The 104,797-nt window shown below is 47.5% G+C and overlaps 3 protein-coding genes, 1 long non-coding RNA gene and 1 other non-coding gene across 16 annotated transcripts in view; 2 read left to right on the top strand and 3 right to left on the bottom strand.

Moving 5' to 3' along the window:
• Positions 1-5,230: 5,230 nt before the first annotated feature.
• LOC131751539 (uncharacterized) lies at positions 5,231-10,926 on the bottom strand. Its single transcript, XR_010839280.1, has 3 exons — positions 10,497-10,926; positions 9,377-9,695; positions 5,231-6,776 (listed from the first exon to the last, which is right to left on the bottom strand). It is a non-coding gene; the product is annotated as an uncharacterized lncRNA (long non-coding RNA).
• Positions 10,927-19,716: 8,790 nt separating this feature from the next.
• Positions 19,717-19,788, bottom strand: TRNAE-UUC (transfer RNA glutamic acid (anticodon UUC)). The gene has a single exon. It is a non-coding gene; the product is annotated as a tRNA-Glu (tRNA).
• Positions 19,789-25,563: 5,775 nt separating this feature from the next.
• CYP2E1 (cytochrome P450 family 2 subfamily E member 1) lies at positions 25,564-70,434 on the top strand. 7 transcript variants are annotated; one of them, XM_067023571.1, is made up of 10 exons: positions 25,564-25,605; positions 25,735-25,803; positions 26,259-26,576; positions 60,299-60,448; positions 60,743-60,903; positions 61,364-61,540; positions 62,586-62,727; positions 64,630-64,817; positions 65,321-65,462; positions 66,223-66,941. In XM_067023571.1, the coding sequence occupies exons 1-10, from the start codon at positions 25,581-25,583 to the stop codon at positions 66,411-66,413; spliced, it is 1,563 nt and encodes a 520-aa protein (XP_066879672.1). In that variant the 5' UTR covers positions 25,564-25,580; the 3' UTR covers positions 66,414-66,941. The 7 variants fall into 7 exon arrangements, 6 of the variants coding, with proteins under 6 accessions (XP_066879672.1, XP_066879685.1, XP_066879664.1 ...); XR_010838684.1 differs by lacking the exons at positions 25,564-25,605; positions 25,735-25,803 and adding an exon at positions 64,162-64,324 and having other exon boundaries at positions 26,120-26,576; XM_059051881.2 differs by lacking the exons at positions 25,564-25,605; positions 25,735-25,803; positions 26,259-26,576 and adding exons at positions 56,029-56,205; positions 57,108-57,267.
• A 151-nt stretch (positions 70,435-70,585) lies between these two features.
• On the top strand, positions 70,586-93,067 carry LOC131751532 (zinc finger protein 717-like). Of its 6 annotated transcripts, none has more exons than XM_067023535.1 (8): positions 70,586-70,669; positions 71,542-71,649; positions 74,020-74,078; positions 75,193-75,265; positions 77,186-77,276; positions 87,419-87,545; positions 87,801-87,893; positions 90,842-93,067. In XM_067023535.1, the coding sequence occupies exons 2-8, from the start codon at positions 71,552-71,554 to the stop codon at positions 92,470-92,472; spliced, it is 2,172 nt and encodes a 723-aa protein (XP_066879636.1). In that variant the 5' UTR covers positions 70,586-70,669; positions 71,542-71,551; the 3' UTR covers positions 92,473-93,067. The 6 variants fall into 6 exon arrangements, with proteins under 6 accessions (XP_066879636.1, XP_066879628.1, XP_066879659.1 ...); XM_067023527.1 differs by having other exon boundaries at positions 77,183-77,276; XM_067023550.1 differs by lacking the exon at positions 70,586-70,669 and adding an exon at positions 70,686-70,967 and having other exon boundaries at positions 77,183-77,276.
• A 7,134-nt stretch (positions 93,068-100,201) lies between these two features.
• The window catches only part of SYCE1 (synaptonemal complex central element protein 1), an 8,686-nt gene continuing 4,090 nt past the window's right edge, over positions 100,202-104,797 (bottom strand). Inside the window, exons 3-13 of the mRNA XM_059051873.2 lie at positions 104,593-104,652; positions 104,180-104,254; positions 103,482-103,529; positions 103,178-103,232; positions 102,381-102,470; positions 102,071-102,134; positions 101,204-101,270; positions 101,004-101,127; positions 100,829-100,939; positions 100,591-100,678; positions 100,202-100,346 (exon numbers count right to left, since the gene is read on the bottom strand). Coding sequence (XP_058907856.1) covers positions 100,269-100,346; positions 100,591-100,678; positions 100,829-100,939; positions 101,004-101,127; positions 101,204-101,270; positions 102,071-102,134; positions 102,381-102,470; positions 103,178-103,232; positions 103,482-103,529; positions 104,180-104,254; positions 104,593-104,652 — 860 coding nt within the window. The 3' untranslated portion in view covers positions 100,202-100,268. The remainder of the gene's footprint in view (positions 100,347-100,590; positions 100,679-100,828; positions 100,940-101,003; positions 101,128-101,203; positions 101,271-102,070; positions 102,135-102,380; positions 102,471-103,177; positions 103,233-103,481; positions 103,530-104,179; positions 104,255-104,592; positions 104,653-104,797) is intronic.

Below are 104,797 nucleotides of genomic sequence, written 5' to 3'. Positions count from 1 at the left end.
CCCTAGAGCGCAGGCTCAGTAATTGTGGCGCACGGGCTTTGTTGCTCCATGGCATGTGGGATCTTCCTGGACCAGGGCTCGAACCTGTGTCCCCTGCATTGGCAGGTGGATTCTTAACCACTGTGCCACCAGGGAAGTCCCATAAAGATTTTTTGAAAAGGGAATTTTATGAGGTTAAGCAGTGGAAGGAAGGGATTAGGTATAAATTTGGCTAATAGCTGTCTGAGCAAAGGAGGTCTAGGGTGTTGAGTGAACTCAGCTCATTTCCAGGCCATTTTTACTAATATTTTGAGGACAACAGAAAACACCTGAAAGTGGATGGGAACCAGTAAACATGCAAAGGTGAGGGGCTGTCCCTCCTGTAACCACAGTATGTCATGTAAGACGCTGTCCAAACTTGACCCTGCTGGTCCTGAAGAAGTAAGCCGCCATTGTGAGAAGGCCTGTGGGAAGGCCCCAGGGCAGGGGACCGCGGTGGCCTCTCAGAGCCGAGAGCAGCCAGAAAGAAAATGGGACCTCAGTCCCACAGCTGCAGGGAGACAAATTCTGCCCGAGGGTCCAGCCCTGGTCAAGCCTCAGATGAGAACTCAGCCCACCTGACTGCAGCCTGGGAGCCCTGAGCAGGACCCAGCTCAGCTGTGCCTAGGCCTTTGGCCCACAGAGACCATGAGATAACAAATGTGTGTTGTTTTGAGCCACTAAGTTTGTGGTGATTTGTTGCTCAATGTAGAAAAACATAGGTGGTGAAGGAAAGGATGGTGGGCTGTCAGATTGAAAAAATTTTTAGTATCAGCAGTTACCTGAAAGGCATTCATGTGTCTGTTTTAGCAGGTCTTCACTGAGAATTACCTGAGACCAACAGCACCTTTCTAGGTCCACACAGGTGCTCTTGATCGGGACCAGGGGAGAAGCACAGCAGCCAGAGCTGGCGGGGCAGAAGAGAGGCCCCTCAGGAATCTCAGGAATCTCCTTTCAGGTCTGTGCCAGTAGATCCTGAATGTCTGTACAAGTGGCAAATCCCTGTATCATCAATTTTATTGATACTCTCAAAGAACAAGCTTTTGGTTTCATTGATTTTCTCTTTTTTTTTTTCTGTGCTCTATTTCACTGATTTCTGCTCTGATCTTTATTATTTCCTTTATTCTGCTTATTTTTGTGCTTAGTTTAATATTATATTTCTAGTTTCTTAATATGGAAGCTGATATTATTGATTTAAGGTCTTTCTTCTTTTCTAACATAGGTGTTTGATGCTATGAATTTCCCTCTGAGTACTGCTTTAGGAGAATCCCACAATTTTTGATATGTTGTGTTTTTATATTCATTAAAAACATTTTCTTATTTCTCTTGATTTCTTATTTAACTAACAAGTTATTTAGAAGTGTACTGTTTCCAAATATTTGGAGATTTCCCAGATATCTTATTCTTTTATTGGTTTCTATTTTAATTTTATTATGTTCAGAAACATACATTGTATTACTTTCAATTCTTTTAAATTTGAGACTTGTTTTACAGCCTAGAATAAGGGTCTATCTTGGTAAGTGTTCCATATGCACTTGAAAAGCATGTAATTCTTCTGTTTCTTGTGGAGTGTCCTCTAAGTGTCAATTAGGTCAAGTTGATGGTTGTTCAGTCTACTGTGTCCTCCCACTTCTACTTGTTTTACCTCCTTGGGTTTTGTAAATAGAGTTGTGTTTTCGAGTTTTTCCTAAGTCTGATGCTGGCAGTTGCTCATCATCTTTCACTTCTTCACGTGCCTTCTTATCTTTGATTTTGTGCTGAAGATGAAATTTTAAGCAATATTTGAAGGAATGATTGGCATTACTCTGATGTAATCCCTCCCTCCAGGAGGGATTTTTGTTGGTTTTTACTTCTTCCAGACACATGGTGGTGCTGGTTTTTTAGAATCCTGTGACTCCAAGTTCAAAGTCTGCACTTTCATGCTCTGAGGACTCTCGACTTGTAGTTGTCCTGGGCCCCAGGGAGCTGGATCTTGTCTGAGTCACCCTCATTCCCAGGGTGCAGCCCCTTCCCAGGCAGGCTGTGGGTTTGCAGGGTCACCGTGTTGGTGGGGTCTGTAGGGTCTCAGCTGGCCTGAGGGCCGAGTCTGGGCTCCCCGCACTAGACACCAGTGGTCTTTGTTCAGCCTGGCAATTTCTCACTGACTCTTGTCCCTTTGCTGTTTTTAAGATTAAAACATGGTTCACTCCCCTTATCTGGTTGTCCTCCAGGAAAAGGTTAATCTGAAGTGCTCAGTTCTCCAGCCTGGGTCTGGAGCTCCCCATGGTTTCCTCTATGACTCTGGTACTCTTGCTTAGATATTAGATCTCCGGGCCAATTCCCTGATCTTAAAACGTGTTTGGTATCCATTTTGCATGTCAATTCTTCACTTGATTTTCTGAACGATTTATTCAATTCACTTCCAATCCTTACTGAAATTTTATTTCTGCCATCATATTTCCAGTTTGCAAGAGTTTTCTCTCTCTCTCTGTCTCTCTCCTTTTTAAAAAGCTTCTATTGTTTCAACAATGCAATCCATGTTTTCTCATGTCCGAGGATATTCACAAAATTCTCTCCCTTTGAGCTCTGCTTCCTCTGACTTCCAGTCTTTCCTTCGTTTCGCTCTGTCTTGCCTGCTAGAGGCTCCCATCAGATGCCTGGTGACCCTCAGCTCTCAGCCTGCACTGGAGAGGCCCGAAATGCCGACTATACCCAGGAGGCGTCACTGGGCTGGGGCACCCACTGTCAGTGTCCTCGGTTCTGGACGTTCGTGGGAAGTTTCCTCAGAGAAGTTCCATCCAAGCTCCCGTCTGGAGGGGCCAGGGTGCAGGAATGGGGTCTCGCCATCAGATATCTGGATGTGTCCTCCCTGGGCCTCTGTCTCTGGAGTTCTGGGGGGTCAGGCTGGGTTTTGCTGCCTTCTGTAACCTTCCATTTTCAGCCCCATGTGAGCCTGGAGCCGTTGGACACCTTACTCCCCGGCCTCACCATTTGTGTCTTCACTTCCGTCCCCTGCTCTGCCCAGCCCTCCCCATTTGGCTGGTTTCTGAAATCTTGCTGTTGTCCCCTCTGGCATTACCCTTGATGGGGCAGGGGCCCCTTTACCATCGTTCTGGGGAGATTTAAGGTGGGAACATGTTGTGCTCAATCCACTCTTTACCTGGAGGCTGGTCTTGCCTGGGGGTCGGGGGAGGAGGAAGGAAGACAGAGGAGACCTGGGGGGCCGGGGGGGCGCGATCACCGGGGCAACAGGAGTGAGGGTGGGCCTCGTGGGCAGGCTTTAGCCCAGGGAAGCTCGGCCTCCTCACGGCTGGTGGGGCATCCTGCCTGGCGGGGCGGACTCTGGGCACGTCCCCAGTGCTGCGGGCCCGGGCACCCTGACTTCTGGCCACTGCTCCAGGCACACAAGGCCTCAGCCTTCTCTGGTGTAGTGGCCCCGTCTTCACGGTGTGGAAAGAAAGGAAATACACATGTTTTCCAAAGTCCGAGAACACAGGAAAATGGGACATCAGGTGAGGCAGAAGGTTCAGGCTGTGCTGGCTCAGCCGAGGAGGGGCTGCTTGGACGGCAAACTTCCTGCCTCCGCCCCACCAGGAGCTGCCGGGGGTGGGGGCGCGTGGAGCAAATGACCTCAGTGGCTGGACAGATTTGCTTGTGGAGAGTCCTGGAAGCTGGGGCGGTTTGGGGGTGTCTCTGTGCAAGTCCTGCTTGGAGACAATCTGGTGAGAGGGGCCTGCCCTCAGCCCCGTGGGGAGCGGCTGGGGCCTGACGGGAGCAGACAGGGAGAGATGGGCTGCAGCGCGGGGGACCCAGGCTGGGAGGGCTGGACCACAGGGTCATGAGGAGGATTGGGGAATTTATCCTGTGGATAATAAGGGTTGGATGAGGGTGGTGGACGGGTGGGGAAGGGGCGGGGGCCGAGGGTGGTCCCAGCAGGGGTCCCCCATGGGGGGAGGTGGAGAGGGGACAGACTCACAGCCCTGCAGGCCCAGTGGTGTGGAAGGAGCAGAGGAGGATGCCAGGGGCTGGGCCAAGGGGTGGAGGTTCGTGCCTACCACCTGGAGGAGGAGGTCATCACTGATTGGTGGGAGGAGGGGGACCAGCAGCTGCGGGGGTGGAGTGAGGGCTGTCAGGGGGCAGCTGTGGGTCTGGAGCTCAGAGCAGGGTCCTCCAGGAGGTGCCGGGATGGGCGTTTAGCGTGAGAATGGTCCTGGGCAGAGTCCAGGGCCCCTGGGTGTGGCCTGGAGAGGAGGGGCCCACACAGAGGAGGCCCAGGAGGCCCTGTCCTTACAGCTCTGCAGAGTCTGGTCGGGAGACCCCCACCACATCCCAGGGCCCAGAACTGCGAGGATTTCGTGGCCTTGACAAGAGCAGTGAGGGCTGAGAGCACCACCTGGGAGGTGTCTTCCGTCCCAGCTGAGGGCGGCCGGCCTGTCGCCTGCAGCCCGTTCCTGCCCTGAACCTGGGTCTCGGCTGCCCCCTCTGTCCTCCCTTCTTCGACCTCTTTCTCATCAGCGTGGCCACCTTTCTCATTAGAAGGAGCACCAGGAGGCCACCCTCCCCACCCACACGCACTCCCCCAGCACCCCTTGCCTCCCCTCACCCCAAACCAGTCCGGTTCGGGTCCTGACCCTGCTCCCCGCTCTGGCTCCTGTCTCAAACCCGGCAGAAGCTCTCCAGGCCTCGTTTTGCCTGGTTCTCTCTCGCTTCAGGTCCTTCGTGCCTTCTCCGAGGGCATCTGGCCTCTTCCCTTCAGGCTCTGCGTCCTTCCCTCACTCAGTCCTGACTTTCGTTGCCCACTATATACTGGTGATTCCAAGGGCTTTATTCTGGCGCTTTCTCTCTGGAGCCCCAGATCCAGGCACTGCACTGCCTGTGGGACATTTCCAGACCTGAGCTCAGCCTGGCATGGGGGTCTGCCCAGCCCGCTGCCTCCAGCCACTGTCACTGCTGTTGTCCTGTAGGGCCCTCCTCTCTCGCTGGGACCGACTCCACCCTCTTCCCTCCAGGCATCCATGCCCCGCTGGCTCGCTCTGGACAGGTCCTGTGGCCCCAGCACCTTGGAGACCCCGCTGTGTGGCAGGCCCTGGTCAAGCTGCACCTGCTGTTCCAGGTGTGTCAGCCAGGTGTGAGCTCCCTGACCCACCTGGTCTCGGCAGCACCTGGCAGCAGCCGGCAAGGGGCTGGCGTGCAATACTCGCTTTATTAATTAAATGACAAATCAGTGACCCAGTATTTTCACTGTGCTCTTTAAAATGATCTCTTTACAGAAGTTTGATTTGGAAGTACACCCGTTTTGAAAGAGGGACGTGCCCATAATTTCTGACATAAGTCATCTCTCGTGGGACATCTGTTGCATCGTGGGGGCTGCCATGGCAGCTGAGCGGCTGCACGCTCGGAGCCTGGAGCTGATGCAGCGATGGGGTCGTCAGCACCAGGTCTCCCGGCGAGAGGTCCCTCGCGTGAGCTCTGCCCACAGTCGTGGCCGAAGGGGCAAAGTGTGGGCTTGGCCTCCCGCCCACAGGGCTGCGTCTCTGTTCCCCCACCCCCTCCCCGTGGATGGTGGAGAGACCTTCCCTCCCAGACAGACTCTCCAGCCGCCCAGCACCCGCCCCTGGTGCAGTGCACAGTCCTGTCTGGCTTGGATGGCACGGCCCTCACTCATTCCTCGCACCTGAACCCCACGTGACATGGTTCTCGCCCTCCGTAATGCCCTGGTCGGGGGTCACTGGTCAGCACAGGGCCCGTCGGCTGCTGAGCTGGCTGCATGAATGCTGAGTGAGGGGGACAAATGAGAGGGGTCCTGAGGGGGTTAGTTGGTGGGTCCTGGGGGCAGGTGGGGAGTGCACCCTAAGAGGCCGTGCCCAGGGCCTGGGCCACCCTCTGCGCCATGCTGTGCACGGCCTCCTTGACCTCCGGTTCCGCAGGCAGTAGATGACGGGCTTGAGCAGGAGGCGGAAGCACTGTGTGGACCGCGGACACCAGCTTGTTGAGGTCGAAGGAGTAGCTGGCGCGAGGCCGGGCGTAGATGAAGAGGGAGGCCGAGGAGAAGGTGAGCGCCACGGCCAGGTGCGGGGCACAGGTGGAGAAGGCCGCTGGCGGACGGCATGCGCAGCGCTGCACTGACGCTGGCGGTGTAGGAGGAGCCGGGGAGCGCCAGCAGGAAGCCCACGAGCTCCGCCAGCGACACGTCGGGGCTCGCCAGGCTCAGCAGCGGGGACAGTCACAGAAGAAGTGCTTCATGACGTTGGGGCCGCAGTAGCCCAGGCGCAGGATGAAGACAGCCTTTTCCACGGAGTCGGTGAAGCCCGAGAGCCAGGAGCCAGCGGCCAGGAGGCTGCAGAGGCCGGGGCTCGTGATGGCTGGGTAGCGCGGGGGGCTGCAGAGGGCCACGTAGCGGTCACAGGCCACGACGCCTAGGAGCGTGCACTCCGGTGCCAGGTGCAGGCCGGAGCCAGGAAGAGGTACAGCCGCACCGTGCAGCCCGCGGAGGAGATGCGGCGGAACTCGGGCGCCGCCAGGCTGAGCGGCGTCTTGAGCACCGTGACAGAGATGCACCTCACCTCCAGGAAGGACAGGCTGCTGGGGAAGACGCACATGGGCTAGTGCAGTGCGGGGCCGGCGCGGACCACGGTGATGGTGAGCGGGTTCTCGGTGACGGTCAGCGGGTAGGCCAGCAGGCGCGCCACCAGCAGGCACACGGGCAGGCCCAGCGAGCCCCGGACACCGACCAGGATGAGCTCAGTCACCTCTGAGGGGTTGGCCCCTGCAGACGTGACCTGGGGGCAGAGGGGCGGGTTAGGCGCTGCGCCTCCCTCGAGGCCGTGTCAGCCGAGCTCCCCACGAGGGGGGGACCTGACCCTCGTCTGCGTCCCCCTGTGCTGCCCAGGGCCTGGCCCATGGCACCACGAGTTTCCCACCGGGCGCTGGGTGGGAGCTGGGTAGACGTGGGCTCTGTCTGCTCTGGGGCGGCCAGCCCAGCCTGGTCGCAGATGGTAGACGGATGCTGTGTGTCGTGGGGAAGGCTAGCCGGGCACCAGGAGGACGCCTGAGAGGCCCGACCTGGCAACCCGCAAACAGGCTTCCTGGGGACTGGTGGGGGCCCTGGCCCAGGTGACCGAGGTCAGGGACAGTGGGCACGTGAGCCGGGGCAGAGTGGGAGCAGCCAGGCTCCTGCTGTCTTCCCAGGTAAGTGGCAGGTCCCCACCACCCTGTACACGCGATGACAGCCCTGCTAAGTTTACCCCGTGGTCACCCGCGGCACTCAGCGGGCTGCAAAAAGGGCAACGCCTGCTCCCAAGGAGAAGCAGGCTCCCGAGGAGTTAGCAGGACCCAGGAATCCGAGTCCCCCCGCCCTGGGTCCCCTCGCAGCCCTGGATGAGCAAACTGTGACCCCAGAAGCTGAGTCCCCTCCACGGCCCTCAGGATCCAGCCCTCAGCTGCCCGGCCCCATGCCAGCTCCTGCCCAGTTCTGTCTGAGACTGGTCCTGCGGCCGTGGCTCTGCAGGGAGGCTCTGTGGGCGGGGCCTCCCCGTGGGGATCTCAGCCCCCACCCCAAGTGATAGTCAAGGGGCTGCGAGGGGCCAGGGCTGGCGGCGGCTTCTCCCCTGTTACAAGAAATTGTCTTTACAGGCTTGAAAGGACCAGATCCTAAAGACAGAAGTCAGCTCCCCTCCCGTTCCTCGCTGGGCAGCCGGGTCTCTTACCTCCTGTTGGCCCCCTACCCCCTGCCCCACGTCAGCCTGTCCCCTGCCCCAGGAACGGGCCCTCCAGACATCCTAGTGAGCTTCCAGGTCTCCAAAACCCGTTTAAAAGTCAGTCCAGGGACTTCCCTGGTGGTCCAGTCGTTAGGACTCCACGCTTCCACTGCAGGGGTCGCGGGTTTGATCCCTGGTTGGGGAACTAAGATCCCACATGCCACGTGACGTGGGCAAAAAACAAGTCAGTCCACTCATTTGTAGTGTGGCGGGGGTTTTAGCTTTTTGTCTGCACTGTATGGGACTCAGAACAGGGCCCTGAGTGGGTCCACACACTTGACGTTGAAGTAACACCCAGTTGAGACCCGGCTGCCCAGCGAGGAACGGGAGGGGAGCTGACTTCTGTCTTTAGGATCTGGTCCTTTCAAGCCTGTGAAGACAATTTCCTGTAACAGGGGAGAAGCCGCTGCCAGCCCTGGCCCCCTGCTAGAACAGGCTGGATCACGTGTGCAGGAGAACAGAAACCCCAGCCTCGTGTCTCTGCCCTTGTTTCGTGTCTGCTCCAGGCGGGAGGAACCTCCCGTTTTCATCCTGCAAAGACTTTAGGAGGTAGCAGGGCCCCGAGCTCCAGGGTGTGGGCTCTGGGACGAGCAGCTCGGGTTCAAACCCTGCCCTCCCCCGGCCACCTGAGCCTTGGACGGGACAGCTGCCCTCCGCGCTCCTCTGGTCTCTCAGCTGTCCCGCGGGGTCATGGCAGGACCCCGGCTGAGCTCGCCTGCTACAGACCCTGGGGGGGGGGGCCTGGTGGCCACAGGGGCGGCGGTGACTCCAGGCGGAAGAGGAAGCCTGGGCAGACCTCGGTGGTGCGGTGTGGCCCCCGGCATGGCCAGGGCCTGGGCACAGCCACCCCGGGCCCCTCTCTCTGCACTCTCCCACTGTGGCTCCTGGCAACCGTGTCTGCTCTGAGCCGCCGCAGACCGCCTGTGGGACTTGGAGCAAAGCTCAGTACTCGCCCAGCTCCTGTTTTTCAGTCTGATGGGGTGGGAGGTGGGCCTGAGTTCTCATCGCACAGATGCATGGGGACAAACCACAAGGTCCCCGTCTTGCACCACGATGTACCAGTCAACACGCATGCTCCCCAAACCCGACACGAGCGCAAGTGCCACACGCCGTCCCCCAGACTTAGATTCACTCACAGGTGCCTGCACCCTCCGCATCCAGCCCACAGGCCCCCGGGGCAGAGCAGGCATTCACGTGAACACCACACCCCCAGGCAGACGAAGACACAGAGACGGCGGTGCCCGTGCCCCAGAGAGACACTCAGACGTCCCCGTCCGTACGCCACCTGCACAGAAGCACATGGACAAACACGGCCCCGACACAAGGGTAAACCCCATACCACAGACACGCTGCCCTTTGCACGGGCGCCAGTCAAGACACATGCCCGGCTACCGACAGCCCTGGCTGGCTCGCTGCCATTGCTGCGGGAATGGTGCACACAGGTACACGCGCTCGGACGCGGGAACACGGGCACACGCACCCTCAGCGCCTCCCGTGCAAGACTGACGCAGGCTCAGGCGCTGGAGCTGGGTTCAAGTCCGGCCCTGCCCACGCTCTGCTCACCCGTCACGGGGCGCCCGACAGTTGTCTGGGGCAGGGGCCTGGCAGATGCAGCTCTGTACCTGGTCCTGAGCGCTCAGAGGGACTCAGGTTCTGCACGCGTGTTCGGCTGGGTCAGGGCAGGCAGCGGTTGACCAGGGGCCCCTGCAGCGTGTGTCGTGCTGACGGCTGAACCCAGCTCGGGAACCCGGGCCCGCGGACCACCCCGTCCCAGGACTGTCGCGTTGCCTGCGACCATCCAGAGCATCCCTCCCAGGATAGAGCTCTGAGGATGCGAAAGGGGTGATCCTGGCTCCAGAGGTTCCCTTCACAGCAGAGACCCGTCGCGGGGGAGACAGCAGTCGATGCCCGAGACGGCAGCAGGTGCCTCCTCCGAGGTCCCTGTTTCACAGGAGCAGGAGTCAGGTCTTCTGGGGGAAAGCACAGGGGACCACAGTCTCCTCTGCGCGGGGAGAGCGGCCGAGGGCCGGGCAGCCTGGGAGCCCACACCCCCCGCCTCCCAGGCCACGAGTGTGTTTCCAAAGGATGACTGCGTCTTAAACGGGAGGCTGACCTTGGTCCTCAGTCACTTTCTTCTCGCATGAAAAGAGCCCACAGAAGGGAGACGCAGGCAGAGGAGGGCAGGGCCGGGCCCCTCCGCCCCCCGTCCCAGGGGCCAGTGCACAAGACACCTACGCGGCCTCGGCTCCTCCCGGGAGGCCCAGGCCTCTGCCCAGGGGCCCCCCTGTCCTGTGACTATAGCTCTGCCAGCCACAGTGGCTGGACTCAGAGCCCAGAGGGAAAACTGCCCTCCCCCGCTGTCCTTGTGGGAACAGAGCCGGTGTGACAGAGGTAGGAGGTGGGTGCAGGTGGACACCCTCGCCGTCCAGCGGCCGCTCAGTGCAGCAGAGGGGGGTCGGGTAGAGACCACTTCCCACCCCTGGCCAGAGCTGGGGGCGCGGGAGCGCAGCTGTGGGCTCCGGTGCTGGGCGGCCCACCCTGCGGGCCTCTGTCTGCAGCACCGTGGCCTCAGCCTCCCCTGGCTCTGCCTGTGGCAGAGAGGCCGCTAGCACCTTCCAGGGAGCGTGGCTCCGGCCCCATGTGAGCCTCCCTGGCCACCCGCCCGCGCCACCAGTCCGCTCTCCTAGGGCAGGTCTCCCCACCACTGCGCCTTCCCGGGCCCTGGCAGCACTGCGTGTGCACCTAGACTCGTGGGTCGGCTGTCTCTCCCGGAGGCCTGTTCGGCGCGGGCGGTCTCAGGCTGCAGAGCTGCTGGGACTTCTCGCTTGTTTGTCGCCGACTTTGGCGCACGGTTGGAGATTTTCTTCTTGGGAGTCCAGGCATCCGTGGACAGCCCTCTCGGCTCACAGCCGCCGGTTCAACCTCCACTTCCCCGGGCCCTGTACCCCGCGCCTCGTCAGCCCCTCTGCACTGACACCCCGGCTTCCCATGGCCCACAGCTTCCGCTCTTGGCCTGCCTGTTTCTTGGGTCACTCCCACAGCACCCCTGCTCCCACCGCAGTGAGCGCCGCGCCCCGCCTCCAGCGTTGGCACTCACCCACCCCCTGCAGAGCCCCCATCTCTGGCTCTGCAGCATGAGCTGCCTTCCTGGAAGGCTTCCTAAACTCTACCCCCCGGCACCCCTTCTCGGAAAACAAGCCACAGGTGGGGCCGGACTTCCTGCTTCCCCCAGAGACCTTATCTTTATCCAGCACTTCCTGCCGATGACTCCACGGGGCTGGCCTCCCCCAGGGTGCGCCGAGCTCTGCACCCCAGCCCCACACCCCAAGGGCCCTCGTCCAGCTCGGCTCCTGGGTCTTCACCTCCTTTCCCTCCAGCATCAGCATGGAAATTCCCACCTCTGCCCCTTGGTAACTGGCACCCTCACTTGCTCACCCCACTAGGGCCAGCAGGGCACGGAGGCCTGCCACTGGTCCCTGGAGGTGCCTGGTGGTGTGAGCGGGGAGGAGGGACTCTACTCCTAGACGCTTCTCTCTGCTTCCAGCCCACGCTGCCCAGCTGGCCCTTGTAGGAGAGCCCCGACCACCCCGGACTGCGCACCCAGAAGGGGCTGCTGAGGGCTGCTTGTGGTTGACTCGGATGACTATTCCCACTCATTGGGTTTCCATGTAAATTTTAGAATCATTTTGGCGTCTAGTCCCCTCCTTCAATAGTTTAATGCGGGAAAAGTTTGCGTCTTTGCAAGACTGAGTCTTCTGTGAACTTGGTGCCTTTCCTTCCTTCCTTAAACTTTCCTTCAGTGTCACTCAGTTTTCTCATAAAGCCTCCACCTCTTTCATTAGAGTAATTCCTAGATATTTAATATTTTTGTTGCTTTTATAAAGTGTATCTATTTAAAAGAATTCATTTTCTGTTTATTCTCACATATAGAAAAACAAGTGACTTGTTTATTGACAAGTTATCCAGTTATCTTGATAAACTTTCTCCTGAGTTCTGCTAACCTATCTGTAGATTCTTCTGGATTTTCACATTCCCAGTGGCCTTGTCTGTGAGAATGACAGTTTCCAACACTTACGATTTTCTTCTTAACTTACTGCACTGGCTAAGACCTCCAGGGCAAAGTCAGACAGAAACGGTGAGAATAGCCTGTTTTTGATCTCAGAAAGTAGGACGTTGGCTGCGAGCTGTGTTCTGGTGACACTTCTTATCAGATTAAGGAAATTCCCTCCTACTTCTTTTTTTTTTTTTTTTTTTTTTTTTGTGGTACGCGGGCCTCTCACTGCTGTGGCCTCTCTCGTTGCAGAGCGCAGGCTCCGGACGCTCAGGCTCAGCGGCCATGGCTCACGGGCCCAGCCGCTCCGCGGCACGTGGGATCTTCCCGGACCAGGGCACGAACCTGTGTCCCCTGCATCGGCAGGCGGACTCTCAACCACTGCGCTGCCAGGGAAGCCCCCTCCTACTTCTAGTTTACAAAGTCTTACCTTATTTATTTATTATCAAATGGATATTGAATGTTACATACTTTTTTTGCATCTCTGAAGATGACAGTGTGATTTTTCTCTCTTAGTATTTCATTGTGGGAGTTAACAGTGATTTTCTAACGTTAAACCAACTTTGCGCTCCTGGAGAATAGCCAGCTTGGAGATAATTAGTATGTTTTGCACACATTGCTGATTCTGTTGGTTCTGGGCCTGTGGTCTTCTCAGTGGGAGGCTTTTCCTTCTTTAAACACAGCATTCTTGAGATGTAATTGACACACACCAAATAGCACACATATAAAGTGTACAGTTTGGTCATTTTTGACGTATGTGCACACCCGGGAAACTCTCACCACGACCAAGAAAACAGGCATTTCCACCAGCCCAGAGCTTCCTCCTCTCCGCCCCTGCCCCCTCCTCTCCAGGCAATACTGACCTGTTTTCTGTCCCTGTCAGTCAATTATATGTAAATGGGATCATGTCCCCGTGGTCGTGTAGTTCACCCCTTTTATTCTATTGTATGGATTTGCCACATTTGCCTGTTGACAGCCATTTTTGTTGCTTGAGTTTTCGGCTGTTGTGAATAATACAGCTATGAACATTCCTGTACAAAACTTTTCATACTCACAGGCTTTAATTCCTCCTGGGTAACTACCTGGGAGTGAGATGGCAGGATCGCATGGTGGGGTGTGTGTAACTCGCTGTGAAATGCCACACTTTCCTCGGGTGGTTGCAGACCGTGAGCGCTGGCTGCTCTACGTCCTCACTGATGACATTCGGCCAGTCTTTGAATTTCAGTCCTTCTGACAGGCATGTAGGGACTGCATTGTTGTTTTAATTTGAAATTCCCCAAAGAGTTATTTGCCATCCATGTTTCTTCTTTGGTGAAGTTCAAATAATTTGTCTATTAGACCATTGGGTGATTTCCTTATCCTTGAGTATGAGGGTACATTATATCTTCTGAATATAAGTCCTTTATTAGATGTATACTTTTCAAATATTTCCTCTTGGTCTGTAGTTTGTCTTTTTGTTCTATTTCAAAGAAAAGTGTTAACTTTTGATGTAGTCCATTTATCTATTGGTTCTTTTATATTTTGTATTTTGGGGTCATATCTAAGAAATACTTGCATAATCCCAGGTCACAAAGGTTTTCTCCTATGTTTTCTTCTAGAAGTTTTATAATTTTAGATTTTACATTTAGGTCTATGATGCATTTTGAGTTAATTTTTGCATATGGTATGAGGTATGGATCAAAGTTCACTTTTTTTCTACTGAGTTGCTTTGATAAAAATCCATTGTCCATATATTTGTGGATCTATTTCTGGTCTCCCTATTCAGTTCCATTCGTCTGTTTGTCTGTCTTGACACCAATACATTTTCTTGATTTCTGTACCTTTATAATAAATCTGAAATCAGGTGGTGTTAGTCCTCCAAATTTGTTACCCTTTTTCAAAGTTGTTTTGGCTCTTCTAGGTCCTTTGAATTTCCACATGAGTTTTAGGATAAGTTTTTCAATTTCTACAGACAAGTTTTCTGGAGGCTTTGGATGAGATTACATTGAATCTAGAGATCAGTTTGGTGAGAATTGACATATTAACAATGTTGAGTCTTCTGATCCAGGCACACAGAACATCTCTTGATTTATTTAGACCTTTAATTTGCCTCAGTGGTCATCTGTAGTTCTCAGTGCGTAGATCTTTCATATCTTTTGTTGGGTATATTCCTAAGTAGTTCATATTCTTGGTGATTTTGTAATTGGTATTTTCAAGTTTTAATTTGAAATTGTTTATTGCTAGTATATAGAAGTACAGTTGATTTTTTGTACATTAATCTCATGTCATGCAACTCACTTACTAGTCCAAAAAGATAAGCAGAGACATGGAAGATATATAAAAGATCCACACCAAACTTCTAGAGATGAAAACCAGATGTATGAGATGAAAGTTACACTGGAGGGGACAATACATATATGTTAAATAATTTATAAGAAAAGATGAATATAATGTGTAAGGAGAGGAGAGTTTCAGTAAGATATGGGTAAACAAGAAGAAAAACAAATGAAAATCTTCCAACTGAAAAATATAGTATTTGCTATTAGAATCATCAACAGAATTAGTATCAGATAGGATGTGAAATAAAAGGATCATGTGAAATACTACAATATTAATTCAAGACACACTGTCGTGGGTTTGGGATGCTTATTTTATAAGAAATGTAGCTTAAAAGTCAATAGAAATAAAATGGAATACTAAAAAAGCAACCCAAAGGAAGTTAGGGAAGAGGAACAAAGAGTAGCTGGACAAATAGAAAACAATGGTATGGCAGACTTACACTCTACCATGTCAATAATTGCATTTAATGTAAATGGACCAAACAATCTAATTAAATGGTGGAATGGCTAAAAAAACAAGGCCATGTTTCATGCTATTTACAAGAGATGTACTCTAAATAGAATGACACAAATAGGATAAAAATTAAAAGATGAAAAATGTATACCATGCAAATAGTAAGTATATGAAAGCTGGTGTGGCCACATGAATGGCAGATAAAATAAACTTCAAGATAAGGCGTACTACTGAGATTGAGGAGCATCTTGTAATGACAACAGGGCCACATTTTAAAATTTCATCCTTTCCAATGAGTAAGTTTTATTTCTTTTTATTGTCTTATTGCAATGGCTAGACCTTCCAGTAATATGTTGAGTAAGGGTGGTGAGAATGAACATCCTTGTACAGTTCCTGATCTAGAGGGAAAACATCCAGTCTTTCACCATTAAGTATGATGTTAATTGTAGGTGTTCTGTAAGTGCTCTTTATGAGATTGAGGAAGTTCCCTTCTATTCCTAGTTTTCTGAGAGTTTTTTACTTATCCTGAGTGGAGTGTGAATTTTGTCAAATGTTTTTTCTGCATCATTGATATGATCATATAATTTGTCTTCTTAGCCTTTTGTGGGTGGATTTCAGTGATTGATTTTCAAATATCGAACCAGCCTTGCATGCTTGTGATAATTCCACTCAGTTGTAGTATATTGGTCTTTTTATATACAGGATTATATCTGATAAAATTTTGTTGAAGATTTTGCATTTAAATATATTAGAAATATTGGTTTCTAGTTTTCTTTTTCTTTTACTCATCTGTAGTTTTCTGTCTTTGGCTGGATTTAGTATCAGGGTAATCCTGGTCTTGTAAAATGAGTTGAGAAGTGTTCCATCTTCTTTTATTTTCTTGAAAAGATTGTGTGAAATTGGTGTATTCTTATTTAAATTTTTGGTAAAATTCTCTTTGAAACCATCTGGGCCTAGACATTTCTTTTTCAGTAGTATTTAAACTTTATTTTTTTTAGAACAGTTTTAGATTTACACAAAAATGGAGAAGATAGTACAGTGAATCATCATATATTCCACCACCAGTTTTATCATTATTAACATCTTACATTAGTGTAGTATATTTGCTACAATTAATGGAACAATATTGATACAGTATTATAAACTAAAGTCCATAGTTTATTCAAATTTCCTTAGTTTTTACCTGATGTCCTTTTTCTCCCAGGATCCCATCTAGGCCGCCACATGACACTTAGTTGGCCTGTCTCCTTAGGCTCCTGCTGGATGTGACAGTTTCTTATACTTTCCTTGTTTTTGATGACCTTGACCGTTGTGAGGAGGGCTGCTCAGGTATTTTGTAGGACGCCCCTTTATTGGAATTTGTCTGATCTTTGTCTCATTGGATTGTGGTTATTGGGAGGGAGATGACAGAGGTAAAGTGCCCTTCTTGTCACATCACGTTAAGGGCAAATACCCTCAACATGACATGTCACTGTCAATATTGACCTTGAACACCTGGCTGTGGTTGTGTTTGTCAGGTTTCTCCACTGTCAGGTTACTCTTTCCCCCCCGATTCTATTCTATGTTTTACTCTTTGGAAGGAAGACACTATGTGTGGCCCACACTTAAGGGAGATTATGCTCTCCCTGCTTGAAAGCATAATCCACACAAAATATTTGGAATTCTTCTGTATGGGAGATTTACCTCTTCTGCCCCATTTGATTTATTTATTATTTACTATTGATTGATTTATTCAATATTTATATCGGTATGGCTCAGGAATATTTATTTTACACTTTGGGTTGTTATCCATTGTTGTTTTATTTATTTTGTTGTTCATATTGTTCCACCTTTGGCCTTTGGGTGTTCTTTCAGCTTTCCCCTGTGTACCTTTGGCATACTTCCTTCAAATTTTTTTTTTTTTATCGTTTGTTTTTGATCACTTCTTTACTTTTTGGCACTAAAAGATGCTCCCAGCTCATCTTGTACTTTTTTCTACCTCAGTTTTAGAATCAGCCATTTCTCCAAGGAGCTATGGTTTCTTTCATTGGATAATGGCATTAGAAACCTAGATGTGGACCCTAGGTGTGCTCTTTGCTACTGGAGTGTCTTTGCTCCTAGGCCCTCTCAGCTGACACGTATCTGCACACATGTCTATAGACATATACACATATCTATAAATATTTCCATCTGTAAGCATCTGTATCTATATTAAGCTAAACATGAGATCTTACTGATGTCTCCAATTCTAGTCCATCACTACATGACTCATTCTAACCTCCCTTGCTAATCTGCAAATGTCCATTCCAACATGGAGAACCTTGGCTTTAGGAGCATTTTGATTACAAAAACTTAACTTCCTTAATAGTTATGGGACTATTCAGGTTATCTATTTCATCCTGGCTGAGTTTTAGTAGTTTGTGATTTTCAAAGAACTGGTCCAACTCTTTCCCCCCCCCACACACACTTGGTTTTATTTTCACTTCATTTTTGCTAGACAAAATTCTTCTGCAGGATGATGTTTGTGTCCGTCTCTTTTAAGTTGTCAAATTTATGAGCTTAAAATTGTTCTTAGTAGTTCCCTAGTATCCTTCTAATGGCTGTAGGATCTGTTGTGATATCACCTTTTAAAATTCCTGATACCGATTAGTGTCTTCTCTTTTAAAATCTTTGTCAATTTTTCTAGAGGTTTATTAATTTTATTGAATTTTTTCAAAGAACTGTTTTTTTGTTTCTTTAATCTTCTCTATTGTTTTCCTATTTTCAATTTCATTGATTTATGCTTTTAGCTTTCTAATTTTCTTTCTTGTGCATACTTTGGCTTTATTTAACTCTTCTTTTTCTAGATTTTTGAGGTTGGAATTGAGATTACTGATTAGACAGTTTTTCTGTTATGTAGGCATTTAGCAGTATAAATTTACCTTAGCATTACTTATTAGCTGCATCCCAAAAATTTTGATATGCTGTATTTTCATTTTCATTCATCTCTTTGGGTTTTTAAAAATTTCTTTTGAGATTTCATCTTTGATCTATGGATTACTTAGAAGTGTGTTTAATTTCCAAATGTTTGCAGATTTTTCAGTTATATTTCTGGGATTTATTTCTTGTTTGATTCCACTGTCGTCAGAAAATGTGCTCTGCATGATCTCAGTCCTTTTAAAATTTGTCAAGGTTTATTTTATGACCTACGTTATCATCAATTTTGGTGACTGTTCCATGTGTGCATGAAACAAATGTGTATTCTACTCTTATTGTATGGAGTTTTCTATAAATGTCAACTAGATCCTGTTGCTTGATGGTGTTGTTCAGTTGTTCTAGATCATTATTGATTTTCTGTCTAGCAGTTTTATCAGTTGCTGTGAATGGGGTGTTGAAGTCTCCAACTAAAATTGTGGATTTGTCTATTCCTCCTTTTAGCTATAACCGTTTTTGTTTTACAAATTTGAAGCTCCATGGTTTGGTGCATACACATTTACGATTGTTCTATCTTCTTGGAAGGTTGGTCTTTTTATCAGTATGTAATGTCCTTTCTCCCTAGTAATTTTCTTTTATCTGAAATGTTTCTCTGACATTAATTTACCCATTCATGCTTTTCTTGATTAATGTTTACATGGGAGATCTTTTTCTATCCTTTTATTTTCAACCAACCTATGTCATGTTTGAAGGGAGCTTCATGTAAACAACACATATTTGGGTCTTTTTTTTGGTTTGTTTGTTTGGTTTTTTGGTTTGTTTGTTTTGTTTTGTATTCACTCTGTCAATATCTGTCTTTTGATTTGTGAATTTAGACCATTTACATTTAATGTATTATTGACATGTTAAGGCCTTAAGTCTGCCATCTTATTTTTTGTTTTCTATTTGTTCACACTGTTTCTCATGCCTCTATTTCTTTTTAAAAAATTGTTTCTTTGAGAGTTATGTGAACATTTTAAAATTTCCATTTTTGATGTATTTACAATGTTTTTGAGTTTTGAATAATTTTATTTTTTTCCTTTTTAATTGAAGTATAGTTGATTTACAATATTATATTAGTTTCAGGTGTGCAGTATAGTGATTCCGTACTTTTATGGATTATACTACATTAAAAGATGTTACAAGAAAATGGCTATAATTCCCCATGCTATAAAGCTATCCTTGTTGCTTATCTATTTTAAACATAGTAGTTTGTATCTCTTAATTTCATACCCCTAATCTTCATCTCTCTCTTCCCTCTCTCCTTTGGTAACCATTGGGGTTTTTTTCTACATCTGTGAGTCTGTTTCTGTTTTGCATATACATTAACTTGTATTATTTTTTAGATTCCATATGTAAGTGATATCATACAGTATTTGTCTTTCTCTCTCTGACTTCTTTAACTAAGCATAATATTCTCTAGGTCCATCTATATTGCTGTAAATGGCAGAATTTCTTTTTTTTTTTTCAATATTTTCTTGGCCATGCTGTCTGGCATGTGGGATCCTAGTTCCCTGATCAGGGGTCAAACCCATGCCCCTTGCATTGGAAGTGTGGAGTCTTAACCACTGGACTGCCAGGGAAGTCACATGAATTTCATTCTTTTTTATGGCTGAGTGATATTCCATTGTGTATATATATATATATATATATATATATATATATATATATATATATATATATATATATATATATATCTCACATCTTCTTTATCCATTAGTCTGTTGATGGGCGCTCCATATCTTGGCTATTGTAAATAGTGCTGCTATGCACATTGGGGAGCGTGTATCTTTTCAAATTAGTGTTTTTATTTTTTCTGGATATATGCCCCAAAATGGAATTTCTGGATCATATGGTAGTTTTACTTTTTTGAGGAACCTCCATACTGTTTTCCTTAGAGGCTGTACCAATTTACATTCCTAACCACAGTGTACACAGGTTCCCTTTTCTTCACATCCTCTCCAACATCTGTTACTTGTAGACATTTTGATAGCCATTCTGACAGGTGTGAGTTGATATCTCCTTGTTTTGATTTACATTTCTCTAATAATTAGCAACATTGAGCATCTTTTCATGTGCCTGTTATCCATCTGTATGTCTTCTTCAGAAAAATGTCTATTCAGGTCCTCTGCCCATTTTTTGATTGGGTTGTTTGTTTGTTTGTGTGTCTTTGTTTTTGGCCATGCCTTGCATCTTGTAGGATCTTAGTTTCCTGACTAGGGATCGAACCTAGGCCTCAGCAGTGAAAGCGCTGAGTCCTAACCACTGGACCACCAGGGAATTCCCAGTTTTTTTTTTTTTTAATATTGAGTTGTATGAGCTGTATGTTTAGTTTGGATATTAACCCTTTGTTGGTCATATCATTTGCAAATATTTTCTCCCATTCCAAGAGTTGCCTTTTCTTTTAGTTATGGTTCATTTTTCTGTTCAAAAGCTTTTTAAAAAACTAGGTTCCATTTGTTTATTTTTGCTTTTATTTCTTTAGCCTCAAGAGACAGATACATAAAATATATTGATACATCCCATAGATTTTGTAGGGTTGTGCTTCCATTTTCATTTGTCTCTAGGTGTTTTCTGATTTCCTCTTTGATTTCTCCATTGACCCATTGGTTTTCTAGTAGCATGTTGTTTAGTCTCCACATGTTTGTTTTTTTCCCATTTTCTTTCTATAGCTGACTTCTAGTTTCATACAGTTGTGGTCAGAAAAAAATGCTTGAATATGTGTGCATCTTTCTTACAGCTTTCGTTGTACAGGAGTCTTTCTGTTTCCAGTCAGTTTTCAGTGAGAATTGTTCCACATTTAGATGTATTTTTGATGTATTCCTGGCGGGAGGTAAGATCCACATCCTCTTACTCCACCATCTTGATATAGCCCCCTGAGTTTTGTATAGTTTTCTTATTGGTTGCTCTAGCTATTATACACATAAGTAACTTATCACCACTTACAGGTGTTGACATTTTACCACTTAAAGTGAAATATAGAAACCTCACTTACATTTAGGTTCCTTAATCCTCCTGGTTTAAAAGTATAATTTCCTAAGTATTTTCTTTATATACATTAAGCACCACTTCATATGTTATAACTTTTGCTTCAATCATAAAATATGATTAAAGAAACTGATGAAGTGAAAGATAGTCTATTATGTTCACTTCTACTTTTACCCATTTCATTGTTCTTCTTTCCTTTCAGAAAGCCCCATCTTACTATTATCATTTTCCTTCTGTTTGGGGGGTTTTCTTTAGCCATTATTTAGGGGTAGGTCTGCTAACAACAAATTCTCCTAGTTTTCCTTCATTTGAAGATGTCTTTATTTCTCCTGAATTTCTGTAGTATAGTTTCACAGATATAGGACTTAGGCTAGGTGCATCTTTTCTTTTAGCACATAAATACTGTCGTTCCACTACCTACTGGCCTCCATTCAGATGAGAAATCTGCTTTCATTCAAATTGGTTTTCCTTTGTAGATAATGAATCATTTTTCTCTGGCTGTTTTTAGAATTTTTTTCTTTGTCCTTAGTTTTCAAAAATTTAATTACGATGTGTTTTCATGTGAATTTCTTTGAGTGTATCCTATTTGGGGTTTACTCAGTTTCTTGAACCTGTAAGTTTATGTCTTCCATCAAATTTGTGACGTTTTCAGCCATTATTTCTTCAAATTCTTTCTTTAGCCTCATACCCTCTTTCCTCTCCTTCCCAGGTCTCCAATGATAGAAATGTTAGATCTTTATTGTCCCAGAGCTCTCTGAGTCTCTATTAATTTTTTCCCATTTTTCTCTGTTGTTTACACTGAGTAAATTCTATTTATTAGTCTTCAAGTTCACTGATGCTATCATTTGTTGTGTCCATTCTACTATTGAGTCCACTAAGTGAGTTTCTAAAAAAAATTTCACATGTATTTTCAGTTCTATAATTTCCATTTGGTTCTTTAAAAAATATAACAGCTTTATTGAGATACAATTCATATACCACAAATGCATCCTTTAAAAGTGTATAATCCAGTGGTTTGTAGTGTATTCAGAATCATGCAACAATAGCCACTGGTTAATTTCAGAATGTTTTCATGATCCCTCAAAGGAAATCCTGTCCCCATTAGTGATATTTTCCACTTCCTCATCTTTCCAGCCCCTGGCAGCAACCAACCCACTTTATATTCTATGGATTTGCCTATTGTGGACACTTCATATAAATAGAATCATGTATGTGGTCTTTTGTGGCTGACTTATTTCACTCAGCATGATGTTTTCAAGGTTCCTCCCACTGCAGTGTTCATCAGTACTCCATGCCTTTCTTTTTAAAAAACCCATTTATTTATTTATTTATTTGGCTGTGCTGGGTCTTAGTTGTGGCATGCAGGATCTTTAGCTCTTGCATGCAGGATCTTTTAGTTGTGGCATTCAAACTCTTAGTTGTGGCGTGCATGTGGGATATAGTTTCCTGACCAGGGATCAAACCTGGTCCCCCTGCATTGGGAGTGTGAAGTCTTAGCCACTGGACCACCAGGGAAGTCCTAGTACTCCATGCCTATTATTCATGGCTGAATAATATTTCATGGTATGGATGTACCACATTTTGTTTATCCATTCATCAACTGATGTACAGTTAGGTTGTTTCTAGTTTTTCTCTTATGAATAATGCTACTATGAACATTTATGTACAGGTTTTAATGTGGACATAACTTTTAAAAATTTAAGTACAGTAGATTTACAATATTATATTAGTTTCAGGTGTACAGTATAGTGATTCAGTATTTTTGCAGATTATACTCCATTATAAATTATTACAAGATAATGGCTGTAATTCCCTGATCTGTACAATATATCCTTGTTGCTTATCTTAGACATAACTTTTCATTTCTCTTTGATATACAGAATTTCTGGGTCATAGGGTACCTCTCTGTTTAACACTTGGAAGAACTTCTAGACTGTTTTCCAAAGTGGTCGCACTATTTTCCAATCCGACCAGCAAAGTATGAGTGTTTCAGTTTCTCCACATCCTCACCATTTGTTCACTTTTATAACTGCTATTTCTTTGTGAGAATTTTTTTCAGTTGTTTAAGAAGAATTTGCAATTTAGACTAGAAGCATTTTTATGATGGCTGTTTTGAAATCCTTGTCAGATAACTTTGACATCTAATTCTTGGTATCGCCATCAGCTGATTGTCTTTCTCCATCCAAGTATGGTTTCCCTGGTTCTTCATATGGTGAGTAATTTTCAGTTGTATCCTGGGCATACTGGTTGTGATGTCAGGAGACTCTTGATTCTATTTAAATCTTCTATTTCAGCAGGTGGTCACCCTTTTTAGGTTCAGGGTGTAGGTTCTGGGCTTCTTTCATGGCTTTAGTTGCAATGATAGTTTAGATCTCAGAGCCCAGGCAAAGCTGTCCTGGCCTGTCTTGTTCTTCTGTGCTGTGGGGCTCCTACATCTTCCCTGCTGGTCCCCATGATGTCTGGTGTCACTGTGTCACCACCCACAGTGGGGAGCTGAAGCCAATGGCCTGGGTGGAGGGCAGGGCTTCGCTGCTGCTGTGGCTATGGGCAGATTGGACCACCTGCCTGACTGTGGGGTCGGAGTGAAGCTACCCGTCAGCAGTTATCAGCCAGGAGGAAACCCACAGCCTGGGCCCCTTGCGCATGTCTGGTGACGCTCAGGGCCGCCAAGGCCATTGGCTGCTCAGCTCCCAGACGGAGAGACAGAGCCACGGATACTCTCTGGAAAGGCCCTTGCTGTCCCATTTGTCCCAGGAGGCCACTGGCAGCTCTGCTTCTGTATATTTGGCTCTGGGCCGTGACCTCTACCTTTGCCCCAGCTGAGCGGTGGGAGCTGGCTGAGTTCCTGGGACTGCGGGGCCATGAGGGCAGCTCTCTGGGCCTTGGAGCACAGCATCCTTCTCTTCACCGTCAGGGCAGTCCCCACTGGTAAGTTTCTCCTTCCTTCATCCATGGAACCTTCATAGACGCTGAGGCCCTGGGGTATGAGTACCCCCTGTTGTGACCAGCTGTCTGCCGGGATCTTGCTCAGCCAAAAGCAGGGGCACATCCTAGGGCAGGAGGGTACGTGGGCTCCAAATGCAGACCCCTGGAGATGCTTGTCCCTACATTGATTGAACAGGTTCAGTGCCGGGGTGAGCCCAGAGCCCCCAGCCCCACCTCTTGGAGTCCACAGTGCAGGGCTGGGCCAGAGCCAAGATGGAATGAGGGGATACGGCCAGCAACTAGTCCCAACGACCCAGATCGACAGGGGGTGCTGATGGATTCTGCAGGGGGGCTGCCCCCTCTCCTTCCCTTGGGGCAGGGCAGGGGGTCAGTGGGGGAGTGTGAAAGCTGGCAGCACCTGGCCGTGAGGGTGAGCACAGAGCTTGGTGCTGGGCCCTAGAGGAGAGCCACAGTCCCGGAGATGCCATATCAGGGTGGGGGTGGGTGGGTGGGCAGCTGGGTCCAGAAGCCAAGAGGCTAAGTCACGGGCAGGAAGCTGTAGAGAGGGGTCCTGCCAGAGGAACCGCGTGGAGGGGCTGGAGGTGAGAGTGAGCCCCGGGGATCTGCATGTGGTGGCACGGGCGCCGTGATGAGTGGGTGAGTGTGTGAACGTGGAGCGTGGGCGGGTATGCATGTGAGAGAAAAGTGTGAGCAATCGTGTTTGTACACATACCAGTGTGTGTTGGGGCTGGGGGCGGGGCAGGCGAGAGTAGCAGCGTGCAGTGCTTCAGAAGCTGATGGAAGGAAATGTCACTGGGCAGGTTGATCCAGGGTCCAGCAAGGGGTGACCACGAGCTGGACAGAAGGGGTGCATTGGGGTCGGGGTGGGGATCTGGGTGGCGATGATGGAGGGCGTGAAGGGCTGAGTTCTGAAGAAGACAGTGATGCGGGCTGGTGGGAGGGGTCCTGTTTTGTGTTAAAATGGCAGATGCCGTGCACATTTGTGTCCAGAGAAGAAGGGGTGGGGGGATGAGGGGGTTTGGGGGGAGGGGCGGCAGTGATGGATGCGGGTGCCCTGGGCAGGAGGTGCGAGGAATGTGCCTTCCTCTGTCCTGGGGGGGGTGGGGTGGGGGGGTCTTCCCTCTCTCTCCTCCCCCCATGAGTCCAGGACAGGCCCTGGAGGTGGTCTGGGGTGGTCCAGGCTGGGACATACCTGTCCCCGTGGAGGCTGTTTTATTTCCCCTGCATCAGCCCAGGATGCGGTGGCGAGGACAGAGGGTCCGGGGCTGTGATGAGGTGGGGCTTGCCCGGGGCTGTGCAGCAAAGACCCGGGTGCAGAAGCCTAGAAGGGATGTGGTTAGGGGGATGCGCCCCTGGTCGTTCCGTTGAGACGGGAAGGTCAGGGAGCAGCTGAGACCCTCAGAGACCCAGGAGGTGGCTCTGAGGAAAGGGAGCTGCACGGGTGGTGGGCAGCCAGGGGGGTGGGGTAGGAGTGAGTGAGGAAGACGGGGGGTGGGGGGGTGCTGCAGGGCCTCTGGTGGAAGCTGGGAAATGACCTTTGGCTGGAGGCTGGGGTGGGTGGTAGGAGGAGCCCGCAGCTTCAGGCAGAGGAGAACAAGGGGACTTCCATGCCTGGGGGGTGAGGTCACCCACGACAGGAGGGCTCCAGTGGGCCGAGGAGGGTAGGGGAGGACACTCGGGGCTGTACAGGGCACACAGGGACCCTGCGCCATCACCCTTCTGGGCCGCCCTGCCGGGGGTTGGGGTGCCTGGCTTTGCGCTGAGGCCTCGGAGCAAGCAAACACAGGCATCCTCGCCACCCGCCGGCCGCTGTGGCCGACCCCTGCCCCTGGCCTGTTCCGTCTGCAGGTGGACCCAGCGAGCTGAGGCCGGCCTACAGGCGCGGTCCGCGTGACGGGGTGCTGCTGGTCCGGCGCGCAGGGGAGTGCGGACACGTGTGGAACCAGGAGTGGACACTGAACGAAGCGTCTGCGGTCTGCAGGCAGCCGGGCTGCGGCTGTGCCGTGCGCGCCCCCAAATACGTCCCGCTGCCTGGAGAGGTGGTGCGGCCCTGGCTCCACAACGTGTCCTGCAGGGGCGATGAGTCCTCTCTCTGGGGCTGCAGCCTGGGGGCGTAGGCGGAGCCAGTGCCCCTACGAATGGGTGTGGTCGCTCTGTGTTCCAGTAAGTCACGGGCCCGGGGTGGGGGGAGGAGAAGGGAGGGTCGGGGGTGGGGTTCTCTGGTGGGGGCCCCAGAACCATCTGACCCCTTAAGACAGGCCAACTCTCATCTCTCCATTCCTCCTGTGTTAGGCGTCCTGTTTACTTGCGCAACAAATACCTTATTTACAAAGCAGTGCTCTGGGTACTGGGGACGTAGCTGTGAGTAAACCGTACAGAACCCTGCTGCATGGGGTCTGCTGTCCGGGGAAAGCCAAAGCCCCCGTGCGGGGCTCCCCGGAATCTGAGAGGGAACGAACCAGCAGGTAGAAGAGCGGTGAGTGGGTGGAGAGGCAGGCAGAGGAGTGGGGCCCCAGCGGCCGCGCAGACATCTCATCACCGTTGCCAACGCGAATGCTTTCCCTGCAGGTCTAAAGGGTCTTCAGCTGTGTCTGGGCGCTTTACGTCCCGTCTCTGAGCTGACCCGCAGCAGGGTCTGTGGGCCCCAGAGCAAAGCAGGGATGCAAGTGCCTGTGTTGAAAAACCGGTGAGGATGTTCCAGAGGGCGCTGACGCCCTCAGGGGAGGTGCAGGGCGGGCCTGGGCCCAGGGCGGGCGCCTGGTGGGCACGGCCGGTCACCGAGGCTGCATGGCTGACAGAGCCTGCGCCGTGCGCAGTGCTGCGTGCGCTTTGCAGACGGCACTTTCCGGGAGGTCCGGCTGGTGAAGGGCCAAAGCCCCCGTGCGGGTCTCCCCGGAATCAGGAATGTGAACGGGGTCGACCGCCTCTGCGGCCCGCACCAGGAGGAGGCCACGGTGTTCTGCTGGGAGCTAGGGCGCGGCCCGGCGCTGCAGGCCCGCCGCCGAGATGGGGGCGTCGCCAGGAAGTACATGACCTGCGGGGGCACCGAGCAGACCATCCGGAACTGCGCGGACTGAACAACAAGTTCCGCAGTGGCCGCGGCTTCCGGCGAGATGCCCAGGTGATCTGCTCAGGTGAGGCCGTTCCTCCACGCTGCGGGGGTTCAGGGACAGCAGGGAGCGGGTGGGGGGGGGAGGGCGGCAGCAGCGGGGTGGCGCCCTGCGAGGGTCTCCCAAAGGCCTGACTCTCTGTAGCTCATGCCCACTTTGGACAGAGACCTAGAGGTTCTGAGGGCACGGCACGGGGTGGGGTGGGCGCTCACAGCGGGTGCCTCACCAGCAGCTCCGGGTGTGCAGGACCCTGAGGTGTGGGCTCCGAAGCCCCGGGCGGGTGGGGCCCTGGCGGGCTGCGGCGTCTGTGCAATTCTGGCTGTGACTGTTGTGTGTCTTAACGCAAGCCAGGGTTGGGTAGTGAGTTTCCTTCTCAGCCGCGTCTCTAGTCTGTGAGAGTGAATCGGGCCTCTTAGATCCTGGCTATTTTCTGCGTGAAAACGAGGTAACCTGTCCGCTCTCCTTGGTGCCCCCAAGGGGGCAGTGCTCTGTGGCCTGAAGGGTGATCTGACCTTGCCTCTGCGACCTGGAGGGCCTTGATGCCTCTGCCTGGGCAGGCAGAGGTTGTGTGGCCCCTGTGAGCTCTGTTCTGGGTGGGGACCCAGCGGGCCTCCGGCCATCAGTTCCTGCCCACTGGCTGGCAGGCCCACTGCTGGGTGCAGATGGTTCACTCTGGCTGGCACCTCTCAGGGTCCACGGGTGGGGCTCCAGGCTGAGCTGTTACCTGAGGCACCTGTCCCTACCAGGGTTTGTCTCCTCCCCCAGGACACATGGAGGCCCGGCTGGCGACCACCCCTGCGCTGGGCACCTGGAGGTGAGGTGCGGCCTGACCTGGGCCTGCCCATGGCCCACGTGGTGTGCCGGGAGCTGCAGCGCGGCGTGGCCGTGTCCACACCCGGGGCGCCCACTTCGGCCGGGGCTCGGGGCTCATGCGCGTGGAGGTGCTTCAGGGGGGCGCGTGGGGCACCGTGTGTGGCGACGGCTGGGACCTGGGGACGCCCACGTGGTCCGCCGGCAGCTGGGCTGGGGCCGCGCGCTTCGGAGGCCGGGCCAGGCGCGTCTGGATGGACGAGCTGGGCTGTGAGGGCCACGAGTCTGCGCTGTGGCGGCGCCTGTCGGGGGGTTGGGGCTGGAACGACTGTGGGCACAAGGTGGGTGCTGAGACCTGAGTGCCTTCCCAGCGCGGCTCGGTTTCCAGTGGCAGCGCTGTGAGTGCGTAAAATAATGCCCACGCGCTTTCCTCGGGTTCCGCGGGACCCTGCAGGGCTGTTCCCTTCCTGGTTTGGGAGACTTCTCACTTCGCTCCTTCAGTGCCCTCTTGCTGCAGGGATGCTGCGTGACTCACACCCTCCTCTGTGCGGCGCTGTGGGTCGGGGGCCTGGGGTGTGACGCGGTCCGCTCCCCTGTTGCTGTGGTCCCGGGGCAGAGCACTGCCTGGGCGCTTCCTCGCCTCCTCACAAGCTCATCTCACATCTGCGCTTGAGAGTTCCCTGTCTTGAATTCTTAATTTTGATCCATATTTTAGTGCGCTGGATGACTTTTTCCGGAGTATTTTTAAGGCAGTGCACGAAGGTTGCTGGTGTTTCGGCTCATACAAATCTGAGGTTTTTTCGGTGGATCTTGTCTGGGTGTGATTATTCTTGATGATGGGATTTCGTCACATGCTCGGGGCGTCTGGCCAGTCCTGCCTCCTCTGGCATCTCCAGGCATCCCTCGGGGCGGGGTGGGCAGCCCAGTGTGGCCTCTTCTCATTGATTTTGGCTCCTGTTTTTGCTTTAGGAAAGTTTTCTTCGACTTTCTCGGCTGTCTTAGATGATTGTGTCTATTTCAGTCATCGCATTTCTTTTTTGGTAACAGGCTCATTGTTTTGGCTCTTCCCCATCGTTTGAATTTATTGGTGGGAGGGGGCTCTGCTCTTTTCTCATGCTTCCTGAGAAGGCATCTCTAGGTGCTGTCCACATGGCTGCTTTGTTTTGCTGTCACTTCTGGTCTTCCTGTTCCTAGCTGTACATCTTAACTTCCACTCTGTTTTCAGTTTCCCTGAAGTTGCTCCTTCCTCTGTGCTGCGGGCACTTGCTGGCTGTCAGGCCTCTGCTGGGGGACGGGCTGTTGGCGGGGTGGGGATGCTGTGTCGTCACGGTTCAGCCTGGCAGCAGGGTTCCAAAGGTGGGAGAAGAGGCAGGCAAGGCACTTTGAGGCCCAGGTGTGGAAGCCACTGGTCACTCTTACCCGACTCATTTGGTTGGCCGAAGTCCCAAGGCCGGCCCAGATGCAAGGCCGGGAAATAGACTCAGTGCCGGAGGCATGGATACAGGCAGGGATCTTAGTGGCCCTTTTTGTAATCTATCACAGATGTAGTTCCTTCTGCTGTTTTTATTTTTTTATTTTTTTATTTTTGGTACGCGGGCCTCTCACTGTTGTGGCCTCTCCCATTGCGGAGCGCAGGCTCCGGACGCACAGGTTCAGTGGCCATGGCTCACGGGCCCAGCCGCTCCGCAGCATGTGGGATCTTCCCGGACCGGGGCACGAACCCGTATCCCCTGCATCGGCAGGCGTATTCTCAACCACTGCGCCACCAGGGAAGCCCTCCTTCTGCTGTTTTTTAAAGTTTGTTTTAATTAGTTACGGTCCTGTCAGATGCAATTCATATCCAAATTCCTCGATTTATCCCCCGTATGTGTATCTTTCTTGGTGAATTACAGGCCATGTGACATAATTTTAGAGGGTTGTCTCATTCTCTACTGTGTGGTGATATTCTGCTCTACTTACTACATGACTTACTACACGCTCACACTGGGGATGGGTGCCAGGCTGGCTCCTTTGGAGGCCCCCCTCCACCCTGGGTGCTCCAGAACCCAGCCCTGACGCTGTCCGGCGCCCGTGCCTCTGGGCGCTGGGGCACAGGCCGCCTTCATGAGCTCTATCTCAGGCTGAGGGGCTGCGATGCTGCTCCGAGGGGCTGCGTGAAGGTCTGGGCTGCCTTCGGCTGAGTCTGGCTCTCGGATCCGGCCCATTTCCCCTGCAGGTGACAGAGGGTCCCTAACCCTGCCCCCAGCATCAGGTACGTGTGTGCCTCCTCAGGCCTCAGCTCCTGTCCTCCTGTCCCGCCCCACCCAGAGGGGCCCTGCGGGGGGCTCTGCCCCGGGGGTGCCCTGGAGTCTCCTGTGGATGCCATGCCTCTGTCAGCGCCTCCCCTGGCTGGTGGGCAGAGGTCAGGAAGCGCAGGACCGCCATGCTGGAGATGCCCTTCTCTGAGGGTCCCCTTGTACCAGGTGGGTGGAGATCCCAGGGAGGGACAGCAAGCCCAGGCCCTGCCAGGCCACTGCTCTGGGCCTTTCCCTTGCCGACTGGGGCGAGGGTGGGTCGGCTCCGGTATACTGCGTCCTCTTAGATACTGGCTCTGAGTCCAAAGCAGTCAGGACCCTAGGAGCTGCCCTCCTGGCCCCTCCCTCCCGACACCCTCCTGGCTTCAGCCCTGGGTGGGGAGAAGCACAGGGCCCTGTCTCCTCTGGGCGCCCCTCCACCTCCTGAGAGGCTCAGGTGGCCCAGCCCAAGGCCACAACACCGCAGGCAGAGCAGGCATACAGGGAAGACCCCACCTCTCACTGTTCCTACAGGCCGTCCTCTGGCCCCTCTAGCTGCCCTGAAGGCCAGACTCTGTCCGTGACCTTCAGCCTGGTCCTCGGCACGCTCCTGGTTGTCCTCTCGCTGGTCCTGGGGGCACAGTGGTTCCGGGGCAGAGGAGCCTGTGGGGGTAGGTGGGCATGGCTGGTGGGGTTAACACCGGGACCTGGGGCGGGGGAGGCTGGTAGGGGGGGCTCTGAGACCCTAGCCCACACAAATCCTCTCTGTGTCCGCACCCCCCACCCCCGCCCCGGCCTATGGTGGCTTCCTATGAAGTAGACCCATGAGTTGTTGTTAACAGGGGACCGTGGGCCCTGCTCTGCTTCTGAGAGGGGCCGGATGGGGAAACCTGCAGTCCCGGGGCTGCCTGGGTGGGAGAACAGGGCTCCAGGTGTATCCGGATCCCTCTGTTGCTGCGTAGCTGGGGACCTCTCCCACCCAGGACCTGGTGTGCAGCATGTGGCCACTGGTGGGGGACGTTGCTCTCAGTGGGGAACTGTGGCAGAGGAGCCCAGGGTCCAGAGGGTCCTGGCATGCATGAGACACCCCACAGGGGCCCTGCAGGCGGGCTTAAACTGCTGGGAGCGTCTCTGCTAAAAGGTTCTGGTGTGGCCTTTGCAGGTTCCGAAACGTTGGGGAATCTGCCCTCGGAAGGTGTTTACGAGGACGTTGGAGCTGCCCCCACGTCTCCCCAGGGGGCAGAAAGATGAGGGGCCTCAAGCGTCCCGGGCCCTGGTGCTGGAAGACGATGCTGAGGAGCCCGAGCATGGCCCCGAGGAGGGGGATGCGGAGGGTGGGGCCCCCCGAACGCCACGGGTGTGCACCTCTGCGCCTTGGGGTCCCTGGCGCTTTTCCTGCTGTACTGCTCCTACGCCCAGGGCTCTGCTCCAGCCACAGCCCCCACATCTAAGACCCTGAGCGCCACCCTCCGTGTGTCCGGGACCCTCACTCCTGTCGCACGCTTGGCGTTAGGGTGCTTGGTCGTCCCTTCCAAGTTGTTCCTTAGACTGGAGTCTTCTCACGGGTGGACTTGGAGTTTCGGGAGGGCCCCGGGATTTTATTGGGGTTTCTTTCCGCGGCTGTGCAGAGTCCCTCCAGTGCCTTGTCGGCGGTGGTGGCAGGGACTGAGCGGCCAGGTGGGAGGAGATGCCCCCCGCCTGCCGCCCCGTCCTTGTCTGACCCTCTGGCCTTGCGGTGCAGCAAGAAGCCAGGGCCCAGAAGTCCTGGGGGCTCTAAGGAATCGCTGGGGGTCCCCAGTGTGTGTCTCTTTCCTTCAGCACAGGCAGGGCTCCTCACAGCTCAGTCTGGGAAGGAGGAGCCTGGCGGCCTCTGCCCTGGGACGTGCTGACCGCGAGCCGACCACGGGGGGATATCAGCGAGAGCGGGAGGGGGGAGAGGCCAGTGTACCTGGGCGCTTTCATTTTCTTCGTTTCTTAAAGAGAGTTGTTAAATCTTTCATCCATAACTCATCTCAGACATTCCTCAGACGCCCACCGTGGTCCAGGTTCTGTTTCTGGTCCTCTCTCTGCCTTGCCCGGGTCCGAGGTGGGCTCTGAGTGTCTTCAGCTGTCTTCACCCACGGCCTCTTGCCCGCACAGTTCTCCTGGTGTGCGCATGTGGTTGGGGGGGGGCGGTCCCTGCTAAACCAGCTCCTGGCCACCCGTCCTTTCATCTGCAGACAGTGCTCGACCTGGCTCAGGTATTGTGTGTCCGCAACACTCACAGCTGTCCTGCCCCGATGCCCCGACCAAGCCCGTTGTGACCACACCTCCCTGGCCACACCCCCCGTGCCCACATTCTCTCTGGGGAATAAGTTTCCCTGCTTCCTCTTCCCTGTGTGGATCTGGTATCCATTTGCAAATGACCAGACCCATCCATATCTGGATCTTTGTGGACTCCCACTCTCCCATCTCAGCATCCTGGGAAAGACCAGGTTTAATTCGCCTATGATTCCCTCCTCTGCAGGGTCTGTCCAGCGCTGCCATCGATTACCACCCACTCCTCCGTGTTTGCCCTCAGGGTCTGGCCAGCCTGTTGCGGCCACCTCTGGTGCTGGGCCCTTGGAGTCTCTCTGAGCAGTGCCTGTCACCTCCCGGCCCTTCCCCTGCGCCCCACTCCCCTGGCCTGTAGGAGAGATGCCGCTTGTGGTCTCAAGGACCACGAGGCTGGAGAAGGTGAACGTGCAGGTCTCTCTTGGACAGGAAGCCCTGATGAGGGAGACGGTCAGGGTAACGTGCAGAGAGGCTGGACAGGGCCTCTGGGGCGAAGTGGAGTGAGGAGGGCAAGTCACCAGGTTCTGGAGCAACTCCTGGCAGAGCCTTGGGGGACAGACGGGTTTCCTGGACGTCTGAGCCCACCCTGCGCCCCTCTGCACGTTCAGGGCCTGCCCACTGGCTCCCAGGAGTTGGCCAGCTTGGCTTGCTGGTGCCCGCTGGACCTCCCGGGGGCCTGGGCTGGGGGAAGGTGTGTGGTGGGGGTGTCCCTGGGGTTGGAGGAAAGAGTGAGCTGGCAGGAAGTGAGGTGAGGGTCTGAGCAGAGTAAGGGTGCCAGCCCAGCAGCCAGAGAGGGCTGGGACTTCGGGAAGGATGCACCTCCCCTTTCTCAGCATGGCTTTCCCTTCGCCCCGGCATCCCGGCTGCATCCCATTCCGAGCTGAGTGCTGAGCTCTTCCCGGAGGGCTCCCAGCCCTCTCAGTCCACTTGCAGGGTACTGATTAGGCATCTTGGGAGTGAAGTGCGCTGGGGATACCACCGATGCCGCGGCAGGTCCCCGTGCTCCTGAGGTCGCAGCTGGGGGTGGGGCTCAGTGCACAGTGCAGGCTGCGGTTTGGGAGGAGCTGGAGCTGCTGCCCAGAGGGTCCTGCAGAAGGGGCCCCCTGCCTCCTCTGGAAACCCCTCGTCTCCTCCACACTCATCTGAAAACCAGAGCTGCTCTTGGTAAAACTGGTTCTCTGGCAAATCTCTTGGAAAGCAACCTTTACGGATCTTATTCTGCTTACAACATAATACACATTCAAAAACTCGGAGAACACAGAAAGAAAATGAAAATCACTTATTCTATCACTCAGAAAAGGCTGCCTGAGCATCTTGGCTTATATCCACTGAGAGCTTTTCTTTGCACACATGCAGAGATGTGAGCACGATGGACAGCCACACACCAGGGCGCATTCTGTGTTCCTGTGCGTTTCCCACCTAAAGCGTGTGCAGCTAGCGCGCTGGCTTCCCCACGCTGTGGTTCTCAGTGGCCGCCTGCTCTTCCTTCACGTCTTCTTCCGTCGCTCAGTCACTCCTCTGCCATCAGACATCTGGCTGCTTCTCACGGACGCCACCCTCGAAGAGAGTCATGTTTTTAAGGGGTTTTTTTGTTGTCGTTAGTTTTTTTTTTTTTTAACGTCTTTATTGGAGTATAATTGCTTTACAATGGTGTGTTAGTTTCTGCTGTATAACAAAGTGAATCAGCTATACGTATACATATGTCCCCATATCCCCTCCCTCCTGCGTCTCCCTCCCTCCCACCCTCCCTATCCCACCCCTCTAGGTGGTCACAGAGCACCGAGCTGATCTCCCTGTGCCGTGCGGCTGCTTCCCGCTAGCTCTCCACCCTACGTTTGGTAGCGTATATGTGTCCATGCCACTCTCTCACTTCGTCCCAGCTTCCCCTCCCCCACCCATGTCCTCAAGTCCCTTCTCTACATCTGCGTCTTTATTCCCGCCCTGCCACTAGGTTCATCAGTACCGTTTTTTCGGATTCCATATATATGTGTTAGCATCCAGTATTTGTTTTTCTCTTTCTGACTTACTTCAGTCTGTGTGACAGACTCCAGGTCCATCCACCTCATTACAAGTAACTCAGTTTCATTTCTTTTTATGGCTGAGTAATGTTCCATTGTATATATGTGCCACATCTCCTTTATCCATTCGTCTGTCGATGGGCACTTAGGTTGCTTCCATGTCCTGGCTATCGTAAATAGAGCTGCAGTGAACATTGTGGTGCATGTGTCTTTTTGAATTATGGTTTTCTCAGGGTATATGCCCAGTAGTGGGATTGTTGGGTCATATGGTAGTTCTCGTTTTCGTTTTTTAAGGAACCTCCATACTGTTCTCCATAGTGGCTGTACCAATTTACATCCCTGGTGGGAATGTGTAGGAGGGTTCCCTTTTCTCCACACCCTCTCCAGCATTTGTTGTTTGTAGATTTTCTGATGATGCCCATTCTGACCGGTGTGAGGTGAGACTTCATTGTGGTTTTGATTTGCATTTCTCTAATGATTAGTGATGTGAGCATCTTTTCATGTGTTTCTTGGCTATCTGTATGTATTCTTTGGAGAAATATCTATTTAGGTCTTCTGCCCATTTTTGGATTGGGTTGTTGGTTTTTTGATATTGAGCTGCATGAGCTGCTTTTATATTTTGGAGATGAATCCTTTGTCAGTGGCTTCATTTGCACCTATTTTCTCCCATTCTGAGGGTTGTCTTTTCGTCTTGTCAACTGTCTCTTCGACTGCAACTTGGATCTTGTTCTTGGTGGTTCACAGATGAATCACGGGTCCCTTCAGCTAAACGTGTTCAATCAAATAAAACTCCCCTCGGAGAGCGCGGGGAGATCGATGTTTCATTCCCAGTGTTTCTTTTATTCTAACCCGTTTACCATTTAGGCAACAGTCAGTAGGTCATAAAGTGGTCCGTTATCACGAAAGAAGCAAACAAGCAAAAAGTGAAAAGTGTCAGCATGCAGCTTGGAGTTAAAATACAAATCTGCTCCTTGTGTCAACAACAAAAAAGTCAGAGCTTTGTGAGGCCAGAGGCAAATCGCCAGGGGAATCTGAGGCTGGTGCCCAGACCAGAGTTGCTTCCCTCCACCCCAAGGAAGATCGGAATCCTTGGGGAGCAGAGCAGACATGCAGGTGGAGGGTCACTTAGCAGGGCCCGGGCCCTACCTGCCGCCTCACACCTCGGGGACACGAGGCTGGCGAGGCCGGTGGTTTGCCCCCAGGGGAGGGCAGCCCGTGCCGTCAGCCCCACCCGGACCCGCTCTGCCAGTGACTGTGGCAGTGCTTTCCACCACTTAGGCTTGGCGATGGAGAAATTAATACCTTCTAAGGAGGGGGTGGAAAATAACAGAGAAGGCTGGGGACCTGAGAGGTCTTGTTCCCAAGCTGAGGGGACTCACCTGCAAGCATCACTTGCCAAGACCAGCAGGGGATCGATGCCGACACCTGGGACCCACACATGACACCACAGAAATGCCCAGGAGGAAGGAAAACAGACGTGGCCGTGATCACCCTAAGGCAGGTAAAGTGGGTCCGCTATAGAAATAAGGTTCGATGATGGAGAAAATGATCACCTAGATTCAGGTCTAAATACTGCCCGTGTTGCATTGATATTGAATGTCACAACGGTATTTTATGCTCACCAATCACTGCCTCTTTTCCTCATTTTTCCAAAGACTCCCCTTCCAGGGGTTCCAGGGGTAGGTGGAGGAGGGTCCATGTGCCCCACGCAGGGCCCAGCAGGCCAGGGTGCAGCCCCCTTCACAAGGCCGCTCCAGCACCACAGAATCAGAAGGTCCTCGGGGGACCCACACCCCCTTGCTTCTCTGGACAGATAGCAGATACTCAATCAATTGTCGTTTAATCCCTCAGCTTGTAGCCCGTCGAGACTCTTCCCGGTGAACGTGCTGAGGGCCCTCCGAGCCTGGGTGTACTTGGGCTGAGCGGAATGTTCTGTCTCTACCACCATGTTGGTTGCCTGGGTTCACTTATAGCTTCTATTGAAAAAGGTCAATACATATGAAGTCTGGAGAATTTCTGATCTGAATTAATGTTTAAGAGACTGCCTTGAGGGGCACGGTCTCTTGTAAAGAGTGTAATTCCCAAGCAAAATAGCAATAACAGTGTTTTGTTTCAGTATTTATTTTGAGTAATACCAAAATAACAATATTAACAGTTAAAAATTTTAAGTTCTGAATTCACAAAACTTTTTAAAAAAATCAGTGAAGCTAAATATTTAATACAACTCAAATAGAAAAAGTACAAATATAATAAGTAACATCAAATAAAATGTTGATTTATAAAGATACAACTCAACTCATCATTTTAATTCAAATTATCTAAATGCAGAACCACGACGTATTATACATATTATACGAGCTCTTGACACTAACAACCACTTGCGTGGACCTCAAAGGCATTTTGTTATGTGAAATAATCCAGTCCCAAAAGGTTACATTCAATGAGCCCATTTATATGACATCCATCAGAAGAAAAACTATAGTGACCAAGAGCTGAGCAGCAGTTGGCTGGAGTTATGAGAAGGAGGCGGGCGGCTGTCGGACTGTAACTGAATAGCAGGATGAAGTTTTTGAGATGATACAACTGCTTTGTACCTGCTCATAGCGGTGGTGGTCACCCAAAGCTACTGGTGGTGAAATTCAGAGACCTGTACACCAAAAGAGAGAGAAGCCGATTTTACATATGAGAATTTTGAAAAATAAAACAACAAAATAACTCTTAGCAAATTATAAAATATAAACGTGTTGTACTCCACATTCTTTCAAAAATCAAGAGTTAGAAATAGTTAAAAGAGAATTCCCCCAATCTTCTTTAGTTAGGAACTGAAATCAAACTAATGAAAAAGCAGAACTTTTGCGACGTATCTGGATGACACCCCCAACCTTACTATCAGAAGCACCGTATCACTAGCTTTACACAGAATGCCATCAGCATCGCTTCAGTGTGGACTTTGGCAGGTTGACCTAACTCTTGAGATAGTTCCTTATTCAGCTCCCTGCAAAGGTCGCCTCCTGACACGCTCCCCAGGAGTCTAGACTGTGCAGGGTTGCCTCCTGGCACACGTCAGCTTACACAGTGCATTACAGATTATCCCCCTAAATAACCACCGTGTTAAAGGAAAAGCAACATATAAACTCTGGCACTTTAGGTAGAGTTTTATTTCTGGTGCTATTAATAAAACTGTCAGCCTTTCTGCTTATGAACCCTCCCAATACGTTAAATATCTTGAAGGCGTCTGGACCCCGCGTGGTTTAAGCCCGGAAAATAATGCCTAGTTTCCTGAGATGGATGCCTCTTACAGTCTGAGTGATCATCGCCATTGTTACCTTTAGCACCGTCAGCAGCACCGTCATGCCCATGTCGCCGCCACCATCACTGGCGCTGTCGCCGTCACCGTCATCGGCACAGCAAAGGGAACCCTGACTTGGGTGCGCTCTGCTCTTCCTTTTCCGCTTTGACGGAGGCGGACTTTGCATATGGACTGTTTCCACCTCTTAGTCACACTCTTCCTTCATGCTTCTTTGTATTCTCTGGACCCGTTGCTCCTCTTTCCTTTTTTCTTTCATCATGGACCCTCCCACTGTGCCTTTCCTTCATCCTTTCCATTTCCTTTGGGCCATTCGTACAACCTCTCCAGCCTCTCCGCTGAAGAGCACTGGCAGGTGTCGTCCACGAGGCGGCGCTCGTCATCCCGGCCGCACGTGGCTTCTCCCTCGTGCCCGTGCCCCCTACGCAGAGAGTGCATTGTGATCGTTTTAGCGCGTTCCGGAATCAGTATTTTTTGCAAGCTCTCTTCATTCTGATGTGCCTCTGGGATTGAACACTGTGTTTGGGCAAATTTAAATGCGCCTGGGATTAGATAAGTGCCCGACAACTCTACTTACTAGATTAGAAAAATGCAGGCTGTAGAGTGTAATCATGAGTAATCATGATTGTAATCATGTGTAATCATGAGTGGTCTCCCTCTCCTCGCTGTTTAACCAGGGAGCCCACAACTGCAGCTGAAGCTCTCCTCCCTGACCACACTTAAAAGGAAGGAAGGCCGGAGACCTTTGGGCCAGAATGTTTATTCTCTGCGTTTTCACTGTAAGGATATTTTAATTCAGAGGACATTTTGTCATAAATGTGCACTTTTAAAACAGAATTGTGCCAACGTTGATGACTTTTCATTAGAACTCATTTAATATGGTCTAATATGTTGGTCAATTTCCTGTATAAACTATGTTTAACTTTTTTCCATTTAATTTTACTCAAATGGGCTTCCTCTATATTAGTTTCTCCATTTAAATATCCAATGAAGATTTGATTCATCAATTAGTTTTTTGCTCGTATACATTATTTTCACCTTATCACTTCTCCCAATGTGAATTTTCGTTAGTGGCCAATATTTCTCCCAATCCTCTTAATGTTTCCATTGTTTCTTACCTAATCTTTGAAAAAACTGAACATCGTTTTGTGCGCTAGAGATGGAGGAGAGAAGATGGATTGTCAGCAAGTCTGCGTTACTCTTCTGGATGATGAACAGCATGGCCCTGACAAGTTCATTGCCCCATGTTTCCTTGTATGATTAGCTGAGGTCCCCCCATTCAGTGGAGGGGTATGAAATTTAAAGCAGATTGTGTATCGTTAGACTGGGCCGTAGTCTCTTGTGAGACATGTAAGTCTCGTTCCCAAATCCCCCATCCCTGAGATAGGCTTCGGGTGTATGTAAGCCAACAGCAACCCCACCAGTGACCCTTTGGTCTCACAAGTTACCCTTTGGTCTCTGCCAGTTGGCCTTTAATACATTATACAGGAAACCAGAGTAGCGACATCAATGTCAAACAAAATAGACTATGAGGCAGAAGGTATTGTTAGCCATACAAACGTCAATGTACCTGATAAAATAGTCGCAAAGTCTGTAAAATAAAAACTGATTGGCCTACTGGGAGAGATCTGAAGCTATTAATAGTGCTCTGTCCATCATGAAGTCAAGCCAACAAGCAGATATTTTTAATAGCAAGAAAGACATTTGAATAACCTCACCATCACAGCACATGTAACTTTTCAAGCATTACCTGAACATTTACATAAATGGGCCTCATTCGGGCCAGTGCTTCTCTATCTGTGGTAAAGAGTTGGCGTATTGCATGGTTTTTGTTATTTTGCAACCTGTTATGAGCCAATATTTTTTCAAAACATAGTAGAAGTGACTTACTGGAAAAAAGATCATGTGCTTGGTAAGCACAGCAATGTCAAAGTTTCTATGTCACTGCTTCCTCTCAGTTTCTGTCCTGGTCTCAGCACAGGCAGAGCAGACCATTCACAGACGGCATCAGTCTGTGTGCCACACTTAAATTGCATGTACGAGCCATAAAGCCTAGTTAATTGTCCTGGGATGACTAATATCTCTACGGGAAAAACAGATTTTATCCTTAGCCCTTACCGTACACAAAAATCAGTTCCACATGGATTTAAGATGTGAATGTGAAAAGTAAGACTTTAAATATGGGCAACTATCTTTCTGATCTTTCCCGGGCAAGGACAGATTTTTAAACCCAAAAAAGTGCTAGTTCCAAAATATAAGATCGATAATTTTAAAGTATGCATTTATTTTTTTTAAATGCCATAGTGTGAAAAGGAAGCCCCAAAAGGGGGAAAATATCATTGCAACACATAAAACTGAAAAAGGGTCATTAGCTACAATACATAAAGCAGTCTTACAAACCATGAGAATAAGACAGAAACCACAAGAGAAGAGCAGGTACATGAGTAGGCATTTTACAGAAGAAGATACAAGTCTGATGAATAAACATGTATAAAAAGATTCTCTACTTCATTCATGATCAGAGAAATGCAAATTGGGACCAGAATTAAATACCGTCTTATGCCCATTAGTCGGGTAAAAATGAAGAACTCCGTCAGTATTAAGTGTTGTGAATGGACAGGAACACTTGGACATGCTGGTAAGAGTTAAATGGGTTCAAACACTTAAGAAGTGACATGGTGTCATGTATCACGTAGCCCTTGAGACTCCCGGCCTAGAGATGCTCCTGCAAGGTGTTCCAGGAAGTAAGCATGAAAATGGCCCGAGCATCACTCTTTGCAGCGGCAGGAACGTGGCAACAATCTGATAGGTCGTGGACAGTCCCGGTCACCGACCCCCAGCCGCAGCTCACAGGGCGCCTAGAGGCCATGATGGAATCACTTATAAAAATTCAAAAATGAGAAAAATGAGACAATGTGAAAACATCGGCAAGAAAACCCCCGGGAATATCAGAAGGGAAATTCGGGGCAGTGGTCACCTCTGGAAGCACCCGGACAGGACAGAGGCAGGCAGGCGCAGCTGGAAGTGAGGTGGTCATTCTGGGATTAGCAGCGGAGTGCTTGGTGTTCACTGCTCTTATACCTTGATCTGCATGAGGAATTCGCCATACATTCTCAACGTACCAAGGATGATATGAAAGATAATAAAGGACAAGTTTGCTTTAGGCTTTTTCCTTTGGCCTCTCCTCTGGGCCCTCTGGTGGGTCCTGCAGTGGCTGCTCCTCTCTCTGGGTCCATCCAGCTTCCACAGGCATCACTGCCCTTTGGGGGACCCTCCTGTTGCCAAGCCCCACCACCGCTCTGTGCCGGCACCTCCTGTGGAGTCTCGGTAAGCGGAAGCCACACCCCTGGAATTCAGGACAGCCCCTTCCTCCACCACGCAGGCCTAACTCTTCTGCACGTAGGGAAACTGTTGCTCGCTCCCGGAATTTTAAACAGCAGCTCTGAGATGAATGCAGAGCCAGGGGACAGATGAGAGAACACACACTTATAATCCCCAGTCCCTTTGATGTGAAAAATTCTGTTCCTGGGCCAAGCCAGCTCGCCCTTTGGACACTGGGAGGTTGTGTGTTCTCTGCTTTTGTTTTACTTGGAAGAGATTTTGCCTTTGTCAAGGTCGTTCTTTTTAGCTCAGAGTGTATTAAATGTCACATACTTACCTGCCCATTTTTTTTTTTTTTTTTCGATACGCGGGCCTGTCACTGTTGTGGCCTCTCCCGTTGGGGAGCGCAGGCTCCGGACGCGCTGGCTCAGCGGCCACGGCTCACAAGCCCAGCTGCTCCACGGCATGTGGGATCCTCCCGGACCGGGGCACGAACCCGTGTCCCCTGCATCGGCAGGCGGATTCTCAACCACTGCGCCGCCAGGGAAGCCCTACCTGCCCATATTTCTATGTGGCTGTTCGCAAACCTTCTACCTACAAAGGAAGAGGGAATTTCCAGGAGAGCATCCTATTTTCAGCTCCAACTCTACTCCACTCCTTCTTGCTTATCCACAGCCTTTTGGGTGCCCAGAGAAGAAATACTTTTTACGTCTGTGGTCGAAGGATTCATGGATACTGGGTTGACTCTTAAGGAACTTCTGGGATAGTTGTGTGTCCTTCTTGTAAGAAGGAAGGGGAAGTCAGTGCACAAAATCAACCTGATAGAAAATACTGTCACCACAGAATCTACCGCTAAGGAGAGCTTGGCCGATGGAGGGAGGTCAAGGAAGCTGTGGGGGTTACAGCCCAGCAGCAGTCTTGAGGGGAAAAGGCTCACTGAATATTCCAAACATGTAGTCCATCCTCTCCCCGTAAGACCTGTTTGAGTGTAGATTTTACACTTCTAGGAGCCGGAATCCAAGAAAAAGATATAATGTAAAATTAACAGGAAAAGAGACCAGTAAAGTGTATATTTAAAGGAAAATAATGACTTGATAAGATGGCTATAAATATTCATGCCATTGCAAAAGTTGACTTTCAGGGCTTCCCTGGTGGCGCAGTGGTTGAGAATCCGCCTGCTGATGCAGGGGACACGGGTTCGTGCCCCGGTCCGGGAAGATCCCACATGCCGCGGAGCGGCTGGGCCCGTGAGCCGTGGCTGCTGAGCCTGCGTGTCCGGAGCCTGTGGTGTCCGGAGCCTGTGCTCCGCAACGGGAGAGGCCACAACAGTGAGAGGCCCACGTACCACAAAAAAAAAAAAAAAAAAAAAAAAGTTGACTTTCAAAACTGGAAGAAAATAGGAATTTCCCTGGTGGTCCAGTGGTTAAGACTCCATGTTCCCAATGCAGGGGGCCCAGGTTCAATCCCTGGTCGGGGAACTAGATCCCGCGTGCTGCAACAAAGACACGGTGCAGCCAAATAAATAAATATTAAAAGGAAAAAAAACAAAAGAAAATACATTTAAACATACTTAAAACCAATATTATGCAACTGAAATTCCTGAGTTGGGGCCGAGTGGTATGTTGCATGGAAAGTGGAGAAGAAAAGTATGCTAAAGGCCTCTTTGTGCTCAGATCAAAAGATATTGATTAAACTCTTCAGGTTACTAAGTCTCGTGTACTTTCAGACTCAAGGGTAATCATTAGTAGAATAACAACAGAACATAAAGACACCAAAGCATCACAGAAGAAAAGGAACAAACAAAATATGACAAATTCAGTAACTAATAGGGAAAGGATATATATCATAAAGCCATATTTACCAGCAGTCACAATAAATGTGACAAAGTTCTCCTGTTAAAAAGAAAGAATTTTTAATTATGTCAAAGCTATCGGATTGTACCAGGCACTTCTCAAGGACAAAATGGCATAGAGATCTTAAAATGCTGGGATGAACAAAAGAAAATACGTGGCAGCAATTATCAAAGGGACAAAAATATGTTTATGTTGCTAAAAGGTATAATTCATTCAGAGCTAAATCACCAGTCTTATCGTGCATTTAATATATCAAAGTAACCTTTTAATAAAACATGATTACAAATAAAGATGTTATAAAATAAAATATATTTACAGATAATTAGGATGCAAACCAGAAATACATGAGTAAAAACAATAGATACAGAACATAAAAGGTATTAAAAAGTAGGAAAAAGACAGTGTTACTAACACTAAAACAATAGCAAATTCTCACTTGTAGCACGGTGCATGGCAGTAATAGATATCAGTATTTCTCAAACTTTTCAAGACAATCTATGCATATATGTTTATGTGTTTGCATCTGTGAGCATGTATGTATATGTATACACATATATGTGTTAACGTTACTCATGATGATAACTGATGAAAGTAATTGTACTTTCTATACAGAGACTCATTATAGCATCCATACATCCAATACCCCTTCTTTGAGTAAATGCATATGCATATGTGGATTCAAGCACCTCTTGCAGTATTCCTAAATTCCCCCAAAGGCTTGATAAACACTTTGAAATAAATAATACACACACACACACAAAACATGATTATAATGTGAGAAATCAGCACATCTTACTTAGAAGTGACAAGATCACATAGATTTTTTTTAAAGACAAGTTTTATTTATTTATATTTAATTTATTTATTTAATTTATTTATATTTATTTTTGGCTGTGTTGGCTCTTTGCTGCTGCGCACGGGCTTTCTCTAGTTGCAGTGAGTGGGGGCTACTCCTTGTTGCAGTGCACGGGCTTCTCATTGCGGTGGCTTCTCTTGTTGTGGAGCACAGGCTCTAGGCACGTAGGCCTCAGTAGTTGCGGCACATGGGCTCAGTAGGTATGGCTCGTGGGCTCTAGAGCGCAGGCTCAGTAGTTGTGGCGCACGGGCTTAGTTGCTCCACGGCATGTGGGAACTTCCCAGACCAGGGATTGAACCCGTGTCCCCTGCATTGGCAGGAGGATTCTTAACCACTGGGCCACCAGGGAAGCCCCTAAAGACAAGTTTTAAATTAGACGATTAAAAGGTAGTTAACAGACAAAAATACAACATAAATGTTTTGTAATCTCAACATGGAGAAGGTCTTTTTAAGCACGATCTAAATTCTGAAAGCCTTAAAGCAGAAGTTTTGAAATGTTTAACTACATTAAAAACCTAAATTTCTATATGGCAAATCAAATAAGAGACTGGGAGAAATTATTTTCAGCACATAAAACAGGAAAATAACTAATGTTTATTTGATACATAAAGAAGAGTTCTAGGACAGCTGGCAGTCGAGCAAGTGGGATACATTGACCTGACAAGATGGCTGTAAATATTCATGCAATTGCAAAAGCTGACTTACAAAAATAGAAGAAAATAGGGATTTCCCTGGTGGTCCAGTGGTAAAGAATCTGCCTTACAACGCAGGGGACCCAGGCTCGGTCCCTGGTCAGAGAACTAAGATCCCACATGCCACGGGGCAACTAAGGCCGTGTGCCACAACTATTGAGCTCGCGTGCTTCAACTAGAGCCTGTGTGCTGCAAGCTACAGAGCCCAGGCTCCCTGGAGCCTGTGCGCCACAACTAGAGAGAAGCCCGTGCACCACAACAAAGACCCCGTGTGCCACAACTAAGACCCGATGCAGCCAAAAACAAATTAAATAAATAAATAATAAATAAATCTTAAAAATAAAAGAAAATACATTTGAGCAAACGTAAAACTAATATTATGAATCTAAGATCCCTGAGAGTTGGGGCAGAGTGGTATACTGCATGGAAAGTGGAGAAGAAAATTATCCTAAAGGTCTCTTTTTGCTCAGATCAAAAGATATTGATTAAACTCTTCAGGTTACTAAGTCTAAGTGTACTTAGAGACTTAAGGGTAATCATTAGTAGAATAACAACAACATAAAGACACCAAAGCATCACAGAAGAAAAGGAACAAACAGAATATGACAAATGCAGCAAATAATAAAGAAAGAATATATGTCATAAAGCCATATTTACCAGCAGTCACAATAAATGTGACATAATTCTCCTGTTAAAAAGAAAGAATTTTTAATTATGTCAAAGCTATCGGATTGTACCAGGCACTTCTCAAGGACAAAATGGCATAGAGATCTTAAAATGCTGGGATGAACAAAAGAAAATACGTGTCAACAATTATCAAAGGGGACAAAAATATGTTTCTGCTGCCAAAAGGTACAATTCGTTAAAAGATAAATCACCAGTCTTAATGTGCGTTGAATATATCAAAGTAACTTTTAAAATAAAGCAGCATTTAACAAAACATGATTATAATGTGAGAAATCAGCACATCTTACTTAGAAATGACAAGGTCACATTGATTTAAGACAAGTGTTAAATTACGCGATTAAAAAGTAATTAACAGAGACAAAAATATAACAGAAGTGTTTTGTAATCTCAAGATAGAGGTCTTTTTAAAAAAAATATTTATTTAGGCTGCACTGTGTCTTCGTTGCAGCCTGCGTGCAGGATCTAGTTCCCTGACCAGGGATGGAAACTGGGCCTCCTGCATTGGGAGCCCGGGGTCTTAACCACTGGACCGCCAGGAAAGTCCGAGAAAGTCTTTTTAAGCATGATCTAAATTCTGAAAGCCATAAAGAAAAAGTTCTGAAATTTTTAACTACATAAAAATCTAAATTTCTATATGGCAAATCAAACAAGAGACTGGGAGAAATTATTTTCAATGCATAAAACAGGAAAATAACAAATATTTATTTGATACGGATATATAAAGAGTTCTAGGACAGCCGGCAGTCCGGGAAGCGGGACCCATCAGAATGGCTGGGCGGCCGGGACTCGGTGCCGGACCCCCTGGCGCAGGGCCTGGTCGGGATCCGCTTGGCGCCTGTTTCTTCACCGGGGGCCTCTGACTGGGGACCAGGGACCAGGCAACATTTTGACCGAACGTTCCTGGGCGCGGTATGACTGCCAGGAAAGGGATGGAATTCTCCTCCAAGTCTCACCGCAGGCCGCCCTCAGCCCGCGAGAGCACACTGAGCAAATTTCTCCCCGTCCTCCTGGGTCGATATCACAGCCTTTGCGCAGGAAGAAAGTTTCCTTTTTCTCCCCCCTCCATGATGCCACAATGTTTTCATAAATGAGCCAAATAAAAATATGATAATATTTAAAATAAACCTATACTTATTTTTTAACGTTCTAAAAACCTCATAAGAAATATATTAAACACGAATATAAAAGGAAAAATATATAGATATTTCATTAAATTAAACATTAAAATAGCTAATAAATGAGTGAAAAGCTGATGAACTTTATTGATCAGAGAAATGCAAAATAGAGTGATGAGATAGCATTTTCTCAGTTGTCAGTAACTGACGGCATCCAGTGTCAGAAAAAATGTGTAGAAATTAGCACGCCTATACTACTATGGAAGGATTTTCAAGTACTTCAACCTTTTTGAGGAGCAGTTTTATGTATCTATTCACATCTTAAGTCTGCATGCTTAATGATCTAACAACCCCACTCTCACAAAACTATCTTACGGAAATATATGCACATCTGAACAGAAATACATGTGCAAGGATATCATTGAAGCACTGTTTGTAATGGCAAAAGATTGGGGGAAAACTAACTGTTCATCAACTCAAAACCGACAAATTATGAAATGTTCACAAAATGAAATATTCTCCAGTCATTAAGATGAATGATGAAGAGTTATATGTTCCAGGTCTAAAAATACATACCTGTGGTATAATTATTGCTAAGAAAATAATTTTGTGATTACTGTGATGTAATTCTCTGGGAGGGAAACGTGTGTGTGTGTGTGTGTGTGTGTGTGTGTGTGTGTGTGTATTTATATAAGTTTTTAAAAATTGGAATAATACACAGAAGACTGCTAACCATAGCAGGGCACACACTATTAACTGATAATCTAACATCCATTTCCAATCACTTTCTTCTTTGAACACATCCACCTTTTAAAGTCTGGAAAAGCTAAATGCTCACATTCCAACCTCTTTTGCATATAGGAGTGGCTACATTCTAACCAATAGTAAAAGCAATTTCAGGTTTCCTGGAAGTTTTCTGGAAAGCTCTTGAATAAGCGCTGACAAAGGGATAAAGGGAGAGGCAAGAGAAGCACTTCCAGAATGGTGGATTAAGAACTCTGAAAATCTGCTCCTCCATAACTGTGATGAAAACACTACCAAAATGTCAAAATAAAGAAAGATGAACACTGCCTCGGAGAACTGCAGGACATCATCAAGAATATCCACGTATGCATAACGGAAGCCTCAGGAGGAGAGAAAAGAAGAAGGGGAGAGAAAGACTATTGGAAGAAATAACTTCTAAAAACTTCCAAAGTCGATGAAAAACATTCATCTACATATGAATGTAGATGAAGATATCTACATATGAATGTAGATATTCATCTACATATGCAAGAAACTTAACAAACTCTAAGTAAAATAAACTGGAGAGCCACACCTACACACCTCATGGTCACACTGTCAGAAGACAAAGACAAAGAGGGAACCGTGAAAGCAGCAAGAGAAAGTGAACCCCATGTGTAAGCAATCCTTCATAAAATAACAGTTGACTTCTCACCAGAAACTGTGGAGGCCAGAGGCAGTGAAATGACATAATCCTAGTGCAGAAAGAAAAATACAGTTGACCCTTGAACAACGCTCTCCACACAGTCAAAAATTCACATATAACTTATAGATGCTCCTCTGTACACTCGATTCCTCCGTATCCATTGTTCCAAATCTGAGAACTCAACCAACTGCAGATCGTGTAGCCCTGTAGTATTTACTATTTTTTATTGAGGTATATTTGCTGTACAGTAGTATATAAGTTACAGGTGTGCAATATAATGATTCACAATTTTTAAAGGTTATACTCTATTTATAGTTATTATAAAATATTGGCTATATTCCCTGTACCTTATTTTATACCTAATAATCTGCACCTTTTACTCTCCTACCCCTTTATTGCTTGTTCCCCCTTCCCTCGCCCCACTGGAAACCACTAGTTTGAGTATTTACTATTTTTAAAAACCCACAAAGAGACTTCCCTGGTAGTCCAGTGGCTAAGACTCCACGCTCCCAATGCAGGGGGCCTGGGTTTGATCCCTGATCAGGGAACTAGATCCCACATGCCACAACTAAGATTTCACATGCTGCAGCTAAAAATCCCACATGCTGCAACAAAAATCGAAGATCCTGCGAGCCACAACTAAGACCCAGCACAGCCAAATAAATAAATAAATATGTTTAAAAACCAAAAAAACAAAACAAAACAAATCCACACATAAGTAAGTGGACCCACACATGTTGCTCACCCATGTTGTTCATGGGTCAACTGTACTGTCAGTCAAGAGTTCTATATACAGGAAAACAATCCTTCAAAAAAGGAGAGATTCAAACATTCTCAGATAAACCCAAATTGAGAGAATTCACCACTAGCAGGTCTGTCTTACAAGAAATCTTAAAGGGAGTACTTCAGGCTAAAATGAAAAGATACTAGACAGTAATTTTTTTTTTTTTTTTTTTTTTTGTGGTACGCGGGCCTCTTACTGTCGTGGCCTCTCCCGTTATGGAGCACAGGCTCCGGACGCGCAGGCTCAGCGGCCACGGCTCACGGGCCCAGCCGCTCTGCCGCATGTGGGATCTTCCCGGACCGGGGCACGAAGCCGTGTCCCCCGCATCGGCAGGCGGATTCTCAACCACTGTGCCACCAGGGAAGCCCTAGACAGTAATTTAAATCCACATGACAGGATGGCAAGTGACAGTAAAAGTAACTACATATGGCATAAATGAATTTTCATTTGTAACTCTTTTCTTCTATCTAATTTAAAACACATGAATCAATAATTATAAAAGTGTCAATAGACTTACTATGTATAAAGATGTCATTTGTATGACAAAAATTACACAAAATTGGGAGAGAGAACGAGGTCAAATTGGGGCAAATTTTGAATAATATTGAAATTAAGTTGGTATTCATAAAACTAGATCATTTTGGGCTTCCCTGGTGGCGCAGTGGTTGAGAATCCGCCTGCCGAAGCAGGGAACACGGGTTCGTGCCCTGGTCCAGGAATATCCCACGTGCCGCGGAGCAGCTGGGCCCGTGAGCCATGGCCTCTGAGCCTGCGCGTCCGGAGCCTGCGCTCCGCAACGGGAGAGGCCACGACAGTAAGAGGCCCGGGTACCACAAAAACAAACAAACAAACAATCAAAAAACCAAAAAAACTAGATCATTTTAAGTTAAGATGGTCATTGTAGTCTCCAGGGCAACCAGTAAGAAAATAACTCATAATTATAATAATATATATAATTTATAGTCTCTATTATAATACATTAATTATATTATAAAGTAATGTAATGTATATGAATATATAGCTTAAACAAAGAATGGAATTAAAATAGCATACTTTAAAATATCTATTTCATACACACACACACACACACACACACACACACACACACACACACACACACACGAATAGAGGTGAGAGGACCAAAGAAGACATCAGACACACATAAAACGAATAGAAAAATGGTAGCTGTAAATCTTACCTTATCAGTAACTTTATTACATGTAAACAGACTATACACGCAAAGGCAGAGACTGGCAGAATGGCTTTTTTAAATGATTTTTTTCACACGATCTACAAGACACACATTTTAGATTCAAAGACAGCAAAAGGTTGAAAGTAAAGGATAGAAAAAGGTGTTATGCAAACAGTAACCAAAAAGAGGTGAAGTTCTATAGTAATATCCAACAAAATAGATTCTATGACAAAACTTATTGCTGGAGACAACAAGGATATTTTGTTATGATAAAAGAATCAATCCATCAGGAAGATACAGCAATTATGAATATATAGGTACCTAACAACAGAGCCCCCAAATTTAGATTAATCAAAAACTCAGAGAATTGAAAGGAGAAATAGACAATTCATCAATACTAGCTAGAGACGTCAATCCTCCCCTTTTATTAATGTCTATAGAGAACAACTAGGCAAAATATCAGCAAGGAAATAAAAGACTTGACCAACAATAAAACCCAACTAGATTTAATAGTCATCTAGAGCAAGGGTTCCCAACCTCCGGGCCATGGACCACTACCGGTCCGTGGCCTGTTAGGAACGGGGCTGCACAGCAGGAGGTGAGTGGTGGGCAAGTGGCTGTATTTGTAGCTGCTCCCCATTGCTCCCATTACCGCCCAAGCTCCGCCTCCTGTCAGATCAGTGGTGGCAGTAGAATCTCATAGGAGTGCAAACCCTGCTGTGAACTGTGCATGCAAGGGATCTAGGTTGCATGCTCCTTATGAGAATCTAATGCCTGATGATCTGAGTTGGAGCTGAGGTGATGATGCTGGCACTGGGGAGTGGCTGCAAATACAGATTATCATTAGCAGAGAGGTTTGACTGCACAGAGACCATAATAAATCAATTGCTTGCAGACCCATATCAACACCCTATCAGTGAGTGGCAAGTGAAAACAAGCTCAGGGCTCCCACTGATTCTGCATTACGGTGAGTTGTATAATTATTTCATTATATATTACAATACAATAAATGTAATGCGCTTGGACCATCCCGAAACCATCCCCCCTCCCCGGTCTGCGGAAAAATTGTCTTCCACAAAACTGTTCCCTGGTGCCAAAAAGGTTGGGGACCGCTGATCTATAACACACTTCACCCATCAGCAGTGACATATACATTCTTCTTGAGCACACATGGAACATTCTCCAGGATAGACTGTGGATTAGGCTGTAACTTAGGGTCTCAGTAAATGTAAAGACATTGAGTTCACACAAGGTATATTCACTGACCACAAGAGAATAAAATTAAATATCAATAACAAGGAAATTTTGAAAAGTAAAAAATATGTGAGAAGTAGACAATACACTTCTAAATAACAAGTGGATGAAAGAAGAAATCACTAGGCAAGTTAGAAAATATTTTTTGGTGAATGAGACTGAAAACACAACATATGAAAACATAGGAGATGCAGCTAAAGCACTGCCTAGAGGAAAACTTATACCTGTAATGCATATACCATTTATACCTGTAAACACCTACATTAAATAAGAAGAAAGATCTCAAATCAATAACTTAACTTTCCATCTTAATTAAGTAGAAGCAGAAGAGCAAGTTCAACCCAAAGCAAGCAGAAGGGAAGATGTAATAAATTCTAGAGTAGAAATCAATTAAATAGGAATACAAAAACAATAGAGAAAAAATTTAAATCAAAATTGATTCTTTGAAAATATTATTTTAACATATATGGCTAGAATGATCATGAAAAAAAGAGGGATGATTCAAATCCTTAAAATCAGGAATGAAAGTGAGAGCATCAGAAATGACCTTACAGAAATAAAAATAAGATTCTATGGGATACTATAAGCACCTGTGTGCCAGCAAAATAGATAACCTAGAAGAAATGGACAAATTCCTAGAAAACCAACAAATTTCTAGACCAACTGCCAAAACAGACTTAAGAAGAAATAGAAAATCTGAATGTACCTATAATGATAAGAGATTGAATAAGTAATCAAAAAACTTCCAGCAAGGAAGATTCCAGGCTCACATGACTTCATGGTGAATTCTACTAAATGTTTAAAGACAAATTAATACCAGTTGTTCACACACACTTCCCAGCTCATTTTAAGAGAGCTGTATTACCCAGTTACCAGAACCAGACACAGATATCATAAGAAAAAAATACAATATCTCTTATGACTACACACTCAAAAATTCTCAGCAAAATACTAGCTAACCAAATCCAGCAACACATAGAAAAAATTATATGGCATGACCAGGTAGGATTTATCTAAGTAATGCTAGGTTGATTTAACATATAAAAATCAATGTAATGCACAATACTTACACAGTGAAAGACAAAAGCTCATGATCATCTCAATGGATGCAGAAATAGCTTTTGACAAAATTCAACACCTTTTCATCATAAAAACACTACACAAGCTAAGAATATGTGGGAACTTCCTCAAGTGGATAAAAGGCATCTACCAAAAACTCACAGGTAATATTATACTAAATGGTGGAAGATTGCGTTCTCCCTAAGACCAGGAACGAGACAAGAATGCCCACTCTCACCACTTCTATTCAACATAATCCTGGAGGTGCCAGAGCAATCAGGCAAGAAAAAGAAATGAAAGATGCTCAGACTGGAAACAAAAAAGTAAAACTGTGTCTATTCGTAGATAATGTGATCCTGTATATAGAAAATCCTAAGGAATGTATAAAAACTATTAGAGCTGCATAAGTTCAGCAAGGTTGCAGAATGCAAGGTCAATATACAAAATTCAGTTGTATTTCTAGACACTACCAATGAATTATGCAAAAGTGAAATTAAGAAAAAGCTCCATTTACAATAGCATCAAAACACAAAATAGGAAGAAATTAACAAAAGAAGTATAAAACTTGAACACTGAAAACTATAAAACCTCACTGAAGTAAATTAAATCTAAATAAATGGAAAGACTTTCCCCCTCTGTGGATCAGAAGACTTACTATTGTACCATTGTTAAGGTGGTGTTATGGGCTGAATTGTGTGTCCCTCCCCTCCGCCAAAACCGTATGTTGAACTGCTAACCCCCAGCACCTCAGAATGTGACTGTATTTGGAGACAGGGCTTTTAAAGGGGTGAGTAAGTTGAAATTAGGCATTAGGGTGGATCCTAATGCAATCTGGCCTGTGTCCTTATAAGAAGAGGAGATTAGGCCACACAGAGACGGGGCGGGGGGGCTGCGCACAGAGGAGAGGCCATGTGAAGAGGTAGCAAGAGGGGGGCTGCCTGCAAGCCAAGGAGAGAGCCCTCAGAAGAAAGCAAACCTGCCAACACCTGATCTTGGGCATATCTTCCAGAACCGTGAGAATAAATTTCTATCGCTTATGCCACCCAGTCAACGGTACTTTGTTATGGCAGCCCCAGCAAAGTAATACAGACAGCTCTTCTCCCAAAGTGATATACAGATTTATTTCAATCCCTTTCAAAGTCCCACTTATCTGTTTTGTAGAAATTGACAAGCTAATCCTAAAATTCATATGGAAATGCAAGAAATTCAGAATACCTTCTTAAAAAATCTTTAAAAAGAACTAACTTAAAGGACTCACTTTCTAACTTAAAAGCTTAATACGAAGCTACAGTTATCAAGACACTGTGGAACTGGCATAAGGATAGACATACAGAATAATGGAATAGAATTGAGAGTCTGGAAATAAACCCTCACATCTGTGGTCAATTGATTTTCGACGAAAGAACCAAGACAGTTGGCACTCTTGGGGATTTCCCCATTCCTGAAGTTTGCTCTTTTCAACAAATGGTGTTGGGACAAAGGCTGCCCATATGCAAAAGGACTAAGTTGGACCCCACCTCATACCATGTACAAAACAGCTCAAAATGGATGGTACGCTTAGAAGAAGACCTCAGAATAAATCTTTGTGAACTTAGATTAGGCAATGATTTCTTAGATACAAACCAAAGCACAAGTGACAAAAGAAAAAATAGATCAATTGGACTTCATCAAGATTTAAACCTTTTGTGCTAAAGAGGACATCAGCAAGGAAGTAAAAAGACAACCCACAGGATGAGAGAAAATACTTGCAAATTCTACACCCAACGGGGACTTGTACCCAGAATAAACCATTTGGATGCAACTTCTCTGAAACATGTTTCCTCTGAGTTGTCAAAGTCCATGGTTTCCCTACACGATATTCCTTCTATGCCATTGAAAGCGTTGCAGGGCAGATTTTAAAAAGATATCTGCTATTCTTCCAGGACTTCATTTCAAGTTGCTGCCACTGATTCTCCCAGTGTTGAAGGTGTGGCTCCCCGAGGGCCATGCCTGGGCACAGGAAGTTATTTTAAGTACACTTTAACCAAGATACTTGTTTGCATTTGCCTTTTAAATGTAGGCACAAGTCTGATACACAGAATCAAAGTAAGTGCAAAAGAAATCTTTTAGTAGGTATAAAAGAAAGATGAGAAATAATAAAAAAGAGTTGGCTGAACGGGACTGAAAATAGGGGAACTGCCGCTGTAGGGAGAGTCTGTACTCTCACATCTTGCTTCATCCAGTTCTGCATTGTTTGATGTGTTGTTACAAGGAGCATGTCTTACTTTCCTAATTGAGGTGATATTTGTAATCTTTATAAACAATTGTTTAACTTCAATAAGGCCTTTCCATATTGTTTTACTAGTAAATTCTATCAAAATTTCAAAGTCCGGATAATTCCCTAACAATTGAAAGTATCCCAGACAGTAGAAAAAGATGGAGAGAATTTTAATTGTTTCTAGAGCTTGCACAATTCTTATAGCAGATATAATAAAACATAAACTGAAGCCCAATTTTGTCTATGGCTATAGATGCACAACTACTAAAAACACTATTAACAACTTGAACCCACGAGCATGGAAAAAGAGTATCGTTCCATGAAAATCTTGGCTGTGAAGCGGAACTATAAGACTGCTTTTATACGAAACAATGTTTTCATCCAGCATCATACCAGCAGGTTGGAGGAGAAAAGTCCTAGGATCGTCTCAATTAAAAAGATATTTCATTACCTCAGCACTCATCCCTGCTAAATACTCCTTGTTAACTAGAGAAAGAAGAAACTCATCCCAGTGTGATTGTCTCTTTGCTACAACCAAACAACAATAGACTTGATGGAGAAGTACCCATTCCCGCCAGGCACAAGGCAAGGCCACCTCTGTCATCCCAATTAGACAACATTGTCCGAGAAGGTGCAGGCAACTGAATAAGATCCAAGACAAATTAAAAGGTCTTGCTTCTGAAAAGAAGTACTCAACAATGTCCTTACTTTCAAAAGACATCTGTACCTGCATTTAGAATTTGTTGTTGTTGTTTGGCGCTCCAACGGCATTTCCACAGAGGGCCTAGAATGGTAGGGCCTGGCCCCAGACCACCCAGCCTGCACCCCTGTGAGGTCTAGGTTCACCTGCGCCTGCCCTTGGGCCCCTTTGCAGGAAGCACACGCTCAGAGAAGCTGCCAGATGTAGTTATTCTCGGCCAACGGGGGCCAGAGGGCCTTCTCTGCCTCACATGCCTGCTGTCCTCACGCCTACCAGTCAGGGCTTGAATTGGAGCCCCAGGGAAGGCTGACCCTGCCCAACCCTCAGCACCAGCAAGAGGGACAAACCAAGAAGGAAAATGCCGCATGGACCCGGATGTCTGTCTGGCAGGCCAGACAGAAGAAGAAGAAGAGGGCAGAGGGGGGTCAAGGTGGCTCAGTCTCCATCTTGGGGAATGCGCCCTGCAGCCCCACACCAGCCTCTGGAAGGAAAGACCAGAGCCCATGCAAGTTGGCAGGGCCTGCAGCCCAGCAGCTCACGGGCACAAAACAGGCCCGAGACTCCTGCCAAGGCCAACGCCCCTACACGGCACAATAAGTTAACAAGTCCAACACCAGTGATGTGGCTGCAGGTCTAGACGCAGAAAAATCACATTTGCTAGTAAACTGGGAGGGAAAGTGGGTTAGAATTCAGTATGTGGAATGCAGCCTCGGTTTTACATGAATAAATATACAGAAGGTGATTTTTGTGCACAAAGATAAGACATTTTAAAACATAAAGTCTACCAAAAGAGTTCATTGATTTAAACAAACACAATAAAAATCCTAACGTATTTTTTTTTAATTTGAAGAAATGATTCTAAACAGTGATTATCCCCTAATTTTCTACATTAAAAATGTAGTTAAGTTTTTCAAAATTGGTCAAATCTTTTCTTTCTCTTTCTTTTTTTTTCTTCTACTGAATTTGCCAGTTGATTTGACAAAGTGGAATAAATGTCAGATGCTGAATTTTCTTTCTCTGGCCTTTGAATTTGGCTGCTGGTGATTCAGCGCCACTGGGGCTGCTCAGGCAAACCACCTGCCCAGGGGTGAGACCCACACCCGGAGATCAGGCACTCTGCCATGGGGACTGCCAGCACATAATTGATGTTGCCTTACGTAAATCCTACCCCAAACAAACCCATGCAAACAGGACCGTATTCCTTCTTGTCCAACCAGTGTCAAAGGGAGGACAGGCCCTCACCCCACGTTCTGACATGTGGGTTGGTGGAGCTCCCCTGGATGCCGAGTTTACTGACATTGGTGCAGGTGTCAGTCGCCAGTGTTGGCAGAGCCCAGGCGTGGCCAGGTGGGTGCCTGGATGCAGCGGCAAACACTGAAGGGATCAGCCTTTGAAATGAAGGCCAACAGCAGCTAATAATAAACTAATATCTTGGGCCAGAGGAAAAGGAAGGTGGCATTGGTTGGCTGGTCACCCTCCTTCGCAAGGATGCATTATAAAAGCTTTGCCTCTCCCCCGGAGTGTCCTCACAAGCCGGCAGGTCCCCGGGAGGCACCATGGCTGCCCTGGGCATCACGGTCGCCCTGCTGGTGTGGACGGCCACCCTGCTGCTCCTCTCCATCTGGAGACACAACTACAGCAACTGGCAGCTGCCCCCTGGCCCTTTTCCACTACCCATCGTGGGGAACATTTTCCAGTTGGAAATTAAGAATATCCCCAAATCCTTCACCAGGGTAAGAGAAATATTGTTGATTTGAGGGAGGAGCATTCAGGAATTAGTTGTGATATGTGTGCATTCAGTTCACTCTCAGACAAATCGTAATTCAATACCAGCTTGTTATGAATTAGCTGAATTACCAGTAGCACCCAAGAGTGATGTTCAAAATATTTAGCTAGTGTTACAGCTTGGGTATGGAGCTCAGTGGGCCTTGGCCGTGGCTGGCCCCAAAGGCCCTTGCTCGAGCAAAGCGTTAACTGCCGTGCTGTCGTTGGGTGGCTTGGCCAGGGCAGTGTGGCCGGGGCTGCTGCTGTTTGCCACTGGGATGCGAGGAGGGACACGCATTGAGACCAGACGCCCACTAGCTGCGTGTCGACCTGCAGCTCTCCGTAGACGCCAAAGAAAAGGGGGAAAAGTGAAGTGTTTCACCCCCCCCCCCCGCACCACCACATCCCACTACGAATGTTGTGAACGGTGAATGAGCTGACAAATCTAAAAACGAAATGTGTTAATGAGTCTATTAAATGAGTTAGTAAAAGAACGCCACGGGGCACAGAGCCGCTCTCGTGGACCTCGGAACAGTATGGCTCCGGGGCCTCCAGCAGCGTCCTGGGGTCCGGGACCTTGACTGTGGACAGCAGACGGGGGGTGGTGGGGCGGATATGGGCACAGGGGCCTCAGGGGGAACAAGAGGACTCGGCCCTCCCAGTTACTTGCTCCCCGGAGGGAGGGCAGCTAGGCACGGCCAGGTGCGCCGTTCGCTGGATGCGCTCCCGGCAGAAGCTGCCTCTGGGGAGGTCTCCCCCAGCTCACTCTGGGTTCTCCTGGTCGACAACAGCCACCTTGGGGGGCACCTTGCAGCGAGGCATCTTCCCCAAGTCCGCGGCGGCTCACTCCCCGGCTTGGTGGTCTCCGCAGCTGGCAGAGCGTTTCGGCCCGGTGTTCACGCTGTACCTGGGCTCCCGGCGCTTCGTGGTCCTGCACGGCTACGAGGCCGTGAAGGAGGCCCTGCTCGACTACAGGAATGAGTTTTCTGGCAGAGGAGAAACCCCCGCATTCCAGGTGCACCAGGACAAAGGTGCGTCCTACTGGTGGGGGGGTGCGTGTGGGGCGGGGGAAGTTGTTGGGGGGAGGTACTGAAATAACAGTAACAACATGCTAAAGACAGAAAGGTGGAGCGATCCACAGACAACTCAGGTGAAGGTTGGGGCATTCACTCACTCGGTCATTGCTCTGCGCCTTTTGATGGACCCAGAGTAGACAAGACCTGGAGCACCCACCCTCCGACCAGCAGGACAGACGTGTTCATAGAGAGATAGGAGAGAGGGAGCTGCTTCTGACGGCTGGGCCGGGCCTCCCCCCCACAGACCTTCCCGCCTGCCTGGGCCCTCGGTCTCCCTTGGGAGCTCTTTGCACTCACAGCTTCAACTACTCGTGGGTGTTGGGGCTCCATCCACTGAGGGCCCCTCACCTACCATGGGCACCCACTTCTCCATCGAGGGGACCTCCCGATGTCCTACCTGGGGCTGTTCTGAGACCAGGAAGGGGGTGTTGAGACTTCCCGGTGACCCCGTCTCCCCGGCCTCACCTCTTACCTCTGCCCCTGCCCACTCCGCTGTCTCCAGAGCCCCGAGTTCCCCTCCTGCAGGCGGAGGAGGCCTGGGCGGGGCAGGGGTGGGGTGGGGTCTAACTGGTATTTATCTGAGTGTTTTCCAGACTCCTGACTTCAGACTCCATCTTCTGCGTCTCCAAGGAGGTCCTGGAGCCTGGGCGGGGGCGCCCCTCCCCCACCTCTCAGCTCTGAAAGCTCCCTGCCCCACCTTCTGTCCTCCAACCTCACCTGCTTGTCCTTTATCATTTGCTCACTGGTGTTTGAGATCCAAAGCAGATGAGAAGGAAACGGTGTCCCACCAACCCAGCAAAACTTGGAAGCCTCTAGCTCTTCCTGAGTCAACTTTGGTGATGAGCCTCTAGGAAACGTTTATTCATTTTATGTAGAGTTTTCAAACTGACATGCTTACAGTTGTATACGGGCTTCTTGCCTTATTTTTCCAGTCTACATTTCCGAGGTTATATCCTGCCACAACCAATGGCATTTGATTGTCCCTCTTACATATTGTGGGTGGGTTTGTTATTGGGGGCGGCTCAAAGCAAAATTAACCACCCTAATCTTTGTCATTAACACCAGAGGAGACTTACTGGGGGAGAGCCCCAGGAGAGCAGGCGTTCTGGGATCGAGGAGCTCTATCCTGGCTCTGGGGACCCTTTATCTGCCAGCCCTGGTCCAAGTCAAGGGCCCCGGAGAGCAGTCAGGCAGGAGCCAGCATCCACATCCTGCAGGTGGCACACAAGGGGCTTGCCTGCCTCCTGCCTGAGGGCTCCAAAGCGCTGTTTTTATGTGTCCCACGCGGCCCAGGGCTGACCCTGAACCTCAGCCCGGCCCTGGACCCGGGCTGACCCTGAACCTCAGCCCAGCCCTGGACCAGGGCTGACCCTGAACCTCAGCCCGGCCCTGGACCCGGGCTGACCCTGAACCACACGGCCCAGGGCTGACCCTGAACCTCAGCCCGGCCCCGGCCCAGGGCTGACCCTGAACCTCAGCCCGGCCCCGGCCCGGGGCTGCATTTGGTCCCCAGGAATAACGATGTGAACGTTGGCGATTACCAGAGTGTGGAGCAGTGGCTGCGTGTTAAGGTGCCGAGCGGGCCGCACCCATCCTTTCAGTCAATCTCCACAAAGCTAGATCTGTCGCCCCATTTCAGCCTGTTTGGATCCCAAACGATGGCGCGCTTCTGGGTTCTGTCTCTTCCTCTCTCCATCTCTGTGTCTCTCTGACTCAATCTCTTTCGCTCGCCAGCTCTGTCTCCGTCTTTCTATCTCTGTCTCTTCTCACATTTTTCTGTATCTTCCATCTTTTCTTTCTACACAGTTCTTGCCAGAACGTTTTAAAATTACCTGCTTCTCGGCCCCTCCTTCCTCAGCCACCTCTCCTCCTCCTCACGTGCCGTTCAGGGTGGTCCCCCAGCATCTCTCCTCCTGCCTTTCCTCTGGCTTCTCTGCTCCTCGGGGCTAGGGGCACAGCCTCCGCTCTGGCCTCTGGCCTCCTCCGCACACACTCCCTGGTCCCTGCCACGCTTGCTTGTCCCCGCCCCGTGTCCTGGGTCAGTTACTTGGAAGGCTGGAGCTGCCCGAGGCGTGGCCGGGCTGATGGCGCCGACACGGCGAGCTTGGAGCATCCCTCCCCTAGGTTCCCTCTTGGGCCGCTGGGCCACGTACCCAGCATCCTCTTGGCCCGTTGTGCAATGTCCCACAGGAATCGGCACCAGGACACCTGAACACAGGACCCTGAGCTCAGTGTCACCTGTGCTTCTAACCTGGTGAACGGCACCTGTAAATGGGTCTCCTCGGTGCCCACACACCCATCAGTGGGCATGCTGTCCATCCCCGGGCTTGACTCCGTGGCAGCCTCCTTGGGTCACATCCCTCTCCTCCCACCCCCGCCCTGTGCTTCCCCTGCAGGCCATCCAGGTGTCCCTTTGGGGTAGAATGAAGCCCTCCTCGGCTGCACCTCTCAGGTCCGGCCAGACTTCCTTCTGGAATGTCCGGGCCCATGGCTTTCCTCGGGCCTCCACAGGCAGGAGGGAACCAGATCAAGATCTTCCCGGATCCGGAGGTCTCCGTGGTCCGGGGGCCCTGTGACCTCAGAGTTCAGTAAGGACTTGCTGTGAAGCCACAGAGTGCGAGCTGAGGTGTCTATGGTGTGAGGGTAAAAAATCATTGGAAACAGAATGGCTTCAAGGAAATGAGTCAGTAAACAGGAAAGAGGCGGAGGCTTTTCTCAGTGGTCAGGTGTGGTTTCCCTCCTGTGGGGAGGACACAAGGCCGAGTGGGGAAAGCAAGGAGGCTGGTGGTTGCAGAGCTTCCGGGGGCAACGGAGGAAGTCAGCCGACCCCAGCGGCTTCCCTGCAAACGCAAACGTCTGTCGCCGCGCTGCTGAGCGCGGCCCGAGTCCCTCCCGCGCAGAGCAGAGCGCAGGTGCCCTCCCGCCCTGCCCCTCTCTCTCGCGAGAGGGGCGTCTGCAGCGAGAGCTGCCGCTCTGTCTTCCTTAGGGATTATCTTCAACAACGGGCCGACCTGGCAGGACACCCGGCGGTTCTCCCTGACCGCCCTCCGTGACCTCGGGATGGGGAAAGGGCGCAATGAGCAGCGGATCCAGGGGGAGGCCCAACTCCTGCTGGCGGCGTTCCGGAAGACCTGTGGTGCGTACAGCCCGGCCCGGGCCGCGTGGCCCCTGACGAGCCCGGCGGCCCCCTGCCGGCGCACGCGCGCGCGTCACAAGCCGCTTCCTCGCTGACCCAGGGAGCGGGCGTGGGCATCGAGGGTGGAGCTGGTGTGTCCCGGATAACTGACGGGTGAAGAAACCCCTAGTGGTTCGCACGCTCACCGCCTCCCGAGAGTCCTCACGGTCCCAGGGTGGCTCTTCACAAGCGCTGGACGTGGCCCTCCTGCCACACCCACGAGCGAAGCGCCCTGATGGCTCCCCTGTTTTCCAGGGCAGCCCTTCGACCCCACCTTTGTCATCGGCTTCGCGCCCTACAACGTCATCTCCGACATCCTCTTCCACAAGCGCTTTGACTACGATGACAAGACGGCCCTGAGGCTGCTGAGGCTGTTCAATGAGAACTTCTACCTGCTCAGTACCCCCTGGATCCAGGTGAGGCACTTTCCTCCCTCTTGCCTGGGCTGCACCCGGCTTCCGTCGAGCGTTTACAGCAGGGAAAGGATAAGGAGGGGCACTTGTGTGTGTGGACACACAGGCGCACAAGACTAGAGAGCCTGAACGCTCCTTCCGGACACTTCCATGGGGCCCGCCGCTCCCCCTGGCCAACCTCAGGACACTTACCATTTCACTCTTTAAAATCAGTCCTCCAGACACACGGTACGTCTGCCTATGTGCTCACATTCCCACCACAGAACTCACACAACCTCGTAGAGTGGTGCCCAGAAAGATACTTTCAGCCAAAATATTCTAAATGAGACAATAGTGACAGCCGTAAATTCAGGTTTGGAGAAGGTTGTCAGCCTAGTACACCAAATGCTATTGCATCCAGAAAAAAACAAAATATATATATATATAGTAAGAAAATTCTCTCCCTCCCTCACTCTCTCTCTAGCTTTATAATAATTTCTCAGCCTACATAAGTTACCTGCCTGGAAGCCATAGAAAACTAATGAAAAATGTGTCTGAAATAAAAGACTATGCTCTAGAAGGAGTGAAGGACCACCAGAAGTCACTGGAGCCCAGCTGCCCCCGAGACTTCACTGACACCATGCTGATGGAAATGGAGAAGGTACCCTCACAGCTCGCAGCTTCCAGACCAGGCGGAGCCGAGCATTCGGCCATTATGAGATGGGTCTGTGGGGGCAGGGTGCTTTCTTCGGATTTATGTTATGACCTGCACTGCGGGGCCCACACTGCCCACATTGTGTACCTCTGATGCTCTTAGTTCCATACAAATCCACTGGCTCGAGCGTGACCACCACATGTCGACATGCAGCCAGCCCGCCTGGCCACCGTACGCTCCACTGTACTGTCCACTGTGCCCGCCAACAGGATGGCCTTTCTTGGGGAAGCCATCAGGGGGCTGTGGGACCGGGTGCGTGGGACCCTCTCGTTGGCTCCCTCCAGCCCAGCCTCTTGACCACTTCTGATCAACTGACTAATGACCACGTCTCACCTGGGGAGAGCCCCTCAGTGTTCCTCGCCAGCACATAACCCCCACATCGTGCATGAACTCAAGGGGGCCCGGGCCTTCCCTGCACCACCTCTCTGGCACCCCTCTGGGTCGCCCACCCAGATCAGTCAAGCTTCTCTTCTTTCCTTGGCATCACATGTGGCTCTAGAGCCACACATGAGCTCCACGCCTGGTTTCCTGGAAGGCTGCCCTGGGTGTCTGAGAGTCTCCTCCACCAGATGGGCCTCCTCCCACCCTATGCCCAGCTTCCCTGTGACTTCCCTGCCTCCTGGGACCTAAGGCAGCGGCCGTGGGGCGGAATGAGGCCGAGGGCAGCCCTGCAGAAGCCCCACAGCTCAGCCCTGAGCTGCTGGAGGTCATGGCACAGGGCCAGGGAGAGCCCCAGCCCCAGGAGGGCCCTCAGTGCCATAGAAGGAGCATGGACCCCACAGCCAGGTGAGGGCACAGTCCTGCCCATGGTTGGTTTTCTGGGAGCCTCTGTTCCCTAGCCTTGCAATGGAGACGATGGTGTCTGTGCAGGATGGGTCCCCTGTGGAGCTGGCAGGGGCTGCCAGGTGCTCTTCCGCTGAGGGACACAGGGTCTCCTTCTCATCCACCTGAAGACCTCCCTGTATTGACCTCCCTATCTCTCACACTGCAGGAGAAACACAGCACAGACCCTGTGTACACCTTGGACAACATTGCCGTGACCTTGGCTGACCTGCTCTTTGCAGGGACAGAGACCACCAACACCACCCTGAGATACGGGCTCCTGATTCTCATGAAGTACCCAGAGGTCGAAGGTAGGACAAGGAACAGGCAAGGATACCGGACCATGCGGCCATCGCACATGTGCGGCCAGCCTGGAGCATTTAGGCTTCAGCTTCCCATCGGCAAAACGGGGACTGGCACCGCTTGTTAACCCTTGCAGCAGTGCCAGTGGGATCGCTGGACGAATGCTTTAGGGGGAGTGTTCTTGTACATGACAGGCCCCGGCACGCAGCCCTCCCACACCCACTGACCAACCCCAGATTGCAGGAGGAAAGCCCAGTGGAGAAACGCCATGCTGTCTGCATCCACTCCAGGCCATGATCTATGTATGACAGCGAAAAAATGCGCACATCTCCCCTGAGTCAGACCCAGCCTTCCAGGCAGAGCTGAGAGGGAGGAGGGGGCAGGGGCAAGGCCTCCTGGCATGTCTCACCTAGCTAGAAGAGTGGGGATCAGAGGAGGAACCCCAGGAAATGTACTGCAAGTCTGCCTGCTGCCCTGGACCCGGCCTTCCCTCCCAGGGCCCCTCCCCAGCACTGGACCGGGTGGGACCCAGGGTGGATCAGGCATGGCTCTGGGGGCCGCACGCACAGAGCACTAGGCACTAGAATCACCCACACGGGCCAGTGGAGGCGATGCGAGCAACACCATATGTCAACAGGCCAATCAGCGCCAACCTCCAAGGAAGGAGGAGGTGAAGGGGCCATTGCCTGGGGCCAGGGTGCCCTCCCCAGCAGTGCTCAGGCCTGGAGCCCCCGCCCTTCACCGGGCTGGGCACAGAGCTGGGGTGGGGGGGTTCCCACTGCAAGGAGCTCCTCACCACCTGAGCCATGCTGGCTGCTGCTAATGATGATAGTTTGGCTCCTGCTGTGTGCCAGGTATGGGGATCAGCCCTTTAATACACCGTATTCTCGAGGGCTGATGGAAGGGGCATGCGGTTATTTCCCCTAGGAATGTGTATATGTGACCTGTCCAGGATCAGACCTGGTCCGACTCCAAAGCCTTTGCTTTTCTACCTGACAGAAAGGTGAGGCGAAGGAGCTGAAAGTCCAGGGAGCGAAGGCTCCACGGGTCTGTGGCAGTTCTGGGGGAGCTTCTGACCACTCTGTACTAGGGGAGCCACAGACCCCAAGACTGTTTGAATTATGGATTATGAGGAATTTCCAATACAGAGAAAAAGACAGAAAGTAAATATGACTGACACCCACACATCCATTGCCAAATTTAACACGTGTTGACATTTTTCAGTACTGGCTCAGAGCTCTTGGAAAGAAAGCAGGTTGCAGAGCCAGCCCAGGCCCCTCCTCGCCTCCCTGCCTTCCACCTGCCCCAAACTCCACAGTATGCCTGGACTGCTGTGTGAGATCCCTGCGCATGACTTCTTATATTTACCATCTAGTAAATATGAGCATACCATCCATCTTGTTACATGTGTTTAAAATTGTTACTCGGTTACCATACTGCAGGAGCTTTGCAGTTCACTCAACAGATTACAAGGCCCACAGGCAACCTCAAACCCAGAGAGGCCAAGCAACTGCCAAAGGCTGCTCAGGAGCACACCGTGCATGTCAGTTTCCATTCTCCATTCGCCTCCATACTCCTTACCAGCCTGCAACAAACCAGCCTGGGGTAACTATTAACACAGAGTTTCCCTCCAACTAGAGATCCCCAAGACCCTTTCTTATTCTCTGCTCCTGGCATGAAGAGCAGAACGGGACTAGCCATGATCAGTTAAGGTCATGGAGGCCATAAATAAATAACTACGTAAATGCTGTAGATGGTTCCTAACCTCACTGAGCCTAGTTCTTACTGACGTGTGCAGATGAATTACCCAATAATCCAAAGCTCCATAAGCATCTACTGGGTATATGGATGGGAGCATGAATGTTGAGCCAGCCTGGAGTCATGCATTTACTCCATGCATATCTTGGCAGAGAAACTTCACGAAGAAATTGACAGGGTAATTGGGCCAAGCCGAATCCCTGCCATCAAGGACAGGCTGGATATGCCCTACCTGGATGCCGTGGTGCATGAGATTCAGCGATTCGTCGACATCATTCCCTCCAACCTGTCCCACAAAGCAACCCGGGACACAGTGTTCAGAGGCTACGTCATCCCCAAGGTCAGATGCAAGCCTGCAGCGCACCCCTGAGCGCCACCCTGCAGATCAGCCGCCTGCCAGGGGACAGGACGGGGACCAAGGAAACCTCCTCTTGGCAGATGCGGCTGAACGCTGGGGGCTGGGCCAGCATCCCTACCCTGCAGAGTGATGCTCCCCCAGCAGGCCTTGTGGGGACCTGGTGACCACAGAAATGGAGGTGATCTGGGAAAGGGGCTCCTCAGACGGTGCCTGGGGTTGAGGTGTGTTCCAGCAGCAGAAACAGACAACAGCAGTAACATCCAGCCCTGGATGAGTAGGTCAGAGGAGCTACTTCCCTGAAAAGATGAGAGCTCTCATTGCCATTTGGTCGTGACCCCCACCTGCTCTCTGTCTGCCCTCAGGCGAACAACTTCCCGGGTTGGGAACATACCATCTTGTCTAACGTAAAATTCAACTGCTGGCTCCCAGGTCGAAGCCTGTGTTGTGTTAACTTGACCGACCAAGGCAGCCTCTGTTCCTTCCAGGGCACAGTCATAATTCCGACACTGGACTCCCTCTTGTATGACAGCCAAGAATTCCCTGAACCAGAGAAGTTTAAGCCAGAGCACTTTCTGAATGAAAACGGAAAGTTCAAGTACAGTGACCATTTCAAGCCATTTTCCGCAGGTAAGAAGAAGTCATGTGTAGCACCTTCCCTGGGGATTGTCCCTAATTCCTGCTCTCTGTTCCACATGTGATCAGCATCGTGCCCCTGATTTCTGCCCCCAGCATGACCCAAATGTGTTCTTCCCTGTTCAGAGAGGTTAAATGACATCTTTTCACCAGAAGTCCTGGGAATGAGTTGAGATGAGTTCTTTTTTCCTTAGATACTTCATTCAGTGCTAAAACTCTTCATTTAATAGAACTTAGTGAAACTCTGTCAAAACTGTATTACCCGACTCTCCATAATTTTAAACAAGGGTTACTAGGCAAATTTTAATGTTTGGTTACCTGGACTCATCATAGAACCATCTAAGCTTTCCAGCCCTTGGCTGCCTTTCCAGGGCCTGCCCTTGGTGTGGGTATGATGGAAGATCTGTAACCAACTCGATAACTGTAACACCAACACGAGGGCTTTGGCTTCCACCTGGGGCCGCTCTTCTTTCCTGTAGGACATCAGGCTGAGCACAGAGCAGAGCCCATCCTCCCAGCCTAACAACAGCTTTATGCAGCTGAGTCCTGGTGGTTGAGGCTGTGTGAAGGCTGGTCCCTGGGCACACCTGTTGCTGATACTCTTACACCGAAATCCACTCTGGGCTCCCTTTCAACAGGCAGACGGGGGTTAATTCTGCTTAGGGTGGCCGTTGGCGCACGGCCTCCTCCCACCCAGCTCTGCCCCTGCTGTGTGTCGCCCGGGGAGGCGTCTTAGTGTTCTTGTCACCTCCAGGAAAGCGGGTGTGTGTTGGCGAAGGCCTGGCTCGCGTGGAACTGTTCCTGTTTCTGGCCTCCATCCTGCAGCACTTTAACTTGAAGTCGCTGGTAGACCCCAAGGATATCGACCTCAGCCCCATCGCAATTGGGTTTGCCAAGGTCCCCCCCCGTTACAAACTCTGTGTCATTCCCCGCTCACAAGTGTGAGGCACATGTTCTCTGAAGACCGCGGGGCCCCTGATGCTGGCCTGGAGGCCTCCTGCTCCCCTGCGCCCCCTCAGCAAGGCCAGCCAGGGCTCCATAGGGAACCAAACGGGCCAGAGAGGCTGCCTTCCAGGCCAAGCACATTCTTCAGATAGACTTTGAAACAAAGTCCATAAAAGATTGTGTCAAACTAATTAAAGTAATTAAAGCAAACTATGACTTAGTTTGGGTTGGAGTTCCTAGAAACCATGATAAGTAAGAACATATCAGTGTAGGTTAAACTAAACTCTTCTGCAAAAGTAGAGCTACCCAGTCACCAGAGTCAGCATCTCCTGTAAAGGATTAACAAAAAGGAGTACAGACACTATTTTGCTGTTTGGAAAAAATAAAAATAATATACCTTTGGAGGATTAGTTAGCCATATCCTAAATGTATCCCCTGACATCTTTCCCTAGGATGGGAGGTTATTCCTTTGGGCTCACTAATAGCATTATCCTGTGCTATATTTTAAGATTAAAATATGTCTGAAAAGTCAGCGCAGAGATCTCTTATTATCTCTTAAGTCTTTGTGCCTGGAAGGGGAACTTACAAGGATATGGGGACCCTAGTGCAGAATGAGGCAGAAGCGAGGAAATCATTAATTGCCTCCGTGAACTAAACCTCAGTGTTGTGAAACAGAAGAATAATTTGGGACAAAAACCCTGTTCCCACCCAGAGGGCACACACCAGGAGACCCACTGTATGCCCAGACTTCCTGCTTTGACTTCCCCGTCAGTAAAATGGGCATGTCAGCAGCCCCTCTCCACAGCATAGAGTGTGAGGGCTGAACGGGTAAGATGCAGAGCTTTGGAACACTGTGCAGCATAGAAGCCCCACGTTCCTTAGTAAAGTGAGTAAGTTTTCACAGCCAGCAGTGCAGCATCTTCCAGCTCTCACTGACCCTCCTGCTTCTCACCTATAAGGTCCTGTGATAACAGCGAGCTCACCCAGGTAACCCTGGAATCCCTTCCCTTCTCAGCATCCTTACCCTATCACATATTCAAAGTCCCATCTACCATGTTAGGTAACATTCACAGGTTAGAAAGAAGGAAGGGGTGTCAGGTCCCAAGCAAATCCAAAACCTAACAGAGCAAAGACCTTAAAGCCTGAGAACGATCCTCTTTGGATCATTGAAAGTCAGGCCATACTTGCAGTTCATGTTATAAGCCAAGCATCCCCTGACATCAGACAAAAATTACAAAAACTAGAACAGGGCCCACAAACTCCACTCTCTGTCCTACTTGACACGGCCTTTAAGATCTTCAGCGACCGGGAGGAAATTTCCAGGAATAGGTGAGAACTGGCGAGAACTAAGAGAGGAGGAAAAATTTAAGCGTCACGCTCAATACATGGCCGTTGCCATTGCTCAGTTCCCCACAACAGGGACCTACAGGAATCCCCTCTCCTTCTCAAAGACCACCGCTGACCTGCTACCAGTGCAGTCAGCAGGGGCACACTGTCAGGAAATGCTGCACCCTGCCACCCCATACCCCATGCCCTTACTGTCACCAAAAGGGCCATTGGAAAAGGAGTTGTCCCTCCCGTCCTCAAGCGGGTAGGCCAACACCATGACCACCCAACATCCAGGGCATTTCGGGTCCCGGCCCCCTGGGCCAAAGTCAAGGCCAGTTTCCCCTGTCAGTGGTAAGTGGCCATCAGAAGCAAGAAGCGGATTGTGCTCTGGATCTGGGGCTCCTGGATGTGGATGACTGAAGGTGCCTGGGGCTCAACCTCCAGGACCCTATGTTCCCCATAAGACCGGAGGAGCCCTGGGTAACCCTGGATGTGGCAGGGGCTACTACCAGTGTCTGACTGACACTGGGGCTACTTATTCAGCTCTGACCTCCTTCTCTGGTCCCACTCGCCGTTCCTTGATCCTAACAGGGATAGACGGACAGCCCTCTTATGGCCATTTTACACCTCCCTTACCCTGTCTCTTGAAAATACTTTATTCACACACTCTTTCCTAGTCCTCTTGGCCTGTCCTACACCTCTGTTAGGCTGGGACCTTTAAACAAAACTTAAAGTTACTTTATCATTCACACCAGTAAATATGGCCTTAATGGCCACCACGAAGACTACTCTAGCTAAAGACCCACCCCATCCCCAAGTTGTCCCTAACAGAACCACAATTTTTGGTTCCAACCCTCAAATATTAAGCAAGAAGACTGCAAAAATCTCAAGACACCTGAGGATTATGACATAGGGTGGAACCTTGCTATTCCTTCTTTCATCTGGGCTTATAACTTTTCCTCTCATCCCTCAAAGGTTGCTTGCCTCTCTCCTTTAGCTGGAATGACTTTAGCTACTACCTGTGAGGGCGTAGAACATTCCCGCACCCATTTAGGAAAACCCTACTTCAACATCACTTTAGACGTCTGCCTAGCCCCTACAAATCGTACCTATTTCCTTTGCGGATCCAATGCCTATTTATGCCTTCCAGCCAACTGGACAGGGACCTGCACCCTTGCATGCGTTATTCCTAATCTTCCCCTGATAAATGACAGCTTCCCACTCCCCTTATACTCAGTCACGTAAACAAAAGTGGGCAACCCCCACTGTAATATCAGTCCTAGAGATTATCATTGGGATAGACACAGGCTCATCTGGACTTTTAAACTTTATTTTCACTGCCCGACAGCTCTTTCTTGAACTTACACAACAGATTGCCTATCCAGCAGCTCAAATTAACACTCTACAAGAACAAATAAATTCTCTAGCAGGAGTGGTTTTACAGAATAGGAGAGCTTTATACTTACCAACGGCTAAACAATGTGGGACCTGTGCAATGTTAAAGGAGGATTGCTGTTCTTTTTTGTCAACCAATTGGGCAAAATTCAAACTAAACTTCGGAATATTATCGAAAGAGCTAAAGGGTTTTATATGAAGGGAGCCTCAGAGGGATTCGACTGGTGGGATTTCAAGACTAATATCTGGTCCTGGTTCTCTTGGCTAACTCCTTTTCTAGGTCCTATAGCAGCCTTCCTACTTCTACTGATCTTTGGGCCATGCATTTTTAACTTCCTTGTTAAGTCTGTCTCTTCTAGAATACAACAAATGAACCTCCAGATGGTAAGGTGACAAGAATACCGGCCAGTCAACACCCAGACAACACTTGAACAAGCCTCCATCACATTCCACGGAGCCCCCACCCCCTCTCTAGGAATACTCTGACAGAGAGCAGGCATCAGGAACCCAGGGCCCCTACGACGCCTCTGCCTCTTCTCCTAACAAAAAGGGTTCCCGAACGCCTGAGAAGGAGCTAGGCAGATAGATAGGCATGAGCAGGGTGTCCAACAGGGCAAAAGGATTGGCCCTATAAATAAAGAGAGGGGGAAATTTGGCGCTCCAAGGACAAAGAACAAGATAAACTCAAAGGGCTAGCGTTGCCAGAACAAAGAGTTACAGGACTCTTATCACTCTGTCACATTGCGACCATTGCAATATCCCAGAGCCCTCCCAAGCAGCATGCCCTGTCCCTTTCCCATCCACACCGCCTGCCTTGAAATCCTCTTGTGGCACATACAGGCACGCATAGGCCTATGTGTAATAAGATTTTCTGTTTCACGTTTCTTTGTGGTCTTTGTTGACAGTGGTTCACAATCGTGCACACAGGATATACATTTAAACTGTTAATTTAACAGTCACAACAGTCGCGATATTGGTTTAAGTACTTTAATAAGGACAGACGTGATATTTCACGATTCACGTTGTAGTATGCAACTGTTAGAAAAAAAAAAAAAAGAAAGAAAGGACGAGGGTTCCATAACCGCAATGCCATTATAGGAAACAAAAACATTAAAGCTAACTTATAGTATCATCGGTTTCTCGGCACCCATAAGAATTTCCCCATTCGTCTCACAACATCTCTTTCAGCTTCTGAAACTAGGACTTAATAACAAACCAGAATTCCACGTGCTTGCACGTGGGTCAAGACACAGTCTCATCCATCACATCCAGGGCTCAGGGCAGCAAGACCCATTATCCCTAGATACACAAAACGTCCCCCGACGGTGCCTACGGGACGGAGACGCATGTAGGACACGCACTCTCGTCACGCAAGGACACGTTCCCGCAGGAGCCTCTGGGAGGGAGTCTTCCCGTTTTCTCCTGCGCGTGTGCGGCTCCGCCCACCTCACTCTCTTCCGTCCGGAACTTCCGGCCCCCACCGCGCTACGGCGGTGTGCTCGCGCGCTGGCTGGGATTCTGGGTCCCTGAAGGTGGGTGCAAGGGAAGAAGGCGGCCGCGGCGCGGGGACGCAGGGCGGGGCGGGGATGCTGCTCCACTCGGTGGGAGCGTAAAGGTCGGCGGGTGTGAGCGGCGCGGCCTGAGGCGCAGGTGCGAGCCGCGGCCCGGGCAGCGGCTGGGAGGCGACTATGGCTTTAGGACCCGCTGGTCCAGGGCTGGAAAGGGCCGACTCGGGCCGTGCTTCGAGTGTTGCTTGGTCAGAAGACGGTGCACTGCGGACAGCCGGGCGCCCGCCTTCGGAGGCTTCGCGACCTGGGGGTGGAGTCCAAGGTGACTGTGAGGCCGGGGCGGGTCTGCAGACAACGCGAGCGAGCGTGGGTGGGTTGCGGGCTGCGTGCACTGTCCAGCTGTGCCGCCGAAGCAAGCCTCCCGGGCGATGTCATTAACCTCTGTGACATTCGGTTTGCTCACCTGTGACGCGAGCGCCTTAAGGACTAGCGGGTTGCTCCCGATCCCCGGAGAAATCAGTGTGGAGTGCATGAGGAGTCTTACTATGTGGTAGTTAGTGGGGTCTCTCGGAGTCTTTTCAGCAGGTGAAGTGCCAGGTCCCCTCCTGCGCTGTGTAGCCTGCTGAGCACCAGGTTTCGTTTACAGTTTACACAAGACCTAGTTTCTAGGGACCGTGAGTGCCATGGGGGATCGTTGGGCTCTGAATGACTGACCCCTTTTCTTTGGAACAAAGTAGTTATTATGAAGCATGAAGGGGAGGCGCCCTATGAATGAAGGACAGCCCCTGGAACCTGAACCCGCTTATTAGCGCTTCAGATCAGAGGCAGAAGAGTCACAGAGAGGAGGAGATTCTAGCTTTGCATGGCCAAGCAGTTATTGATGCTTCTTACCACAGTGAACGAGATATGGGCGACCCTGCTTCCTCCCGGAGTTGTCAAAGACTGGGTGATAATGGAAGGTCCGGATCGACTTTCAGAAGGAGACCTGAGCTAGGCCGAGAGGGGTGAGGCCAAAAGAAATGTTACTTATTGGAGGTCCCGAGGGTGTTGCCTTGGGGGGTGGTGGTGGTGGAGGGATAACCTGTCACAGCTGAGAGGATCTGTCTATGGTGCTCCCTAAATATTCCCATTCCTTCGTTCTACTCCCCCTGTCTCTGTTATCTCACTCTCTCAAGCCTGTTACACCGTCAGGTTTGGTATCTGGAGGTATATGCTGATGCTCTTCCCAGCAGTTCTTTCTGTTAGTTCAGGAAGCGTTTGTCAGGGTATGTCTGCCTCATGAGAAAGGTTGGGGAGTGAGTGGGGTGTGGGTGGAGGAGAGGAAAAAGGATTTGAGGACAGGAGTGATGTGCCAGGCTCACGTGATTTTTTTGTATACATCAGGCATCCTGACTTTTTGATAATATTATCTGCTCTGCCACCATTAAGTCAAACACATTTACTTTTGACACCATTTTTGAGAAATGCAGTCAACTTAAGAACAAATAATTTTTAGAAGACCTTGACTTAAACATGCCTATCTTATTTTCCCTAATTCTTTCTGTGGACTAAGTGAGCTCCGGGGACTAATAATACAAGTGTTTCCCACTTAACATCAGAAGTCTGTTCTTGATAATCATAAATTCCACAGCACAATAACAGAAACCTATTTTCCAATGTTTAAAATAGGAAAATTAGAGTGAATCACACTTCACTCTAATTGGCTCCAAACTGATTTTTTAAAAAATGTAAATAAAACACAGCATATGCCCCCATAAAATTAACAGACTCATGTTATGGTGTAAGAAAGTTAAAACATAGTTTTCTGGTCTGCACACAATTGCTTTTTAAAATTCACGTGGTGTCTTAGTTGCAACAACCTTACTGAGGTCCATCCAGGTGACATTTGTTTTCCTTTCAGAAGTTCTACATGTGGTTGTGAAGTTCTATTGATTGTATTTAAGCATGTAATGTAAGACTTTTTTCCCCACGTAGTTTTGTTAAAAACATTGAGTTTGGGGACTTAGACATATCATTTAGCATTTGCTCAGTAATGAACCAACCCAAATTTACTGAATTAAAAAATAAAAAATAATTAAAAAACATTGGGGGCTTCCCTGGTGGCGCAGTGGTTGAGAATCTGGCTGCCAGTGCAGGGGACGCGGATTCGAGCCCTGGTCTGGAAAGATCCCACATGCCATGGAGCAGCTAAGCCCATGTGCCACAACTACTGAGCCTGCGCGCCACAACTACTGAGCCCACGTGTCACAACTACTGAAGCCCGTGCGCCTAGAGCCCATGCTCCACAACAAAGAGAAGCCACCGCAATGAGAAGCCCGCACACTGCAACGAAGCGTAGCCCCCGCTCGCTGCAACTAGAGAAAGCCCGTGCATAGCAACAAAGACCGAATGCGGCCAAAAATAAGAAAAAAAAAAAAAAAAAAAAAAGCGCTCAAAGTTTAGCATTTTGGGTTTTTTTAAATTTTTGTTTTGTTTTTACTTTTTAAAATTTTATTGACGCCTAGCTGATTTACAATGTTGTGTTAGTTTCTGCTGTACAGCAAAGTGAATCAGTTATACATATATCCACTCTTTTTTAGATTCTATTCCCGTATAGATCATTACAGAGTATTGAGTAGAGTTCCCTGTGCTTTCAGTAGGTTCTTATTAGTTATCTCTTTTATATATAGTAGTGTGTATATGTCAATCCCAATCTTCCAATTTATTCCTCCCCCCCTCCTTTTCCCCTTGGTAACCATAAGTTTGTTTTCTACATCTGTGACTCTATTTCTGTACTGTGAATAGGTTCATTTGTACCATTTTTAAAGATTCTGCATATAAGCAATATCATATTATGTTTGTCTTTGTCTGACTTACTTCACTCAGTATGACAATCTCTAGGTCTGTGGTTCAGCATTTTGGGGCTAGGTTTAGTTGGTCAGTTCCTATGTTAGTGTTGTCTGGTTCACAAATGAAGCTGTAGTCATCTGGTGCCCTGGCTGAGGCTATTTGATTTAAGATGACTTCATTTACTTTTTTGGTGGTTTGTGCTAGCTGTTGGCTAAACCACGTGTCCCTCACAGGCTAGCCCCAGAAGGCAAGCTGTAGTGGAAAAGTGCTTCTCATCTGTGTTTGCATCATATGTCCTTATTTTTTTTTTTTTTAATATCCTTTTTGGGGTATAATTGCTTTACAATGTTGTGTTAGTTTCTGCTGTATCCTATGTCCTTTTAACCAAAGCAAGTCAAATGGCAGAGCCCACATCAGTTGTAGGGAACTTCACAGGGAAATAAATATGGAGAAGCAGCCATTGTTGAAATAAAGTAACAACCATTATTTAAATAAGCATTTTAAAAAATTTAAATTGATGCCCCTCCATTCACCTTCTCTCCCAGCTGTATTTCCAGAGTCCTCTGTGTGTTTCTAAGAACAGCAGGAAATGAATACATCTCTGGTGAGTTGTTTTTTTTTTCCTCAACCTGTTTTATATTTTACTACATGAGCTTTATGAGGGTCCTTAAAGTAAAATGGAAAAGTAAAAATAAGTAAGATTCAGCTTCAGGGCAATATACATAAACAAGATAAAGGTGGCATGTGGATATAGGCAGGTAATATGACCTTAGAGTCGTCCAAGGTGAGTGCAATGGCAAGAACACAGATACAGCTGTTCTCTGATCAGAATGAACCCTTAGGAGAAAGCATGCTACGTTCCCTTGAGACGTGAGAACTTGCCTGTACAAAAGTCTGAACAGTGTCTTAATTGGTCACTTAGATGATGGAGTGGACAGTGTTTCACTGCCAGTCTGGAAATAAACACTTCATGCATTCTGCAGTGGTGACACTTACCTAGTGCTGAAGCAGAACTTGCTGAATAAGGTTTTTCTGGAGTTGCTAAAAGAGTGTGGTCCCAGACAGCTTTGGGAGGGCCCTGCTTGATGCATGGATAAAGCGTGGAATGTCTGGAGGATTGAATTGACTGCAGGTCCGTTAAATAACTCATTTCTCTCAGCTAGTCTATGTGTGCAGGTTGTATAGAAGACTGTTCAAGGTTATATTTTCTGGCAAATGTTTCCACTGCTCTTTTGCAGCTTAACCTACTCAACATGGTCTTAATTCATTTCTTCTCAAGCTCACCAATAGCCTAAATTATAGTTAGGTTCAATGAATATGTTGTAGTCTTTGCCTTACTTGAACCTTCTGCCATATTGAAGCTACTGTCCATGATCTCCTGGAAATTCTTGTCCATTAGCTTCTGTTGTGGCCTCTCTGATGATTTATTTCTGGATTCTTCTGTCTTTTTCTTCTGCTCCTGAACGTTGCTCATCCAAGTGTTCAAACCTGGGCCCCATTCTTCACACTCTGCAGTTCTCCTTGACCTGTTTGGCCCTCTGTGATTTGACAGTCCCGTTTCTCTCCAGCTTGGACCTCTTCCCTACCTTTAGACCATAGGTTCAGCTCCTTGTTGAATGCTTTCTTGTAGCTATCCAGAAGGTACCTCACGCTCAGCAAATCCCAATGAAAACCACGTTCTTCTTTCTTCCCTTACATATGATACTACTTTCATCCAGCCAGTGACTCAAACCACCAGAATGGGATTTCTCCTGGACCCCTTCCTCCCTCTCAGCTTGAATCTCATCTAAGGTAACGTCCTGCCTCTTCTGTTTGTTTCTCTAATTTCATCTGATGTCTGCATTGTTGCTCACTAACAAATGCAGTAACTTTCTTTTTTACGTTGGAATTGTCATCCTTGGAAAAACCTGAAGGATGTGTTTGCTGTGATGTGGTTAGATTCCCCTCGAGGTGTGCTACTGGCCAACATGTGTGGTGACAAGCCTTAGGAGTCCAGTGGGAGAAAGAATTCAGGAGTTATTCAGACGTATTTTGAACAAGGGTCAGGACAAAGTTACACAAAGTCTAAAAACAAGGGTTACAGATTTTTATAATTTTTTTTTTTTTTTTGGTGGTACGCAGGCCTCTCACTGCTGTGGCCTCTCCTGTTGCGGAGCACAGGCTCCGGACGCGCAGGCCCAGCCGCTCCGCGGCATGTGGGATCCTCCCGGACCAGGGCATGAACCCGTGTCCCCTGCATCGGCAGGCGGACTCTCAACCACTGCGCCACCAGGGAAGCCCGATTTTTGTAATTTTTAACTTTCATTTGTATAAATTTGTCAGTGATTCTATCGCTTTTATTATGATATAATTGTGTATTGCTAGTTCAAAAACGACCTTTTTGCAAGCCCTGTTAAAGACTATTTAATTCTTCTGCTATCTCAGTTACTCACTTAAAAATGAATAGGGAGAAGTGAATGTGTGCATTATTCATAACTATGACTATGGAGCAGAACTCTCCTAATTGTTGGTTAATTTTTTTTATTGTGATAAAATATACATAAGCTAATATTGGCAATTTCACCATTTTTAAGAGTACAATTCAGTCCTCGTAGTACATTTAGTTTATTCACACTGTTGTGTAATCATCACCACTAACAATATCCAGATTCATCCTCCCCAAATAAAACTTTACTCGGGACTTCCCTGGTGGCGCAGTGGTTAAGAATCTGCCTGCCAATGCAGGAGACACAGGTTCAATCCCTGGTCCAAGAAGATCCCACATGCCACGGAGCAATTAAGCCCATGCACCATAACTACTGAAGCCCGCATGCCGCAACCACTGAAGCCTGAGCACCTTCTCCCGTGCTCTGCAACAAGATAAGCCACTGCGGTGAGAAGCCCGTGCACTGCAACAGAGAGTAGCCACCACTCACCACAACTAGAGAAAGCCCGCACGCAGCACTGAAGACCCAGCGCAGCCAAAACCAAAAAAAAAAAAAAAAAAAAAACCTTTACTCATTAAACCCTAACTCCCTATTCTCCCCTCCCCCAGCCCCTGGCAGCAATCACTCTAATCTCTGTCTCTATGAAGTTGATGACTCTAAGAACCTCATATAAGTGGAATCATGCAGTATCTGTCCTTAAGTGACTGACTCATTTCACCTAGTGTAGTGTCTTCAAGGTTTATCCATATTATAGCATGTCAGAATTCACTTCCTTATAAAGTATCAATAATATTACCATTATATGTATGTCCACGTTTTATTTATCCATTAATCCATCAATGGTTTCATGGGTTACTCCGACCTTTAGGCTATAAAGGATAATGCTGTTATGACCATGTGTGTAGACATATCTTTTCTAGTTCCCACTTTTACTTTGTTTCTTATACACCCAGAAGTAAAGTTGTAGGATCACATTGTAATTCTGTATTTACTTTTCTCAGGAATCACCCTGTTGTCTTCCATGGTGGCTGCACTATTTTACATTCCCACCAGCAGTGCACAAAGTTTCCAGGTTCTTCGTATTCTTGCCAACACTTGTTCTTTCCTGTTTTGTTTTGTTTTTTAAATAATAGCCATCCTGATGGGCATAAGATGATATCTCATTGTGCTTTTGATTTGCTTTTCTCTAATGACTAGCGATGTTGAGCATGTTTTTATGTGTGTATGGGCCATTTGTATATCCTCTTCGCACATTTTAAAAATAGACCTTTATTTTTTATAGCAGTTTTAGGTTCCCAGCAAAATTGAGCAGAAGATACAGTGATTTCCAGTATACTCTCTGGCCCCAGACACTGCCTCCCCATTATCAGTACCAGGTATTCATTTGTTACAGTTCATGAACCTACACAGACATCTCATTGTTGCCCAAAGTCCTTGGTTTACTTCACTCTTGGTGCTGTACTTTTTATGGGTTTGGACAGATGTGTAATGACATGTGTTCACCATTATAGTCACGCAGCGCGGTTTTATTGCCCTAAGAACCCTCTGTGCCCCTTCTGTCATCCGTAGCCCTTGGCAACCACTGGTATTTTTACTGTCTGCATAGTTTCGCCTATTATAGAATGTCCTATCGTTAGAATCATGTTATGTAGCTTTTTTAGATTGGCTTCTTTCACTTGTTAACATGCTTTTAAGTTTCCTCTGTGTCTTTTCATGGCCTGATAGCTCATTTATTTTTAGCACTGAGTAATATTACATTTCCTGGATGTACCACAGTTTATCCACTCATCTCCGAAAGGACATTTTGGTTGCTTCCAAGTTTGGCAATTGATGAATAAAGCTATTACAAACATCCGTGTACTGGTTTTATGTAGACGTATGTTTTCAGTTCCTTTGGATAAATACCAGAAGCGCAGTTGCTGGATCATGTGTTAGAAGGGTGTGTTTAATTTTGAAGACAGTACCAAACTGTCTTCTAGAGTGGCTCTACCATTTTGGTACTTTGTTATGGCAGCCCTATCAAATTAATCCACTGTACTTCATTCCACTGCTTTTTTATTGGTTACTCTAAGGCTTACAATGTGAGTCTTTATCAGAATATTCTAGAGGAGCAGTGCATTACTTCACATAAAATGTAGAGACCTTTGAGTAGTAGTATTCCATTTACAACCCCTATCATTTGTACTTTTGTTTCTATACATGTGTATTTACATATTGAGTCTACATACATTGTGGGTCTCCTGTATGTTATTATAATTTTTCTTTAAATAATCATATCTGTTTTAAAGGAATTAAGAGGAGAAATATATATATATATATATATATATATATATATATATAATCCTTTATATTTACCCACACATTTACCATTTCCAGTGATCCTGATTCTTTCCTATGGATTCAGGTTAACATCTGGTATCTTTTTCTTTCATCCTGGAGAATGTCCGTTATCATTTTTAGTGCTATCTTCTGATGATGAATTAGCTTAGTTTTCCTTTATCTGAAAATGTCTTTGTTTCATCTCTATTTTTAGCGTAGTTTCACTGGATAGAATTACAGCTTGAAGGATGTTTCCATTCAGCATGTTAAAGACGTTTCCCACGGTTTCTGATGAGAAGTCGTCTATCATTTATGTGCAGATGTACCTGAATGTGATCTTTTCCTTTGGCTGCTTTTGAGATCTTCTCTTTACCTTTGGGTGCTGACAGTGTGACTGGTGTGCCTAGAGTAGTTTTCTTTTCTTTTTTTATAAATTTATTTATTTATTTATTTTTGGCGGCGTAGGGTCTTCGTTGCTGCGCGTGGGCTTTCTCTAGTTGCGGCGAGCGGGGGCTGCTCTTTGTTGTGCATGGGCTTCTCATTGCAGCGGCTTCTCTTGTTGCGGAGCATGGGCTCTAGGCATGTGGGCTACAGTAGTTGTGGCACACGGACTCAGTAGTTGTGCACAAGGGTTTAGTTGCTCTGTGGCATGTGGGATCTTCCTGGACCAGAGCTCGAACCCATGTCCCCTCCGTTGGCAGGCAGATTTCTTAACCACTGCGCCACCAGGGGAGTCCCTAGAGCAGTTTTCTTTGAATCTAAGCTGATCATGGGTCATTGAGCTGCTTCAATCTGTAAATTCGTGTCTTTCACAAAATTTGGGAAGGTTTTAGCCACTGTTTCTAAAAATACATATTATGTTCCATTCTTCCTCTCTTTTCTGTCTGGTGCTACAATTACATATACATTAGACTGTTTTCTAAATTGTTTCTTAGCCTCTTTTCATTTTTCTTCATTACTTTCTCTCTTAAAAAGATAAGAAAATATCTGCTGATCTATCTGTAAGTTCATTGGCTTTCTTTTGCTGTTTCCAATCCTATGTTCAGCTCATCAGAAAGTTTTTCATTTTTGTTACTGTAGTATGTCGGTCTGCAATGTCCATTTAATTGTTTTTCTGTACTGATGTTGCCCCCCCCACCCACCAATACATTATTTTTTTATCTTCCTTTAAGTACTTGGATGTATTTATGGATGGGTTAACAATGTTTCTGCTACGTGCAGCATCTGGGATACCTTGGGATTAGTTTCTAGTGATTGTTTTTTGTCGTTTTTTGTTTTTCTTCTTGAGTATGAATCACATTTTCCTCTTACTTTACATGTGTTGAGATTCTGAATTATGTACTAAACATTGTAAATCATATGTTGCAAGAGTTTTTGGATCCTGTTATATTTCTCTGAAGAGTGATTTTGTTCTACAAGGCAGTTAACTTGGCTGGATTCAAATTCTAAACTTCATTTCTTATAGTGACCAGCAGCTGACCCTTCATTCATTTCCTTCAGCTTTGAGAGGCTGCTTTCTTGTTGGGCCCTCTGAGGTCTTCCACATATGTGTGGTTTAGCAGTCAGCCAACAACTGTGGTTGGTTTTGTGTGGAAATTTGGTACATTATATTCTCTTGCTGCTTCTCTCCCAGGGCTACCCGCCCCCCCCCCCCCGCCCCCCACCGACTGAGTTTTCCAGTTTTGTTGGCAGCCCTGAACTATGCCCTCTGACACCTAAGCCAGTAAAGCTTCAGCTTTCAGTTTCTTGATCTATTTGCAGATTGAAGATTGCCCTCTGGTAAAATGCCATAAACTTGCAAAGTAGTTTGTCCTTTAATGGATTATTCAAATCTAGTGTCTGCCTACTTTCAGTTGTTCTCCAGTGCCTTTAGGTGATTGTGTTATGAATTTTGTCCAGCTTTTATAATCGTTTCCTGCACATTGTTAGTCTGGTCAAGCTACTTTGCCATTAACATACAAGCCATGCTACGTTTATGATGTTTATATTTTTCAATCTATCTTCACTAGTTTATCTGGCCTGTCTTTATCATAGGGTCATTTTCTCTCCACTGGACTAGTGTTCGGCTCTCTTAAGTCTCCCAATCTAATTACTGTCCCAACTCAGTTCTTTCTTACATGGGAATAATTCATCCAAGATAAGGGTCAGTAAATTATGGCATACGGGTCAGATGTCTACCTATTTTTTTGTGACCTATGAGCTCATTGTTTGGCTTATTACACCTTTTTTAAGCAGTTACTGTAAGGTTTGTGCTATTCATCTTTAATTTATCATAGTCTACTTTAAAATAAGATACAATTTATATAAGAACCTTAAAACAGTATACTTCAAAAGTTTTCTCCTCCCAGCTTCTGTGATATCGTTGGCATACCTTTTACTCCCACATGTTCTCTTTTGTTTTGGCTGCGTTGGGTCTTCGTTGCTGCACACCGGCTTTCTCTAGCTGCAGTGAGCGGGTTCTGCTCTTCATTGTGGTGCACAGGCTTCTCATTACAGTGGCTTCTCTTGTTGCAGAGCCTGGGCTCTAGGCGCGCGGGCTTCAGTAGTTGCAGCACACGGGCTCAGTAGTTGCAGCACGCAGGCCCTAGGGCATGTGGGCTTCAGTAGTTATGGCCCACGGCCTCAGTAGTTGTGGCTTGCGGCCTCTAGAGCACAGGCTCAGTAGTTGTGGTGCACGGGCTTAGTTGTTACGTGGCATGTGGGATCTTCCTGGACCAGGAATTGAACCCGTGTCCCCTGACTGGCAGGCAAATTTTTCAGTACTGCGTCACTAGGGAAGTCCCCCACATGCATTCTTATTTTGCTTCATATGGTCAATTACCTTTAAAGGAGTTTGAACATAAAACCAATATAATATTATATCATATCATATCATGTTATATTATATATTACATATATATCATATCACAATATTACAATATAATTATTACAATATAATTATGTTACAATAAATATTACATATTACAATATAGATTATATATTTATTACTATATTTACCATTTCGAGTGCTCTTTATTCCTTTATATATACCCAGATTTCTATCTGATATCATTTTTCTTCGGATTTTAGGCAGTTTGATTATAGTGGTCCTTGTTACAGTTAGTTAACTGACGTCTCTTGCTTGTACAAACTTCGGTGGTCCCCAGGGTGCCCTCGTGCCCTTTACCAGGTGCAACTTTGGGAGTCCCCATGATCACCCTCATGATCACCCTGCAGTAATTGACTAGCAGGACTCAACAGAACTCAGAAAAGCTGTTGTGGGCTTCCCTGGTGGTGCAGTGGTTAAGAGTCCACGTGCCAATGCAGGGGACACGGGTTCGAGCCCTGGCCCGGGAAGATCCCACATGCCGCCGAGCAACTAAGCCCATGTGCCACAACTACTGAGTCTGCGCTCTAGAGCCCACGAGCCACGACTCCTGAAGCCTGTGCTCCACAACAAGAGAAGCCACTGCAATGAGAAGCCCGTGCACTGCAACAAAGAGTAGCCCCCGCTCTCAGCAACTAGAGAAAAGCCCCGTGCAGCAGCGAAGACCCAGTGCAGCCACAAATTAAGTAAATGAGTAAATAAAATTTTTTAAAAAGCTGTTATACTCATGTTTATGGTTTTGTACAGTGAAAGGATGCAGATTAAAATCAGTTAAGGGATCAGGCACATAAAGCAGGGTCCAGGAGTCTTCATGTGCAGGGTTCCAAAAACCTGCCAGTGGAGCCACGTGGACAGTGCCTTTTTCTCTTCAGCAACAAGGTTTGACGGTGTGCATGGAATGTTGAGAAGTAGGGAAGCTTACTTGAGCCTTGATATCCAGCTTGTATTGGGGCTCTGTCACGTAGACATGGTTGACCATCTGTGTGGCTGACCTTAATCTCTAGTCCCTCCATAGATTGAGCTCATAAAATGTGCTGATAACAAGGCCTCCCACCATTAATCACATTTTTAGCATAGGATATCTGTGTGACCCAAAGCTATCAAGTTAAACAAAGATATTTGTATCAGTCAAGACACTTCAGGGCTTATATGTAAAACCTGAAACCATAAAACTCCTAACAGAAAAAAGCTTCTACATTAGACTTGGCAATATTTTTTTGGATATGGCACCAGATGCACAAGAAACAAAAGCAAAAATAAACAAGTAGGACTACATCATACTAAAAAGCTTTTGTACAGCAAAGAAAGTACTCGACCAAATGAGAAGGGAACCCGTGGGATGAGAAAAATTTGCAAGTCATATATGATAAGAGGTTAATATCCTAGGAAAAAATAAATAAGCAAGTCAAAAATGGGCAAAGGACCTGAATAAACATTTTTCCAAAGAAAACATACAGATAGCCAGCCTGTACATGAAAAGGTGCTCAATGTCACTAATCATTGGGAAAATGCAAATCAAAACCACAATGAGATATCACCTCACCCCTGTTTAATGCTAGTATCAAAAAGACAAGAGATCACAAGTGTTGGTGAGGATGTAGTTAAAAGGAAACCTTTTACGCTAGGGTGGGAATTTACACAGCCAGTTTAGAAGACAATATGAGATTTTCTCAAAACTTAAAAATAGGGACTTCCCTAGTGGTCCAGTGGCTCATACTCTGCGCTCTCAATGCAGGGGGCCCATGTTCAATCCCTGGTCAGGGAACTGGATCCCACATGCCACAGCTAAAGATCCCGCATGCCACAGTGAAGATCTCACACATGGCAACAAAGATCCTGCGTGCTGCAACTAAGACCCAGCACAGCCAAATAGGTGATAGATAGATAGATAGGAAGAAAGAAATAATAAGAAACCTTAAAAATAGAGCTACTGTGTGATCCAGGAAATCTGCTTCTGGGAATATTTCTGACGGAGATGAAATCAGTATCTCAAAGAAATATCTTAACACCCGTGTTCCTTGCAGTGTTACAACAGCCAAGATACAGAAATAACCTAAGTGTCAGTCATCAGATGAATGGATAAAGCAAATGTGGTATATATATCTAAGGGAATGTTATTTATCCATTAAAAAGAAAGATATTCTGCCATTTGCAACAACATAGATGAACCTGAGGGCATTATGCCAAGTGAAATAAGCCAAACAGTGAAAGGCTACTTTATGGTATCACTTAACTGTGGAAGGAAAAATAAAAAAAGTTGAGTTCCTGAAAACAGTAGAATGGTGGTTGTCGGGATGGGGGAAATAGTAAAGGTTGGTGAAAGGGTACAAACTTCTAATTATAAGATGAATAAGTTATGAGGAACTAATGTACAGTATGGTGACTATGAGGCCATAGTTTATAATGCTTTATTGTTTAGTTGCAGTTTGCCATGAGAATTGATCTTAAGTGTTCTCACACATACACACAAAGAGGGTAACTGTGAGGTGATGGGTGTGTTAAGTAACTTGATTGTAGTAATCAGGTCATAATGCATACATTTATCAAATCAGCAGTTTATACACTTTAAATATGTATAATTTTATTTGTCAATTATACTTCAGTAAAAATGGAATAATGTAAGATTAGGTATAAAATTAAAAACTAATAAAAAATAAATATGCCTTCCTCAGTGGCTAGGCTGCTTTTTTTTGATATGCTTCTTGTCGATAGTCTCAAGCAGCCTCTTTAAATCTCAAACTGTCAGTACTTTTTAGTTCAGTTTGGTTGGTTTTTGACAGTACAACCCTAAAAAAATGTAGTTGGATTTATATCTTTGATTTCAGCCAGTTTGAGCTTTTTGAGACATACCTTTCTATCTTTTTTTTTTGGTATTCATATATCTATATATTTTTTAGACTGTAAGTTTTTGTTTTTTTTTTAAGTATTTCATCTTTAGTCTGTGCCATTTTGTGCAACAGAATGGATTTATTGTGGGCCAGCTCAAGCCATTCTTAAGTTTTAACAGTGACTGTCATAGTTATATTCCTCATTTGTTACTTGCCATACAGTTCGGTATAATTACTTTTGATTCCTAAAGTATTTCTCATTGTATTTTTTTCTGTAAGAACTGAAAGGCAACTTCTTCTGCCTTAACACAGTAAAAGCTAAAGAAATGTTTTGAGAGTTTTCCTACTCTACAAGACCCCAAATTTCTAGCTTCTGCTTATTTTCTTTCATCATTCCTTGCAATCTGTTTTTTTTCCTCCCCTTAGCTCATCATTTTCCTATATTGCTTTATCAGAAGCGGTGACTAGTAGTTGAGATTTACTATTAACATTTTGATTTCCTGCCTCTTTTTCTAAGATTTTTAAGTCCATGAGGTAAACATTATTTGATTTAAGAAGTATGACTCATGTGGCTTAAGTAACAGTAAGTATATAACTACCAGTTATCTTAAGTAACACCATGGTCCAGTATAACACCATCCTCACAGTTTCTTTGCACTACTTGTTGCCCTTGTTGGTGGTGTTTGTTTTTGTTTGGTTTGATGCCAGTTCAGTTACCAGTTCGGTCAGGAAGAAAGGTTTCTTTCTCGGTGCTATTACCTGTCCTTCATGGGTCAGCTTTAGTTTTGTTCCTTTCAGCATCATGCAGCATCCCGGACAGAGGAGTATTTCTTTCTGTAATATTGCTGAGGATGAACATGGTAAAGGGGAAGTACGGTGATCATTGTGTGACTCTTAAATAGGTTCTGTTTAGGAGTGATGCTTCCATTCACATGTCATTGGTCAAAGCAAGACAGGTGGGGAATTACAAATCTGTTTATGTGAGTTCCAGCGCAAGGGGATATATACATCCTTTTACAGAGAAAGGCACTGCAAGGAGTGCTATGAACTGAATTATATTCCCCCCAAATATATATGCTGTAGCCTTAACTCCCAATGCATTTAATCAAGTTTGAACAAGGTCGTAGGATGGGGCCGTTACTCCAATAAAATTAGTGGCCCTATAAGAAAAGGAAGAGAGAGATCTTTTCTTTCTTTCTCCCTCCCTCCCTGCCATATATGGACTCAGCAGAAATGCAGCCATCTGCAAGCTAGTAATGGAGCCCTTACTAGGAAATGAATTGGCTGGCACCTTGATCTTAGACTTCCCTGCGTCTAGAATTGTAAGAAAAGAGTTTTCTGTTGTTTAAGCCACCCAGTCTATGGCACTGAATTTAGCTGGACAGAAATACAACCTACCACATGTTTATTCTTAATTTGCCACATGAACTTTTAAATCAGCTTGCCATGATGTGTACTACTCATTCCCATCCGTGAACATGGTATGTCTTTTCATTTGTTTAGTTCTTTTTTGTATCCTTCAGGATTTCCCCCCCGCCCCATAAATTTTGTACATTATTTTGTTAAATGATTGCTAGGTGTTTTGTCTTCTTGTTATTGTGGTTGTGTGAGTATCCTCATGTATATGAAGGTTTATATAAAAGTACTAATTTATTAAATCTTCCTATGTGGAGTACTTGGATGTATTTGGATGTCATGTGATTCTCTTCAGTTTTCCAAGTATGAATTATATGGAAACCATCATCATTTTCAGTGCTGTTTTTCTCTCTTTAATTTTGTTGACTGACACTACTAGTACAGTGTTAATAACTCTGGTGATGAAGCATCCTTGCTCTGCATGTTTCCCCATAAGTGTGATGCTGGCTTTCACTTGTGGCTAAGACATACACATCATGTTAAGGAAAAATCCTGTGAATCCTCTTTTAAGGTTTTTTATTACAAATGAGAGGGTATTTTTATAGATGTCTACTTAGCATCTGTGTGGATGATCTAGAATTTTCTCCACCGAACTACAAATATGATGAATTGTATTAATAGATTTCTTAATATTGAGGCTTTCTCTATTCCTAGAATAATTAAAAATTTCTTCTCCATTGTCATGGTCTATTTTTCTTTCTGTCAGTAAATATCAGTGTTTCCTAAAACACCATAGTTGTTCATTTTCTCCTTTCAATCTCTTAGGTTCTCTTTGAGCAATTTTATTCACTCTGATGGCTTCAGCTACCACTAAAAATATTTCTGTTTCCTAAATCCTTTTCTTCATCTTGTATCTCTCTCCTGAGCTCAAGAGCATATATCCATTTGCCAGTTGCACATCTTCACATATTTGACCACAGAAATTTCAAACTTCAAACATGCTATGTCCAAGATCTGTGTCTGTTCTGCAAATCCTATTCTTTGTCCTTATTCCAATATCAGTTTATAGTGCTAGTGTCTACCAGCTTGTCATGCAGACAGCCTGGTAGTAAAGCTTTCCCTTCACCTTCTCAGAGCAAATGAGTACCAAATTCTTTTTCTTTTTCTTTTTTTTCTGTTTTGGAATTAGTCCCCTGTTCTGTATTCATCTTCCTCTGTTACCTCTGTTACCTAGTATAGTTGGTCATTTCTCCCTCTGGTTTTTTGTCCTCTGATTCTCCCTTAAGCCCTTCTCCATTCTCCTGCTGGATGATGACTGGTAAAGGGCACATCTGGCTATGTAGCTTACCTCTCATTATCAGCCCCTCATTATTCACTCCTGTGGTTTAGGAAGTGGGTCATGTTCACTCTCAGGTAGACATAAGCCATTCCTTAGGTAATAAGAAGAAAATTCTAGGATGCATGTGTACATACTTTTTTTAAAAAATGGTGAGCACGTAAGGTTTTTTATTGATGGAGTTAGGTCATATATTTAAATGCAGGGTGACTTTATAATCAGTTCCTTGAATACCTTTACTGTCTTTATCTCTTATCTCAGCCCAGGAGCACCCACCTGGATGTGGTGCTGCTTGTACTTCTATTAAAGTGACATCTGTTCTTTATGCCCTCTCAGCTTGACTTCTGCTCTTGCCTCATATTCATGAGAACATGTGGTTCACACTGAACAGCTGACATGTTTAGCTCTTCAGTGAAGTGCAACTGACAGTACAAAGTACAACTATTCTTTTTCTCCCTTGATACCCCAGGCTACCTTAAACATGTGTGTAACCTGGTTCATCTAACACATTATTCCAGGTAAGTGTTTGTACTTATGTCTCCATACCAGCTCATATGTTCCTTGTATCTTTGGCAATGAGGACCATTCCAGATTTATAAGGGGAACTATGATAGTACTTTGAAGAACTACTAAATTAACACAGACGTAGGGTACTTCTACTATGATTTCTCCTTATCCCACAATGTAGAGTACAAAGCATGGTATGGTATATCCTGTGTAAGATAAAACACACACATAAGAATTAATTCCTAGACTTCCTGTTCTTTTGACCCAGGCTGATGCCTTGAATTGAAGAAAAATGTACCATTACAGGGGTTGGTGTCATTTGAGGATGTGGCTGTGAACTTCACCTGGGAGGAGTGGCAGGACCTGGATGATGCTCAGAGGACCCTATACAGGGATGTCATGCTGGAGAACTACAGTAGCCTGGTGTCACTGGGTGAGCAAAACTCCCCTAGTAACTGCCAAGTGCAAGCGCTTTTTTCTTCGTTGGTAAATGTACAGTTGTTTGTGAAATGAAATGCGATGTAGGTTTAAGATTCCGGGCCAGGAAGAACGTGCATTCACCCCTCCAGTCAGAGGTTCAGATTGGCCCTTCATTGCACGACTCTTGAAGCTGTGCTGTTGGCATTCTTCAAGAGCCCATGAAACTTAAACCGTTTGGCAAAAGTCCCACATTATTTCTCATCAACAGGGCATTGCATTACCAAACCCGAGGTGATCATCAAGTTGGAGCAAGGAGCAGCACCATGGACTGTAAAAGAAACCCCAGACCAGGGTTCCCCAGGTCAGTCAGTGCATACTGAGCAGGGAGGCTGGGAAGAGGAGAGCCCAGCAGATGTTGGCCATGCTGAGCTATTTTTCACCAGTGGTTTTCTCCAAGTTCATACCTTGGGACAGACTTCAGTCTGCATGTATCAGACTCATGCATTATTCAGTCTCCAAATATGGCTCTCACATGTAAACCTCCCCCTTTTTGTTAATTACTGAATATTTTCTTAGACTTACCAAAAACCGGTGTCCACCTGCCTCCTCTTGGAATTTTTTCTTGGTTAGTCACTGTTCCTAGATTCTCAGTAGGCCTCCTTTTTTGGTTTTTAAAAAAATATTATTTATTTATTTATTTTTTCGTTGCGTCGGATCTTAGTTGCAGCACGTGGGATCTTTGATTTGTTGTGGTGCATGGGCTTCTCTCTAGGCGAGGCGCACAGGCTTAGTTGCCCCACAGCATGTGGGATCTTAGTTCCTCGACCAGGGATTGAACCAGTGTCCCCTGCATTGCAAGAAGGATTCTTAACCACTGGACCACCAGGGAAGTCCCAGTAGGCCTCCTTTTTATTCATTCTCAGAGACTGTTTTCTTCTGGGCATTTAGTCATTCATACATTTATTCTTTTAACATGTTAATTGGAAAGTTTTACACACTGGTAAATTTTGTAAATATGTGGATAACAGCAGTAATCAAAGAAATGTCCTTTTTAAAATTAATTAATTTATTTTTATTTCTGGCTGCATTGGGTCTTTGTTGCTGCACGCGGGCTTTCTCTAGTTGTGGTGAGCAGGGGTTACTTTTTGTTGTGGTGCACGGGCTTCTCATTGCTATGGCTTCTCTTGTTGCGGAGCATAGGCTCTAGGCACGCAGGCTTCAGTAGTTGTGGCTCACAGGCTCTGGAGTGCAGGCTCAGTAGCTGTGGCACATGGGCTTAGTTGCTCTGTGGCATGTGGGATCTTCCTGGACCACGGATTGAACCCGTGTCCCCTGCATTGGCAGGCAGATTCTTAACCACTGTGCCACCAGGGAAGTCCCCAAATGTCCTTTTTATATAGAGCTTATATTTTGTTGAAAGAGAAAAATGAAACAAATATACATGTTTAGTAGTGAAATCAGAGCCACAAAAATGTTAAACAAGGATGAGGGAGAGGAAAATATGAGTATAGTGTTTCCAGAAGGGTGTTAAGAAGGCACATTTAGGGGAGGTTAAGTGTTTATGTTAGTAAAGCTTACGTTTGAGATGACTGTATTCCATTTTGACATGGAACATATGCATGCATGTAAAATCTGGAGTAGAAGATGGACATCACTGCTGGAGATGCAAATTAGGAAATCATTAACTCAAGACTGGTAGGAGTAGAGGAGGTGACCTACGGACCTATGAAGACCATGAGAGAAGTGGTCCAGGTACAGGTCTCATGAATCACTACACCAGAAACCATGAGGCTGAGAAGGACCCAGAAAACTGTTCACCATGGAAAGAGGTGGCCTGTGACATGGGAGGATAAACTAGAGACTGTGGGTCCAAGGCCAGTGAAACCAAGAATTTCTACTTTGGGAGTGGAGTTTGAAATTAACATTTTTTACTTTCTCTTGTGAAGATCATTGTTTAAAAAAAAAAAAAAGAATTAGAAGTATACATGGGACTCCAGTTTCAATACAACTAAGGGACAGAGGAAACTGTAAAGTACAGTAAAGTTAATATCTTCAGAAGCAGTGAATTATCAAGTAGAGTCTCTTGCACCATGAAGTGAGGTGAAAATGCCTAGGCTGTTGGTCTCAGAAGCACCCAGAAAAAGCTTTTCGAAGATGGTGGGCACAGGCTGGGTTGCAGAACCGAAATCCTTCAGACCAGCAGGGAGGAGTTGCACAAAGTGATGAATTAGAGTTTCGTGAGCTTGTTAGGGTTCTGAGAAGCCAACGGTATAGTGTTAAGTTAGGAATTTGCAGAAAGCTACCTGTCTAGCATGGAAAAAAAGATTAAGCCTTTGAAAAACCCACAGGTGCCCATAGCTGTTCCCCAGGGAGAAGTAAAAATTAAACAAACATAGGTGTAAAGTTCTTGTCTCTAAGCAGTATTCTTGTTTAGGTGACAGAGAAGTGGCCCTCTCCCATATCCTGTAAGTAGCTTATCCAGGAAAATCATGCCATCTTCAAAGCTGAGCCATCAGAAAGGGGCTAGCACAAGTTACCCACAATTATAAGAAGGAAGGTAGAGATAACGAATGGACAGCCAATGATAGATGAAAAGCTGTCAGCTGAAATCTACATTTAGACAGGAAGTAAATATTTTGACCTCATACTTCCTCATTGAAAAGAATTTAAAAGAAAAGAAAAAAACATAAGCAAAACCAAACAAAAACAAAAAAACCCAATGATTTGACATTAGAAAACCTATCAATGAAGTTTCTTACATTAATTCATTAGGGAGAAAAATCACATACTTATAAAATCAGTACCCATTATTGATTTTTAAAAGTATTTATTTATTCATTTTTGGCTGTGTTGGGTCTTTGTTGCTGAGCGCAGGCTTTCTTTAGTTGTGGCGAGCAGGGGCTACTCATCGTTGTGGTGTGTGGGCTTCTCATTGTGGTGGCTTCTCTTTCTTGTAGAGCACGGGCTTTAGGCATGTGGGCTTTGTAGCTGTGGCATGCAGGCTCGGTAGTTGTGGCTCACAGGCTCTAGAACACAGGCTTAGTAGTTGGGGTACACAGCATGTGGGATCTTAGTTGCTCTGCGGCACATGGGATCTTCCAGGACCAGGGCTTGAACCCCATATCCCCTGCATCGGCAGGCTTATTCTTAACCATTGCACCACCAGGGAAGTCCCCTGTTATTGATTTTTTAAAGAATCATATCCTGCTAGGATGAAAAGAAACTTCTTTACCTTTACAAACCATTCCATAGGAAATACTTATATGTGATTGAAAGGTATGACATGTAATTATTTTTATCTCCTTTTAGATGTCCAGATTGTGGATGACCTGATTGAGACCAGCCAGGAAAATCACGGTAGGCGTTTGTGGCAAGTTGTAATCACCAGCAGTGAAACATCAACTAAGGGGACAACTGACTTAAGACAAACATTTAATTTGAGCCCAATTCATATTTCAAAACTGATGATAAATGATGGTAACTATGCAGAAATGAAGCCAGAAATGTTGAATATGTGTAAGAACACGTTTCTCCCTAGTGATCCTGATGAGATGCATGCTGGAGAGAAACCGGAGGATAGTAATAGAACTGGGAAATCCCTCAGATATGCTGAGTACCCTAGTCATCAGAAGAAGAATCAAACTCTGCAGCAACCTTTTGAATGTAACAGACAAGGGAGAGACTTCATCAAGGAAGCAATATTCTTTACACATAGGAGGGTTCGTATGGGTGAGATGGCTTACAAATATAAGAAATATTGGAAGGCCTGTGGTAAGTCAGCTCTCATTGCCCAAGAGAGAACTCACATAGGGGAGAATCACTATAGATGTAACAAATGGGGGAATACCTTTTGTAAGAAACCAACACAGTTGAATCTTCACAGAGCTCATCTCCAGGAGCAACAGCATAAATGTAATCAAAGTGGGAATAATTTCTGCCAGAAATTACATCCCACTCAGCTTCAGAGAATTCAGTTAGGAGAGAAAACGTTTGAATGTGATGTATGCAGTAAAACTTTCTATGAAAAGTCTAATCTCACGAAACATCAGAAAATACACACGGGAGAGAAACCCTGTGCACGGGATGAATGTGAGAAATCCTTCTGCCATAAATCAGACCATACTGTTCATCAGAGAATCCACACTGGGGGAAAGCCCTATGAATGTAGTGAATTTGGGAAATCCTTAAGCCAGAAGTCATCCCTCACTGTTCATCAAAGGATTCACAATAGGGAGACACCTCATGAATGTAGTGATTGTGGTAAAACCTTCCATAAGAAGTCAGTACTCACTGCACATCAGAGAACTCACACAGGAGAGAGACCTTATGCATGTAAAGAATGTGGGAAATCCTTTGGCCACCGGCCAGCCCTCACTGTACATCAGAGAACTCACACAAGAGACAAACCTTATAAATGTAATGAATGTGGGAAATCCTTCTGTGTGAAGCCAAAACTCACTGTACATCTGAGACTTCACACAGGTGAGAAACCCTATGAATGTAAAGAATGCGGTAAAACTTTCTACCAGAAGTCAAAACTCACTGTACACCAGAGAACTCACACAGGTGAGAAACCTTATAAATGTGACGAATGTCAGAAAACCTTTTGTGAAAAGTCAACCCTCAATAGACATCAGAGAACACACACAGGAGAGAAGCCCTATGGATGTAAAGAATGTAGGAAAACTTTCTTCCAGAAGTCAGCCCTCACTGTACATCAAAGAACTCACACAGGAGAGAAGCCCTATGAATGTAATGAATGTGGAAAAACCTTTTGCCAGAAATCACACCTCAGCAAACATCAGAGGACTCACACAGAGGAGAAATCATGTATGGCAGAGACTGGCTGTATGTACACCCAAACTCACTTTCTTTTTCTTTGGGGCACACAGTTAGCCTGCATTTCTCAGCCTTCCTTTACTGTGGGTGGGACCATATAACTGAGCTGTGGCCAGGAGAATTTGAACACAAGCAATAAACATTAATTCCAGGCCAGGCCAGAAGAAAAAAAAAAAATCCTTCCATGCATTCCTGCTGACTTTTTATGCCCTGTGGTTCTGAAGCGTAAATCTGCTCCCCACATCCCCACCCCAGTTTGCCTTGGGAGCCACTGGGTGGAGATGGAAACCATGACTTAAGACAGAAAAAATTGATTATGATTATGGAGAGCAGAAATTTTCCCAACTCTACCAAAAAAAAATGTCCATTTGTGCTTTACCTGAGTGAGAAATAAATATTCACTGTTGGGCCCTCCCATGTGTAATCTATTTACAACACTACCAGTCCATTGTGGCCAGTTCATTTTATGAATTTGAGACAGATTTCTGTGAGGAGTTACCAGTCCTTGTGTAGAAAATTCATACAAATTGTGTAGAAAATTCAACACAATTCCTTGTGGTGTCATCTTTCATCCCCAGTCAATTGATGGAAAAATCAAGTCATATGAAGAGACAAAGAATGCAAGAAATGTAGGAATGCCTTTGTCAGGCAGAGACAGCTCATTGAACACTGAGAATAAAGTAAAGCCTTATTAATGTGTCAGAGTTTTCAATAAAACAACTTTATGTACATCAGAAAATTTCTAATGAAAAGCAAACTATCAGCTTAGGTAATGTGAATGAAAATTTTCAGATAGAAATATTAATGTATTGAAAAAAAATTTTAAGACTGTAGACGAATCATTCTCTAATGGGGATGATTTTGCCTCCAAAGGGACATTTGGCAGTGCTACTCCTGGTACCAGCACAGTGCCACTTCTGCCTTTTTATATTCAGAGAAGTTGCAAGGCCATGGAAGTTCTGAGGAGTGGAGAAATAGACTCCCCGTCTTTGATGGAAATGTTGCAAGGGCACATTGCAGAAGAGTGTGCAGGATGGGACATGTTAATGCGACCATCTTTGGAAAATATAGTATGATAACTGTCCACTGTACGGCCACAGAGTTCACATAGCTTCCACATACAAAAAATACTCATATTCTACTAAGTCTCCCCCAAATCTCATTTTACAAAGCCGTTGGCTCAGAACTCTAGGATCTTGTCATCTGTATCAGGTCTAGGTACACATAGGCTCTTTGGGCACAGTTCCATGTTCATGGTTTCTCTGAATCTGAAGATGTGTGACCTGAAGTGACCAGTCACCTGCCCTGCAAACACTCAACAGGCAATGGTAACACAGAGATGGGAGACCAACAGCAGGTCCATTCACGGGGCAGTGGGGTGAGGAGGTACTTCGCCATCACTGGCCAAGTCTAGCAGGACACACCAGTTCCTCGATTAGGGTACAGTGTTTCAGGGGATGATTTCCAAGGCTCTGTGTTGAGTGAAGTCGTCTTCCCTTTTCCATGAGACAAAGCCTGATTTTGTAATTAACTAGTTGCTTCAGTCCTACTTCCTGCCCAGAGAGCTCTTTTCTTTTTCCTCTTAAAAAAAAAATTTTTTTTTTAATTAAAAAAAATTTTTTTTCCTTCTTTTTTTTTTGGCCATGCCACACAGCTTGTGGTATCTTAGTTCCCCAACTAGGGATCGAACCCCAGCCCCTGGCAGTTACAGTGCCAAGTCCTAACCACTGGACAGCCAGGGAATTCCCAGAGGGCTCTTTTCATTTGAACTGTTTTTAAACCTTTTATTTCAAATTGATTGAAATCCTTAAAGTTTTGGGATTCACGATATGTCAAATTGTGATCCATTCCTTTAGATGAAAGCCACACCCACATTTCCTCTGGAACACATTTCCTTCCTCCACCTTGAACGGAAGCAGATGCTCACATCTTACAGGTAGCTATCTCTTCTCCCAGTCCTGACCCCTTGCCTCCACCTCAACCACTTATCCCCAACACTTAGCCCTTGGTTTCCCAGGAGCTCTTGTCACATTGGAAAACTTTGAAGTCTTCTTCCTCCTATTTTCCTTCTTTAATTTCTCTGATACCTTCTCCCCCCACCACCTTCCACCTCCTGTCCCTGAGTTTCAGCCTCCTTCTCAGCTTACCTCGTGTTTGTCCCGAGAGTTGCCAAACTTCTTGTTTCTTCCAAGTCAGGGCTGAGCCCCTTCCTGGCTTGCCATACCTTTTTTTGTCTTCTGGGTCCGTGGATGAGAGTTTATCAGGTGACTAATTTTGCTGTTGGGGGAGTATAGTAGATAATGTATAATGGCTCACTTAACATGCAACCAGTCCAACACTGGCAGCAGGCCTTTGCTCATTAAATAAGCTTGAAAAGTAAAAGCTCTTTCCCAGATATGGAAGGCTGCATAATGGCCCCCAGAAACATCAGATCTCAATCTCTGGTATCTGTGTATGTTACCTTATATGGAAAGAGTTGTACAGATTAAGGATTTTTTGATGAGATTATCTTGGATTGTCCAGGTACACTCTTAGTGCAATCACAAGTGTTCTTATAAATGAGAGAAGATTTGACACTTAGAGAAGAAATTCCTGAAACCATCAAGGGATAGATTGTAGAGTGATGTGGCCACAAGAATGCCAGCAGCCAGCAGAGGCTGGAAGGCATAGATTATCCCCTAGAGTCTCTGGAGATTGGCCCTGCTGACACTTTGGTTTCAGCCCTGTGACACTGATCTTGAACTTTTGTCTTCCAGATGTGAGGGAGTACATTTCTTTTTATTAAACTATTACGTTTGCAGGAATTTCTTACACAGCAATGGAAACCAGTATCCCTTGAAGCTAAAATCCTGTGTCTGACTCAGGTTCCATCAAGCAGATGTTCCCAGCATTAAGTGGTAGCTGTCAATGGACAAATCAGATGTTCTGAAAAACACAACAGAAGTACTGCTGACTCTCCTGGTGGTGATAATTGATTCTGCTGGGTGATTGTGTTGGGATTGCTAGCTTGGGGACCTGTCCACTCCTTCATTCTTGGTGGGAGTGTTAAGGTGGGTATCAATTTATTTTTGGATGGAGTCCTTATATTTGTCTTTGACTTGATCAGAGTAGGGGCTGGGTTGCCTTGCTTGGTTTTCCTGTTGTCTTCGTTTTGTATTCCAAAACACAGGTGAGACCTGAGCTTGTGTAAGCAGTTTATTTGGGAAGTGATTGCAAAAAGCAGGAATGAGGTAGTGGGGGAAATGACAGAGGAGAGGAGGAAAAGCCAGTAACGTGTATGCTACTGAGCTGGTGACCACTGTGAACAAGCTGGCATCCATCGTGTTGGGTACTCCATAAGGAGCTGGGTCATGTACATCTCAACTGACCCACTAGGCATGGGAAGCTGACGTGTGTGTGTGTGTGTGTGTGTGTGTGTGTGTGGCTTAACAATTGGCCGTTATCACTCTGACCTTGTTTTAATCCTAATGTCTTGCATGAGGTTGCAGAACAAGAGAGAGAATCCAGAAAGAGTTTTACAGTTTAGTTAACAGTTTCCGGGGAAGAAACGGCACACCGTGCAGGGCCACTCAGAGGTAGACAGAGAGGGCGAACTGTGGATCCAGTGCCTGTACTGTGGATTCAGCAAGAAGGAAGGGGATAGGCATTGCAAGCAGGCTTAGGATTGGCTAATGTGAATATTTTCAGTGGAGTTTGGGGCATTGAGGCTGTCCCTGATTGTTCTGCTACCTGGCCCTAGGGCAGTTAGGGCAGGTGTACAGTAGTGCAGAGTGTGAGGGTACAACTCTGCAGGCGCTTGGGAGTGTGGACTTAACTGGCTGTTTAAGAGGGTAAACTCATCTAACTAGGGCCACAAAATTGAGTCAATACTGAGCTCAATTATTTGGGGGTATTGGAGTGGCCTGAATAAATGAGGAGACTTCTAGAGTGTAGGACATAGATTACCCTAAACAGCATAGGGTCAATTTCTCGGGTCAGTGTGGCAGGTCTGGCCACTATGTTGTTGGAGAGTATGGATTGTTAGTGAAGTCAGTGTAAAAATCCGTTGTATTTGTGTGTTAACTCGTAGAAAGCAGTGGTCGTGGTGCTCATGATGGGAGACTCCAGGTGGGAATTCGTGGTGGAAAGCTGGGGCAGGGAGTAGGAGAGGCACTGGGGAGTGTGTTGTCCTTTCCCCAGCAGGTTGAGGAATTGACTGACATGTGGTGGCAGTTGTCTCCTGGGAAAGGCAATAGTCTCCATTAATTTGTAGAACGGTACAGACAGTAGTAATCTCTACCAGATTTCCCTTTAGGCGTAGAAGTGTAGGGATGTATGTTTTTTGCAGAGAGCAAGAGTATACTTGGATCATGGGATAAGCAGACAGGGAGCTCAAGAAACACAATAGGATCCCTAATGTCAAAGGAAGAAAAGCAATGAATGTCCTGGACCTAGTTTGCCAGCACCTTGGGTGGGGCAAGTCTTGGGCATCCCTGGAGCAGAGGTTTTAGTGTCCAGGACAGAGTTGTCTCCACCTCATGGGGTGATGTCATCTCCAACATTGAGCTCCTGGATAGAGAAATGTCTAGAATGTGAGACTGGGGTATCCTTTTCAAGTGGACACCCACTTGGAGTGGTACGAGTCTTATTTTTCTGACTCTTTGGCATTATAAAGATGCTGAACAACTTGTCTAATTTGAAGGCAACGTTGGGCCTGGGAGCTTGACTTGCAAATATCTTTTAAGTTGCGGGGCTGTGGGTGCACAGCTAGCCAAGGTGATGTTGGCACCTGTGATACTGTCATCACGAACCAAAGTGCCAGCACTCAACTGGCACAGTTAAAGGCTCCATTAAAGATAGCCAAATCTGAGTTTTTTAACTCTCCAAGGTTTTTCCCAGATGGGTGATGAGTTGGGTGCTGTTGCAAATAGGTTTAAATCATATGGCCTGGTTTGGGTATATGTTGTTAACAGGGTGTCTGGTTGTTTGACAATGAAAATATCTGTGGCTGTGGAGCTTTGGCATTACCCTCTAGACAGGCCCTCTAATTTGGCCAATTACTAGGTCGCTTTGCCTCAGCTGTTGGTTTGGATGGTGACAGGCAAGCCTGCAGAGTCTCTGGGTTGTAAAACTTGTATTAGTCAAAAGTGATGGCATGTGGGCCTGCATTCACCATGTTGGTTTAAACTATGGCTTCCTTGGAAGGTTTGGGACTCTGGTTTGGGAACGAATGAAACCACCCAGGCTAACAGTAAGGAGACCAACATTCAACAGTGGTGTACAGCTCACTTGACTGGCTTTTGTCATTTGATGTTGATTTTCCTCCAGCATGTATCAGTAACAGGTAGAGGTTTTCTGGTTTTATCCGTATGGGATATGGTTTTGATTTTATTATCTCCAAATGTGAATTTCATTTACTGAGTTTTCTAGTTATGTTTTCCGTAGTCCACACTGCCTGTGAGAACAGTCCTGGAGTACATGGAGATGTCAGCAAATTTGTAACCAAGCTTGTGGGCTCGTTTCCTGCTACACAATAGAAAACCAAATATTGAGACAAGTCTTTTGCAGAAAAAAAAAGGCTTTATTGCAGGGTGGCCAAGCAAAGAGACGGGAGGCAAAGTGGTGTATTTATCTTGGAAAGAGGGAGAAAGAGGGGCAGGGAGCTCAGAAATGATTGGTGGAAAGTAAGTTTCAATGGAAGTATTGAGGTCTCTGCCCAGGCACTACTGCTCTGCTCTTCATGTGTCATATGTGCAAATTCAGGGTGTTTGGTGTGTAATGGGTTGGATTTTTGGCCTGTGACATCTAATGTTCACTGTCAGTCACCCTAGTCCCTCAATGTGCCTGTGCATCAGCAAGTTGTTTCCCTATCTGTGGTTTCCCTGGTGTTCTTGGTGTATCATTTTGTCTCTACTACATGGACCTCATAAATTACAGGGTACGGTTTCACAGTGGGCCTTGAATTAAGAGATTAAGGCCTGGGACAAGACAGAGACCCATATAAGGTGTCCATTTGATGGAGTAGAATTTGAAAACTTGTCTGAGACCATTATGTCTCTCAGTTGAATCGGTTATCAAGAACCCATCAGGAAGATAGAAGTGCTACTGAAGGCCTTTTTCAAGAGTCTAACGTGTATTCTGAGAAGTGAACTATGTGCCTTGGCTAATATCAGTAATGCCTGCAACCCCAGAAGGAATGAGGGTAGGGATAAATCTGGATGTGGATTTGCCTTCCCCGTACACAATGCTTCGGCCCAAACTGCCATCTGCAGAGTTAAGAATTCCTATTCACTATCACGGTCTCATACACAGCATTACTCTGATTGAAGAGTTCCCTTAACAACAATAAAAAGTTATGCAGTAGGCCCAAGTTGTGATGGAATTCACATGCTCCCACCATCCTGAAGCAGCTGGCTTGACAGAATGGTGGAATGGTCTTTTGAAGACTCAGTTACAGTGCCAGCTAGGTGGCAATACCGTGCAGGGCTGGGACAGCGTTCTCCAGAAGGTTGTGTATGTTCTGAATCAGTGTCTAATAGATGGTGCTGTCTCCCACGGCCAGCACTCTAAGGTCCAAAAATCACAGGGTGGAAATATGAGTGGTAACACTCACTGTTGTCCCTAGTGATCAGCTGGAAAATTTTTGCTTCCTGTTCCCACAACTGTATATTCCACTGGCCTAGAGGTCTTAGTCCCAGAGGGAGGAATGCTTCCACTAGGAGATACAATAATGATTCCACTGGACTGGAAGTTAAGACTGCTGCTCAGCCACTTTGTGAATGAACAGGCAAAGAAGTTACTGTGCTGGCTGGTGTGACTGATCCTGACTACCACGGGGAAATTGGACTAGTTCTCCACAGTGGAGGTAAGGAAACCGCGTCTGTGATACAGGAGATACCTTAGGGCTTCTTTTAGTATTACCATGCCCTGTGATTAATGCCGATGGAAAACTATAACAATCCAATGCAGCAAGACTACTGATGGCCCAGATCCTTCAGGAATAAAGGTTTTGGCCACTCCCCCGGTTAAAAAGGCACAGACAGCTGAGTTGCTTGATGAAGGCAAAGGGGAAACAGAATGGGTGGTGGAAGAAGGTGAAGATAGTTATACATACCAGCTGTGATTCCATGACCAGTTACAGAGATGGAGATATATATATATATATATATATATATATATATATATATATTCAGAAACTGTCCTACCTGGATGGCGGAGCCTTTCAAGAGAAGGAATCTCTTTGTATGTACTGAATTCTCTGTCTTTTGACCCAAGAACACAGACTTTGACACCCATCATTGCCCTGGCTTGGGTGATGCACTCCAGTGGATTTGAAACATGCCGTCCTAGGTGGTTGACTTCCAGGACACTGAGGATTTCTAACATATTATGTTCTTGTGACAAGTGTCTCAGGTACAGATTTTGCGCCTCTGCAGGCACAAATTACATTTAGGCTCCAATTACATTTCTTTTTCTCAGCTAATCAGTGGGGACTGTGGGCATGGAACTGACTGGCTGAGGACCCTTGGGCCTTGTTGGGATTTCGGAGACTCTGCGCTGTAGGCCTGAGTAAGGAATGGAAGAAACTGTCACAGGGAGGGTTTGCAGAACCCCTGGGCCTACGGTGAGAGGCTCTCAGTCTCGCACCCCTCTGCGTGGGGACCCCGAACATGTCAAGCCCTAGAGATGAGCAGACCAGAGACTGTGAGGTTAGGGAAGCATTTACTGAGTGCCTGCTGTGCGACTGGCTGAAGCCAAGAGGTAGAGTGTGGCCAAGGCTTCACTCAGGCCCAGGTGCCAGGGGTCTTGGGATGGACACCCCCCCACCTAGCACAGACTCAGCTAAGGCAGTTGTGTTGACATAGTGCCTTTATTTCCTGAAGCCCATAAGCTCCAGTGCAGGGTGGGCTCTCCTTGCCTAGGAGGGCATCAGGCTCTGCTTGGTGGGCGGCTCTGGGTCTTCCTCCTCACTGGCCCCAGGGGGCGTGGGACTGGCCTGTGCGAGGTCAGGGTGTGACGTGCGAGTCTCCTCATGTCCTCGAGCCCACACCCTCCCTGGGTGCTGCCCTTCCTCACCCCACTGCTGCCAGCTCTGCACCTCTGCCCTGGCTCTGTCCCTTTGGGAATGCCCTTCCCTGAAGGCGCTCCTCTGAGCGCTCTGCGGACCCCCTCCTTGCCTTCCCACCCAGAGCCCCTCTCATAAGCCGTCTCTGCTCCCTGACCCGGATTCCAGGACTCACAGCCTCTCCTGGGCCAGCCCCTTCCTCTTGCTTGCTCTGGCCTTGAGCAGGGACCTGCGCTCCAAGCTTTTCCAGCTCCTCCTTCAGCCTGGACAAAAGGGGGCGGGGTAGGGTAGGAGGGTGGGGAGGGAGAAGGGTAGGGTTGTAAAGAGACCAAGTGACAAGAGTCTAGGAGGGAGCAGAGACTCCCTCAGCCACCTTCCCCTTGGGGCCGGGGCGGGGAAGGGCCCGTGCCCACCTCTGCCTCTTCTGCTGCAGCTGCTGGCACTTCTGCCGCAGCCGCTGCTGGCGCTGGGCGGCTGCCTCCAGGAACTCCTGGGCCTTCTTGCTCTCCTCCTCAAACAGACGCCTGAGGTGGGGCATCAGTGCTGGCCGCTCCTCCCCCTCGTCGCCCCTCCCCATCCCTTTCTTACGTCACAGCTGCTGCTTCCTGGCTGCGCAGGAAGAGCCCCTCAGGGATTGCCGAGCAGCCCTTGGCTCCAAACTGGGAGCACAGACGATGCTTCACGTCCTCCAGCTTTGCCTCCACCAGCTTCTCTGCAGCAGGAAGGGACAGATGGCAGGGCAGGGCAGGGCCGGGCAGGGCAGGGCATCCCCATTCTCCAGGCCTCACCTTCCTTGAGCAGCTGCTCCTTGCTGCTGTCCAGGGCGCCAATCTCCAGGGCCAGCTGCTCCGGCTTCTGAGGGGTAGAAAGGCAGCCTGTCCACATCTCCTGGCTTCCTCCCAGGTGCCTCAGAGAAGCCGATCTGGATCTGGTCTTTACTCTGCATGCCTTACTTCCTGCTACTCTGGCCCTCCGTGCACGCCAGGCATGGTCCAGCCTCAGGGCCTTTCCAGCGGCCATTCTGTCCACCTGGAGCCGTTTCACCCCAGATGCCTGTGGTGCTATGCTGGAGAGGCTCATGAGGGTTAGTGTTCAGGACTCTGCAAGGCTTGAAATCAGCCCTGGGGTATTCGCTACAGGGCATCCTGCAAACACCACGAATCAAGGCTGTTCTCTGGAGAGTCAGTTACCAGCCCAGCACTGCAGCTCCTCCCCTTCCCACTCCGTGACCACACTGAGCCCTTCCGTCCTGACATTCATTCCGTTTTCTTGTTTGGGATCCCCAGGTGGCAAACACTGGCCTGCTTGGTTCCCCACAATCTGCCCTGTGTCTGTGATGGCCCCAAACACACCCATGAATCTCCTTGATGGATAACCCCTCCTTGGTTCATCAGGGTTCCTCCTGACCACTTAAGGCCCCTGGGAGGGCATCAGGGATGGCTGGGCAGGGCCAGTGAAGAGGACAATACCGGGTGGCAGTGAGGGTGACGAGGAACTGGACTGAGCATGCTTCTGACCTACGGCTGCCAGGGCTTTTGCTCAGGAACTGGGTGCGGCAATTGAGAGGCAGGAGGCCTGGAGGATGACCCTGAGTTTTGGGCTGGTGCTGCCAGAGAAGCCATGGAAGGTGGAAGGAGTGGCTCTGAGTGACTCACGTGGAATTCCCAGAGGTCCTTATGCTGGCCCATCAGATCCTCCAGTTGCTCCTCAAAATCCAACCTGGGGACCAATCACACAGGATGAGGGGCCGTGGGCTGAGACACCCCTCCTCAACCTGCCTCAGGCTGGGGTCTTGATGCAGAGACACGGGGGAGCTCGCCCATGCTCTTCACTCTGCTGGGAGCACCTTCGCCTCCTTGACCCTCCAAGCTTCAGCTCAGCCAGCTCCTCTTCTAACCCCCATTCTTGGTATCCCCCCCACTTACAAGGCATCCAGCCCCCCAGGCCTTGCGCAATGGGCTTTACCTCAGCTGCCTCTGTTTGTTCTTTTCCTGCTCAATCTGGGAGTTCAGGGCAGAAATTCGCTCCTTGCACTCCTGCAGCATGGTATGCTTCCTGGCAAGGGGCAAGGCAGCCGTCACATTTTCTGGATGTCTCCCTAGGAGGGGCCTGGGGTGGGGCTTCCGTATCCTTCTCTTGAGGTCTGTTCTAATCTTCTAAATTGAGGTCCTTCTCTGTAACTTTGTGGGAGGGGGGCATGAGCTCATGCCCTCTGGAAAGGTCACTGTGAAGACTGGGGAGATCGATGTGGGCACGGTCACAAGTACAGGCACACACACATTAGTCTCATGTGAATTTCTCAACCAGTTTTAAAGTTGGTATGCTAGGGGCTTGGGGCCTCTGGTCACAAAATGAGCAAAATAAAGATTCAGGAGGTAGAGACACAGATGCACAAGTAGTTGGGTGGATGGAGGGATAATGGATGAATGGAGAGAGACTGGTGCACAGATGGTTGGCTTGACGCCTAAATGAAGGGACAGATGAGTAGACAGCCAAGACAGCCTGCAGAAAGTATGAGGGTACAGAATAAAAACCAGCCGAAGGAATTTAATTGACAGTCTAGCAAATGAATGCTCATTGAGTACTCATATGAGTACTCCTAACACTACTGCCTACTGTTGGAGTCAAGGTGGGAAGACAGTCATTTGGCCTCGTTTTCGGGAGAAGATGAGAGCTGTGGGTCTAAGACCGATTTCCTCTGCTTTCTCTCTCTACCAGAATGAAGGGACAGCGCTGAGCAGGGGCCAGGTGGAAGCTCTTACCTCTGTGTCTCACTTTCCTTCTCCTGGCAGTGGAGCCGGAGGATCCTCAGGGTCTCTGCGGGAAGAGGAAGTGAGGGCCCCGTGAGAACCCATCAAGGCATGAGGTTTGGGCAGAGGTAAAAGTGCCAGATCATGTGGGGTCTCCTGGAGTTGATGGGACTTTGTCATTTACTGCATGTTTGGTGGAAGCCACAGGAGGGATGCAAGGTGATTCAGGTTTCAAAAGGCTTCTACTTCTATAGAGAGAGAGGGCTTCTGCAGGGTGGCAAAGGCAAAAACCTGGAGATAGAGTAGCTGCAATTACCTTGCTTTTTGCTCAAGATATCTTTCAGGCGTATTTTCTCTCCACTCACTGGAAAAAGCAGTAACATGTTCAGGCATCAAAGTCCACACACTGAACCTTCAGGGACTGGGCTTGCCCATGCTCACATGCGTGGTTTGGTACAGCCCTACCGCCAACCCCAAATGTAGACCCCTCGAGGTAAGCCCCCTCCCCTCTTGGGCCCATACTCCCTGTAAGCATCAAAGGGCCCTCAAGCTGATAAAGGGTGGCTGTGAGGACCCTGTGGAATGGCAGTGCGTTTACATGGAGGGAAGAGGAAATAAACACATTGCATGAAGTTGGATGAGGGCTGTGAAGAAACACATCAAGCAGTAAGAGGCATGTGACTAGGTGTGGGCAGAGTGCTGTCTTTGGGTGGGGTAACTGGGGAAGGCCTCTCTGAGAAGCGGACATTTGAGCTGAGAACTAAATGATGATGTGAGGCAATAGGAACCTGTATTATCTGGGGGAACCTCCCAGCAAAGCCGCTAAGGTACGAGGATGCTTGGAGGGTGTTTCCAGAACACTCCCACCCACAGAGTTGGAGGGGGGAGATTGGTAGGACCTAAGGTTGGAGAGGGGGCAGGAGCCCTTGGCCACGGCAAGGATGCTGACTGGAATATTGGGTTCAAGGATGCATGACATTGTGGGGACCTCTGGGTCATCCCCCACAAGCTTACATGAGTCCAGTTCCTTCTGCAGGGTCTCCCAGACTGTCCGGGCCTCTCCTAGCTCCTCACTGGCTTTCTTTTTTGCTGTGCCAAACCGCAGGACATTTTGTAAGTGCCTGTCCTTGCAAACATTTCACATTTGTCTTTAAGCAAACCTAGAGGGGCCCAGATTTTACACAGCAGGAAATAAGGCTTCCAGAGCCCAAGCCCTTCTTGTTGGGCTCAGTTGACAGCAGGACAGGTTAATAAACATGTGAGTACAGAACCTGAATTTAGATGGGCCCAACCAACCCATGCTGTTTAATGCTCTGTTGTTTCAAAACACAGTAGTTTTGAACAAGGGGCCCTACATTGTCATTTTGCACTGGGCCCTGCAAATCATGTAACTGCACCTGGCAGCCAAGCCAAGGTCCTGAGCTCACCTTGCTGAACCTCATTAATCCGGTTAATCAGGACCTCAATCCTGGGCTCTAGGCTTCCGGCTGCAGGGAAACAAGGTTGAGTGAAGATGACAGGGCAGGTGAAGGGAGGTGGATGCCCTCCAAGGGCTCACATTTTGGGGAGGGGAGACAGGAACAGATAAAGAACCTGAGTCAGGTTGTGGTTAAGTGCAGTCAAGAGAAACAG

Source organism: Kogia breviceps, chromosome 2 (assembly GCF_026419965.1).
Source record: "Kogia breviceps isolate mKogBre1 chromosome 2, mKogBre1 haplotype 1, whole genome shotgun sequence".
NCBI classification, from domain to species: Eukaryota; Metazoa; Chordata; class Mammalia; order Artiodactyla; family Physeteridae; genus Kogia; species Kogia breviceps.
The sequence above is the reverse complement of the archived record's forward strand: the minus strand, read 5'-3'. Positions and strand labels throughout refer to the sequence as shown.

Coding starts and splice junctions, on each gene's coding strand:
- LOC131751532 (XM_067023527.1), top strand. CDS start 71,552: ATGGGCGACCCTGCTTCCTCCCGGAGTTGTCAAAGACTGGGTGATAAT. Junction 74,079..75,192: donor AGGAAATGAATACATCTCTG/GTGAGTTGTTTT, acceptor ACTTTCATCCAG/CCAGTGACTCAAACCACCAG. Junction 87,894..90,841: donor CCCAGACCAGGGTTCCCCAG/GTCAGTCAGTGC, acceptor ATCTCCTTTTAG/ATGTCCAGATTGTGGATGAC.
- CYP2E1 (XM_067023563.1), top strand. CDS start 26,135: ATGTTCCAGAGGGCGCTGACGCCCTCAGGGGAGGTGCAGGGCGGGCCT. Junction 60,449..60,742: donor GGCGTTCCGGAAGACCTGTG/GTGCGTACAGCC, acceptor CCTGTTTTCCAG/GGCAGCCCTTCGACCCCACC. Junction 62,728..64,629: donor GAAGTACCCAGAGGTCGAAG/GTAGGACAAGGA, acceptor ATATCTTGGCAG/AGAAACTTCACGAAGAAATT.